Source organism: Salmo trutta, chromosome 18 (genome assembly GCF_901001165.1).
Source record: "Salmo trutta chromosome 18, fSalTru1.1, whole genome shotgun sequence".
NCBI classification, from domain to species: domain Eukaryota; kingdom Metazoa; phylum Chordata; class Actinopteri; order Salmoniformes; family Salmonidae; genus Salmo; species Salmo trutta.
The window spans coordinates 48,400,605-48,544,783 of record NC_042974.1 but is presented as its reverse complement, the minus strand read 5'-3'; the positions used below and the strand labels follow the sequence as shown (position 1 = coordinate 48,544,783).

Genomic DNA, 144,179 nt, shown 5'->3' with positions numbered 1-144,179 from the left:
AAAAGTTGGATCAGCAGCCACTCCATATATTTTTAATGACCACTATAAGGCCACACCACTATTGTTGGGATACGCCCACGCCATTCCAACACAGAAAAGCTGCTTTTTAACATACTTAATTGCCATTTATTGGAAGGGAAACTATTTCACTCATATTTTAATTAATAATAGGCCATATTTCATAGAAATCTGGAAAGACTGGACAGTTACTTAAAGGTCGCTACAACGCTTCGGCCCATATTATCTTTATTGTGACCATAGTGTTAGGAGAAACACACCACCTCAAACAAAGCATAACTAAACACTTGTTTTAGGAGATTGCCAAGCCCGCCCGCCACATACTTGGTGAGTCACCACTCTTACTCAACTTACTTTTTTCTCGGATACAAGTTGAATATTGGTAATAACGTTCTCCATATACCTTCCTACAAGACTACAACACCCAGAATTATGTCAGGAACAAGACAATAAAAATTGCATTGATGTGATAGGTTAATATTTGCTTTCATACTTTCTTATGTGTGAATTGAAGAAGTCCCATAGCAATTTGGAATAATTATTAAAAAATTGTTCAATGGTAGTCTATTGCTATTACCATACATTGAATAATAAATGAAGAATCAATATATTTCTTGAGAACTTGAGGATACAGGGGGAAATGATCCATCAGTAAATGTCCATGTTTACAAAAACCAAACATTATACATTTGGGAAAAGAAACATTCAAATTGACATTGATGATCTATTGCAAATAGGCCTACACAATTGTTTTATTTATTCTAGAGGTAATTGTAATATTGGCCATTTGAAACAATGTAATCATAACACAAAGAGGTCTATACATTGTTTCAGTAACTTCATGATACTCAGTTGTAACTTGAAAGTCCATACTGAGCTAGATTTATCCAGAGTAAACTAAGAAAATGTAGACACCCAAAAGCACATATGCACCAACCTTCATCCCCCCCCCAGTAGCCTAATGAGTTTGGCATATGGTGAGGTTTAAGGGTTGTAGCCTACAACTGTTTGTTTGGTGCGTGTGTCAACATGCAAAATGACAACATGGTCAATATCAAGAAATTGAATACATTTTAAGGCTTCAACTTTAACATTTGTCAGTGTTCATAAAATGTCAAGCTGCAATAGCTTTTCGAATAACAGCGTACCAAGGCATGATGTGGTACAGAAGGCCAAACTATTGAAGGCAAACTGGCGCTTAAAAACCATCCATTGCATCGATGTCAATGGGGATTACGCGCGCATTTTAAATTGGTTACTTAATTGGTAATTCATTTAAGGAAACATATCATCGATGTAGACTATACTTGTCAATTGAAAAATATAAAATAAATCGGCCTAGTGTTAATTGACCATGCAGATTTAATTTAGAATAGATAGCATAAATGACTATGGCTGCTGGATTTAGGCTATATTACCCAATAATATACCTACGGGTTTGCGTGTTGGGGTGACTTGTACTGAGTGATAGAAGTCTGGAAGGACTCTCTTCTTCACTTTTCGTTTTCTCACAGTTGTGGATGAGTCACTTTGATGCTCACTCTCGGGAATTTCGACAAGAGCCTTTTCCTCTGCAACTCGAGCGCGCGCCCTCCTGGCATGGCGCGGGCTGTGCCTGAAGCCCTGTAAAAACATGGCACATCATGTCCAAAAGGAGAGAGAAAAATATGCTGAAATCGTTTAATATGCTTGAGACATAACTATTTGGATGATCAATATATTATTATGAATCACATTGACACATATTGCAATTAGTGGATGAAACTGGGGTTTTGTATAGCTACAGGATCTAATAGTATAGTCGTGTAATTAAGTACACTAAACAAAAATATAAATGCAACATGTAAAGTGTTGGTCCCATGTTTCAATAAAATATTCCAGAAATGTTCCATTTGTACAAAATGCTTATTTCTCTTAAATTTTGTGCACACATTTGTTTACATCTCTGTTTGTGATAATTTATCCTTTGCCAAGACAATACATCCACCTGACAGGTGTGGCATATCAAGAAGCTGATTAAGCTGCATAATCATTACACAGGTGCACCTTGTGCTGGGGACAATAAAATGGCACTCTAAAATGTGCAGTTTTGTCACACAACACAATGCCACAGATGTCTCAAGTTGAGGGAGTGTGCAATTGGCATGCTGACTGCAGGAATGTCCACCAGAACGGTTGCCAGATAATTTAATGTTAATTTCTCTACCAGAAACATTGTTTTAGAGAATTTGGCAGTACATCCAACCAGCCTCACAACCGCAGATCATGTGTAACCAAGCCAGCCCAGGACCTCCACATCCGGCTTCTTCACCTGCGGGATTGTCTGAGACCAGCCACCCAGACAGCTGATGAAACTGTGGGTTTGCACAACTGAAGAATTTCTGCACAAACTGTCAGAAACAGTCTCAGGGAAGCTCATCTGTGTGCTTGTCATCATCACCAGGTTCTTGACCTGACTGCAGTCCGGCGCCGTAACCGACTTCAGTGGGCAAATGCTCACCATCGATGTTGAAACCACGGATGATTCCCAGTTTGAACAGTACCGGGCAGATGCCAGACAGAGTGTATGGCGTTGTGTGGGTGAGTGGTTTACTGATGTCAACATTGTGAACAGAGTGCCCCATAGTGGCGGTGGGGTTATGGTATGGGCAGGCATAAGCTACGGACAATGAACACAATTGCAAATTATCAATCGCAATTTCAATGCCCAGAGATACTGTAATGAGATCCCGAGGCCCATTGTCATGCCATTCATTCGGTGCCATTTTGTCATGCTTCTGCATGATAATGCATGGCCCCATGTCGCAAGGATCTGTGTACAACTCCTGAAAGCTGCACATTTCCCAGTTCTTCCATTGCCTGCATGCTCACCAGACATGTCACCCATTGAGCATGTTTGGGATGCTCTGGATCAATGTGTATGACAGCATGTTCCAGTTCCCGCCAATATCTAGCAACATCGAACAGCCATTGAAGAGGAGTGGGACAACATTCCACAGGCCACAATTAACAGCCTGATCAACTCTATGAGAAGGAGATGTGTCACGCTGCATGAGGCAAATAGCAGTCACACCAGACACTGACTGGTATTCTGATCCATGCCCCTACCTTTTTTAAGGTACAGTATCTGTGACCAACAGATGCATATCTGTATTCCCAGTCATGTGAAATCCATAGATTAGGGCCTAATGCATTTATTTCAATTGACTGATTTCCTTATATGAACTGCAACTCAGTAAAATCTTTGAAATTGTTGCATGTTGCGTTTATATTTTTGTTCAGTGTAGTTGGTTTTTAATGTACAATTTATTTTAGCCTATATAGGCATATTTTGTCATTTTTCATTACAACGTGGATTATTTTATTCATAATTAGTCAAACTGCAGAAAGTGCAGAATCAGTCACTTTATTTATTGATCACACATGCGCAATGCGCATAACACTAATAGCACACCAACAACTCCAAAAAGTATACCGGTAAAGTATAATAAAAGTAACACAGAGCACCATTATACTTCCTTCACAATCTTGTATTTGGATAAATAAAAAATGGCTACTTACTGACCTTGACAGAAGTAATAGCCTAACCAATGATTGATTACCTCAGATCGAAAATGATGCGTCCGGAGACCAGCTTCTAGGACAAATGAAAATATTTTCTAACACTCGGATACCTTCAAACACACCACATATGAGGCCTGTTGTCTATGGCTACATTTAGGATATCATAATGATATCATAGGATACCATTAGACAAATTAATACTGTGTACGTTACAGTACACCTGTGAATAAGGTGGACAAGATACATTTGGACGCTGACAGTAGCCTAATAGATGATTTCATCCTCAAGGCTATGCACATAGCAGTCTAAACTGTAGCCTATAGGCTGTTTATCTGATGAAAATAATGGCAATTCAAGTGTGTCAAGTCGCTAAAAATAGCACATGGTACAGTTTAGGTTATAAGCTATTTAACAGGTTATCGTGTGAAAATGCTTGAACATATTACAGACATGCCACGCATTTGGTTTGGTGGACTAGCCGCACTGCTTGGAGATGCTGAAGCCTCTACTCACCGCGACTCCTTGAGCGCCCTGAAAGCACGGATTTAATCGGATGTTTCCCGTTACGAAGCCTCCGATGCCAGCAACAGAAAAAGAGAATTGTTGCAATAGTTCCCACCAATAGCAGCAATAATAACAAAACAACTTGAATACTATACGGTCTCAATAAAACCAAAAACGCCGCAGCAATCATTATAAAACGTGATGTAGGGCAGCGCCTCCTCCACACAGATATCCGGCTCCACGTATGCTGCCCTAAATGCTGAAAGCGAACCAATATATTGACACAGGATATAGTGAATGTCTCATCGCAGCCTGAAACATGGGCTACGTTACAGACTATTCTACAGTTCTATTGATTTCAATAACGTATTTTAAAGCATCAATCCATGACTCAGCCGAAGAGCTTTTTTACAACTCAAGCAGGGGGAGTAAGCATCATGCATCTCTGAGCTCAGCACAGCACAGATGTTGCAGATGGAAGATATGTAAAGGTGTCAGCCCGGGAATCATGATCAGTCTCTATCATTAACCTGCTTAAATGTATAGTCTCTGATACATGATTAGATTACTGTAGGATGAAAAAAGGCCATTTAGGCTATAAGGCTAGGCTGTAATAACACATAGGCCTAGTATAGGCCCATTTGTCATGAAATTACTCTGCTAAATAGAAAATTGCTAGTAGGCCAGCTGGCTAAGATAAAGCACAGAGGACGTTTTTGACATTGAGTATTTGACATGGATTGAAAATTATGTTCAATAATTTATATTTTATTTTTACTAAAATATCAAAAGTGTAATTTTTTTCCAAGAAAAATAATTGCCTTCATAATTAATGAATTAATGACGAGGACGAATAATTTTTCCTCTTTTCCCCACAATGCGGCTGCAGCCCCGCCGTGAGCCTTTCATTGGAACTCCACATCCCAGGAACACCCGCAGAAGATCAACAGTCCCTTTTGCGCGAAAACGCAATTTTGTGAGTGTCTGCTCGTGCTTATTATTTTCATAATTTACCTTAACGATAATTAGCTAGCTAGTTATCTCTCAAACTAGTTGGCTAGTTACATTGTTTACCGAATATTTGTATTCATTTAGAGATATAGCTACCGAACTGCTTGTTGTGCACTAACCCGCCAACTATCGTTAGCTAGCTAGCTAGCTAAGTACAGTAAGCAAGCTGTCTAACGTGTTTTCTTCGAAGTTTCAACTAGCTAGCTAACTAGCTAGTCAGCATAAGTGTTGGAGCAGTCATTCACACTAGTGCTAGAAGGGATTATAGCTAACTAGTCTTGAACCCACACGTGATGGCAGATTGGAGTAGGCTTGCATGAAAACAAACAATAGTTAAATTGTAGCTAGATAGCGAACGTTAACATTGTAACAATGTAGCCATTTGTCATCCGCCCAGCCAGACATAATACTGAAGACGTTGATAGATAATAATTTTGACAACGTTGTTGATTATCTGTGCGATTTGGTTGAGTTGTCTGTTTTTTATGTAATTATTTCCTCCAGATAAAATCAATGTCCTCCCCAATTGGAGCAAATTATGAAGATGAGGTGGAGTTTGTGTCAGTAAGTGATTTGTCATTTGTAGGAACAAGGTTCAAAGGTTTCTCTACTAGCTATGTTGCCATTCACCTTTCCAGGAAAGTTAGGGGTAATCATTAACATTAAACATTTTCATCCAATGCATTAGTTTAAATGAAATTGACCATAACTTTGTTAGTGTGAGTCAGTATATTTTTATACAACTGTCAAGAAAAAACAGACCTTTTAAGACAGTGTCCAAAAGAGTCAAGTGTTTGAATGACACAGTATCAGACAGTGTCTCATCCATTTAACTATGTCGTTTTAGGAGGCTCCACTTAGACCTGTACTGGAATGTATTGATTTACTGAGTGATGGGGAAGACGATGGAAGTTTACCCACAGCCGAGACAGTGAGTGTGTCAAGTGAAAGATAATACATTTAATACAAACTGTAATGACATGGAAAGGTGATTGGAAGACCAGTTCAAAAAAGTTACATGTTATTGTTATGTATGTAATATGTTTTGTGTACCTTTTTTGTATTATTGTTAAGATTGAAGATGAGATTGACCGACAGAAAGCTCAGGTCACCTCAACTTTGGACAGACTAGCTCGCCAAGTGGCTGTGGCGAAAAAGGAAAGAGCAGAGAAGTGTAAAGCCTTCAAGGTAAGGACGAAAAGTTCAAACTGGTATGATCATCATATTAGCCATTGCAGCTTGTTGTGTATTTGTCTTTTGTGGGTGCTATTGTCTCTTTTCACAGTTCTTCATATTGGTCATGTCAATGCTTGCCTTATTTCAGGAGAAGCAAATCTCACAAAAGGCTCATGGACAGCAGGAGCTGGCATTTAGTCCCAATGGTAACGCATATGACGCCAAGCGCTGTGTGGATATGTGGTTAAAGATGCCAGGTAATGTAGTCTAGTTAGCCTCGGAAGGCTTTTTTTTTGAACTTCAGATCTGGGCCCATGTTCAAAACTGATCCTAGATCAGCACTCTTACAATGTGATGCTTTGTGAACACGGCCCAGAAGTCGGCGCTACAGGCACACATGAAATGTCATTTAATTTGGTAGAAAAGCAGGATCTCAGTCTTACCATTGTCTGTTCTTAGGTGTGAAACCTGGGGTCATCAATACTGGAGCTAGCTGGAGACGCAGACAGGTCCCCTTTCCCACCAGCAGCTCATCCACACATACCTGTCCAGTGATCAACTGTGGTCGGGTTTATGACAACGTACCTCTCCTAGAAGGTCACTTGAAAAGGTTAAATTATGAGATTTATATTTCTATAACCATTATACATAATAAACAACCTACTTTTAATTTAGCCCTGAAAACCTTTTTTTCTGTCTGCAGGTTTGACCACTCTCCTTGTGACCCGACCATCTACCTGAAAGGAAGCCCAACCGAGCTGTTTGCTTGCGTTGCTTGTGGTCTTCATTTTGAAACCAAAGAAGCTTGGAAGGTGCATCAGCAGTCAAAGGTTGGTTATGCCTGTAAAATCAAGTACTGTTAGAAATGGCTGCACATTCAATTGTGTTCAGTTACCGCTGTCATTCAAATGTGCTCTATGCAATAATTATACCTACCAATAGCCCTAAAGTAAAGGAATCAAATACCATTAGGGAAAAATATAATTTTTGAATGCCGTTTTGGTAGTCCGGTCAACCACCTTCACACAGTAGTGCCTTCCTGTTTGGTTCTCAGTAGGAGGTTGAAAACATAAACAGTGTAACAATACTTCACATTCCTGCAACATATTTTGTTATTGGATGGAGGACCTCAAAATGATCACTAAGAAAATAGTGTTGACATCTATCACTACCAAAGCAGTAGAGAGCAGCATTTAGCTGTTACCCAAATCAAAAATGGAATCTTATTTTATTTGTCACATGCTTTGTTAACAGGTATAGACTAACAGTGAAAATACTTACTTACGGGTCCTTTTCCAGCAATGCAGAGAAAAATATCAAATATAAATAGTGACAAGGAATAAATACACCGTGAATAACAATTACAAATAACAAACATGGCTATATACAGGGAGTACCAGTAGCAAGTCGATTTGGGGTAGTCATGTACACATTGGAACTAAACTGACTAGGCAACAGGATAGATAATAGACAGGATAGATAACAGGATAGATAATAGACTTTGCTGTAGCAGCAGTGTATGTAGTGAGTGTGTGGTGACAGTGTGGATTTTATGTGTGTCTATGTATGTGTGTGGGTAGAATACAGTGTGTGTGTGCATATAGTCAGTACAAGAGAGTTGGTGCAAAAAGGGTAGTCCGGGTAGCCATTTGATTAGCTATTTAGCAGCCTTGTTTAGCAGTCTTATGGCTTGGGGGTAGAAGCTGTTCAGGGTTTTGTTGGTTCCAGACTCTGTGCACTGGTCTTGCTTGCCATGCGGTAGCAGAGAGAACAGTCCATTGTACATTTTTTGGGACTTCTTTTGGGGGGGGGGGGGTCTGAATCCGATTTTTGGGGTGGACAACTTACTGATATATCTGCCGATGTACTGTTTTACAGCGAGGAACTGAAAAACAGTAATTTTTCCTACACTGAATTTTCATGAATTGCCATCCAAAAGAGCAATTGTCCAATAACTATGCTTCAAATGTTGATTTCATACATTGTGACAAAAATATAAAAGCAACAATTTCAAAGATTTAACTGTGTTACAGTTCATATAAGGAAATCAGTCATATGAAATAATGTAATTAGGCCCTATTCTATGGATTTCACATGACTGGGCAGGGGTGCAGCCATGGGTGGGCCTTGGAGGGCATAGGCCAACCAACTTGGCAGCCAGGCCAACTCACTTGGCAGCCAGGCCAACCCACTTGGCAGCCAAGCCAGTCAGAATGAGTTTTTCCCAACAAAAGGGCTTTATTACAGACAGAAATACTCCTCAGTTTCATCAGCTGTCCGGGTGGCTGGTCTCAGACGATCCTGCAGATGAAGAAGCTGGATGTTGAGGTTCTGGGCTGGCATGGTTACACATGGTCTGCGGTGGTGAGGCTCGTTGGACATACTGCCAAATTCTTTAAAACAACGTTGGAGGCAGCTTATGGTAGAGAGATGAACATTCAATTCTCTGGCAACAGCTCTGGTGGACATTCCTTCAGTCAACATGCCAATTTCACGCTCCCTCAACTTGATACATACTTGTGGTGTTGTGTGACACAATTGCACATTTTAAAGTGGCTTTTTATTGTCCCCCGCACTAGGTGCCCCTGTGTTTTGATTATACTATTTAATTAGCTTCTTGATATGCCACACCATACAGGTGGATGGATTATCTTGGCAAAGCAGAACTGCTCACTAACGGGGTTGTAAACAAATTTGTGCACAATTTGAGAGATGTTTTTGTGTATGGAACATTTCTGGGATTTTTTTATTTCAGCTCATGAAACATGGGCCCAACACTTTACATGTTGCGTTTTATATTTTTATTCAGTGTATGTATGTCACTGTGAGGACGTCGTCATCGATGCACTTATTAATGAAGCTGGTGACTGATGTGGTAAACTCCTCAATGTTATCGGATGAATCCCCGAACATATGTGGTAGCTTCTCGTCCGCTTCGTCATTGAGTGAGGTCTTAGTGCCAGCATCGGTTTATGGTGGTAAAAAGACAGCTATGAAAAATATTGATAAACTCTCTTGGTAAATAGTATGGTCTGCAGTTTATCATGGGGTATTCTAACTCGTGTGAGTAAAAACTCCAGACTTCCTTAACATTAGAGATTGCGCACCAACTGATCGCGCACCAGGGAGACACACCCCTCCTCCCTTTGTCTTACCCGAGTCTGCCTTCCGATCTTGACGATGCATAGAAAAACCAGCAAGATGTATATCCATGACCTCGTTCAGCCACGACTATAAGAAACAAGATGTTTCAGGTACTGTGATGGGATAGTCTCGAACTAGTTTGTTCTTCAGTGATTGCCATACTATATTGTCTCTTAAACTAAAATAAGGATATTAAAGTATTAATTTATTTTCAGCCACAGATATTGGATACAGATTTCAATCCGGACAAAGTCTTAAACTTGTACTGTGTGTAACAATTATCTATTCTAATTTTCTTAAGTTGTCCTCCCCTGATGAAGACCATGACCACACTCAGACCTGCCAGCCGATCGTGTGCTTCGCCTGCCCTGCCTGCTATCTCCTCTTTTACATCAGGGACGAGTGCCTCCAGCATATGTCGGCCAAAAACCACTTCTCTCAGTCCATCATCATGAGTGGTAAGCCTCAACTGCCTGTTCCTCTGTAAATAATCTTTAGTCATATATATATATATTTACAAGGATATTAATCAGCGTCAAAGCTAGATATTACGCCCCGGGTAATTGTATTTAGACAGGGAGAGCAAATATTTGGGGCATATCGACTCTTTAAAAATAAATTATGCAGTTTGTGGCATTTCTATAGAGCAAATATTTTGTGTGAATGAATAGTGCTTGGAAAGGATAACGGCCAATACACTGCTATTAAATAAATAAAATAAAATTTTATTTGTCACATGCACCAATTACAACAGGTGTAGACCTTACCGTGAAATGCTTACTTAACCAACAATGCAGCTCAAGAAATAGTTATTTCTTTGTATCATCCATTGAAACGTGTAACCAGATATTTTGTTCTGTTTCTGGATAAAAGAAACTAAAGGGACAGCATTGCCAGTTCCCTTCCCACGATATGCAAAGAATCGTCTCATTGCTTTGTGTAAGGAAGTTTCATTCAGCGTGAGATGTACGACATGCCAGAAGGGGCTTAACTCACACATGGAAGCACAGGCCCACTTCAAGTAAGTTTATATACCGGTATGTGTTATTAGTATACTTTTAAAGTCAGTATGGTGTTAGTGTACATACAATTACATGGTTGTTAAATAGGCAGGTAAAGTGTAATTACATTTATCGTCTTATACACAGACAAACAAAAATAACCATGGACATACATATTTTACAGAGTGGCACCCTCTTTCCAATAGCTAAAGATCCGAAGCTTCTGTGCATGTACGGGATTCCCTACTTTACACTCTGCTCTACTTGTTCGGCTGCCCAGAGAACAGGCTACTCTGGTGAATTTCATTGATGAATGGTGCTCGTTTAATAAAGTTCGATCAAAGCTGAATCAATGTCTGCAAGATCCTTTGGCACCGCAGCCTCGGCCTTGATTGTAACCCTCACTTCCATCATATGGATAATAGGGCTTTGACGATACCAGTATTGCAATATTCTTTGCATGGCAAAAATGGAAATATGTAATATATTGTGTGCTGTAGCTTGGAAAATAAATAAATGTGACTGGATCACAATATAATGTTTTGTTTCCAACATTCAGGCTGTTTTCCTAAAGAAGTTTTGTTTCCTTGCCACGATACTAACGAGTATCGCAATATTGGTATCGTTCCGGCCCTAATGGATAGATGATCTCATTTGTAATTTCGTTAATGTTATCTCTGCTTGTTGTTTGTTCCCTTTCTGCCTCAGTGTGCAATGCAGACAGGGCGCTGCCAGGGCTGAGGCAGAGAAAACAGTGGTGCAGGTCATGAAGCAACTACAAGTGCTGGGCCAGTGCGCTGTGTGTTGCAAACTGTTCCTCAACCAAGGTGATGTTGAGAGGCATAAAGAATTGAGTCAGCACAATACTGAGGTCAACTGCACCATGGAAAAGGCAATTCTGCACTACAGCAATTTCTATGAAATCCAACACGCCAAGAGGGCTGCAGCGACGTCACGGCCCAAACAGTCAAAAGGTCCTGTAACCCCCTCTCGGAAAAGGGACAAGGAGAGAGGTGATTCTGTTGGATCCCCAGCCAAGCGCCAGAGACGCGGGGGAGCTTTGAATGGCAGCGCTGGGACCTCAAGGAGTTGCTTGATAGTGGCGTGGTTTTGTGAGTGTGGTCAGCGCTTTTCAGAGGAGGCCATGGCCAGCAAGCACCTTTTTGCTGCCAATCGGATCTTCCATCAATGTGGCGTGTGTGGAAAGCATATGGGCGAGTCATCCATCACTCGCCTGCACATGAGCCGTTTTCACGGCGGTGCCCACCTCTCAAACTTCCTCTTCCACTGCCGGCTGTGCAAGGTTGACATGCCGCGTCACGAGGACATCCTGTTGCATGTGTCAGAGGCCCACAGTGGACACACTTACTTCAGGGAGAGAGAGGTATCGGACGAGGAGCCTGCTCCCATTCCCTATGCCAAACCCTCCACCAGTGGCAGACCCAGACCCAGCGCCCTCACTGATATCAGGACTACAACTACAACTCCCACACCTCTTCCCAAACAGGACGAGAGGTGGATTTGCAGGATGTGTGAGGACATCTTTAACTCGGAGCAAGCTGTGCACAAGCACTGCAGAGACGTGAGCAACCACAGTTTCCAGAGGTTTGCTTGTGGCCACTGCCCACAGAAGTACTTCAAGGAGGCCACAGTACGCAGGCACTGTGTGAACGAGCACAGCAACCAAATAGTGACGCGGTACTTCTGCGGGCTCTGTGACAGCATGGAGTATGACACTGAGGGGGAGTTCCAAGAGCACTATAGGGGCCTTCACAGTAAGGACTACTACCGCATGGATGAGCCTGAGGTTGATAGACCCACTGAGGCCGAAAACTCCAGTCCATTGGCAACAGCCAGTGAAAGGCATGAATGTCTGTGTCCATGCATGTCATCAGAAAAGGACAAAGAGGAAAGGAAGGCTACCTTCACACGATGCATGAAGCGGCTATCCAGTGAAGACGAATGCAGCTACGTGTGTGCACCATGCGACGTCCAGGTGTCCTCCTTTGCCCAGATAAAGACTCATGTCCACTCTCAACACAAAGCCTTGGGGCTAGAGAATACCTTTGACGTGGTTTGTGGATCCTGTCAGGAGAGTCATAAGGACGTTCCCAGTTTCCATAACCACTACCACTCCCAGCACTGCCCTCTGGAGCCTTGCTCGAGCTCCAGGGATGGAGGTGAGAGTCATACGGGGAAGGCAGCAGCTTCCTCCGCTGTCAAGACACTGGTTGCTGTGGAGATCAAACCAGAAGTGAATGGCAAGTCTGCTTTGGACTATCTTCCATGATTAATTTCCACTCCACTGACCTTTCTGCTCTTAGAAAACTGATTTGATTTATTACTGTATTTGTATTTTATAGAGGAGGAGTTTGAAGATGTGAAACATGCCATTGCTATGAACTTGGATGAGGTCAGAGATGGCACTGAAGCTCATGGAGGTGATGATTTTTTCTTGTCTTCCCATCTGTTCAGTGATTTGGTGAATGACATCTGTCGTAGCCATTATATAGCTATAGAAGGTTTCTTGGACATTTTTTATTTATTTTTTTAAACAGAGAATCTCTTGTTTTTTGTCAATTTTCCTTGTTTCAGATGAATCTGATGAGGAGATGAAGCGTGTCTTGGCTTTAAGTGTGGAAGAAGCAAGAGAGCCAGCTGACTTTGATATTGGTGTGTAACACCTTTTATTTATCTTTGTTTATTTGAGGACTTTTTCATTAGTTACATTTGCTTTAACCGTTTGCACGATGCCTTGTTTGAATGGCCAGAAAGGTTCTGTCTGTCAGCTTTGAAGCTGTTGCCCAGGCCATGTAGGTGTAGCAAAATAAAAACAAGATGATACTTCTCTTTTTTACCAGCATTACATGCTTGAAGAATAACCTCAGTGTGAGTATGCCTAATCAAATCATAGTAACATTAAATGCACACTGGGACATTCAGATAGTGGGTGGTTTGTAGTTGCTGTAGAGAACTGTGTGAACACTTTTTTGGATGGTTTTGAGATTGTCACAACACTAGACACTGACCAAGTTATGTGCTGCAGCATGTCTTATTGAAGTTGACATTATTGTTATTGACATTATTGTTATCGTTTCCCCTTCCTCCCCAACGTATCTTCACAGAGATGGAGGAAGCGCTCAAAAGAAGCCTTCTGGAATACTGATCAGCGAATGTTATTTTCTGGGAACCTGTCATTAATTTGGTTTATGGCATTTTGTTTTTTGTTTTATGTGTAACATATCAGCTACTTTCAACAACACTTCAAGACAGGGTTGTACCGATGTGATTACACAGTAATAACTGTAGTAACAACATTATTTGTGAACTATAAAGATTGAGGCATACCATGTAGGCATCTTTATCACATGTTCAGAGCTTTTTATTTTATTTAATAAAGATGTTAATAATTTTCTTTCTCTTTGATGTTAAAATTTCAATCATTGGATGTCTGGATATTGTCAAATAAATTAGCGATGGTTCCCTCCAAAAGAATGTAGCATACTTTTGTGGCACAGTTGATGCCGCGCATGGCTACAGGCCAGAAGGTTGAGGGTTCGCTGACCACCACGGACGAGCTAACTCTCCCTGGCTATTACATTACAGATCAAAGCCGTCTGCAGACAATGATCAGCTAGGTAGAAATCAGATGTTCAACATTTTGATGGTATATTTATAAATAAAATATATGCATCAAATTTTCCACTGATAGGTTTCTGTGCCAATGCACCACACAACCAAAAGGCGAAGCAATCTGACTTTGTCACATTAATATCCGGGTTTGCATTTTCAACACCACAATAAAATACTGTCAATCTCAACAAACAGAAAATGGGCCAACAATCCTCCTTACCTTGTAGGTCAACTCAGCATCGAAGGCTTGGCTTGACAATCTGAATGTCATCACACTTTTCTGTATTTTGTAACAGATGTTTCTCGATCAAATAGCCTCTGCACAGTTCGGATGCTGAAATTATATTTTGGACGAACGTGCGTAGATAGCCTACTGGAGACTGGAAGTAGCCTAATCAGAGCCAAACATTGTGACTGGTTGTATTTATGCCACACATAAAGCATGCCTGCTACTGTGACTTTCTACACCTTAACTGGAAAGTAGACCCACAACTGACCCAAATGGAATGAAACATTTAAATCACAGGGCTATTGTGCTGAGTAGAATTGTGTATTCACTTGAAAGAAAACTGCGATTATTCTTGTCAAAGGCGAAATTCTACTTAACAGGAATGTAAACAGATTTGTGCACAACCTTTTAGAGAAATAAGCTTTTTTGTGCGTATGGAACATTTCTGGAATCTTTTATTTCAGCTCATGTAACATGGGACCAACACTTTACATGTTGCGTTTATATTTTTGTTCAGTATATATTCCTTCCTCCCACTCCTCCAGCCAAATCACAGGTAAACCTTTGCAAATATGAGCAAATTAGCCATTCTATGGAGGATTATATTATACAGTGAACAGTGCGAAGTTAAATTCAATATGTGTTGTATTGAGTGGAAGTGTATCAGTGACATGTTTTATGTGAAGCGCATAACATTTATTTATCATTTGTTTTAAGCGCATAACATTTAGAAAACGGGAACAAGTGTCGGGGGACCGAGCGAACCGCAAACCTGATTTTTTTTTCCTTCTCTCTGTATAGTGATACTTGGCCAGGTCTCGTATCGTTAGTAAAATGTTGGTATCATGACAACACTAGCCTATTGTTTTATTGGTTTTTACTTTCCTAAAACAAGAAATGTCCACCTCAAAGTTCAGCTGTCATTGATTTGAGCACAAAATGCATCAGGGCACTGCATGCATATAGTGTGCCTTCGGGAAGTATTCAGACCCTTTGACTTTTCCACATTTTTACAATCTACACACAATACCCCATAATGACAAAGCAAAACGTTTTTTTTGTGCAAATGTATTCAAATAAAAACAAATACTTTATATAAATAAGTATTCAGACCCTTTGCTATGAGACTCGAAATTGAGCTCAGGTGCATCCTGTTTCCATTGATCATCTTTGAGATTTTTCAACAACTTGATTTGAGTCCACCTGCGGTCAATTCAATTGATTGGACATGATTTGGAAAGGCACACACCTGTCTATATAAGGTTCCACAGTTGACGGTACATGTCAGAGCAAAAACCAAGCTATGAGGTCAAAATAATTGTCTGTATAAGCTCCAAGACAGGATTGTGTCAAGGCACAGATCTGGGGAAGGGTACCAAAAAGTCTCTGCAGCATTAAAGGTCCCCAAGAACACTGTGTCCTCCATCATTCTTAAATGGAAGAAGTTTGGAACCACCAAGACTCTTCCTAGAGCTGGCCGTCCTTCCAAACTGAGCAATCGGGGGAGAAGGGCCTTGGTCAGGGAGGTGACCAAGAACCCAATGGTCACTCTGGCAGAGCTCTAGAGTTCCTCTGTGGAGATGGGGGAAACTTACAGAAAGATGACCATCTCTGCAGCACTCCGCCAATCAGGCATTTATGGTAGAGTGGCCAGATCGAAGCAACTCCTCAGTAAAAGGCATGACAGCCCGCTTGGAGTTTGCCAAAAGGCACCTAAAGGCTCAGACCATGAGAAATAAGATTCTCTGGTCTGATGAAACCAAGATTGATCTCTTTGGCCTGAATGCCAAGCGTCACGTCTGGAGAAAACCTGGTACCATCCCTAGAGTGAAGCATGGTGGTGGCAGCATGCTGTGGGGGTGTTTTTCAGTGGCAGGGAGACTAGTCAGGATCGAGGGAAAGATGAACGGAGCAAAGTACAGACAGTGGAGGAAAAAGTACTCAATTATCATACTTGAGTAAAGATACCTTAATAGAAAATTACTCATAAAAGTGAAAGTCACCCAGTAAAATACTACTTGAATAAAAGTCTAAAAGTATTTGGTTTTAAATATACTTAAGTATCAAAAATAAATGGAATTGTTCAAATGTACTGACGTATCAATTGTGAAAGTATAAATAATTTCAAATTCCTTATATTAAGCAAACCAGACAGCACAATTTTCTTGTTTATTTTTATTGACGGTGAGCCAGGGGCACACTCCAACACTCAGACATCATTTACAAACTAAGCGTTTAGTGTTTAGTGAGTCCGCCAGATCAGAGGCAGTAGGGATGACTGGGGATGTTCTCTTGATAAGTGTGTGAATTGGACCATTTTCCTGTCAAAGTGTATTGAGTACTTTTGGGTGTCAGGGAAAATGTATGGAGTAAAAAGTACTTTATTTTCTTTAGGAATGTAGTGAAGTAAAAGTAACCAACAATATAAGTAGTAAAGTGCAGATACCCCATAAAACTACTTAAATAGTACTTTAAAGTATTTTTATTTAAGTACATTACACTACTGAGTACAGAGAGATCCTTGATGAAAACCTGCTCCAGAGCGCTCAGGACCTCAGACTGGGGCGAAGGTTCACCTTCCAACAGGCCAATGACCCAAAGTACACACCCAAGACAATGCAGCAGTGGCTTCGGGACAAGTCTCTGAATGTCCTTGAGTGGCCCAGCTGGAGCCCAGACTTGAACCCGATCAAACGTCTCTGGAGAGACCTAAAAAAAGCTGTGCAGCAACGCTCCCCATCAAACCTGACAGAGCTTGAGAGGATCTGCAGAGAAGGATGTGAGAATGGGAGGTTTACCTTCCAACAGGACAACGACCTTAAGCACACAGCCAAGACAAAGCAGGAGTGGCTTCGGGACAAGTCTCTGAATGTCCTTGAGTGGCCCAGCCAGAGCTCTTACTTGAACCCGATCGAACATCTCTGGAGAGACCTGAAAATAGCTGTGCAGCAACGCTCCCCATCCAACCTGACAGAGCTTGAGAGGATCTGCAGAAAAGAAGGGGAGAAACTCCCTAAATGCAGGTGTGCCAAGCGTCATACCCAAGAAGACCCAATGCTGTAATCACTGCCAAAGGTGCTTCAACAAAGTACTGAGTAAAGAGTCTGAATACTTTTGTAAATGTGATATTTACGTTTTTTTTTGTTGTTTTTTTAGCAAAAATTTCAACATCTGTTTTTGCTTTGTCATTGATGTGTAGATTGATGGGGCAAAAAAAACAATTTAATCAATTTTAGTATAATGCTGTAACATAACAATGTGGAAAAAGTGAAGTGGTCTGAATACTTTCCGAAGGCACTGTAGGCCTTAAAAATAAATATAAAGGAAGACACCTATAGACCTATCTTAGTTGTTTTTTTTAATCCCTTTTTCGTGATTTCCAATTGGTAGTTACAGTCTTGTTCCATCGCTGCAACTCTGGACTCGGCAGAGCTGAAGGTCAAGAGCCATGCGTCCTCAGAAACACAGCCCTGCCAAGCCGCACTGCCCGCCACATGGAGTCGCTAGAGCGTGATGGGACATGGACATCCCGGCTGGCCAAACCCTCCATAAACCGGACAACGCTGGGACAATTGTGCGCCGCTTCATGGGTCTCCCAGTCACGGCCGGCTACGACACAGCCTGGGATAGAACCCGTGTCGAACCCCAGACCGCTGCGCCACTCGGGAGGCCCCAATAGACATATCTTAAACTAGACTAAATACGGAGCACAAAATTAAAAAGACAGTACGAACTTAATTTCGCCACTGAAAATGTCTCAACAAAATGAAAGAAAAATATTTTTACATATTTAAAGAACTGGTTTAGATTCTTAAATAGGCCTATAATAATGATATATAATAATAATGATAAAACAAATGTCGGGTCCAATCGTGTCCAGCCAGTAAATTAATTTTAATTGCACATACCCGAGACTATGGCAATTATATCAGACCCACCCAGATCCGAGACAAAAGTCTGAATAGAGTACCTGGACCCTCTTCAAAATTTTGGATCTGTTGGACCTGTGAAGACCTCCATCTCCAACCCTCCCCAAAGCAAAACAAAGGTAAGACAACCCTCCTCTATTTTATATGGAAGTCTAGAGAGGATATATAAATAAGAAAATTGTTCCTTATGTCGAGATCACAACTTATTTATCTCATGAACACTACATAACATAAGTTTTGTCGAGATCACAAGATAATTTTCTTGTGATCACAACATAACAATATTTTTATTGTCGAGATCATGAGATAATCAAAAGTACCACAGATCATCCATACATTTGCTCAGATGCACAACAACCAGTTCATCAAGGAGCCCTGCAACTGTGTTGTTCACAATGCGGGGCATTTAAACCCTGAATGATGCCTTATTTTACCAGGTAAGTTGACTGAGAACACATTCTCATTTACAACAATGACCTGAGGAATAGTTACAGGGGAGAGGAGGGGGGATGAATGAGCCAATTGGAAGCTGGGGATGACTAGGTGGCCAAGATGGTATGAGGGCCAGATTGGAAATTGATACAGATAACCGGGGTTAACACCCCTACTCTTACGATTAATGCCATGGAAAATACATTTAAACTCAGTTTTTCACAATTCCTGACATTTAATCCTTGTAAAAAATCCCTGTTTTAGGTCAGTTAGGATCACCACTTTATTTTAAGAATGTGAAATGTCAGAATAATAGCAGAGAGAATGATTTATAACTGCCTGTGTATATTGGTTCCTAACTTCCCTCAAAAGTTGCATATCACGGGGGCTATTCGATTCTAATGCAGAACGCCACAGGATGTTTGTGTGCTGGTCAAGGCCAGACAGGTCTGGAGTGAACCAAGGGTTATATCTATTCCTGGTTCTACATTTTTGGAATGGAGCATGCTTATTTAAGATGGTGAGGAAGGCACTTTTAAAGAATAACCAGAATAACATAATTTTCCTTCCTCATGATGTCATCTATTTTGTGAAATGCACCAGTCCCTCCTGCAGCAAAGCACCCCCACAACATGATGCTCCCACCCCCGTGCTTCACGTTTGGGATAGGCCTTGAAATACAAGGTAGGCCTTGAAATACATCCACAGGTACACCTCCAATTGACTCAAATGATGAAGCTTCTAAAGCCATGAAATCATTTTCTGGAATTTTACAAGCTGTTTAAAGGCACAGTCAACTTAGTGTATGTAAACTTCTGACCCACTGGAATTGTGATACAGTGATTTATAAGTGAAATCATTTGTATGTAAACAACTGTGGGAAAAATTACTTGTGTCATACACAAAGTAGATGTCCTAACCGACTTGCCAAAACTATAGTTTGTTAACAAGAAATTTGTGGAGTAGAAACGAGTTTTAATGACTCCAACCTAAGTGTATGTAAACTTGCGACTTCAACTGTATGTATATCAGTTATGCAAGCTAACAACCACCATAGATAACAAGCTAGCTAACTGGCTAACAAGACTACCTAGCTAACTAAACTCAGCAAAAAAATAAACATCCCCTTTTCAGGATCCTGTCTTTCAAAGATAATTCGTAAAAAATCAAATAACTTCACAGATCTTCATTGTAAAGGGTTTAAACACTGTTTCCCATGCTTGTTCAATGAACAATTAATGAACATGCACCTGTGGAACAGTCGTTAAGACACTAACAGCTCTGCCTCCCGGGTGGCGCAGTGGTCTAAGGCACTGCATCGCAGTGCTAGCTGTGCCACCAGAGATTCTTGGTTCGAGCCCAGGCTTTGTCGCAGCCGGCCGCGACCGGGAGGCCCATTGGGCGGCGCACAATTGGCCCAGCGTCGTCCAGGTTGGGGAGGGTTTGGCCAGCAGGGATATCCTTGTCTCATTGTGCACTAGCGACTCCTGTGCCGGGCGCAGTGCACGCTGACCAGGTCGCCAGGTGTACGGTGTTTCCTCCGACATTGGTGCGGCTGGCTAAAGGGTTGGATGTGCATTGTGTCAAGAAGCAGTGTGGCTTGGTTGGGTTGTGTTTCGGAGGACGCATGGCTCTCGACCTTCGCCTCTCCAGAGTCCGTACGGGAGTTGCATCGATGAGACAAGACTGTAACTACTACCAATTGGATAACACGATGGCAACAACAACTGCTCGAGTTACACCAGGAACGCACAATCATCAGTGCTCAAACTGTCCGCAATAGGCTGAGAGAAGCTGGACTGAGGGCTTGTAGGCCTGTTGTAAGTCAGGTCCTCACCAGCAACAACGTCGCCTATGGGCACAAACCACCGTCGCTGGACCAGGCAGGACTGGCAAAAAGTGCTCTTCACTGATGGATTTGCGTTTATCGTCGAAGGAATGAGCATAACATACTCTGGAGACTCTGGAGCGGGATTGATTTGGAGGTTGAGGGCGTCTGGGACATGTTGGATCGGAGGGTGAGGGCCATTCCCCCCAGAAATGTCCGGGAATTTGCCTTGGTGGAAGAGTGGGGTAACATCTCACAGCAAGAACGGGTAAATCTGGTGCAGTCCATGAGGAGGAGATGCACTGCAATACTTAATGCAGCTGATGGCCACACCAGATACTGTTACTTTTGATTTTGACCCTCCCCTTTGTTCAGAGACACATTATTCAATTTGTGTTAGTGACTTGTCTGTGGAACTTGTTCAGTTTATGTCTCAGTTGTTGAATCTGGTTATGTTCATACAAATATTTACACATGTTAAGTTTGCTGAAAATAAACGCAGTTGACAGTGAGAGGACGTTTCTTTTTTTGCTGAGTTTAGTTAGCTAGCTCGTTCACAATACTAATAAAGTTAGCTGCGTTTTTTCTTGCATGCAATTTAGGGGTGACACACAGCCTGGGAGACAGATTTGCCTGTCAGGCATCGTTCTAGGCATAAATTCCCTACAAGGGCTTTGATGCCCCAAGAGCTTTTGCTCAAGGTGAGGGACATTTTGCTTGCTTATAACTTATAAATTGATAATGAGCTCCAAACACAAACGAAAGCATGATGTTAAAATGAAATATACAGTACCATCCCTTAGTGTCGCAATCACTAAAATCATATGCTCTGATCCACCATGGGATCTGCCGGCGCAGCCATACTGTCAATCTATCATCAATATGTCCACTTTTGTTATGTCGTGATTATGAGATAAATAAGTTGTGATCGGCATAACGAGGGAATACTTTTTGTATTCATATGTCCCCCCAGGTCATTCTACTGGCTGCAGTGCAGAAAGAACCCCATCTTCTTGAACGTTCCCGAAGTGTACTCCTCAATACTGTCCGAGGGGTTGGTTAGAACAGAAAGGGACGTTCCAGCCCATGTTTGGAAATGTTTACTCTGGGGCGCTATCTGTCAGACAGAAGCCTCTAGATTGCACTCTGGAGACCATCTAGTAGTGTACCGTTAGGTGTCCATTGGAATTGAATCTCGAGGGAGATCATTATACTAACTAACCATGGCTCAAGCGAAAATCCACCACGCTAAAATGACTGAAGCCGCGAAAAGCAAATTCAGCAGATCAATGTCTATGGCAGATCGCTCTGGACAACTACTTGAAAGTTTGGACCAGCTGGAAATAAGGTATTTTACAGAAGGCTAATCTAACGGCATGAATACTGTATGTAACGGTATCAGAAATACTTTTTTGTGTGTAGTAGCATTAACGAATACACACAGTAGCCTATTAGGCTACACAATCTCTCCATGTGCTACTACGGTGCCATGTGACAGCTGTTTTAAACGGATTATAAACATAGAAAGGGTGACAGTGGAAGAAGGAAGAAAGTTCTCTGGATACATGTGTGCACACTAAAGTGCTGAATATGACCTTATCGTTTATTATCGTCTGGTTTATTTTAATATTTTACGGTGCCAGACTGTGTTTGTCCTCTAAAATAACAAATGAGTAGCCTTGTTTAAACAGTAAAAAAAAAAAAAAAATCAGCACTGAGAAAGTTGTAGCATTGGCAATGGGATGAATAATATGTTCACAGCAGTCTCTGAGTCACGTAGGTCTACACTCACTATATTCTATGGAAATATCTCATGACAATGACATCTGTTTTAGGGTGGAGGCTTTACGTGAAGCAGCAACTTCAATGGAACAGGAGAGAGAGTGCTTACTGGATTTGATCAAATCCATAAAGAATAGTGAAGAAATGCGCAGCATTTGTGACGGTAGGCTTTGTGTTGTTCGACAGCCATCAGATAACTTCTGCCTGCTGACTACTTCATAGGCCTACATTTGGTTGAATTAAAAGGGACACTTAACTGGTTGAAATTCTTATTTGAAGGGATAGTTCACGCCAATCAAAGTTTGTCAGATGTTTTTAGATCTACAAATGGGTCTTGTCCTGCCATATCTTGTGTAAATCCAGCTATATAGCCTACCTCAAATCCAAAATTAATGGTAAAGGTAGACACCATGCAATTCCATTCGTTGTTCATCTTTTCCATTCATTTGGGGTGTTGGGGACATAGGCCTATAGCCGATCTACATTTTTGACATAGACAGGAATTCTTGACATTAGAACTTCTGTTAGGTTTTTATACGTCTGACACACTTTTACTTTAGAGTGAACTGTCCTGTAAACACCTACCTCCTGATAGCACTGTGCTATATCTCTCTTTTTCAGGAGAGCGAGAGGAACTATCCTTAACTGCTAATCGTCTTCTGGGTAGGACGCTAACAGTTGAAATCTCAGTGGAAACCATAAGGAACTCCACACAGGAGGATGCGTTACACAAGGCTACCTCTTTGATTGATGAGATTGCAGCAAAGTTGCTTGACGACATGGATGGTGCCAGAAAGCGCCTGATGGCACTGCACGCTGCCTGTGTGACCGAAGCACCACCTGTTCCTATCGATACAAAATTCCAGACGATCGTCATCACCTGCGCCTTAGAAGATCAGAAGAAAATCAAGAGGAGGCTTGAAACTCTGATAAGAAATGTGGATAATGCTGAGAAGAATATAAAGATAATGGATCATCAGAAAGTGGATGACTTAAACAGTGCCAATGGCAAATGATGGCACTCATACTGATTAACCCCCCCTAATAAAAATAGCTAGCAATGCTAACATTAGCTAGCTAAAATCCAGTGGTCTCCCCTTAATCTTAGCTAGCTAGCTAACGTTATACTGCATCTAAAGTCAATCTGGTAACATCAAAATGATGAAACGGTTTTCCTACTAATTATTTTCCTCCTTTAGAAATGTAATTGTATTTGTAATTTTGTAATTGTAATAAGGACACAGGCTCTCACTCATTTAGGCATTTCAAAATGCATCTAAATAGTTTGTTTAATCATCTTAGTATGATCACTTACAGTTTAAGTGTTAATCCTTGACATGGTATCTATTGACAAATGTTTTGCTACTCTCGGATCATTACAGTAAACCTGGATTATAGGTCACAACCTAACTCAAAACAGAAGGTTCATATCTTTATGTAGGGATATGTTAAGTACGTATGTAATTGTGAACAACCACTCCAGAAATAGCCAAAGTAACGGTATCTGTGAGAGCTCTTTGCTGTGGTCACAGACATCATTAGAGACAATGTACAGTGAGGGAAAAAAATATTTGATCCCCTGCTGATTTTGTACATTTGTCTACTGACAAAGAAATGATCAGTCTATAATTTTAATTGTAGGTTTATTTGAACAGTGAGAGACAGAATAACAACAAAAAATCCAGAAAAACACATGTCAAAAATGTTATAAAAGGATTTGCATTTTAAGAGGGAAATAAGTATTTGACCCATCTGCAAAACATGACTTAGTACTTGGTGGCAAAACCCTTGTTGGCAATCACAGAGGTCAGACGTTTCTTGTAGTTGGCCACCAGGTTTGCACACATCTCAGCAGGGATTTTGTCCCACTCCTCTTTGCAGATCTTCTCCAAGTCATTAAGGTTTCGAGGCTGACGTTTGGCAACTCGAACCGTCAGCTCCCTCCACAGATTTTCTATGGGATTAAGGTCTGGAGACTGGCTAGGCCACTCCAGGACCTTAATGTGCTTCTTCTTGAGCCACTCCTTTGTTGCCTTGGCCGTGTGTTTTGGGTCATTGTCATGCTGGAATACCCATCCACGACCCATTTTCAATGCCCTGGCTGTGGGAAGGAGGTTCTCACCCAAGATTTGACGGTACATGGCCCCGTCCATCGTCCCTTTGATGCGGTGAAGTGATCCTGTCCCCTTAGCAGAAAAACACCCCCAAAGCATAATGTTTCCACCTCCATGTTTGACGGTGGGGATGGTGCTCTTGGGGTCATAGGCAGCATTCCTCCTCCTCCAAACACGGCGAGTTGAGTTGATGCCAAAGAGCTCCATTTTGGTCTTATCTGACCACAACACTTTCACCCAGTTGTCCTCTGAATCATTCAGATGTTCATTGGCAAACTTCAGACAGGCATGTATATGTGCTTTCTTGAGCAGGGGGACCTTGCGGGTGCTGCAGGATTTCAGTCCTTCACGGCGTAGTGTGTTACCAATTGTTTTCTTGGTGACTATGGTCCCAGCTGCCTTGAGATCATTGACAAGATCCTCCCGTGTAGTTCTGGGCTGATTCCTCACCGTTCTCATGATCATTGCAACTCCACGAGGTGAGATCTTGCATGGAGCCCCAGGCCGAGGGAGATTGACAGTTCTTTTGTGTTTCTTCCATTTGCGAACAATCGCACCAACTGTTGTCACCTTCTCACCAAGCTGCTTGGTGATGGTCTTGTAGCCCATTCCAGCCTTGTGTAGGTCTACAATCTTGTCCCTGACATCCTTGGAGAGCTCTTTGGTCTTGGCCATGGTGGAGAGTTTGGAATCTGATTGATTGATTGCTTCTGTGGACAAGTGTCTTTTATACAGGTAACAAACTGAGATTAGGAGCACTCCCTTTAAGAGTGTGCTCCTAATCTCAGCTCGTTACCTGTATAAAAGACACCTGGGAGCCAGAAATCTGATTGAGAGGGGGTCAAATACTTATTTCCCTCATTAAAATGCAAATCAATTTATAACATTTTTTACGTGTTTTTCTGGATTTTTTTTGTTATTGTGTCTCTCACTGTTCAAATAAACCTACCATTAAAATTATAGACTGATAATTTCTTTGTCAGTGGGCAAACGTACAAAATCAGCAAGGGACCAAATACTTTTTTCCCCTCACTGTACTATGTCAATACATCATGAATTGGCATTTCATAAGCAGGTGCAAAGTGAGCAACATGCACAGTACATGCATGTATGTAATACTAGGCAGTCATTTTAGATGTCCATTAACACACACATTTAGGTTTTTCAAAGCAAGTCAGATGTTTTGAATAAATATGATTTATGTATTCCACTTGCTGAAAGACATTGTTATTCTACAATCTTTGGGGGATGGTCTCATTGCAATGTTTCTACCTGTAATTCTAACAAACCACACACAATTGAAAAGGTGGGTAAAATAAACAAATATTCTAAGTGTAGCTAATACGTTTCTTTTTTAATGCTTCATTTAACATTTTACAATAAAACTGCACATTAAGATTTACTATCAGCTGTGTGCAAAGTGGAAATTACATTTTTTTTTTGAAAACAATCAAAATAGAGATTTTATTTATGCTAATTCCCCATCAAACAGATTTTATTTATGCTAGATCACCATCAAACAGATTTTCAACAAAGCTGCAGGTGCAAGTATTGCATGTGTGGCACACCTTGAGACACTGTTAAATCAAAGTAATGGAAATAAACAAACTAGGTGAGATATACTCTGTACCTATTACTTGGTGTCACACAATTCTGACAAAATGTAACATTTAGTTAAGTCTTTAGCCTGGTCCCAGGTGTATTGTGCTCTTGCCTACTTCAAGCTGACAAACAATGTTTGGCATGGCAATTCCATAAGGAGTTGGAAAGAGAGCAGAAACAGTCTGGCACTCAGGCTAGGTTATCTAGAAACAAACAAAGTTCATGGAAGCAGTATGTAATAAATCAGTAAGCCATCTGCAAAATGTAATAACATCAGAATGGATTACAGTGATTCTCACAACACCTGAGTGAAAGAGCACTTGACCATATATAAGAATGGTAACTGATTTAATTATTAATTAAATGTTCAATATAAACATTATGTATTTTCAGGAGACAAACATCATTAAAACATCTCATTGTTAAAGTGCCTTTAGTCAATTTGAACAAAATGGAACATTTTTACAAACAGCAACTGTTAAGGGATGGTATGTGATTTACAATATTTACTAAGCAGGAGTCTTTAAATCAAACTAGTTAAACCAAAATATGTTTAAAGATACACAATGAATGAGAATGTAAACATACATGGTCAAGGCTTTGTGGCATTAAACTGTGGTTCCATATTCATTCACTTGGAAAAACCAAACAAGGCAAGCATGCAAATTTTCATACAACATTTACTGATACCAAAACACAGACTAAATATTAGGGTACCTTTTCTATGTACAGTAGAATGTACTTATAACCATGGTGCCATTTTGATTTGTGAATAGTATTAAATGGGTAAGTAGAAGTTATAATGACGAGCACAGTATAAAGAATGAGACTTTCCTTTCTGTCCTACAGTGAAATTAGAGCAGGAATTACTAGTCTTGCCTCAGAAAAGCCAACAAAGCAATCAGAGTGGAAACAGTACAGAACACTATCCAAGCATGATGACTAGGTGAGCCATTACAAAGCTATCCTGTAGTTCTGTTCATAATGTTAAGAACATTCTATCAAGAGACCATTAATTATGAGATCTCTTTTCAATCACACATGAAATTTGATATTTCTTTAAAAACAATAATGTAGTGTTAATTTCTCCCGAAACTAACAAATATATACTGAACAAAAATATAAAATGCAACATGTCAAAACTGTTGGTCCCATGTTTCATAAGCTGAAATAAAACATCCCAGAAATTGTAAATGTGCACAAAAAGCTTACTTCTTTCAAATTTGTTTACATCACTGTTAGTGAACATTTCTCCTTTGCCAAGATAATCCATCCACCTGACTGGTGTTGTACATCAAGAAGCTCATTAAACAGCATGATCATTACATAGGTGCATCTTGCGCTGGGTACAATAAAAGGCCACTAAAATGTGCAGTTGTTAAACAACGCCACAGAGGTCTTAAGTGTTGAGGGTGCGTGCAATTGACATGCTGACTGCAGGAATCTCCACCGGAACTGATGCCAGAGAATTGAATGTTAATTTCTCTACCATAAGCCACCTCCAACATCATTTTAGAGAATTTAGCAGTACGTCCAACCGGCCTCACAACCGCAGACCGTGTGTAACCACGCAAGCCCAGGAACTCCACATCCGGCTTCTTCACCTGTGGGGTCATCTGAGACCAGCCACACGGACAGCTGATAAAACTGAGGAATATTTCTGTCTGTAATAAATCCCTTTTGAGGGGAAAAAGTAATTCTGATTGGCTGGGCCTGCCCATTCATGTGAAATCCATAGACTAGGGCCTAATGACTATTTCAATTGAATGGATTTCCTTATATGAACTGTAACTCAGTAGAATCATTGAAATTGCATGTTGCGTTTATATACTTGTTCAGTATAAATGTAACAAATATACATATTAGACTCACAAATATGAGCACATTAAAGATGTTACAATTGTACCATAGTAGAAACAAATAAAGCACACACAGTTGAAGTAGGAAGTTTACAGACACCTTAAAAATACATTTAAACTCAGTTTCACAATTCCTGACATTTAATCCTAGTAAAAATTCCCTGTCTTAGGTCAGTTAGGATCACCACTTTATTTTAAGAATGTGAAATGTTAGAATAATAGCAGAGAGAATGATTTATTTCAGCTTTTATTTATTTCATCACATTCCCAGTGAGTCAGAAGTTTACATACACTCAATTAGTATTTGGTAGCATTGCCTTTAAATTGTTTAACTTGGGTCAAATGTTTTGTGTAGCCTTCCACAAGCTTCCCACAATAAGTTGGGTGAATTTTGTACCATTCCTCCTGACAGAGCTGGTGTAACTGAGTCAGGTTTGTAGGCCTCCTTGCTCGCACACACTTTTTCAGTTCTGCCCACAACTTTTCTATAGGATTGAGGTCAGGGCTTTGTGATGGCCAATCCAATACCTTGACTTTGTTGTCCTTAAGCCATTTTGCCACAACTTTGGAAGTATGCTTGGGGTCATTATCCATTTGGAAGACCCATTTGCTACCAAGCTTTAACTTCCTGGCTGATGTCTTGAGATGTTGCTTCAATATATCCACATAATTTTCCATCCTCATGAAGCCATCTATTTTGTGAAGTGCACCAGTCCCTCCTGCAGCAAAGCACCCCCACAACATGATGCTGCCACCCCCGTGCTTCACGGTTGGGATGGTGTTCTTTGGCTTGCAAGCCTCCCCCTTCTTCCTCCAAACATAACAATGGTCATTATGACCAAACAGTTCTATTTTTGTTTCATCAGACCAGAGGACATTTCTCCAAAAATTACAATATTTGTCCCCATGTGCAGTTGCAAACCGTAGTCTGTTTTTTTAATAGCGGTTTTGGAGCAGTGGCTTCTTCCTTGCTGAGCAGCCTTTCAGGTTATGTTGATATAGGACTCGTTTTACTGTGGATATAGATACTTTTGTACCCGTTTCCTCCAGCATCTTCACAAGGTCCTTTGCTGTTGTTCTGGGATTGATTTGCACTTTTCGCACCAAAGTACGTTCATCTGTAGGAGACAGAACGCATCTCCTTCCTGAGCGGTATGATGGCTGCGTGGTCCCATGGTGTTTATACTTGAGTACTATTGTTTGTACAGATGAATGTGGTACCTTCAGGCATTTGTAAATTACCCCCAAGGATGAACCAGACTTATGGAGGTCTACAATTATTTTTCGTAAGTCTTGGCTGATTTCTTTTGATTTTCCCATGATGTCAAGCAAAGAAGCACCGAGTTTGAAGGTAGGCCGTGAAATACATCCACAGGTACACCTCCAATTGACTCAAATTATGTCAATTGGCCTATCAGAAACTTTTCCAAGCTGTTTAAAAGGCACAGCCAACTTAGTGTATGTAAACTTCTGACCTACTGGAATTGTGATACAGTGAATTGTAAGTGAAATAATCTGTCTGTAAACAATGGTTGAAAGAATTACTTGTCATGCACAAAGTAGCTGTCCTAACCGACTTGCCAAAACTATAGTTTGTTAACAAGAAATTTGTGGAGTGGTTGAAAAATTAGTTTTATTGACTCCAACCTAAGTGTATATAAACTTCCAACTTCAACTGTATATGATTTAAAATGCTGCAATATGTAAACAATTGTGATTTCTAGTATCCTATGAAACACCTGTGTGTGCTAACCAGATAAAGAGGGATATATTGATTGGCATTGTCTGTGTAACAAAACACTTCACTGGCTCATCCATTCTATAAGATCAGTACATTTTATAATTTTGTGACTCAAGTAGAGCTTATTGTGCGAATCTCAAATTGTATTTGGTAATATAAGAGCACATTCTATTGGTCTTCGTTGTAATTCAGTATTCTCATACAACTACCAATCACTCCTACCTTTCACTTTCAAATATGTAAATTTCTTACAACAATAAAAGGAAGTTAAGAAACTATTTGGCACTATGTTAAGTTTTAGGCAACTCATTGTCTGCCAACATTTGTTAAACACTTAAAATTCATATAAAAATACCTTTCAGAAAACAATGAACAATTATGTCCAAGTCTTTATCCACAATATACAGCGTAGATTGAACCATATTCCATTAATATTTTAAACAAAATATGGTACAAAATAAATCAGTATATCTCTTACAATAAACATATTGCACAGATGAACAGTCAAATGCACAAATGGTAATCTGTAAAAATCACATATGAACATACAAAGATGCCTTGTTAGTGAACTAGAATGTAACCCTTCCCTACAACATGTTGAAGGGTGTAAATGAGGAAAACCCTGCAACGCCCAACCCCAATTCCCCAAAAGATAAGCTTCAAGAATTCCATTCATGCTACAACATAGGTTTTGGTATCCATTGCAGCCACCAGGAGGACTATTGTTACTTTTGCCGTACTGGTGCTTTAGATCCCACATCTATCCATGTGAATCATAGGCTGGACTGGATCTGTAAAGATGCTCAACGTCATGATAGGCACAATGCGCAGGTGCAGATTAGATCTAGGTTGAGCTCAAATTGATATAACATACCATATCCTATGCAGACTTTGGTCTGTGAAAGAATCTACCCCTATAATACACAACCATTCATCAATCAAGACTCTTTCCCTCACATATGGCAGTCAAAACGTACAGTATTGTAGGGAATGGATTGATTCTAAAGAAGGCTGCAGCTACTGAAGAGGTTTTTGCTCTTCTTGGTCCTCTGTTTGTTGGGCCGCAAGCTGATGATTTCACGGCCATTGCTGGAGTTCTGACTAGATAGGTTACTACTTGTGGTGTTGAAAACGCCTGTTAGGGTAGAGATTTGTAAATGAAGTGATACAACTTTAAAGACTAATTTCTGGCACACAAAAGTTAAACAAAACACGTGCAATTTACAGTTTCAAAGTTTACTTTGAGTTGTTCTGAACACTATAAGACCATATTCACAATTTTGTGAATAAAATTTGCCACGATAAGCTCACCTGAAAGCACTTTTTACTCCATTCGGTGCATACCAATCAACCAAATGTATTTATAAAGCCCTTTTTACATCAGCCGATGTCAAAGTGCTATACAGAAACCCAGCCTAAAACCCCAAAACACATAGCAAACTTATGTTTTAATAAAGTACCTTGTGAAAGGCCAATACTGCAAGACCATATTTTATAATTTAGCGTGTCATGTTGGCAATAGAATAAGCTTTCAAATAATGCAGGTGTGCGTTCGAAACAAAAACTTGAAGTGGGCTTGCGTTAGTTTCTCCAAAAGCTCTTCCAAACTGTTTTAAATTATTCAGTCCTATAATGCCATATCAATTGTGAATTCATCTTTCTTATTGAGAATGTGTCTTGCACATACTGTACAATTTATAGGAGCCTAATATAATTTTTTCTGGACAAGTGTGAATGTGATGCGTAAAGACCTTTAGGTCTACATGTTAAAGCTAACTAGAACAATGTGGACTGCAAAAACAGCAAACATATTTTGCAAAACTGGATGCATTCTACTGTGAGAACATTCTGTGCCCTCCAGCCAAATTAGAGTTGATTACGCAAATACCGTCAATAGCCTACACAACTTGAGACAACTGCATGCAGTTTTAAGCCATGGAGAAAGTTGATTGGCCAAGTGAGTGGTCAAGCCCTCGCAACACCTACAACTTATTTATTCATCAAAACCCAGATCTTTTGTGCCACCGACAGCTATTGCGCCCATGATTCCCGCTGTGAAAATACCGACAACTCGAAAGCACCATGTGGCTGTGCTAAAATTTCCCATTAGGTACATTTTGTTAAAACAGAGCCCGGAGACAGACATCTTACTCAAGACCCCTTTTTCATCCTGTGTTGTATTTTGCATGAATGTTGTCGTCATGTTACTGAATGTCATGGACAAATGACAAATGTACAGTAAATATAAAATGCAAAAATTATGCATAATGTCTCATTTTATTATTTTCTTGATAAGAACCATTTCAATGTGGGCATGTCCATGTACAATTTCCACGAGTGTAAGGGTTTAATGTTGTTGGTGGAAAAAAAACAGATCCAAAACACTAACTATCATTGCAGAACTAGCAGTACGACACAAAATCCCTCTGTGGCCTTGTACAAATCAATCCCAGAGGTCTGGACTAACTGGCATGGTTATCAGGATGCTTACCAATTTTATTGCCTGCTGTATGCACTGCCTCGGGCTCCTCTGCTGTTTGCCGCTTGAGTCGCTGCAGATACTTATCTGCTAGGTATTTGAAAACTGAAAAGAAGAAATTATAGAATTAAAAAAAATATTTCAAAAAATGGGTGATTCCCATTGCATCCTATCTAGCAGTTATTTTAACTGGTTCGTTGTACACAATTTCTGTATCTCACCTTCATTGACATTGAGGTCCTCCTTTACAGAGGTTCTATAAAACCTCAACTTGAGCTTCTTGGCCAGACCTTCTGCCTCCTCACTATAGTACCAGGAGAAAAAGAGCACAGATTACTGATCAATTCTGCCATGCTTGAAATATCAGAATATCCAATTAAGATTTATGTTCTACAAGCCATGCATCTTATACAACAAGCCAAGTCAAAGAAGGGATATTGGTCAGAGGAAGTCTTACTTTTTGATCATCGTGTCATCCAGAAGGTCAATCTTGTTCTGCACCAGGACAGTGGGGATGTCTCCCACCTCTAGCTCCACCTTCTCCCACCAGCTGCCGACCGCCTCGAACGACTCCCTGTCGGTGGTGGAGAAGACCAGAACACACGCCTGGGCACCTGGAACACATACAAAGACCTGCTGTCACCACAATGCTGGATCTTCACAGCACGCACACACACACACTTTCAAAACAAATAACTGATTTGTATATATAAACTCAGTAACAACAGAAAAAAACGTCCTCACTGTCAACTGTGTTTAATTTCAGCCAACTTAACATGTGTAAATATTTGTATGAACATAAGATTCAACAGACAAACAGACAAGATCTACAGACATGTGACTAAAAGAAATGGAATGTGTCCCTGAACAAAGAGGGGTTCAAAATCAAAAGCAACAGTCAGTAGCTGGTGTGGCCACCAGCTGCATTAAGTACTGCAGTGCATCTCCTCCTCATGGGACTGCACCAGATCTGCCAGTTCTTGCTGTGAGATGTTACCCCACTCTTTCACCAAAGCACCTGCAAGTTCCCAGACATTTCTGGGGTAATGGCCCTAGCCCTCACCCTCCGATCCAACAGGTCCCAGACGTGCTCAATGGGATTGAGATCCGGGCTCTTCGCTGGCCATGGCAGAACACTGACATTCCTGTCTTGCAGGAAATCACGCACAGAACGAGCAGTATGGCTGGTAGCATTGTCATGCTGGAGGGTCATGTCAGGATGAGCCTGCAGGAAGGGTACCACATGAGGGAGGAGGATGTCTTCCTTGTAACGACAACAAGCTCAGTCCTATGACGCTGTGACACACCGCCCCAGACCATGACGGACCCTCCACCTCCAAATCAATCCCGCTCCAGAGTACAGGCCTCGGTGTAACGCTCATTCCTTCGACGATAAACGCGAATCCGACCATCACCTCTGGTGAGACAAAGGGTTTGTCGGTGAAGAGCACTTTTGCCAGTCCTGTCTGGTCCAGCGACAGTGAGTTTGTTCCCATAGGCGACGTTGTAGCCGGTGATGTCTGGTGAGAACCTACCTTACAACAGGCCTACAAGCCCTTAGTCCAGCCTTTCTCAGCCTATTGCGGACAGTCTGAGCACTGATGGAGGGATTGTGCATTCCTGGTGTAACTCGCCAGTTGTTGTTGCCATCCTGTACCTGTCCCACAGGTGTGATGTTCGGATGTACCGATCCTGTGCAGGTGTTGTTACACGTGGTGTGCCACTGCGAGGACGATCAGCTGTCCGTCCTGTCTCCCTGTAGCGCTGTCTTAGGCATCTCACAGTACGGACATTGCAATTTATTGCCCTGGCCACATCTGCAGCCCTCATGCCTCCTTGCAGCATGCCCAAGTCACATTCACGCAGATGAGCAGGGACCCTGGGCCTCTTTCTTTTGGTGTTTCTCAGTGTCAGTAGAAAGGCCTCTTTAGTGTTCCAAGTTTTCATAACTGTGACCTCAATTGCCTACCATCTAGGCACCTTTGCCTACCGTCTGGACAGCTGTTAGTGTCTTAACGGCCGTTTCACAGGTGTATGTTCATTAATTGTTTATGGTTCATTGAACAAACATGGGGCACAGTGTTTAAACCCTTTACAATGAAGATCTGTGAAGTTATTTGGATTTTTACGAATTATCCTTGAAAGACAGGGTCCTGAAAAAGGGACTATTTAAAAAAAAAATATATATATATATATTATTTCTATTTCCATACACCCCAGTTTGTATTGGTTGTGTTCTTTTCCCCCCGGAAATAAAATCTGGACATAAATGGTACAGTTCAACAGCTAAAACCATACTGAAAAATGACCTGTATGACAGACCCAGTGAAGGAGTATCATGTCCTTCCCTGTGAGTGAGGAGTCTTACCGCGGTAGTAGGCCTTGGTGATGGCATCAAACTCTTCCTGCCCTGCTGTGTCCCACAACATCAATCTCACATCTTCATCATTCACTCTGGGAAAGGAACAGAAAAGGGATTTTAAATACTTTGTATTGTGTGTATACATTTCTACTTGACTGTCATACCTAATACTACAGTTCTGCACTAGAGGGATAGTGTGCTGAGTCAAATGTCCCCCACACCTTTATTGCCGTATAAAAACAATACTTTAAGCTTTCAGTGAGCGCACCTTCATCTTGCTGTTTTGCCTCTATTATTCAATGCAGTTAGAGATCTGGCATTTCCTGAGAATAACTATGCCTCCTCATACATCTGGGCACTGCATGTCCATTATCTGTGACCAAAGCCATTATCATGCCTTAAACAGCTGAATGAAATACCGCTTGACACTTTACATTTGAGTTATTGGTTTGCTTCACATCTGTTAAGCATAAAAATAAGGAAAATAGACTTACTGGAATGATAAGGAGAATGAGTAGTTTTGGGAAGTACTTTTTTTTACATTAGGCCAAAACCTTAAAAGGTCTTTGAGCCAAAACACAGTTACCTAAAACAGTTCGTTAGACATGGATGCCAGGGATCTCTTATAAAATAACATTTTAAGAGATGGTTTCTGTGCATCCAGAATGCATTCATTTTGATTTCAGTGGTCACTTAGAACAGTGGTACTTAAATCTCTCCTGGGGACCCACAGTCGTTCCATGCATTTGCTCTAGGCCTATTCCAGAGCTAGCACACCAGATTCAACTTGTTAACTAATCATCAAGCCCTTGACTAAGTGAATCAGGTGAGTTAGTTCAGGGCTACAACCGAGGAGAGGTTTGAAAACCACTGACTTAGGACATAGATTTAGTCGACCGTTCTACCAGGTATGACTGCTATTGTAATATACCTCCTTGTCAGATTGCACTATATGTATGCATAGCTGTAAGAGGTTTACTTTGTATTTTGGTGCATCTTCAGTGTTCTCTTTTGGCTTCAATATGCTCCCGTAAGCCTTCCACAGGGATGCTGGCCCATGTTGACTCCAATGCTTCCCACAGTTGTGTCAAGTTGGCTGGATGTCCTTTGGGTGGTGGACCATTCTTGATACACACGGAACACTGTTGATTGTGAAAAACCCAGCAGCGTTGCAGCCCTTGACACCTACTACCACACCCCGTTCAAAGACACTTAAATATTTTGTCTTGCCCATTCACCCTCAATTGCACAAATACACAATCCGAGTCAGTTGTCTTAAGGCTTAAAAATCCTTATTTAACCTGTCTCCTCTTCATCTACACTGATTGAAGTGGATTTAACATGCGACAACAATAAGGGATCATAGCTTTCACTTTGATTCACCTGTTCAATCTATGTCATGAAAAGAGCAGGTGTTCTCAATGTTTTGTATACTCAGTTTATTTGTAAGACACACTGCCAATAGAAAATCTCCTCACAGTATCTGCCTCTCCAGGAAGTCCACACCGATGGTCTTCTTGTAGTCCTTGGTGAAGATGCCCTTGCAGTAGCGCTGGATCATGCTGGACTTCCCCACCGCACCATTGCCCACCACCACCACCTTGATGGCCACTTCTATGTCCTCCTCCAACATGGCTGTGTCTTGCTGGGTTTTCTAAACACTTCAAGGCAGTCTGGTGTTACTGCTGGGGGGCTGGCACTGGATCAGTTAGACACCTCCTGATAGAGACACAATGACACAAACTTATGTTTTACATATTGATAAACCTGACTTAAGGTCTTACCATTGTTATTTTCTCTGCACAAAACCTGCGTCCTTCTGCAGCTCCAACATCCAAGTTATATTCTCGCTGACTGACGAGCCTAGCCCACAAAAACATCCTTCTGTTTGTTCAGCAATATGATGTACTTTGTTTAGATGAGGAGAACACTTTCTACCTCACTGCTCCTCAGTCTTCCCATAAAACCATCACTTTTTGGCTTTCAGGTCTGCTGTTTAACAGCGGAGTGTAAATATTAGCCAGTGCATCAATTTTACATTTTAGTCTTTTAGCAAACGCTCTTATCCAGAGTGACTTACAGTAACGAGTGCATACATTTCCATGCTGCAGCCCTCTGAAGTAACATCAGCTGATGGATTCCTCATCCTTACATGGTACAGTCAGCTTCACTTAGCTCAGTCACTGCCTCAGTCTTTCTGCTCCTACACACTTTTCCATTAGGTAGCTGGCTGGCTGCCTGGATCCTGGCTGCCTGGGGACCTGGCTGCCTGGGGACCTGGCTGCCTGGGGACCTGGCTGCCTGGGGACCTGGCTGCCTGGGGACCTGGCTGCCTGGGGACCTGGCTGCCTGGGGACCTGGCTGCCTGGGGACCTGGCTGCCTGGGGACCTGGCTGCCTGGGGACCTGGCTGCCTGGGGACCTGGCTGCCTGGGGACCTGGCTGCCTGGGGACCTGGCTGCCTGGGGACCTGGCTGCCTGGGGACCTGGCTGCCTGGGGACCTGGCTGCCTGGGGACCTGGCTGGGATTCAAGTGTTGAGGTCACGATGCTCCAGATGACTAAGCTATGCTGTCTTATGGGAACTGACAACTGAGCTAAATCCCATATCTCCTGGATATGAGCAGGCAAACATCCCCACGGCAGCCCAAACCCCTTGCCTGGTAATGTGAACAACAATATCACAACATGTTGGCCTAAACAAAGTATCAACTTTGTAGCAAAATAATACCAGAGGCTAGTGCTATGGGCCTATCGCTATCAGTGACCTTAAGTCCAAACAAAACAAAGCTCTGGGTTGACTTAACCCCAACAGACTATGCAAGGAATGTGAAGCTGATCTGTCTAGGGTTCCACGGCACACAAAGCCAAGGTGGGCCTTTTTCCTGAGTTTAAACGCTCAGAGCGGCTGTTTGTTATCCTCAGCTAGTCCTATTCATAAAATGGATGATCCAAAACCCACCGTAAACAGGCTGGTGTCTCAACCACAATGAAACCACTACCTTGACACCTATTAATCAAGCCATGTCCTTGTGTAACCTAAACTGAAAACAAGTAAAACTTATACAGACAAACATGGAATATGCTAGGTAGATGTGGCTACTAGGCGACTGGAATGACCACAGATTGAGTTACAAAGTAGAGCCTCTCCCGCAACATCTCAAAGGTAACTGAATACAGTGCTGACTAACTTAGCTGCATGCAAAGACACGTCAGTTTAATTTACCATTCGCTCAGATTTTGCAAACTCTGTTTTAGTGACATGCACTTAAAGGAATTCTGCTCAAATTCAGCAGATGCAGCAAACCTTGGCAAATATGGATGTTCCACTGTACAAAAACATATTCCCTTACATTGACTCTTCACATATGCTCTGATTGGATAGATTTAGCATAAAATTAAACATTGGAAGAGGAACGTGCTGGTATGTCTAGGCCTACCTGTAGACTGCATAGTTAGATTGTTCCTTCAAAGTTACTAGCCTGACAAACTGGTAACCAGGCATTCATCCACAGTACTTGTGTGAACACTCCATTATTAAGGTCACAATGGCCTACTTTAAATTGGAAGACAGTTAATTGACAAATTGCTCAACATGAACAGCAGCTGCTGAAGAGGTTCACTTTAGAATGGCACTACTAATGCATTTACACCACTAGACAACATCTAGCTACAGTTCGTACGCCAGATATGTGATAACTATGTATCCATTACTGGGCGTTACAGGTTAGATTATACCAAACGCTGCCATAGATTTTTCAACTAACCTGCTTTTGGCGATACGGTCTTCGTTCTCAATTTCTGTGGGGAAAAATGTATCTTATAAAATGTCCGTGTCCAGATGCAGGTGGTTCTACAAAAAAAACTGAGAAATATATGAAATGCATGTTTGTACCTGTAACGCCCAGCAAAGGAAACAGTTATCACATGTCTGGCGTACAAACTGTAGCAAGACATTATCACCAGGGAATTCTGTATACAGTGAGCCGAGAGAGGATGGGGTATATTGCAAAGGTTTAGGACTTGCTGAACAGTGTTAGAAAGTGTTTTTTTAAATCCACTAAATAAATTAAGGTGTCAGATTCATGCAAACTCAGAATTCTACATTAACGTTAATAACTAGCTAGTATTCATGTTATTTGTTCGGAGGCTGTCCAAAGATTGATACACATTCTCCCTTACGAAGAACACGGAAACAAAGAATCTGAGACAACAATTGGCAACAAATGTATCATTTCGAGTGATAAACTCATAACATTGTTTATCTTACCTGCATTACAGTTACATGACTGTGTGACTCGTCTTCCAGCTACAAACGTCCTTATTATACCTCAGTGGCTGCAACAGGACTAATGCAAAATAGAATTGCTGCGCAATGAAAAATAATAAATAACACGTTCTCCTGGCCCCCGAAAAATACAAGTTATAATGAAAACTGTACCATAGTAACAAGCAAATCGTTGTAATAATTTGAAACGCTAATTTAGCTAGCCATCTAAACTAATGAACGATGGATTGTCCGGCCTCCACGTTCAGCTAATATTAGCTAGCACGTCTCATAAGAGTACTATAGCATCTAGCTGAGCTTGCTAGCACTTTAACGTTAGACAATGTCACAAATCATTCAACAATAACTAGCGAAAACTATCACGATGTTGAGACAACAAGAGGAGCTAAATATCAACGCGTTTCATCTATGTAACAAGTCGTCTAATTCTATTTCACAAAGCGACTATTTGAAATCAAGACATTTTAGTTGGCTTGCTAGCGGTTTGCTCGGCTCTCCCACAAACTGCAAGTTACCACAGCCACAAAGTCATTATTATGGCTAAACCCCGCCTATTTCTATAATTGATCTTCATAAAATCTGATTTTAAACCTAACCCTAACGGCACTGCTAACCGTATACATAAATTTAGACCAAAAAGCGAATTTTAGTTTCCATGCATTTTTACGATATAGCCATTTTTACTTTGTGGCTGGGTTACTAGTGACAACCTACAACTGCAGTCCGGTTGCTATAAACGCTTTTGGTTTTCGGGAGCAATAGAAGATCCAAAGTTAACTGCAACTCTCTTCTGTCCCTGGGTCATTTTCTGAAATGCAAAGCGTGTAAAATACATTAAAATACACATCCTAGCTGATCTCGAGTCTGTTTGTGGCCAGGTTGTGTCGTGATTACTCCAATTACTTCACAGGACTACTCCCCCCAAACACTGATCAATGGTCAGTTTCCCTAGTTATATTTTTCTATCAACCTCCGAGTTTCCGGGAAGGGTGTTCTTATCCTAGATAAGTGGTTAGAGGTGGAAGAATGTCATGAGAGACAGGGTCGGCGTAAAGCTGAAGCAGAAAAGAAGTTGGATGAAGCATTGGTTTATAAAGTTTTTTTCACCACCAAATATGGTAATGAGAGAAAGTCCAGTCGCGGGTTGTGGGAGAGTATGAAACATATCTCAATACATTTTTCTGTTCCCAAAACTACAATCTGTTACGAACACAGTGCACTATGTTTTATAGAGTCGACGCTTTGCCAAAGTAAAACAAAAAAATGGCTTTGTTTATAAGGAGTGCAAGGTCGAATTAAGTTTGTGCACACGCGCGCTTCACAGAGGAGGCGTTCCCTAACGGATATATGGAAACGTATGCTACTACGCGCCAATAGAATCTCGCTAGTTCGTGATTGGCTTTGCCCCACGCCCTTGCTTGTTCTGTCCACTGTAACGAGACAGATTAACTATCTTGGGTTAATTATGAATATCTTTGTCAGCGTGGCGAAAACCGGAAATGACAGACACGCATTTACGTCATTTTCCCGCACTGAGATTAGAACGCTGTGTGGCAATTGGCGGGAATCAAGACAAATAGACAGAAGAAAATCTAGCTCTCTTGATAAAATAAGTGAAGCGAGATACCGGTAAGTTGTTGGAATTGTAGAACGTTTTAGCTATCTGTATTGTAACTGGTGAAATATAAACCCAAAACTTGTCCGTAGTTACCAGTAGCACGGTAGTTAGGTAACGTTAGCTTGCCATAATAATGTTATTATGAAGGCGGTGTGTGTTCGTTATTCTTTTGGAAAACTGTCAGAGATGTTCTCTTTGACTAACTAGATAATACGTATCACCAAAGAGAGTACAGTACTAGCCAACAAGATCATTTCGTTAACTCATAATAATATTTGAGATGCCTTGCTTCATCTTCAAGAACCATGCAGTTCTACAGCAGAAGAAAGAAGTTGATTGGCAACGCTCAGACTGAGCAGCTGTATGGACATTGTCTTCAGTTCTATGGTCAGCCTCCCATCGAAAATATTTCTCTCTCCGAGTTTGAGACTTTCGCTGTGGACAGGCTGAAACGTAAGTTGTTTAGATACCTTAAGTTACTTCTGGTTTACACGTGTATTGTTATGAACTAACTGGTAACACTTTACTTGACACCCAGCGTCACAACACGGTATGACAGGACCATGAACATAATATCTCATAACAGCTGACATAACTTATCATAACCTGCCATAATATGGTGATAACACTGTCATGACACATATTTAGACCTGTTGTGACATTGCATTATTTTATATCTGGTTACCTACATAAGTGTCAACCCCAAAACAAGGCAAAACATTACACCATAGTCTACATGTCAACAGTATGTTTGTTATATAACTTAATATGGGCAATTTCAGAAAATGTTATCATTGTAATTGCAAACAAAATGTCAGACATGCACCTACCCAAATGTTTGGTTGCTGATGACTGGGATGAATGCAGGAGAAGATTTTAGGAGCAGGACAAGACACCCTCTTTTTGACTGACTGACATATGGGCATGTATGTGATCTTGCTTCTATGATTATAATGCTTCTTGACAGTGTCAAAGTTTTTTTTATTTTGTCCAAGGAAAGTGATACAGGATTGTCATAATGCTTCATGAGTGTCAATGTATTTTCTGTTAGTTATTTAAAATATGATTGGGAAAAAAACATGACTGTAGAATTCATTACAACAAATTACTTAAACTTTCACACGAAAGTAAACTTCTTAGCAGGGAAAAATGCATTTGAATAAATGGGGTTGACACTTATGTAGGTGTCATTACAAGCCATAAAATAAGTGTCACAACAAGTGTAAATATGGGTTATGACAGGTTGTCAGCTGTTATGACCGTGTTATGACGCTGGGTATCAAGTAGTGTTACATTTGTCTGATTCCCCTTTTTATATACATAAAGTTGCATAGTGTTTTGATCTTGTTTTGTCATTCCAGTGTTGAAGACAGTTGAAAACCTTGGAGTGAGCTATGTGAAAACATCTGAACAATATACCAAGAAACTGGATGCAGAGTTCTCAAACTTGAACTTCCCCTACAAAATAGAGGCTGTGAGTACAAAATTATGAATTCTATAGTGCTTAGCTATTTAAAAAAGATACTAATAGTTAGAGCTGTCCCCTCAAAAAAAAAAATCTTGGTCGACCGAATGTAATCAGTTCTTTTGACCAATTGATTGGTAAATCTTGGTCAAACGAATGTAATCAGTTCTTTTGACCAATTGATTGGTAAATCTTGGTCGACCGAATGTAATCAGTTCTTTTGACCAATTGATTGGTAAACATGATTGGTAAATCTTGGTCGACCGAATGTAATCAGTTCTTTTGACCTATTGATTGGTAAACAATGATTGGTAAACATTTTAATGTTTTTCCATACAGACAACCTGTTTTAATCAAACCAACTACTGTATATACTGTATGCATTAAGCTCGTCTGATAAAAAAAATACACAAATGAATCAAGAGGGAGCCAGAGATCAAGATAACCAGAACAAAAAACGTAACCTGTCCGGACCATCCTCCCGCCCCTACTGGCTTTCGCAGATTCTGCCATTACTCTCCTGAAGTTGCCGGTAATAGGCTACACGAGGAGTCGGCAAACTTTCTCATGTGGAATGCAAATTTATCTTACCATTTCTACTGATCTGCGTGCCAGTCATGGTTTTCAAATGCACATTTTCGTGCAACAGTTAAATCAGATTTTATAATAATGTTGTCGAATCTCAATCATTGTCATCTAAATGAAACAAACCTAAAAAGTGACTTCTATTGCCATTGTAAAAATAGCCTATCAAGCCAACAAATAAAAACATTGCAGGTAGAAAATAAACTGATAAAATAAATATCCTATAAATCACATTGGCTACGCATGGCCTGTCTGCAACGAAATATAAACATTGTATCAACTATTAACTTGGGTCCAGCCTGAATCTCCTTGCAACATTGTATAAAATATTCTGGGCCCTCAGTTTCCGGCACCAGTGAGCTTGGGACAGACATCTGTAGGATATTTGCGAAAGGGTTAAGAAGTACTCACGTAGGCCTATTTTATGACGTTTCCACTGGATTTGAGCATGACATTTTTCCCTTTGATGCTGAGTGTTTGAAAGGGAGAGGGCTGGAAAGATTTTTCAAATACATTGAGGAATTGTCATTCTCAGTGGATGTAGAAACAGACTTTGTTTGCTTGCTGTTTGAGGTGAAGAAAACATTACTTTGAGAAGCTCCACAGCTCATTAGTGGTGGTGCTTTAACCCAATCAGAAATGCTATTAGATCTCCAAATGGGCACATGTATATGCCTTCATTGCACACAGGCCAGGTAGCCTATAGCCCTACTTTTATGCATAATCAGGTGCGTGTCCTTACTCAACTACTTGACTGGAGCGCTCCAAACAGAAGACATTGACAACTCGTAAATGGAATGAAATAAACCAAAACTTGGTTTTTCACAAGTGTAACACTGCGCTCTGCAAACAACGTGCCCACTCTGACAATGAGAACGGTAAAAGACTGGATAATAATATACAGTCCCAGTCAAAAGACTGACACCTACTCATTCAAGGGTTATTTTTTATAAACTATTTCCTACATTGTAGAATAGTGACGACAAAACTGAAATAACACATGGAATCATGTAGTAACCAGAACTTGTTAAACAAATCACAACATTTTATAAAACACGTTTCTGGTTACTAAAAGATTCCAAATGTGTTATTAAATAGTTTGTATTATTCTACAAAAAAAATAAAGAAACCCTTGAATGATTAGGTGTGCAAACTTTTGACTGGTACTGTATATCGAATGCATTAAGACTTTATTGTAACCAAACAAACATGTTGGATTAGAAATTAACAGTAAATGTACTGTTGATATGTAATGGTAAATAATACATTAACAATCAAACGCAAACCATTTACTCAATGAGTGTGCACAAATTGGCGGGAGAGCGCGCTATATATATATAGATGTTTTGGTCACTTTTGAATGCTGGCGGTGCTTTCACTCTAGTGGTTGCATGCGACGGAGTCTACAACCCACAGAAGTGGCTCAGGTAGTGCAGCTCATCCAGGATGGCACATCAATGCGAGCTGTGGCAAGAAGGTTTGCTGTGTCTGTCAGTGTAGTGTCCAGAGCATGGAGGCGCTACCAGGAGACAGGCCAGTACATCAGGAGACGTGGAGGAGGCCGTAGGAGGGCAACAACTCAGCAGCAGGACCGCTACCTCCACCTTTGTGCAAGGAGGAGCAGGAGAAGCACTGCCAGAGCCCTGCAAAATGACCTCCAGCAGGCCACAAATGTGCATGTGTCTGCTCAAATGGTCAGAAACAGACTCCATGAGGGTGGTATGAGGGCCCGACGTCCACAGGTGGGGGTTGTGCTTACAGCCCAACACCGTGACAAGATTGGCAAATTTGCCACTGGCGCCCTATGCTCTTTACAGATGAAAGCAGGTTCACACTGAGCACATGTGACAGTCTGGAGACGCCGTGGAGAACGTTCTGCTGCCTGCAACATCCTCCAGCATGACAGGTTTGGCGGTGTTTCAGTCATGGTGTGGGGTGGCATTTCTTTGGGGGCCGCACAGCCCTCCATGTGCTCGCCAGAGGTAGCCTGACTGCCATTAGGTACCGAGATGAGATCCTCAGACCCCTTGTGAGACCATATGCTGGTGCGGTTGGCCCTGGGTTCCTCCTGATGCAAGACAATGCTAGACCTCATGTGGCTGGAGTGTGTCAGCAGTTCCTGCAAGAGGAAGGCATTGATGCTATGGACTGGCCTGCCCGTTCCCCAGACCTGAATCCAATTGAGCACATCTGGGACATCGTCTCGCTCCATCCACCAACGCCACGTTGCACCACAGACTGTCCAGGAGTTGGCGGATGCTTTAGTCCAGGTCTGGGAGGAGATCCCTCAGGAGACCATCCGCCACCTCATCAGGAGCATGCCCAGGCGTTGTAGGGAGGTCATACAGGCACGTGGAGGCCACACGCACTACTGAGCCTCATTTTGACTTGTTTTAAGGACATTACATCAAAGTTGGATCAGCCTGTAGTGTGGTTTTCCACTTTAATTTTGAGTTTGACTCCAAATCCAGACCTCCATGGGTTGATAAATTGGATTTCCATTGATTATTTTTGTGTGATTTTGTTGTCAGCACATTCAACTATGTAAAGAAAAAAGTATTTAATAACATTATTTCATTCATTCAGATCTAGGATGTTATTTTAGTGTTCCCTTTTATTTTTTTGAGCAGTTTTTTTGAGCAGTGTGTGTGTATGTATATATATAGTTAGAAGTTTACATACTTAGGTTGGAGTCATTAAAACCTGTTTTTAACACCCACAAATTTCTTGTTAACAAACTATAGTTTTGGCAAGTCGTTTAGGACATCTACTTTGTGCATGACACAAGGATATTTTCCAACAATTGTTTAGAGACAGATTATTTCACTGTATCATAATTCCAGTGGGTCAGAAGTTTACATACACTTAGTTTACTGTGCCTTTAAACAGCTTGGAAAATTCCAGAAAATGTCATGGCTTTAGAAGCTTCTGATAGGCTAATTGACATCCTTTGAGTCAATTGGAGGTGTACTCATGGCCTCTTTGCTTGACATCATGGGCAAATCAAAAGAATCAGCCACGACCTCAGAAAAAAAAATTGTAGACCTCCACAAGTGTGGTTCATCCTTGGGAGCTATTTTTAAATGCCTGAAGGTACCACGTTCATCTGTACAAACAAAGGTACGCAAGTATAAACATCATGGGACCATGCAGCCGTCATACCGCTCAGGAAGGAGACACCTTCTGTCTCCTAGAGATGAACGTACTTTGGTGCGAAAAGTGCAAATCAATCCCAGAACAACAGCAAAGGACCTTGTGAAGATGCTGGAGGAAACAGTTACAAAAGTATCTATATCCACAGTTAAACGAGTCCTATATCGACATAACTAGAAAGGCTGCTCAGCAAGGAAGAAGCCACTGCTCCAAAATCGCCATAAAAAAATCCAGACTACGGTTTGCAACTACACATGGGGACAAAGATCGTACTTTTTTGGAGAAATGTCCTCTGGTCTGATGAAACAAAAATAGAACTGTTTGGCCATAATGACCATTTATGTTTGGAGGAAAAAGGAGGAGGCTTGCAAGTCGAAGAACACCATCCCAACCGTGAAGGACGGGGGTGGCAGCATCATGCTGCGGGGGTGCTTTGCTGTAGGAGGAAGTGGTGCACTTCACAAAATAGATGGCATCGTGGAGGAAAATTGTGGATATATTGAAGCAACATCACAAGACATCAGTCTGGAAGTTTAAGCTTGGTTGCAAATGGGTCTTCCAAATGGACAATGACCCAAAGCATACTTCCAAAGTTGTGGCAAAATGGCTTAAGGACAACAAAGTCAAGGTATTGGAGTGGCCATCACAAAGCCCTGACCTCAATCCCATAGAAAATGTGTGGGCAGAACTGAAAAGGCTTGTGCGAGCAAGTAGACCTACAAACCTGACTCAGTTACACCAGCTCTGTCAGAAGGAATGGGCTGAAATTCACCCAACTTATTGTGGGAAGCTTGTGGAAGGCTACCCAAAATGTTTGAACCAGGTTAAACAATTTTTAAAGGCAATGCTACTAATTGAGTCCTAAACTTCTGACCCACTGGGAATGTGATGAAAGAAAAAAGCTGAAATAATAATTAATTCTCTACTATTATACTTAAAATTAAGTGGTGATCCTAACTGACCTAAGACAGGGACTTTTTACTAGGAATAAATGTCAGGAATTGTGCCTTTTTTTGATAAGTGGCTTCTGTCTGGCCACCCTACCATAAAGGCCTGATTGGTGGAGTGCTGCAGAGATGGTTGTCCTTCTCGAAGGTTCGCTCATCTCCACAGAGGAACTCTAGAGCTCTGTCAGAGTGACCATTGGGTTCTAGGTCACATCCCTGACCAAGGCCGCCCTCCCCCGATTGCTCCGTTTGGCCGGGCGGCCAGCTCTAGGAAGAGTCTTGGTGGTTCAAACTTCTTCCATTTAAGAATGATGGAGGCCACTGTGTTCTTAGGGACCTTCAACGCTGCAGAATATTTTTTTTTGGTACCATTCCCAAATCTTTGCCTCAGCACAATCCTGTCTCGGTGCTCTATGGACAATTCCTTCGTCCTCATGGCTTGGTTTTTACTCTGACATGCACCGTCAACTGTGGGAGTTTATATAGACAGGTGTGTGCCTTTCCAAATCATGTCCAATCAATTGAATTGACCACAGGTGGACTCCAATCAAAATGTGGAAACATCTCAAGGATGATCAATGGAAACAGGATGCACCTGAGCTCTATTTTGAGTCTCATAGCAACGGGTCTGAATAGTTATGTAAATCAGATATTTCTGTATTTTATTTGTAATATATTTACAAAAATGTCTAAATCTGTTTTTTGCTTTGTAATTATGGGGTTGTGTGTGTGTGGATTGCAGAGGATAAAAAAAAAAAATCTATTCTACAATAAGGCTGTAACGTAACAAAATGTGGAAAAGTCAAGGCGTCTGACTACTTTCTGAAGGCACTGTATATTTGCTACTGCTCGACTAAAAAAAAATCTTGGTCGACCAACAGCCTAGTAGTAACCGAAAGGTTGCAAGATCGAATCCCGAGCTGACAAGGTCAAATCTGTCGTGCTGCCCCTGAACAAGGCAGTTAACCCACTGTTCCTAGACCGTCATTGAAAATAAGAATTTGTTCTTAATCGACTTGCCTAGTTAAATAAAGGTAAAATAAAAAATGGAAAACACTGATGAATTGCTGGTGGTGATCAAGACTTTGATTAATGATATTGAAATAGAGAATGCTTTCTGTTGAGATGTTCTGGTATGCTTTTCTTTTAAATCCACTAAGGATGACCGGAAACCTCAAACTGGGCCCAGTGAATATGAGAAGCGAAGAAAGGACCATATCTCCCACTTCATACTCCGGCTTGCATACTGCCAAACGTAAGTGAAGTCTATACAGCCTATTCAATAAACATGTAATGTCCCTTTCTCCAAATAGACTTGTACCTAGAGGAGGGCGTATTTTCCCTAATGTTTTGTGACGCAGCATACCAAGTGATTCTCTTACTTTGTAAATTGAACAAACAATAAGATAACTTTTTTTAATCTTGCAGAGAAGATCTCAGACGGTGGTTTATCCAGCAAGAGATTGACCTCTTCCGTTATCGCTTCAAGGACCTAGGTTCCAAAAACATAAGAGAATTTCTGCAATACAATAATCTTCACTATCATACGGTGAGTCTATTTATGCTGTTGTTGTGGAGGGAAATGCACATTTTACTCTCAAATGTGAGCAAAACAGCTTTGGCATCAATATAATGACGGGAATTGGGATAACCAAGCAATTGGTTCATCCCTGTCCTCCATTGGTGTATGCACTGGTGCAAAGTTTTGATATGCATGACAAAATAAAGTATTGAGTGTAAACTTTGCTAAATATAAATTATCAGTAAATCTGGTCTTGATACTGTTTGGACATATTTCTGGTAATATTTCACACCTGTCAGTAGATGGCGCTGTCAGCTCACAGTAGTATACTAGTCTGAAAATGTCCACTGTGTGGAGGGTTGTTTTTGCAATCGGTCTATTTGAAGTTGAATCTTGTTTTACTTCAAGGTGTGTTCCATAAGATTTGTTGTGATAAATTAAAACCTGTACAAGTTAAATCAATTGAACTCAAGGAAGTAAATAGTACACATTTACAGTACTGTACAGAACATGCTCCTTTTCATTTAATTTGACATGACCAGCATGGTCTATAGTATTGCAGTATGGCAACGAGGGAGGTGAAAAAGGCCAGCAAAAGTTGTTCATCACATACATGCCCAGAAGGGGATAGGTACAACATTTTCCCAAACAGTCCCTGGATCAGAGCACGTGAGCAGTTGGAAATCCCACTCATCACTCTTGGAGAGGTGCTCAATGTCCTGTCCTACCACTCCACTCAGCGCTCACAGGAAAAAAACTGCTGCTCCAAATTCGCTTCATTCATTAAAATCACAATTTAGCCACTTGCCAGGCTGGGCAGAGATACAGAGTTGTTTTTTAATTTTTCTATTGGCAAGCCTAAAGGTTTTTTGGTAAAATAACCCAATCAAAACGGAAAGCTCCTTGAAAGTGGGAATATGCCAGGCCCATTGGGACAAAATCAACGATGGCCTATTGTATAGATAATGGAACAAAAATGAAAAAATGTTTTAAGTGATCTGATTTTTAGCTTATAAATACTTTGCTACAATGACAATTAGTCATCTACCCACCTCGTTCCTTTTTGTTAACATGTGCATGGAGTAAGTACACCATCATGCTTTTGGGATACGTGTATTTTCGCTACATCACCGCACCCTCTTGTTCTTGATCTTTGTAAGTCACCTTGATTTAGCACCTGTGTGTTTTATCAGTTTATGAAAATATTTAGAGACCTCCATGACAGTAGCTAAAGCAAGGGGCTATAGCAGCACACAAGTAGACTACAAATACATGCTGGGGGGGTATGCCCTGAGCTTGTGAAGTGAGCGCTATTGGAGCGGGCGAGAAGGCCGACCCTCCAGCCTTTGGGAATCACGATCCAGTCAAATTAGGCACGCTCCGCTCCTCGCTTCACTCACATACTCTGCCCTGGATAGAATTATTTGAGTGACAGGTGGTAAAGCGTTTGTTATGGCCGCAGGTTCTACACAGCTGGAAGCCTTTCTTTGATAATGTCTTGGAGATGGGCGACAAGGTTCTAACTCCGTCTGCCCTTATGGTTGGCTGTATTTATCCACGTTTCTATTACAGTTACCAGGTTTCCAGCCAACCTTTTTTATGCAAGTAAAGTACATGTCCGATGAAAAATGTCACTACCGGCCTAATGGCCAGTATATGGGAATTCACCCGCAAAAGTTATTTTTATGTGCAATACGTCATCATGCACACCTTTTTATCCACGACAAGTACATTTGATGGAAACACCTCTATGGTGGGAAAATGTGCATATTGTTATGCGTATTTTAGAATATTTGCATGTAAATCTGTCGCCAATTATGAAACGTAGCTATTGTTAAAGCCTGATATGTTGTGGTGATAAAGCCTCTGATGCATTCTGGGTCTTCAGTATAAGATATCCCACAATGGCATTTATGCCAGGCCAAAAAGGACTGAAACAGGGAGGGACTATTATGAACTAATGAACACAACCCAGCTCTCCATTCCCTCGCCTTACCATGTGTTTGCTGCTTACACTATTGATTCAGACCCATAGCAGTCGGATAGGTCATCAACAGCCCGAGGACACATTGTCTTTCATTTGTTTAGGCCTAAGAGGACATGATTGATGGACAAGTGTACAGCAGTCTTCACCTCACTCCGGAGAAGAGAATGCAACAACATTACACTTCTAGATAGCTATACTATCAAGTGTCAATATGCTTGTTTCTGTCACTGAAAGCCGACTACCTTATCCTAATCTCTAGATTAGTATTGATGAGAAGAAAAACCTGACGGATAAACTCGTCAACTCAAGCTTTGCTGTCAGTGGATCCACGGTTGACTGCCAAGACTTCTACAAAGTGAGTTAACAATTTTCCATTTTCTACAAAGGTGAAATCCTCACGTGGTTATATTAGAGAACATAAGTGCACCCCTGTGTTAAGATAATGAATATTCTATTGGGAGGCAAAACATCAGGATGAGCAAGTTATGTTGAATGTTTTATTTCAAGGTCCCATTCCAAGATGCGTTGGATCTGGTGAGAACCAGGAAGGTCTACCTGAAGGGGGGCTATGTCTACATCCCTCACCAGGACATTGTCACCATCGTTCTCAACGACTTCCGTACAAGACTGTCCAAAGCACTTGCGGTAAGGCATTTATTTTTTTTAATGCCAAATAATGGGCAACTGACAGTTACTACATGGCATTTAACTTTGATGTAATTTGTAGACTATGACATGGGTTTAAATGTCATTTATTGTTTACAGATTCACAGCCTGAAGCTTTTCCTATAGGACTTTATGGAGGTATTACTAGTAACTCCATATTATTCTAGGGATTACTCTGCCCATCATTTGAAGTCTTTCATCCCTGGAGAATGGAGAGAGGGATATGTTTAAAACGCTCAATCAATAATTTATTCATTTATTAGAAATTGAGCACCATTTAAATAGAATTTTCCTCCAATTGTTAATGATACATTTGGCAAGGCTTGTATTTACTGCAGGCTAATCCTTCTCAGCAGGTGGAGGAGGGCTCCACCAATGATGCCAAAATCAATAGGAATAACGCAGTAAATTAAACGGTGCATTTGTAGTGCTCACAAATGCCATTATCACACTAGCTCACAGGGGAAAATGGATCTGAAATGTCTAAGTGGATATCTAGCCCTGTGTTATGAAGCACATTTGAAATGTCAATCCTTTCTCTGAATAGTAGAAGATGGCAGTCTGAATAAAATATTTGGTACAGTAAATGTAAGCAGCAGTATAGTACATCATTATGAATGAAATACAGACAGTTGAAGTCGGAAGTCTACATACACTTAGGTTGGAGTCATTAACTCTTTTTTTCAACCACCCCACAAATTTCTTGTTAACAAATTATAGTTTTGGCAAGTCGGTTAGGACGTCTACTTTGTGCATGACACAAGGAATTTTTCCAACAATTGTTTAGACAGATTATTTCACTTATCATTCACTGTATCACAATTCCAGTGGGTCAGAAGTTTACATACACTAAGTTGACTGTGCCTTTAAACGGCTTGGAAAATTCCAGAAAATTATGTCATGGCTTTAGAAGCTTCTGCTAGGCTAATTGACATAATTTGAGTCAATTGAAGGTGAACCTGTGGATGTATTTCAAGGCCTACCTTCAAACTCAGTGCCTTGTTGCTTGACATCATCGGGAAATCAAAAGAAATCAGCCAATACCTCAGAAGAATTGTAGACCTCCACAAGTCTGGTTCATCCTTGGGAGCAATTTCCAAACGCCTGAAGGTACCACGTTCATCTGTACAAACAATAGTAAGCAAGTATAAACACCATGGGACCATGCAGCCGTCATACCGCTCAGGAAGGAGACACCTTCTGTCTCCTAGAGATGAATGTACTTTGGTGCGAAAAGTGCAAATCAATCCCAGAACAACAGCAAAGGACCTTGTGAAGATGCTGGAGGAAACAGGTACAAAAGTATCTATATCCACAGTAAAACGAGTCCTATATCGACATAACCTGAAAGGCCGCTCAGCAAGGAAGAGGCCACTGCTCCAAAACCGCCATAGAAAAGCCAGACTATGGTTTGCAATTGCACATGGGGACAAAGATCGTACTTTTTGGAGAAATGTCCTCTGGTCTGATGAAACAAAAATAGAACTGTTTGGCCATAATGACCATCATTATGTTTGGAGGAAAAAGGGGGAGGCTTGCAAGCAGAAGAACACCATCCCAACCGTGAAGCACGGGGGTGGCAGCATCATGTTGTGGGGGTGCTTTGCTGCAGGAGGGCCTGGTGCACTTCACAAAATAGATGGCATCACGAGGGAGGAAAATTAGGTAAATATATTGAAGCTACATCTCAAGACATAAGTCTGGAAGTTAAAGCTTGGTCGCAAATGGGTCTTCCAAATGGACAATGACCCCATGCATACTTCCAAAGTTGTGGCAAAATGGCTTAAGGACAACAAAGTCAAGGTATTGCAGTGGCCATCATAAAGCCCTGACCTCAACCCCATAGAAAATGTATGGGCAGAACTGAAAAAGCATGTGTGAGAAAGGAGGCCTACAAACCTGACTCAGTTACACCAGCTCTGTTAGGCAGAATGGGCCAACATTCACCCAACTTATTGTGGGAAGCTTGTGGTAGGCTATCTGCAACGTTTGACCCAAGTTAAACAATTTTAAAGGCAATCCTACCAAATGCTAAATACTTCATATTCAAATAATATTTTTGCAGGAATCTCCTTGCGAATGATTTTGCCGAAGATTGTATCTCCTCCGTAAACTTCTGACCCACTGGGAATGTGATGAAAGAAATAAAAGCTGAAATCATTCTCTCTACTATTATTCTGACATTTCCCATTCTTAAAATAAACTTGTAATCCTAATTGACCTAAAACAGGGAATTTTTACTTGGATTAAATGTCAGGAATTGTAAAACTCAGTTTAAATGTTTTTGGGAAAGGTGTATGTAAACTTCCGACTTCAACTGTATTTTAACATGGTATGTTTTGAAGACAATGGTCAGCATGCTTTGGTTATATGACAATTTCTGCATTTAGTGTGAATATTCTTTTAGCATTAAGTGCTGTTGTGCTAGTTTGATATAGCCTGTTGTACAGCATGTCTTTGGACAAAACAGAATTCCATTAAAAAGGTCAAGGGCCTTTGGACAGACCGTCTGGTCAGTCATACATGCATATACAAAGCAATCTAGATGTCTGCAGCGCATTGTAATTTGCCTGCAATGGAGTAATTACCTGCTTGGATGTCAGTGAGCAGTGAGTGGGATGTCTGACGAGAAGATGATTGTGGGTGGGTGGGATGAGGTGGTTGTGTGAGAAATTGGGAGGCAGTGGGACTGGATTGCTTTTTCCGGCTGACAGGAGTAGGCAGGAAAGATGATCGTTTTTTGAACGGATGACAACGTACACTTGTGTAGGAGTTGTAGGTCATTCCTGCAAACCTCCTTCCTCACCCTCCACAGACCAGGCTGAGGTTAAAACCAAGCTGAGATCAGAGATGCTCTGAGGTTGGCCCTTTAGAAAGCAGAAGCACTGTGTTTAAGGCTAGATGGCAAGGCTTTTCTCCCAAAGATTGATAACAGAATACAGCCTAGTCCTCTGATGGAGCCTTATTCCTCTTGAAAGATGTCATTATATCATTGTTTATTGTGCTTATGTAGGCTACAGGTGTAGTAGGCCCTAATTGGCCATTTGGAAGTTGCTGTTGAGGTAAAATGGATATGGCCAAGGGACTTCTGTGAGAGATGGTTTATTAAAAGGAAATAAAATAATGGTCATTCATATTTGTCATCTCCAGCGCCACCCCAACATAAACATATGTGAAAATAGAGCGTTTCTATGTTTTGGAAACACTTATCTTCAACCTCTTTCTCCCCACAAAACCTAGAAACGTGCCTTCTTCTTTTGTTGATGTTGGGGTGGAGATGATGAATATGAAGTATTTAAAATTTAAAAAATAATAATAATAATTTTCCTTTAAGTGGTAAAGTGACATGATTACTTACACCAGGGGTGTCAAACTCATTCCACGGAGGGCCGAGTGTCTGTGGGTTTTTCCTTTAAATGAAGACCTAGACAACCAGATGAGGGGAGTTCCTTACTAATCAGTGACCTTAATTAATCAATCAAGTGCAAGGGTGGAGTGAAAACCCGTAAAGGGAAATCTTTTCGTTTACATATTAAATGTTTAATGACTTTTTAACTTTAATATGGTCTTAATGGCAATACTTTGTATTTATTTACCTTTTTAAAAAATATATATTTTTGAGTTGTAGCTCACAGGTAAATACAAACTGAATATTACAGTAATTTGTTAATTGTACCTGTCGGTCACATAAAAATAAATGGTAGCCTAAATGTCTGACAGAGCATAGCACCTTTATCTCCACCCAACTATTCTCATTCCATTGTCAGAGACGCAACAGATTTGTATCCATTCCAACATGTTCCGCACCAAAAACATTAGCTTATCTGCGTTGCTAGGTGACAGCTCCGTAGTGAAATGTCCTTTCCCCCCATGAACTTCTGAATGACTTAGTGTTTCACTTTCTGTGAGTCTATATCTCGTAGAACAGAAATAATGCTGTGGACCAGATATATATATATATATATATATATATATGGCCTGAAGTACCTAGACGAATAATGTAGAACTAATGGTTTGTTTGAGACCATGCTTTTATTTTGGAATCCACAGCCGCTTAAGCTACTTTCCCCGGTGCATGGGAAATGAAAGGACTTCATGCCAGAATATCAAGCTGCTCACACATTTTACCAAGTAGCTATCATGTCACGCCATAGAGACCGTTTCTATTAGTTATCCATAGAACCAGAATAGTAGAACTAGTTACGTCTGTGAGATTTGATAATTCTGTTGAAAGGTTGTTTTTCTGAATATTCTCCTCAACCCCATGATAACGAGCTTCAATATTGACAAAAAAGAAAAGAGTTGAGTGGTTCTCCAATCCTTAACCCATGACCTCTGGTAATTGTGTTTAGTAAAGCCGTCCCCCTCTCACTGTGTGTAGTAGTGTTGCATGGAGTGGGTGTCTGATGTGTGCCGGCAGTACTATATGGCATGCTGGAGGGCTGACTAGAGGCAGTTCTACTTTAGAGGAGTCGAGCTGAAAAATACGCTGGGGTTGCACACACTTTGACATTTTATTTGACTCTGTGAAACATGGTGCACATTTTGTTTATCTGGATATAGTTTTTGTTTGTATCCAACATTAGTAGATTTCTATTACAGGTATTGGCCAGGCTACATGGCCAATGTTCTATTCCAAGTTAGCAAGATGTTTGTGTCTATGACCATTTTCCTATGCTTGGCTTTGTTGATTCATGTTTCCCATTTATGTGATCTATACTAGTGTTGCACGGTATACCGAAACGTTTCATTACTAGAACACGAAAATCAGTTTGGTACTCAATTTTTCTTACTTTCTGGAATGTCACATGTGTCTCACGGATCAAGCCTGTCTATCAGCGCAGCCAACCCCTTTAATATAGCGCCAACCTTGACTGCTCCACTTACTCATTGCTAGCCTGCACTGGGAGTCTGTATAATGTTAGCTCCCAACTCATGCTGCACTGAAGTTAACACACTTGAATAATGTAATGCGGAATGTAGAAATGTTGAAACTGTTAATAACTGTTTGCAACTTCGCAAAACAATGTCCATACAGGCTAGAACACCTTACAATGCAAGAAGATACCGGTAGCTTCCATCTTTGTAGGCTAACTTTGCTTGCTGGCTAAAGCGAACATCAATTCACTACCCTAGTACATTGTTTGTTATAATATGTAAAATATGCTGACTTCAAAGGTGATTGTCACCAAAAACTTTACATTCAATTATTTGGTCTCGCTTACGTCTCCAAAAATATGATCTATTGCCTCAGCGAAACTGTCTGTGCTCCGACAGACCGCCCCCTCGCGCCTTGTGAATGACGTCATTACCGATTTAAAGAGACGGTGCACGTTTTTGGAAAATAAGCTACTTCTATTCAAATGTTGTTGATCACTACACTAAAATAAATCCTAGCACACTAAAATAAATCCTAAATGGAAGGGAAATTGATTTTTGTCATATGTAGCCCTATCAGCCAAAACAAGCTCGAACTCAATGCATGCACACACTTTTGTTGAATATGCATTCACCTGTATTGTGGATAGGCCTAGGCTACATACCCAGTTCATCAATAGATTTACCAATCAAATAAATGATGCCCAACAATTGAACAGAGCAGTAGCTGAGTTTATCTGTCTGGATCGAGGGCTATTCTGGGAATTTGGCTAATATGCATTTTTTTTACGTGGTATTGTGATATTAAACCTAGTATCGAATTCAAAATTCTGGTATCGTGACAACACTACCCTATACATATAGATATAGTTGGAATATGCTGTTGCCACTGCAGTACTAGGCCTATATCACAAACCAGTGCTTGCAATTGTCTTGGCAAGATTGGTGGAATCTGTATAACCCCACTACTTGTATATCATCCGGCTCGTGCATACACATTACATTTCCATGCTTCAGTCTACGCTTCACATTTCTCTTCAGATATGCAGCGCGACATGTCGTCTCCTGTTGCACACCTCAATGAGATCTCACTCCTTACAAGGTCTCTGGTGTTATTGGAGCCCAATGGGCTATTTCCAATGGAAGTGACCATAAAAAGCATATTGTAAGGAGTGTCCTGGTCTCATTTGATGTAGGAGATTATTCATGCAGAGGCATGACACGGCCATTACTGGCTTCTTCCTCTCTGTTGTGAAGGAGAACAAAGGAGCTTAATGCTGCTGCGTGGGTGTGTGTTTGTGTGAAGAAACAAAAGCTGCCAAATCTGTAAAGCTAAGGTTTCATCATGGAGAGGAAACTTTAATTTGTTGTGAATTTTCCCATCTTCACATTTTGTGTCAATGCAATGCTTTTAGATAAACTTATACTCATCTACACAAATTCCTCTATTAAACATATCATTTGATCACATCTTCTCGATGTAAAGAGTTTTGATAATAAAGTGTAGTCTACATAAAGTATACATCTGTGGTGGAATACAAACAAATGCTCAATGTTTTTTTTTTTTTTGTAATTAAAAAGTAGCCCTAAATGAGTTGTGAATGATTACCATAAATTGTGTTCAGTTTTACATTTAACTGTACATTGCAGCTGCAGGAAGTGTTTGTGTAGTTGGACATGTACCACCTCATTATGATAAATGTTTAGATACGAGTTATCTAAGTATATGACATGGTGGATTCGGTGGCGGTAATCTGTGGTAATTGCAGCTACAGTCTGCTTGAGTCTAATGACCTCTAAAATTCAAATGAGATACTTGGTTATAGTAAACAATGTGGAGGAGGATTTAATTGCTGCTATAACCAGGGATATTAAAATGCACGCATGATATTGGGAATAATAATACATCTGACAGCTTTGGGAACAGAATGTACTTTATATACTGAAATTGACAACCCAAAGCCTGATTTGAGCTTTTTAATTAAAGTCTGGGAACAGTACTTAAAGTTTGCATCCAAAGTCAATCATCAGACGAAGTAGTTGCTAAGGTTTTGCTCAATTAGAATTTTCTGAGGGAAGTCACTCTGTTCATAACTCAACCCTTTAGTCATTTTAGCTGGAGAGAACTAGGTCTATCTCTTACCCACACTGTGGTGTAAACCTCAATTAAAAAAAATATATAAAAAAATTCTGTAATGCAATATTAACTTCACAAGTGTAGGGGGCAGCATTTGGAATTTTGGATGAAAAGCGTGCCCAAAGTAAACTGCCTGCTACTCAGACCCAGAAGCTAGGATATGCATATAATTGGTAGGTTTGGATAGAAAACACTCTAAAGTTTCCAAAAAATAATGTCTGTGAGCATAACAGAACTGATATGGCAGGCGAAAACCTGAGGAAAATCCATCCAGGAAGTACTATTATTTTTGAAAGGCTGTTTTTCCATTGAAAGTTTATCCACCATACAAAGACTTAGCACCCAGTTCATGATCTCTATGGCTTCTTCTACATGTGGCCAGTCTTTAGGCATTGTTTCAGGCTTTTACTCTGAAAAATGAGGGAGATACAGCACTTTCAATGAGTGGACAGTGGAAATTTCCAGACATGAGTCCAGCGTGCGATCGGGAGCGCACCTTTCTTGTTTCTCCTTTTCTATTGACAAAGCTTTTGTCCGGTTGAAATATTATTGATTATTTATGACAAAAACAACCTGAGGATTGATTTTAAACCTCGTTTGACATGTTTCTACGAACTTTAATTGTACTTTTTTGATTTTCCGTCTGTCTGCTGTGACCGCGCTTTGTTCCAATGGATTGCTGAACAAAACGCACCAACAAAACTGAGGATTTTGGACATAAAGAGGGACATTATCGAACAAAACTAACATTTATTGTGTAACAGAGTCTTCAGAGTGCAACCATATGAAGTTCATCAAAGGTAAGTGATACATTTTATCGCTATTTCTGATTTTTGTTACTCCTCTTCTTGGCTGCTAACTGTTTGTAATGATTTGTCTGCTGGGCGCTGTTCTCAGATAATCGCATGGTTTGCTTTCGCCATAAAGCCTTTTTGAAATCTGACACAGCGGTTGGATTAACAAGAAGTTTATCTTTAAGCTGGTGTATAACATTTGTATGTTTATTATGAGAATTTCTGTTTTGTTGAGTTTCACAAAACAGAGGTTTTTGGATATAAACATGGACTTTATCGACCAAAACGAACATTTATTGAGTAAATGGGAGTCATGTGAGTCCAAACATATGAAGATCATCAAAGGTAAGTGATTCATTTTATCCCTATTTCTGACTTGTGTAACTCCTCTACTTGGCTTGTTACTGTTTGTAATGATTTGTCTGCTGGGCGCTGTCCTCAGATAATCACATGGTATGCTTTCGCCGTAAAGCCTTTTTGAAATCTGACACCGTGGTTGGATTAACAAGAAGTTAATATTGAAACCCATGTATAACACTTGTATGTTTAATTAATTTTTATAATGAGTATTTCTGTTTTTGAATTAGGTGCTCTGCAATTTCACTGGATGTTGGCCAGGTGGGCCACACCCCCTAGTGAGGTTAAGGAGGCCTATGCCATATTTAAAGGCTCTGTTTGGCAAACCAGTTTTTGCTTTTACCCACCTCCGTATTACACAAGCCTCCTTTGCATTCCTGCCAAATGCATTGTGACAGCTAGTGAATGAATTTAATTTCTGGCCAGTATTCCTGCTCTTCTGTCAATCAAATATGTTGTCTAAATTATTTTTTTTAGTGTGGATGGATACAGACATTGCCAGTCAGACAGTGCATCAATGATCTGTGTGATGGCTGTATGAAGCATTGCTCTAATCCATCTTGCCAATTGAAAACATATGCTGCCTGCACATTTGTCCTCCGATGGCATTTGGCATATCGGCTGCTGGAAGAAAATGAAATGTGTCAATCTTCATATGGCAGAGATCTGCAAAAAATCAAAGCTGGAAATGTAGACTTTTATGAGACTCAAAATAGTTTCCATAGAGTCAAGTTGAAATCAATTAGGCAGGTTAAAAATCACACCAGACACTTAGGATTTTTTGTTGTTGTTGTGTCTGGCTGTTTGTTGGATGAAAATCATATTGGAAGAAGTGTCAAAGGGTGTCACCTGTACTTTGTAGATATCTGGAACAGCCCTGGCCCAAATGCAAGTGTCAAAAATGGCACCTTGAACACCTTGAGTTTTCGGAAAAAGACGTTCCTTTTAAAAATATACTGCTCAAAAAAATAAAGGGAACACTAAAATAACACATCCTAGATCTGAATGAATGAAATAATCTTACTAAATACTTTTTTCTTTACATAGTTGAATGTGCTGACAACAAAATCACACAAAAATAATCAATGGAAATCCAATTTATCAACCCATGGAGGTCTGGATTTGGAGTCACACTCAAAATTAAAGTGGAAAACCACACCACAGGCTGATCCAACTTTGATGTAATGTCCTTAAAACAAGTCAAAATGAGGCTCAGTGGTGTGTGTGTGGCCTCCACGTGCCTGTATGACCTCCCTACAACGCCTGGGCATGCTCCTGATGAGGTGGCGGATGGTCTCCTGAGGGATCTCCTCCCAGACCTGGACTAAAGCATCCGCCAACTCCTGGACAGTCTGTGGTGCAACGTGGCGTTGGTGGATGGAGCGAGACATGTAGTCCCAGATGTGCTCAATTGGATTCAGGTCTGGGGAACGGGCGGGCCAGTCCATAGCATCAATGCCTTCCTCTTGCATTGATGCTTTGGACGCTGATTTTTTTTTTTTAAATCTTTTATTTTTTTTATTTTTTTTTTAGACCATTATTTAACTAGGCAAGTCAGTTAAGAACACATTCTTATTTTCAATGACGGCCTAGGAACGGTGGGTTAACTGCCTTGTTCAGGGGCAGAACGACAGATTTTTACCTTGTCAGCTCAGGAATTCAATCTTGCAACCTTACGGTTAACTAGTCCAACGCTCTAACCACCTGCTTTACATTGCACTCGCGAATGCAGTAAGAAGCCAAGGTAAGTTGCTAGCTAGCATTAAACTTATCTTATAAAAAAAACAATCAATCAATCATAATCACTAGTTAACTACACATGGTTGATGATATTACTAGTTTATCTAGCCTGTCCTGCGTTGCATATAATCGCTTAGGTACACGTTGCTCCAACCATAAACATCAATGCCTTTCTTAAAATCAATACACAAGTATATATTTTTAAACCTGCATATTTAGTTAATATTGCCTGCTAACATGAATTTCTTTTAACTAGGGAAAATGTGTCACTTCTCTTGCAAACAGAGTCAGGGTATATGTAGCCGTTTGGGCCGCCTGGCTTGTTGCAAACTGTGAAGACTATTTCTTCCTTACAAAGACAGCTGACTTTGCCAAACGGGGGATGATTTAACAAAAGCGCATTTGCGAAAAAAGCACAATCGTTGCACGACTGTACCTAACCATAAACATCAATGCCTTTCTTAAAATCAATACACAGAAGTATATATATTTTTAAACCTGCATATTTAGCTAAAAGAAATCCAGGTTAGCAGGCAATATTAACAAGGTGAAATTGTGTCATTTTGCGTTCATTGCACGCAGAGTCAGGGTATATGCAACAGTTTGGGCCGCCTGGCTTGTTGCGAATTAATTTGCCAGAATTTTACATAATTATGACATAACATTAAAGGTTGTGCAATGTAACAGGAATAACGTTTTGTTTTCGAGATGATAGTTTCCTGATTCGACCATATTAATGACCTAAGCCTCGTATTTCTGTGTGTTATTATGCTATACTTAAGTCTATGATTTGATAGAGCAGTCTGACCGAGCGATGGTAGGCAGCAGCAGGCTCGTAAGCGTTCATTCAAACAGCACTTTTGTGCGTTTTGCCAGCAGCCCTTCGCAATGCATTGCGCTGTTTATGACTTCAAGCCTGTCAACTCCCAAGATTAGGCTGGTGTAACCGATGTGAAATGGCTAGCTAGTTAGCCGGGTGCGCGCTAATAGCGTTTCAAACGTCACTCGCTCTGAGACTTGGAGTAGTTGTTTCCCCTTGCTCTACATGGGTAACGCTGCTTCGAGGGTGGCTGTTGTCGACGTGTTCCTGGTTCAAGCCCAGGTAGGAGCGAGGAGAGGGACGGAAGCTATACTGTTACACTGGCAATACTAAAGTGCCTATAAGAACATCCAATAGTCAAAGGTAAATGAAATACAAATCGTATAGAGAGAAATAGTCCTATAATTCCTATAATAACTACAACCTAAAACATCTTACCTGGGAATATTGAAGACTCAAGTTAAAAGGAACCACCAGCTTTCATATGTTCTCATGTTCTGAGCAAGGAACTTAAATGTTAGCTTTTTTACATGGCACATATTGCACTTTTACTTTCTTCTCCAACACTTTGTTTGAACATGTTTCATTATTTATTTGAGGCTAAATTGATTTTATTGATGTATTATATTAAGTTAGAATAAGTGTTCATTCAGTATTGTTGTAATTGTCACTATTACAAAGAAAAAATTGGCCGATTTTAATCTGCATCGGCTTTTTTTGGTCCTCCAGTAATCGGTATCGGCGTTGAAAAATCATAATCGGCCGACCTGTAGTCTCGATGTTGCTTCAATGTATCCACATAATTCTCCCCCCTCATGATGCCATCTATTTTAAGTGCACCAGTCCCTCCTGCAGCAAAGCACCCCCACAACATGATGCTGCAACCCCTGTGCTTCATTGTTGGGATGGTTTTCTTCAGCTTGCAAGCATCCCCCTTTTTCCTCCAAACATAACGATGGTCATTATGGCCAAACAGTTCTATTTTTGTTTCATCAGACCAGAGGACATTTCTCCAAAAAGTATGATCTTTGTCCCCATGTGCAGTTGCAAACCGTAGTCTGGCTTTTTTATGGCAGTTTTGGAGCAGTGGCTTCTTCCTTGCTGAGCGGCCTTTCAGGTTATGTCGATTTGTAGGACTCGTTTTACTGTGGATATAGATACTTTTGTACCTGTTTCCTCTAGCATTTTCACAAGGTCCTTTGCTGTTCTGGGATTGATTTGCACTTTTCACACCAAAGTACGTTCATATTTAGGGGACAGAACGCGTCTCCTTCCTGAGCGGTATGACGGCTGCGTGGTCCCATGGTGTTTATACTTGCGTACTATTATTTGTGCGGATGAACGTGGTACCTTCAGGCGTTTGGAAAATTCTCCCAAGGATGAACCAGACTTGTGGCGGTCTACAATTTTTTCCTAAGGTCTTGGCTGATTTATTTTGATTTTTCCATGATGTCAAGCAAAGAGGCACTGAGTTTGAAGGTAGGCCTTGAAATATATCCACAGGTACACCTCCAATTGACTCAAATTTTGTCAATTAGCCTATCGGAAGCTTCTAAAGCCATGACATAAATTTCTGGAATTTTCCAAGCTGTTTAAAGGCACAGTCAACTTAGTGTATGTATACTTCTGACCCACTGGAATTGTGATACAGTGAATAATTGTTGAAAAAGTGACTTGTCATGCACAAAGTAGATGTCCTCACCGACTTGCCAAAACTATAGTTTGTTAACAAGACATTTGTGGAGTGGTTGAAAAACAAGTTTTAATGACTCCAACCTAACTGTATTTAACTTCTGATTTCAACATATAATCTTTTTTATTTTTTTTACCCTTTTAGTATGTGTGTGTGTACTTCACAGTATTTATGCTTCGGCAATGTTCCCTCTAATTTCAAATAGGCTACTGTGGCTATTTGATCCTGTCAGTGGCCTAGCATTTAAAAACAATAGAGAAAATACACTGCATTTTCACATGGAAATAAGTGTTCTATTATTCAGCCTACATCAGCAGCCAATCTGTGGTGTGCAATGTAGGCCTACATTCCATTAGACTTTTGAAAAGAACATACAGGTCTTGACATTAACCTGTTTATCCACTTGTCCTTCAGACAAGGAGGTGACTGAAAATGCTGTTTGACGCAAGAAACCACTTTACAAAATAAAATGCGTTATTATTGTTATACCATTATCAAAATGTTACCCTCAGATTATTCAAGCCTGTAGCCAATAGGCAATGTCTCAAAATACAACACTGACTGACTAAAAAAAGCTCTACCTGACTCACTTTTAAAAGATGTCTAGAAATGTACATGTTTTGTGGTCTTGTAGGAAGCAATCACTCCTCCGTTGCTGACTAATCAAATCAAATGTATTTATATAGCCCTTCGTACATCAGCTGAAATCTCAAAGTGCTGTACAGAAACCCAGCCTAAAACCCCAAACGGCAAGCAATGCATGTGAAAGAAGCACGGTGGCTAGGAAAAACTCCCTAGGAAAAACTCCCAAGAAAGGCCAAAAACCTAGGAAGAAACCTAGAGAGGAACCAGGCTATGAGGGGTGGCCAGTCCTCTTCTGGCTGTGCCGGGTGGATATTATAACAGAACATGGTCAAGATGTCAAAATGTTCATAGATGACCAGCATGGTCAAATAATAATAAGCATAGTAGTTGTCGAGGGTGCAACAAGCACGTCCGGTGAACAGGTCAGGGTTCCATAGCCTCAGGCAGAACAGTTGAACACTACAAATAATCTGTAACTGGGCTAATAACTCACTAACTCGCAAAAGATATGAACAAATGTGCACACGTGGCTAAAGCGAGAACTGCATGTAATCTCAAAACGAGCCATCTACTCACGGCCACTCATGCTGTAAACACAGTCCAGTTATGGCGCACCGGTTTGGTCTGTGTGGAGTACAGACTTAGTTGTGCATGTCAATGCAATAGAATCCTTCTCCAATGTTTTCTGTCTATAACGTAGGTTTGTTTTGGTAAGTTTCATTGATTCGATCACAGTGAAGGGAAACTCGGCAGTGTTTAGATTTTTTTTTTAACAGCTTTTCTCCTACATAAATAGTACCAGTCAAAAGTTTGGACACCTACTCATTCAAGGGTTTTTATTTTATTAGTACTATTTTCTACATTGTAGAATAATAGTGAAGACATGAAATAAAACACATGGAATCATGTAGTAACCAATAAAGTGTTAAACATATCAAATTATATTTTAGATTCTTCAAAGTAGCCACCTGTAACACTTTAGGCTTCGTGGGTGTGGAGTCAGGCGCAGGAAGCAGGAAAATGTTTGGTACAATATGTAATTTAATAAATACTGAAAACCGAGGAAATATGTCCAAACACAACAGGGCGAAACAATAACCCCGAAGTCCAAAATACATGTACCACAAAACATACAAAGTGACGACACGTAACAAGCCCGCACACAGAACAGGTGGAGAGGCGGGCTTAAATAATAAAACGAATTACTAATGGGAAACAGGTGTAACTCATAAAGACATAACTAACAGAAAAACGAAAAAGGGATCGATGGCAGCTAGTAGGCCGGTGACGGCGACTGCCGAGCGCCACCCGAACAGGGAGAGGAACCGCCCTCGGCAGTAGTCGTGACACCACCCTTTGCCTTGATGACAGCTTTGCGCACTCTTGGCATTCTCTCAACGAGCTTCATGAGGTAGTCACCTGGAATGCATATCAATTAACAGGTGTGCCTTGTTAAAAGTTAATTTGTGGTATTTCTTTCCTCAATGCGTTTGAGCCTATCAGTTGTGTTGTGACAAGGTAGGAGTGCTATACAGAAGATAGCCCTATTTGGTAAAAGACCAAGTCCGTATTATGGCACGAACGGCTCAAATAAGCGAAGAGAAACGGCATTCCATCATTACTTTAAGATATGAAGGTCAGTCAATCCGGAAAATTTCAAGAACTTTAAAAGTTTCTTCAAGTGCAGTCACTTGGGCTCCCGAGTGGCGCAGCGGTCTAAGGCACTGCATCTCCGTGCTAGAGGCGTCACTACAGACCCTGGTTCGATTCCAGGCTGTATCACAACCGGCCGTCATTGGGAGTCCCATAGGGTGGAGCACAATTGTCCCAGCGTCGTTAAGGTTTGGCCGGGGTAGGCCGTCATTGTAAATAAGAATTTGTTCTTAACGGACTTGCCTAGTTTAAATAAAAGTTCAATTAAAAACGCTATGATGAAACTGGCTCTCCATGAGGACCTCCACAGGAAAGGAAGACCCAGAGTTGCCTCTGCTGTAGAGGATAAGTTCATTAGAGTTAACTGCACCTCGGATTACAGCCCAAATGAAAGCTTCAGAGTAACACACATCTCAACGTCAACTGTTCAGAGGAGACTGCGTGAATCAGGCCTTCATGGTCAAATTGCTGCAAAGAAACCACTACTAAAGGACACCAATAAGAAGAGATTTGCTTGGGCCAAGAAATGCGAGCAATGGACATTAGACCGGTGGAAATCTGTCCTTTGGTCTGATGAGTCCAAATTTGAGATATTGGGTACAAACAAATCACCATGTCTTTGAGACGCAGAGTAGGTGAACAGATCTCTGCATGTGTGGTTCCCACCAAGAAGCATGGAGGAGGTGGTGTGGGGGTGCTTTGCTGGTGACACTCAGTGATTTTTGAATGCATGGCTACCACAGCATTCTGCAGCGATACGCTATCCCAATCGGTTTGCGTTTAGAGGGACTATCATTTGTTTTTCAACAGGACAATGACCCAACACCTCCAAGCTGTGTAAGGGATATTTTACCAAGGAGGAGAGTGATGGAGTGCTGCATCAGATGACCTGGCCTCCACAATCACCCGACCTCCAACCAATTGAGATGGTTATGGATGAGTTGGACCACAGAGTGTAGGAAAAGCAGCCAAGTGCTCCGCATGTGTGGGAACTCCTTCAAGACTGTTGGAAAAGCATTCTTTATGAAGCTGGTTGAGAAAATGAAAAGAGTGTGCAAAGCTGTCAAGGCAAAGGGTGGCTACTTTGAACTTTGTGAAATATAAAAAAAAAAAAAACATTTGGGATACATGATTCCATATTTGTTATTTCATTAGTTTTGATGTCTTCATTATTATTCTACAATGTAGAAAATAGTAAAAATAAAAAGTATTGTAGGTGTGTCCAAACTTGACTGATACTCTATATAGCCTTCTGTTGATGGCAATTTTGTATAATCATTTAATTTGAAAAACTCGAAGTGTTGAATCAAGTGGTTTTTGTATCAGTTCATACACCGTTTGCCATGGAATTGGTACATCGCAAATGTCTTACCATTTATTTTGCAACCTGTATGGGGCAGCTATCCAACATTTTTGTCCTCAAATGAAACTAGTATGTATTTCTCTTCATGCCAATTCCTTTCAGCCAATTTGTATATTTTAATATATGGCAGACAAACACGTTCCCAACCTTTTCCCTCTTCCACTTGTCTTCCATTTTTGTGGTAATGCTGCAATCAGATGGTTGTAAGTTTGAATTGAGCAGACACTCCCATTTTCGATAGCTGCATATGACAACTCCACCGTTTCAATTGATATTATCATTAATAAATATAATACATTGATAAAAATCATAATTTTAAAAAATCAGTATATTTGAGTTTAACCATAGAACAAATATGATATTTTCTGGAGGATAACCTATTTTAATTGTAACCAACTTTGTATGACTTGTTTAAGAAAAGGTGTTACTTTAATCAACATTTCATTTTCAATTAGTCAGGAATGAGAAGTTGTAATCTGTATAAAGGCAAAAGGTTATTTTTGAACGAAGGATGAATCTTAATCTATTGGAGAACCATTTTGGGTTTAAGTATAATTTATGAGTGAAGCTTTTAGTGAGAGGTTTAATGCTTTAATGTTTTATCATATTCATTGTAATGAATTCCAAATAAAGCGACATTTTTGCTCATGACTGCAAAAAATAAAGTTGTCTGGAGTAGGCAGTGCCATTAGTTAGTAAGTAAACTGATATGACCAAAGAGTTAATGTGTTTTTTTCTCCATAAATAGACAAGTATTTACCTCTCCATGAATCTTATCTATTTACCTCTCTTAGAATCTTATCTATTTTTGTGTGCTTTCTATTGAGATTGATTGGTAAATTAATTTTATATATTTTGATATGAATACCAGGTATGTCTACTTCACCATCTGCCCATTTTATTGCTAAATTACAAGGTAGTGTAAACACTCTTTTTAACATTCCAATACGTAATATGGTCCAGAGAGGCAAGAAAAGTGACAAGCTCTTCAATGAGACTGTGCAGGGATCCAGATTGCGGATTTCAAACGCCTTGATGTTCGTGTTGGATCTAATTTTAATAGCTAGCATTTCGATGGCCATCATATCCATTTATTGAGACAACGGACAGACTTGTTTTACTTCTCTTAAAAGCTCAATACTTTCTGAATAGTAACTGTTATTTGCTATTTTACATCTGGGGTTGCTGTACATAACTAACCCATTGTATAAGAGATTCACCGAAATTAAAGAAACCCAGGCATTTATATATAAATTATAGTCGGACTTTTTCAAACGCCTTTTCAAAATCTGCTATGAAGACCACGCCTGGAATCTTTGTTTCATAAAATGTTCAATTGTTTAAGGTAAATGTTGTCTATCGTCCATGTACAAAACCTGTCTGATCAGGATGAACAGTATCTGGTAACATTTATTTTTGCTGTGCATTTTGCCAGGATTTTTGCATTACAACATTGAAGTGTAAGAGGCCTCTAGTTATTTTAAATGGACTACATCTTTATACTTACAACCTGGGTCCTGTTTCAGTAGTCATGAAATCAGACCTGACTGACTACCTGAAAGTCTACCATCTTTATAGGAGTAATTATAACATGCTAATAATAGATCTTTGAGTACATCACAAAAAATCTGATATACCTCTACTGGTATACCATCAAGCCCTGGTGTTTTTCCAGACTGAAAATATTTAATTGCCTCAGTTCCTCCTCTAAGTTGGCCTTCACACAGGTCTTTCTGTACATTTAGTTAATTTTACATTATTATTTATTAGGAAAGAAATCCTTACAGCTAACATAATTCAGTGGAGATGGAGTACACTAAAAAGAAAACACGCTTAAAATATTTTGCTTCCGCTTTCAAAATATAATTTTGGTGAATCATGGATGACTCCGTCATTTGTAACGAGTTTCTGTAAATACTTTCTGGCAGCGTTTCTATGTTGAAAATTACAGAAATGTAGAGCATATTTCACAATTTTTGTAATTGATAGTTAGTTAATTAACACTAAGGGGGAAAACGCCAGAAAGTTGAGTGAAGTTCAATCTCATGCTTCTCTGTGCGGGCTGGTATTTCTTCTGCGAGATAGTCCCGGGGAGCTGCACGCCTGTGCGCAACTGAGAGGGAACATTTGTACTTGATATTGCTTTTCAACAGGAAAAGTAAAAAAAATCGCTTGAGCATGTCTTTAATCTTAGATGGAATTTAACTGCAAACACTGCAGTGTCAAAGTTTTTGTTTGTGCACATCATGGCCCTACACTGTTTACAAGGTCTTCAGCTTTACTTTGAACGTGATTTTTCTCTCTTGAGTCACTCAAGCCCTAAACTATTTATATTTGGATGTCAGAAGGTTCTTCACAGCACTGATCTGGACCATTTTTTCCAAACCCATTGGCATTTATTTGTTTTGTGCAGCCGTTTGGTAAGGGCACAAGCTTAAGTGCTTTCTTCTGACCCTGTGCTTTGTGGTGCAATGTAAGGAATTTCAATGAAGCCCTCTTGTTCTCTGCGACTGGAAACACAACAACTTTGGAACCAAAACTTTACCCAATCGAACAAGTCCTGTTTCCTTTTTCAGGGATGGCTGGAGAAACCCTGTGTCTTGTATTGCTTGTTTTTCCTGCTCCCTGGCAAGTCGGACTTTGGGTTCAATTGATTCACTTACTTGCTCACTGTTGGCTGCTAATTACTGTGTCAAAGTACTGTTTTATCATTGGATTCCGGATCATTCTATTGTACACATTTTATCAGAGGGTGGAATTTTGAGGATCTTCAGATATTGTCCTGTTGAACTTGTGCCCTTGATGAACAAATAGCCTATGAAATGGCTGACCAAATGACTAAAGCTGGAAGTTGGTTCGTTCTCTGCTAAGAGACTGGTATTTCCATTTGAAGTTATGGAATTCTCTCCAGGCACTATTTTGGCACAGCTGGTATGAAGAATTTGATTGATACATTCCACAAGGCCTGTACCAGTAGTACCATCAGTAGGTGTGGTTGGTTGATACTGGATTGAAATCATCAATAAAAGTTGTTATTTATAGTCCCACCATTTTAGTTTTGACTAATCACAGTTCGTGTGGACTCATGATTACCCAGATCAGTACCATTGCTATACCTTTTTTTCTCTGCCCTATGCAAGCTGCATCAAGAGACAAATGGGGATACACATAAATCACCCTGACCTCATTAGTGGCCACCATTTTGTTGTAGAGTATGGAGAGGTTTTGAGTGCTACTAGGAAAGATGATTGTTTTATTCCTCAGTTTGAGCCAGGTGCACCTCAGACTGAAATCCTCCTCCTCCACATCAGCTAGTTGGTGAGAACGTGACTAAATCATGTTGCTCTCAACTCGAGCACAGTGAAGTGTTAATGCATCAGAAATGAATGCAGGCACTGTCGCGAGAGGGCAAAATATCCCACTTCAGCCAACACCTCTCAAAAGGACTTAATGTAATGTCATCTCATCAAGCTGTTGATTTGGGCTTTATCAAGGATGTCAAGCGCCAACATGTCAAGCACCATATTTATACAGTGCCTTCAGAAAGTATTCACACCCCTTGATTTTTTTCCCCCACGTTGTGTTGTGTTACAGCCTGAATTTAAAATGGATGACATTTTAGATTTTTTTTGTTACTGGCCTACACACATACACATACACACATACCTCAACAATAACCCATAATGGACTAAATAATTAAAGGAAAAGCTAAAATGTATTAAGTCAAGTATTCAAATCCTTTTTGTTTTGGCAAGCCTAAATAAGTTCAGGAGTGCAAGTCTCACAAGTTGCATGGACTCTGTGTTCAAGAATAGTGTTTAACAATAATTATTTTATTACTACCTCATCTCTGTACCCCACACATCCAATTAGTAATCTGTAAGGTCTCTCAGTCAAGCAGTGAATTTCAAACACCGATTCAACCACAAAAATCAATGAGGTTGAACAATGCCTCACAAAGGTCACCTAGATGTTGTACCTACTGTGACTATTAAAACCTACCCCAACCAGAAACCGTGGATAGATGGCGGCATTCGCACTAAACTTAAAGCGCGAATCACCGCATTTAACCATGGAAAGATGACTGGGAATATGGCCGAAATACAAACGGTGTAGTTATTCCCGCCGCAAGGCAAACAAGCAAAATGTCGGTATAGGGACAAAGTGGAGTTGCAATTCAACAGCTCAGACACGAGACGTATGTGGCAGGGTCTACTGGAAATCACGGACTACAAAAAGAAAACCAGTCACGTCGCGGACACCGTCGTCTTGCTTCCAGACAAACTAAACACCACCTTTGCCCGCTTTGAGGATAATACAACGGCACCGACGTGGTCCGCTACCAAGGACTGCAGGCCTCTGCTTCTCCGTGGCAGACATAAGACATTTAAACGTGTTAACTTCTCTAGGCTTGGGGGCACTATTTTCACGTCCGGATGAAAAGTGTGCCCAAAGTAAACTGCCTGCTACTCAGGCCCAGAAGCTAGGATATGTGTATAATTGGTAGATTTGGATAGAAAGTTTCTAAAACTGTTTGAATAATGCCTGTGAGTATAACAGAACTGATTTTGGCAGGCGAAACCCCGAGCACAATCCATCCAGGGAATTGTTTTAGGTCAATCTGTTTTCCATTGGTTTTCTATGGTAAGCCCATTTTAATAGAAATATGCTTGCAGTTCCTATAGCTTCCACTAGATGTCAACAGTCTTTAGAAATTAGTTGATGTTTTTCTTTAGAGAAATGAAGAAGTACGGCAGTTCAAAACGAGGGTACAGCCACGGGCTCTCTAATGTTTTGATGCACACGACCTGTAACGCGCTTTCTTTGTTTTCCTCCGGTATTGAACACAGTTTATCCCGTCTCTTAAATTTGATCGATTATTTACGTAAAAAAATACCTAAAGTTGTATTAGGAAAGTTGTTTGAAATGTTTGGATCAAAATTACAGGTAACTTATAAGATATTTTGTAGTCATATTGCGCGAGTTGGAACCGGTGTTTGTTTTTTTAATCAAACGCGCTAAATAAATGGACATTTTGGAGATATAACGACGGAATTAATCGAACAAACGGACCATTTGTGATGTTTATGGGACATATTGGAGTGCCAACAGAAGAAGTTCTTCAAAGGTAAGGCATGAATTAAATCGTTATTTCTGACTTTTGTGTCGCGCCTGGCGGGATGAAATATGATTGTCTGTGTTTGTTTGATGGGGTGCTATCATCAGATAATAGCATGGTTTGCTTTCGCCATAAAGCCTTTTTGAAATCTGACACGGTGGCTAGATTAACAAGAAGTTCAGCTTTAATTTGGTGTATTGCACTTGTGAATGTATGAACATTTTAATATTTTTAATAATTATTTTGAATTTGGCGCTCTGCCATTTCACCGGATGTTGTCAAATCGATCCCGTTAACTTCTTATGGCTCAAATCCCATTAACTCTCGCAAGGCTGCCGGCCCAGACAGTATCCCTAGCCGCGTCCTCAGAGCATGCGCAGACCAGCTGGCTGGTGTGTTTACGGACATATTCAGTCTCTCCCTATCCTAGTCTGCTGTCCCCACATGCTTCAAGATGGCCACCATTGTTCCTGTACCCAAGAAGGCAAAGGTAACTGAACTAAGTGACTACCGCCCCGTAGCGCTCATGAAGTGCTTTGAGAGACTAGTCAAGGATCATATCACCTTTGCATACCACCCCAATAGGTCCACAGACGATGCCATCGCCTGCACACTGCCCTATCCCATCTGGACAAGAGGAAAACCTATGTAAGAATGCTGTTCATTGACTACAGCTCAGCATTTAACACCATAGTACCCTCCAAGCTCATCATTAAGCTTGAGGCCCTAGGTCTCAACCCCACCCTGTGCAATTGGGTCCTAGACTTGCTGACGTGCTGCCCCCCAGGTGGTGAAGGTAGGAAACAACCTCTCCACTTCGCTGATCCTCAACACTGGGCCCCCGCAAGGATGTGTGCTCAGCCCCCTCCTGTACTCCCTGTTCGCTCATGACTGCGTGGCCATGCACGCCTCTAACTCGATCATCAAGTTTGCAGACGACACAACAGTAGTGGGCTTGATTACCAACAACGACGAGACGGCCTACAAGGAGGAGGTGAGGGCACTCGGAGTGTGGTGTCAGGAAAACAACCTCTCACTCAACGTCAACAAAACAAAGGAGATGATCGTGGACTTCAGGAAACGGCAGAGGGAGCACCCCCTTATCCACATCGATGGGACCGCGGTGGAAAGCTTCATGTTCCTCTGCGTACACATCATGGACAAACTGAAATGGTCCACCCACACAGACAGCATGTTGAAGGCGCAATAGCCTCAGGAGGCTGAATAATTATTATTGGCTTGTCACCTAAAAACCTCGCTAACTTTTACAGATGCACAATTGAGAGCATCCTGTCGGGCTGTATCACCTCCTGGTACGGCAACTGCACCGCCCACAACCGCAAGGCTCTCCAGAGGGTGGTGGGGTCTGCACAATGCATCACCGGTGGCAAACTACCTGCCCTCAAGGACACCTACAGCACCCAATGTCACAATGCCAAAAAGATCAAGGACAACAACCACCCGAGCCACGGCCTGTTCACCCCGCTACCATCCAGAAGGCGAGGTCAGTAAAGGTGCATCAAAGCTGGGACCGAGAGACTGAAAAACAGCTATCTCAAGGCCGTCAGACTGTTAAACAGCCATCACTAACACAGAGGCTGCTGCCTACATACAGACTTGAAATCATTGGACACTTTAATAAATGGATCACTAGTCACTTTAATAATGTTTACATATCTTGCATTACTCATGTGAATATACTGTTTGTTATACCATCTATTGCATCATGCCTATGCTACTCGGTCATCGCTCATCCATATATTTATATGTATATATTCTTATTCCATCCCTTTACTTAGATTTTGTGTGTATTAGGTAGTTGGTGTGGAATTGTTAGATATTGCTGCACTGTCGGAACTAGAAGCACAAGCATTTTGCTACACTCGCAATAACATCTGCTAACCATGTGACCAATTAAAATTTGATTTGAAGTGTTATGTTTGGGGCAAATCCAATACAACCCATTACTGAGTACCGCTCTCGCTATATTTTCAAGCATAGTGGTGGCTGCATCATGTTATGGGTATGCTTGTAATCGTTAAGGACTGAGGATGTTTCTGAATAGCCGAGTTCCAGTTTATATTTAAATCTACTTAAATCTATGACAATACCTGAAAATGGTTGTCTAGCAATGATCAATAACCAATTTGACAGATCTTGAAGAATTTTGGGCAAATGTTGCACAATCCAGGTGTTCAAAGCTCTTGGAGACTTACGCAGAAAGACTCACAGCTGTATTTGCTGCCAAAGGAGCTCCGACAATGTATTTTCTCAGGTGTGAGTATTTAAAGTTGACATACACTTAGGTTAGAGTCATTTAAAACTTGTTTTTCAACCACTCCACAAATTTCTTGTTAACAAACTGTAGTTTTTGCAAGTTCGTTAGGACATCTACTTTGTGCATGGCATAAGTAATTTTTCCAACAATTGTTTACAGGCAGATTATTTCACTTATAATTTACTGTATCAAAATTCCAGTGGGTCAGAAGTTTACATACAGTAAGTTGACTGTGCCTTTAAACAGCTTTGAAAATTCCAGAAAATGTCATGGCTTTAGAAGCTTCTGATAGGCTAATTGACATAATTTGAGTCAATTGGAGGTGTACCTTTGGATGTATTTCAAGGCCTACCTTCAAACTCAGTACCTCTTTGCTTGACATCATGGGAAAATCAAAAGAAATCAGCCAATACCTCAGAAAGAAAATTGTAGACCTCCACAAGCGTGGTTCATCCTTGGGAGCAATTTCCAAACGCCTGAAGGTATCACGTTCATCCGCACAAACAATAGTACGCAAGTATAAACACCATGGGACCACGCAGCCGTCATACCACTCAGGAAGGAGATGCGTTCTCTCTTAGAGATGAACGTACTTTTGTGCGAAAAGTGCAAATTAATCCCAGAACAACAGCAAAGGACCTTGAAGATGCTGGAGGAAACGGGTACAAAAGCATCTATATCCACAGTAAAACGAGTCCTATATCGACATAACCTGAAAGGCCGCTCAGCAAGGAAGAAGCTACTGCTCCAAAACCGGCATAAAAAATCCAGACTACGGTTTGCAACTGCACATGGGAAAATAGATCTTACTTTTTGGAGAAATGTCCTGTTTGGTCATAATGACCATCGTTAAGTTTGGAGGAAAAAGGGGGAGGCTTGCAAGCCGAAGATCACCATCCCAACCGTGAAGCACGGGGGTGGCAGCATCATGTTGTGGGGGTGATTTGCTGCAGGAGGGACTGGCGCACTTAATAGATGGCATCATGAGGGAGGAAGATTGTGTGGATATATTGAAGCTACATCTCAAGACATCAGTCAGGAAGTTAAAGCTTGGTCGCAAATGGGTCTTCCAAATGGACAATGACCCCAAGCATACTTCCAAAGTTGTGGCAAAATGGCTTAAGGACAACAAAGTCAAGGTATTGGAGTGGCCATCACAAAGCCCTGACGACAATCCTATAGAAAATTTGTGGGCAGAATTGAAAAAGCATGAGTGAGCAAGGAGGCCTACAAACCTGACTCAGTTACACCAGCTCTGTCAGGAGGAATAGGCCAAAATTCACCCAACTTATTGTGGGAAGGTTGTGCAAGGCTACCCAAAACGTTTCACCCAAGTTAAACAATTTAAAGGCAATGCTACCAAATACCAACGGAGTGTATGTAAACTTCTGACCCACTGGGAATGTGATGAAAGATATAAAAGCGGAAATAAATCATTCTCTCTACTATTATTCTGACATTTCACTTTCTTAAAATAAAGTGGTGATCCTAACTGACCTAAGACAGGGAATCTTTGCTAGGGTTAAATGTCAGGAATTGTGAAACTGAGTTTAAATGTATTTGGCTAAGGTGTATGTTAACTTCCGACTTCAACTGTATGTAAATTACATTTCTGTGTTTTTTTATTTTCAATACATTTCTAAAAATATGTTTTCACTTTGTCATTGTGGGGTATTGTGTGTAGATGGGTGAGAATGTTTTATTCACACTGTAATAACAATATGGAGTAAGTCAAGGGGTATGAATTCTTTCTGAAGGCACTGTAGTTCCACTGGGTTATCAAATGCAACTCATTTTGTTCTCACAGATGGTCTAGCTTTGTGCCTTTTCATACGCAAGGTAGCTTATGTTGTACTGACTTGCACATTCAGTGCTTCTTTTTTACATTCCCTGCTGAAGACACGTATTATCATGATTTAAATGTTGGATTTTAATTAGCTATTTTTTCATTTTCCTTCCTTTGTTTCTTTGTTAGTATTTTTTTATGATGTGAAGCTCTTTGTTACTTTATTGAAAAGTGCTATACAAATGAAGTTATTGTATTATTATTATTATTACTGTACTGTTAGTTCTCCTGAATATTCTAACATCTGTTTTGAGGTACTTAGCCTTTCAGTCTTTTCCATTCCAAATATACAGTGCCTTCAAAAAGTATTCAGACTTGGGCATTTTCCACATTTTGTTAGGTTACAGCGTTGTTCTAAAATTTATTTCAGTTGTTTTTTCCCCTCGTCAATCTACACACAATACCCCATAATGAAAAGTACAACTTTTTTATATATATAAGTTCGTGCTAATTTATAAAAAAATGAAACGGAAATATCACATTTACATAAGTATTCAGACCCTTTACTCAGTACTTTGTTGAAGAACCTTTGACAGTGATTACAGCCTTGAGTCTTCCTGGGTATAGCGCTACAAGCTTGGCACACCTCTATTTGGGGAGTTTCTCCCATTCTTCTCTGAAGATCCTCTCAAGCTCTGTCATGTTGGATGGGGAGTGTTCCAGCACAGTTATTTTCAGGTCTCTCCAGAGATGTTTGATCGGGCCGTCATTGTAAATAAGATTTTTTTTTAATAAAAAATGTACCCCTTTTTCTCCCTAATTTCGTGGTATCCAATTGTTAGTTGTGACTGTCTTGTCTCATCGCTACAACTCCCACCCGGACTCAAGAGAGGCGAAGGTCGAGAGCCATGCTCAATTACGAGTCTCATAGCAAAGGCTCTGAATAGTTTTATGTAAATAAGGTATTTTTGTTTTAATACATTTGCAAAGAAAATCTAAACCTGTTTTCACTGTCATTATGGGGTATTGTGTGTAGATTGCTGAGGAAATTGTTTTATTTAATCCAATTTAGAATAAGGCTGTAACGGAACAAAATGTGGAAATAATCAAGGGGTCTGAATACTTTGCGATGGCACTGTACGTACCCTTATCTGGAATAGTGATAGAATATCCGTTACCCTTTGTAGTTAATGCCATGATTTTGAGCACAAGTTTCCAACATGGCCCTAGTTGTTTCATGTGGAAAAGTAAAGCTTAATCAAACAGCTTGGAAAGGGGTAATGTGAAGTTGGAAAATGCATGACATTTTCAAGGTGGAGTGATGACTCAGTTTGATGCAATTTCTTGAGTGTATTCTTTATGTAAACACCCTTCACATAAAAGCTTTCAGGTATCTTTGATGAATTTGTCTTTTGTGTTTGCGGTTTTGCCCGTAGAATAAACACTTTGATACATTTGGCACAAAGGTGATTGACGCAAGTTTACCTCTGTGAAAAGTCAAAAGCTGCTACAAAACAAATTGAGGATTCCTTTCCATTCTTTGTTGTGCTGTGTGTAGTATTTGCCATGAGCTCACAGAAACTGTAAAAACAACAGCCTACATACCACTATTTTCCCTAGATAAATTATTAAGATGGTAAATATATTGGTCCATGTGATGGTGGGGAGATCAGAGAAGCCAGGTCACGTGATGTCTTGTATTAGACTTGATAATTGTCTAGTAACAAACCCCATAAAGATATATGCTATTTTGTTGTTCTGATGCACTCCTACACCATACTCTAATTTTCCTTTCTTACACACTTTCTCTATCACCCATCCACCTCGTTCAAGGATCCTCTTTGAACGGGCCTTTTTAAAATTATTACATTTTCCGATTTATCTTGCCTGGCTTCCGGCAAAGGTGACCCTGAGCTGCACCACAGTGGGCAGAGTTGTTAGCTTAACGGGCATCCTGTGGAGACACGAGACATGGATATAAAGTATCACTGAGTCCATTATCGCTTGGCTCCATCCGGGCAGCCCTCAACGTTTATTCCAGTTGCATATTTAGCCAAGCTTTGGTTTTAGGAGCTGCTGAAAGTCAAATTCAATTTTGTGTGAAGCAGTCGGCGTCACAAGTACAATTTGGTACTGGGTTTATGGGCAGAAATATGTGATGAAGAGATTACACTAGAGGGAGGCTTGAGTTGGCACCTCCTTTTTATATTGTAATCAGTCTCAAATCCTGTATACAGCTGTGACACCTAGGCCTATTCACTGTTCTGTCATTGATCAGTGTCATCCCACAATACAAGACTTCAAGTTATCTTCTCAGCTAATCAAATTCCTCATTTTATAACCCATATAAAAACAGGTTTATGTTTTGAAATGTCAGGCCTGTATTTAGATTTTGTTTTGTATATTTCAAGTATTTCATTATAGCACACCAATGCCTACATTGAGGACTCAACAATGTAATTGAATGTCACCATTTGGAGGGGGTAAATGTTCCAGCTTTTTTTTATTTTATTTGACCCGTCAGCACTGACTCCTGTGTTACATCCTATAGCACCAAGTAGAGATGTTATGTTCCATCACTGAGGCCCCTCTGAGAGAGTGAGTGAGAATTATTATAATTACTGTGTGACTTAATGGTTGGCATCTGTGACGTGGCTATTGTGTGTCTAGACGTCAAGAGGGCGCCCGTTGGCGACAAGCCAGTGAGTAGACAAATGTAATTTCAGCCAATGATAACTCACGCATTGTGACAAGCGGACAAGTCAGCGGTGTCCTGTTTGCAAACTGAACTGACAGGTTAACATGACAGTCATTATTAGGGAGCAGTCAATATTAGCGCTGGGAAATGCCAGGGACCTCACGATACAATATCATGACACTTAGTTACCGATATGCATTGAAATTCGCATGATTCTACACTGAACAAAAACATAACCGCAACATGTAAAATGTTGGTTTCATGAGCTAAAATAAAAGATCCCAGAAATGTTACAATTGCACAAAAAGCTTATTTCTCAAGTTTTGTGCACACATTTGTTTACATCCCTGTTAGTGAACATTTCTCCTTTGCCAAGATAATCCATCCACCTGACAATTGTGACATGTCAAGAAGCTTATTTAAGCTGCATAATCATTACACAGGTGCACCTTGTGCTGGGGACAATAAAAGGCCACTCTAAAATGTGCAGTTGCGTTGAAGGTCCCCAAGAACACAGTGGCCTCCATTCTTAAATGGAAGAAGTTTAGAACCACCGAGACTCTTCGTAAAGCTGGCCACCTGGCTAAACAATCAATCGGGGGAGAAGGGCCTTGGTCAGGGAGGTGACCAAGCACCCGATGGTCACTCTGACAAAGCTCTAGAGTTCCTCTATGGACATGGAAGAACCTTCCAGAAGGACCACCATCTCTGCAGCACTCCACCAATCAGGCCTTTATGGTGGCGTGGCCAGACGGAAGCCGCTCCTCAGTAAAAGGCACATGACAGCCCGCTTGGAGTTTGCCAAAAGGCACCTAAAGACTCAGACCATGAGAAACAAAATTCTCTGGTCTGATGAAACCAAGACTGAAGTCTTCGATCCTGAATGCCAAGCATCATGTCTGGACAACGACCCTAAGCACACAGCCAAGACAATGCAGGAGTATCTTCGGGACAAGTCTCAATGTCCTTGTGTGGCCCAACCAGAGTCCGGACTTGAACCCGATTTGAACATCTCTGGAGAGACATGAAAATAGTTGTGCAGCAACGCTTCCCACCCACCCTGACGGAGCTTGAGAGGATCTGCAGAGAAGAATGGGAGAAACACCCCAAATACAGCTGTGCCAAGGTTGTAGCGTCATACCCAAGAAGACTCGAGGCTGTAATCGCTGCTAAAGGTGCTTCAACAAAGTACTGAGTAAAGGGTCTGAATACTTACGCTACCGTTCAAAACTTTGGGGTCACTTAAATGTCATTGTGTTTTAAAGAAAAGCGCTTTTTTGGTCCATTTTTAAATAACATAAAATTCATCAGAAATACAGTGTACACATTGTAAATGACTATTGTAGCTGGAAACTGCATTTACATTTTTTTTTTTTTTTAATGGAATATCTACATAGGCGTACAGAGGCCCATTATCAGCAACCATCACTCCTGTGTTCCAATGGCACGTTGTGTTACATTTACTTCAAGAAGCAGTCACCTGGAATGCATTTCAATTAACAGGTGTGCGTTGTTAAAAGTTAATTTGTGGAATTTAATTTGAGCCAATCAGTTGTGTTGTGACAAGGTGGGGGTGGTACACAGAAGATATCCCTATTTGGCAAGAACAGCTCAAATAAGCAAAGAGAAACGATAGTCCATTACTTTAAGACATGAACGTCAGTCAATCCGGAACATTTCAAGTGCAGTTGCAAAAACCATTAAGCGTTATGATCAAACTTTTTCTCATGAGTACTGCCACAGGAAAGGAAGACCCAGAGTTACCTCTGCTGCAGAGGATAAGTTAATTCCCGTTAACTGCACCTCAGATTGCAGCCCAAATAAATGCTTCACAGAGTTCAAGAAACAGACCCATCTCATCATCAACTGTTCAGAGGAGACTGCGTGAATCAGGCCTTCATGGTCGAATTGCTGCAAAGAAACCACTACTAAAGGACACCAATAAGAAAAGACTTGCTTGGGCCAAAAAACACGAGCAATAGACATTAGACCGGTGGAAATCTGTCCTTTGGTCTGATGAGTCCAAATTTGAGATTTTTGGTTCCAGCTGCCGTGTCTTTGTGAGATGCAGAGTAGGTGAACGGATAATCTCCGCATGTGTGGTTCCCACCGTGAACCATGCAATCTCCATAGACAAACATTGGCAGTAGAATGGCCTTACTGAAGAGCTCAGTGACTTTCAACTTGGCACCGTCATAGGATGCCACCTTTCCAAGAAGTCAGTTTGGGGAAGGCCCTTTCCTGTTTCAGCATGACAATGCCCCCATGCTCGGTGTGGAAGAACTTGACTGGCCTACACAGAGAGCCCTGACCTCAACTCTATCGAACAGTTTTAGTATGAATTGGAACGCCAACTGCGAGACCGACCTAATCGCCCAACCTCACTAATGCTCTTGTGGCTGAATGGAAGCAAGACCCCACAACAATGTTCCAACATCTAGTGGAAAGCCCAGAAGAGTGGACTCCCAGAAGAGTGGATGCTGTTATAGCAGCGCAGGGGGTACCAACTCCATATTAATGCCCATGATTTTGGAATTAGATGTTGAACAAGCAGGTGTCCACATCATTTTGGTCATGTAGTGTATATTTGAAATTGTGGTTGTATGATGACTAACATGGCCATTACCAGAATTCTGATGTGTAACCTGGAGATGTCACACTACTAGCCACCAATTGATTTGTAGCACCGAGGCTGTCACTTTCAGCCTGCTTCTGTTTCCTGATGTATGTTGAGTGAAGTAGATGACCTCCTTGAGGACCACTAGCAACAACCTGAGCTGATTTTTATTTGGCTCTACTCGCCAGGCATCTAACACTCTTGCACCGTCCTAACATTTATCAAGCGTCCGCTGCCGTCCCTGCGTCCCCCTCCTCCCGCCTCAGTGTCTGCTCACTCATTGAAATGCAGAACACTGAACATTTTGTTCAAAAATAATTTGCCCATGCTCTTGTAAGATTCATGCCTTTGGGGACATGGGGGTGAGAATGGTCTGTTCCACTGTCTAAATGAGTCGCCTGGATGTTTGCGCTGGACAGGCAGTCATCAATTTGGGTAGTTTACTCGTACAGAGTTTGAAATGGTGTTGATTAGGAGGACACTGATGGTTTTTCGTTATATTTGTTGTGCTTTGGAAAAGTTGGGGGCTATGGATGCTGGCTCATCACAATTTACTGTTAGGTTATCAAATTTGAGCTGCCTTTTGTAATTTGATATACAATACAAGTCAAAAGTTTGGACACCTACTCATTCAAGGGTTTTTCTTTATTTGTTTACTTTTTTCTACATTGTAGAATAATAGTGAAGACATCAACTATGAAATAACACATGGAATCATGTAGTAACCAAAAAAGTGTTAAACAAATCAAAATATATTTTATATTTGAGATTCTTCAAAGTAGCCACCCTTTGCCTTGACTACTTTGCACACTCTTGGCATTCTTTCAACCTGGAATGCTTTTCCAACAGTCTTGAAGGAGTTCCCACATATGCTGAGCACTTGTTGGCTGCTTTTCCTACACTCTGTGGTCCAACTCATCCCAAACCATCTCAATTGAGTTGAGGTTGGGTGATTGGAGGCCAGGTTATCTGATGCACTACTCCATCACTCTCCTTCTTGGTCAAATAGCCCTTACACAGCCTGGAGGTGTGTTGGGTCATTGTCCTGTTGAAAAACAAATGATAGTCCCACTAAGCGCAAAGCAGACAGGATGGCGTATCGCTGTGGAATGCCGTGGTAGCCATGCTGGTTAAGTGTGCCTAAATCACAGAAGGTGTGGGGGTGCTTTGCTATTGACTCGATCACACCACCTCAATGATTCACGGTGGGAACTACACATGCGGAGATCATCTGTTCACCTACTCTGCGTCTCACAAAGACACGGCAGTTGGAACCAAAAATCTCACAATTTAACTCATTAGACCAAAGGACAGATTTCTACTGTCCATTGCGTGTGTTTCTAGGCCCAAGCAAGTCTCCTTATTGATGCCATTTAGTAGTGGTTTATTTGCAGTAATTCGACCATGAAGGCCTGATTCACGCAGTCTCCTCTGAACAGTTGATGTTGAGATGTCTGTTACTTGAACTCTGAAGCATTTACAGTTGAAGTAGGAAGTTTACATACACCTTAGCCAAAAACTCAGTTTTTCACAATTCCTGACATTTATTCCTGATAAAAATTCCAGTCTTAGGTCAGTTGGGATCACCGCTTTATTTTAAGAATGTGAAATGTCAGAATAATAGTAGAGTGATTTGATTTATTTCAGCTTTTATTTCTTTCATCACATTCCCAGTGGGTCAGAAGTTTACATGCACTCAATTAGTATTCGGTAGCATTGCCTTTAAATTGTTCAACTTGGGTCAAATGTTTCGGGTAGCCTTCCACAAGCCTCCTACAATAAGTTGGGTGAATTTTGGCCCATTCCTCCTGACAGCTGGTGTAACTGAGTCAGGTTTGTAGGCCTCCTTGCTCGCTCATGCTTTTTCAATTCTGCCCACAAATTTTCTATAGGATTGAGGTCAGGGCTTTGTGATGGCCACTCCAATACCTTGACTTTGTTGTCCTTAAGCCATTTTGCCACAACTTTGGAAGTATGCTTGGGGTCATTGTCCATTTGGAAGACCCATTTGCAACCAAGCTTTGACTTCCTGACTGATGTCTTGAGATGCTGCTTCATAATATCCACATTTTTCCCCCCTCATGATGCCATCTATTTTGTGAAGTACACCAGTCCCTCCTGCAGCAAAGCACCCCCACAACATGATGCTGCCACCCCCGTGCTTCACGGTTGGAATGGTGTTCTTTGGCTTGCAAGCCTCCCCATTTTTCCTCCAAACATAACGATGGTCATTATGGCCAAACAGTTCTATTTTTGTTTCATCAGACCAGAGGACATTTCTCCATGTGCAGTTGCAAACTGTAGTCTGGCTTTTCTATGGCGGTTTCGGAGCAGTGGCTTCTTCCTTGGTGAGCCTTTTCAGTTATGTCGATATAGGACTCGTTTTACTGTGGATATAGATACTTTTGTACCCGTTTCCTCCAGCATCTTCACAAGGTCCTTTGCTGTTGTTCTGGGATTGATTTGCACTTTTCGCACCAAAGTATGTTCATCTGTAGGAGACCGAACGCGTCTCCTTCCTGAGCAGTATGACGGCTGCGTGGTCCCATGGTGTTTATACTTGCGCACTGTTGTTTGTACAGATGTACGTGGTACCTTCAGGCTTTTGGAAATTGCTCCCAAGGATGAACCAGACTTGTGGAAGTCTACAATTTTTTTCCTGAGCTCTTGGCTGATTTCTTTTGATTTTGTCATGATGTCAAGCAAAGAGGCACTAAGTTGTAAGGTTGGCCTTGAAATACATCCACATGTCACCTCCAATTAACTCAAATGATGTCAGTTAGCCTATCAGAAGCTTCTAAAGCCATTACATCATTTTCTGGAATTTCCCAAGCTGTTTCAAGGCACAGTCAATTTAGTGTATGTAAACTTCTGACCCACTGGAATTGTGATATAGTGAATATAAGTGAAATAATCTGTCTGTAAACAATTGTTGGAAAAAAGAATTGTGTCAGGCGCAAAGTAGATGTCCTAACCGACTTGCCAAAACTACAGTTTGTTAACAAGACATTTGTGGAGTGGTTGAAAAACGAGTTTTAATGACTACAACCTAAGTGTATGTAAACTTCCGACTTCAACTGTATTTGGGCTGCAATTTCTGTGGCTGGTAGCTCTAATGATCTTATCTTCTGCAGCAGAGGTAATTCTGGGTCTTCCTTTCCTGTGACGGTCCTCATGATAGCCAATTTCATCATAGCTCTTGATGGTCTTTGCAACTGCACTTAACTTTCAAAGTTCTTAATATTCTAGATTGACTGACCTTCATGTCTTAAAGTGATGGACTGTTGTTTCTAGGGTTGCACATTTTGAGGAATATTCAGAGGTGGAAACTTTCCGTGGGAATTAACGGGAATATATGGGAATTAACGGAAATATAGGTAAATTAATATTAATACCATTTATATGTAGATGTTATTTGCATTGGATATATTTACCATATCATATGGAGACATAAACAAACCTTTTACCTTATTATACGTAGACATAATTCCAAATCATTAAATCTTTCAAATATTTTTTTTATTTCTATTTAGTTACGAATTGAACTTTAATTAAATGAGTTCACTCTCCACATGGGATGTTTTCACTGAACAACGAAAGAAAGGGAATATTGAATGATCCCAATGATCCATCGCATCTCCCAAAAACGTTTTCGACATACATCTGTAAAATGATAGTCTAGAAACTAAAGCTTTGGTTGTCTTTCTCTCAGGCTTCCATGTCTTCTCCCTTGACCTCCTCAATGTCCACCTCTTGAACATCAGACTCTGAGGCCTCATCTTCATTGTCACTTTCCAACCTTGTTGAGGATGACTCGTTGTCAGGCTCAAAAAGCCTCAAATTATCCCAGATGGCCACCGATTTTTCAACGTGTGTGTGTGTGTGTGTGTGTGTTCCCAAACAAGGTTGCGGTTTTATGTTGGTGGAATTTGGAGGATGATGGAGGCAACAAGGGAAAGCGCCTCAGATCCACAAAGTCCCTTCCACCAGGTGGCTGATGCAATATGGCAGTGGTGCCAACATATCGCATCTCCATCCCCAAGCCCTTGCTTGGAAGTGTACTTCGCCAGGCTGCCAATAACCTTGCCCTCATCCAGGCCAAGGTGGCGAGACACTGTAGTGATGACACCATATGCCTTGTTGATCTCTGCACCAGACAAGATGCTCTTGCCCACATACTTGGAGTTCACATGTACGCTGCGGCATGTTTGGGCTTCAGGCAGAAGTCTTCACGCTTTTTGATCTATTTCAGAACTGCAATTTCTTCTGCTTGCAGCAATAGTGAAGTGGGCAGGGCAGTATGGATTTCTTCTCTTACATTTGCAAGCAGAGTCTGAACATCAGACAGGATGGCATTGCCTCCCTCGGTCCTTGCAATGGCTACTGGTATAGGTTTCAGGAGTTTCAGGCTGCTTACCACTCTCCCAAAATACATCATCCAGGAGGATCCTCTTGATGGGGCTGTCCATATCGGCAGACTGTGATATGGCCATTTCTTGGAGAGACTCTTTCCCTTCCAAGAGGCTGTCAAACATGATGACAACACCAACCCAATGGGAGTTGCTGGACAGATTCAATGCATGAGCATGAGGGTAGGACTCCTCCACTGTAGACCAAGCAGCCGTCATGTTCGCAGCATTGTCTGTCACCAGTGCAAATACCTTCTGTGGTCCAAGGTAATTGATGACTGCCTTCAACTCATCTGCACCGGTCTCTCATCTGCAATGTAGAGACCGGTGTGTCTGTCCCTTATGTCTGTGCTCTTGTGGAATACTGGTTGAGGGGGGGGAGATTATCCTTGCCCACGACGAACATTCGACCACCCTTCAGAGATGATTGCAATACAGTCTGCTTTCTCTAGGATTTGCTTGACCTTCACTTGAACTCTGTTGAACACTGCATCCAGCAAATTAGTAGATAAAGCATGTCTGGTTGGAGGGGTGTATGCTCAGCAAAAAAAGACGCCCTCTCACTGTCAACTGCCTTTATTTTCAGCAAACTTACCATGTGTAAATATTTGTATGAACATAAGATTCAACAACAGACATAAACTGAACAAGTTTCACAGACTTGTGACTAACAGAAATGGAATAATGTGTCCCTGAACAAAGGGGGGTCAAAATCAAAAGTAACAGTCAATGCAGCTGGTGGCCACACCAGATACTAAGTACTGCAGTGTCTCTCCTCCTCGTGGACTGCACCACATTTGCCAGTTCTTGCTGTGAGATGTTACCCCACTCTTCCATCAACGCACCTGCATGTTCCTGGACATTTCTGGGGAGAATGGCCCTAGCCCTCACCCTTCGATCAACAGGTCCCAGACGTGCTCAATGGGATTGAGGTCCGGGCTCTTCGCTGTCCATGGCAGAACACTGACATTCCTGTCCTGCAGGAAATCACGCACAGAACGAGCAGTATGGCTGGTGGCATTGTCATGCTGGAGGGTCATGTCAGGATGAGCCTGCAGGAAGGGTACCACATGAGGGAGGAGGATGTCTTCCCTGTAACGCACAGTGTTGAGATTGCCTGCAATGACAACAAGCTCAGTCTGATGATGCTGTGACGCACCACCCCAGAGCATGACGGATCCTCAACCTCCAAATCGATCCTGCTCCAGAGTACAGGCCTTGGTGTAATGCTCATTCCTTCGACGATAAACGCGAATCCGACCATCACCCCTGGTGAGACAAAACCGCGACTCGTCAGTGAAGAGCACTTTTTTCCAGTCCTGTCTGGTCAAGCGACGGTGGGTTTGTGCCCATAGGCGACGTTGTTGCCGGTGATGTCTGGTGAGGACCTGCAAGCCCTCAGTCCAGCCTCTCTCAGCCTATTGCAGACAGTCTGAGAACTGATGGAGGGATTGTGCGTTCCTGGTGTAACTCGGGCAGTTGTTGTTGCCTGTATCTGTCCCGCAGGTGTGATGTTCAGATCTACCGATCCTGTACAGGTGTTTTTACACGTGGTCTGCCACTGCGAGGACGATCAGCTGTCGATTGCTGTCTTAAGCATCTCACAGTACGGACATTGCAATTTAATGCAGTCCTCATGCCTCCTTGCAGCATGCCTAAGGCACGTTCACGCAGATGAGCAGGAATCCTGGGCATCTTTCTTTTGGTGTTTTTCAGAGTCGGTAGAAAGGCCTCTTTTTAGTGTCCTAAGTTTTCATAACTGTGACCTTAATTGCCTACCGTCTGTAAGCTGTTAGTATCTTAACGTCCGTTCCACAGGTGCATGTTCATTAATTGTTTATGGTTCATTGAACAAGCATGGGAAACAGTGTTTAAACCCTTTACAATGAAGATCTGTGAAGTTATTTGGATTTTTAAGAATTATCTTTGAAAGACAGGGTCCTGAAAAAGGGACCTTTCTTGTTTTGCTGAGTTTAGTAGCAAAAACTAACCAGCAGAAATTGTTAAGTTAGAAATAATTCATCCTGTTAGGGACAGATGTTCCGCTAGCGGAACGCCTCACCAATATCCAATGGTATAGAGGGGCGCGAATTACAAATACCTCAAAAATGCTAAAACTTTAATTTTTCAAATATATGACTATTTTACACCATTTTAAAGACAAGACTCTCCTTTATCTATCCACGTTGTCCGATTTCAAAAAGGCTTTACAACGAAAGCAAAACATTAGATTATGTCAGGAGAGTACTAACTCCTTTATGCAATCGCGGTGTCCGATTTTAAAATAGCTTTTCGGTGAAAGCACATTTTGCAATATTCTGAGTAGATAGCCCGGCCATCACGTCTAGCTATTTTGACACCCACCTAGTTTGGCACTCATCAAACTCAGATTTACTATAAGAAAAATTGGATTACCTTTGCTGTTCTTCGTCAGAATGCACTCCCAGGACTTCTACTTCAACACCCAATGTTGTTTTGGTTCCAAATAATCCATAGTTATATCCAAATACCTCTGTTTTGTTCGTGCGTTCAAGTCACTATCCGAAGGGTGACGTGCCGGCACGTTTTGTGACAAAAAAATTCAAAATATTCCATTACCGTACTTCCAAGCATACATTTGTATGCGATTTTTCTCTTAAACTAGCGATAATATTCCAACCGGGAGACGTATCCGTTCAAACACTGATAGAAGAAAATGGAGTCGTCACATGCACGCGTGCGCCAGTGCCATTGTTTTCAGAAGTACCACTCTCCAAAACCCCTACTGTTTTTCGCCCAGAGACTGCAGAGTTATCATTCAACGTTCTGGCGCCTTCTGAGAGCCAATGAAAGCCTTAGAAAATGTCACGTTACAGCAGAGATCCTGTATTTTCGATAAAGAGGCTACAGAAGGCCAAGAAATGGTCAGACAGGGCACTTCCCATATAGAATCTTCTCAGGTTTTGGCCTGCCATATGAGTTCTGTTATACTCACAGACACCATTCAAACAGTTTTAGAAACTTTAGGGTGTTTTCTATCCAAATCTACTAATTATATGCATATTCTAGTTTCTGGGCAGGAGTAATAACCCGATTAAATCGGGTACGTTTTTTAATCCGGCTGTGAAAATACTGCCCCCTATCCCTAACAGGTTTTAAACACTTTGCTGTAGGCTACTATTTACTAGTTAACAAAAAAATAAAGTATGTCATATAAAACATTTTCACCCCAACCAGTATTGTAATCAAAACTTACCAGAGAGTATGTAGTCCTTGGCTCAACAGTGTAGTAGTGTGGGCTTAATACCATCTCATTACTGTGCAAGATCTTGAGAATCAGCGGTACATGTGATGGAAGAATGCACTGTGCATTTAGAGGGTTGCAATTCTATTGGATTGGGGATAGTTTAACCAAAATATGCCACAAGACCTAGAATTGCCTTTTTTATCCCACAAAAAAGGTTCACTATTATAAGCTAACTTTTTTGATGAATTTAAACAAAATTCCCCAAATTTCCGGGCAAATTACGGAAATTTGCCAGAAGTTAGCTACCCTAGTTGTTTCTTTTAGCCCTATTTGGCAAGAACAGCTCAAATAAGCAATATTCTGTATACCACCCCTACCTTGTCACAACACAACTGATTAGCTCAAATGCATTAAGAAAGAAATTCCACAAATATACTTTTAACAAGGCACACCTGTTAATTGAAATGCATTCCAGGTGACTACCTCATGAAGCTGGTTGAGAATGCCAAGAGTGTGCAAAGCTGTCATCAAGGCAAAGGGTGGCTACTTTGAAGAATCTCAAATATAGAATATATATTTTTTAAGTAGTTCGCTACATGATTCCATATGTTATTTCATAGTTTTGATGTCTTCACTATTATTCTACAATGTAGAAAATAGTAACTATTAAGAAAAACCCTGTAATGTGTAGGTATGTCCAAACTTTTGACAGGTACTATATATCAATGTACTTTGTTGGTGTTTTAATAATAGGACCGTTCCTAGTTGGTGTAAAAGGAACACTATTTAACCACATATTGGGTTCTTATTCCTGAGGTCACTAGGATGACCGCACCAGCATGTTTGTGATATTCTATTCCACCTGTAAAAACTCCACCTGGGCTGCTGCGGAGTCCTTTCCTTCCACCTTGATGAAGGCTTTCGCGTATAAAAGCCAACCGGATGAATATTTCAAAATTCTAATTATTTTTCACATTGCTTCTTGTGGTGAAGAGAGGCTGTTTAAATATTAAAGGCTTCATCTCCCCTCCCGGAGCAGTGCGGGAGAAAATCTTCACAAGGAGAGCCCGTGTCACATGAGCAAGCAGGTTCCGCTCTGCCTTGTAGTCACTGTTGTGGCATCCCATTACTCTTCTCTCTTTTAAGATGAATTGCTTATTGAACTTTCAACGGTGTCCCATTTTTATTGTATTTTTTATTACTCTACATTAACCGCGTTGTACGTGTGTGAAGCGCCTTGTTGCCAATGCATAGCTTGTGTGCTTGTGCACAATATACGTGGGTAAACATTGTTCGCAATTTTCCGATGGCGTACTTCTAAATTTAGTTAATTTGCAATTGACAAACTAGAGAAGTGAGATGAATTTTAAAGATATTATTTACTGAAATGGAGTTGTTGCAGTTAGAATTGTAAAGGTTTATTTTGTGTATAGGCACATACACTACATGACCAAAAGTATTTGGACACCTGCTCATCGAACATCTTATACCAAACTCATGAACATTTTAAGATGGAGTTGGTCTCCCATTTTGCTGCCTTAACAGCCTCCACTCTTCTGGGAACTAAGGGGCCTAGCCCAAACCATGAAAAACAGCCCAGACTGTCATTCCTCCTCCACCAAACTTTACAGTTAGCACTGCATTCGGGCAGGTAGCGTTTTCCTGGCATCCGCCAAACTCATATTCGTACGTCGAACTTCCAGATGGTGAAGCTTGATTCATCAACTGACTTGTTGGTGCCACGTTGAAACTCACTGAGCTTTTCCGTAATGCCATTCTACTGCCAATGTTGGTCTATGGATATTGCATGGCTGTGTGCTCGATTTGTTAAAATATTTTTTTTTATACACCTGCTAGCAATGGGTGTGGCTCAAATAGCCGAATCCACAAATTTAAAGGGGTGTTCACATACTTTTGTGTATATATAGTGTATAAGCCCATATCGCAGTTTAACCTAATTTGAATTAGGCTGAAGGGGATTTTTTGTGAGTAGCATGGACCAAATGTGTTTGAGGGTTTAATACCCAAACATAAACCATTAAAATAATTATATATCGTTGGCGTCGTAGTTTAACCAAACATTAGGCCCAATTAATTTCTGGATAGAAAATGTAAGGCTGTAGTGACTGTCTAAACCACAAACCAGGCCATACTTTACTCATTGGCCATTACGCTGACATATGACAACAAATGATGGACATCCTTTGGAGCTTGAGGATGCAGAACTTCCAATGCATTTCAGGCATGTTCAGTGACTACATGTCTCTCTGCTCTCAACCTTTTTTTCCCCCAGCCCATTTTGCCTGTTGAATATCACCGACTCTGGTGTCCCTAGATCTTGCCAGCCCATTAGGTCGTCCCCAGACTCGCCAGTATGTGGGAACTGCAGACATTTATGAAGTGTTGAGAGTTCCCTCTGCCCTCAGGGACCTAGCCTTCATTTGGCGTCCAATCGCCTTTTTCTTTGCTTTTATTGTTGTACTGCACATGTTCTTCCAGGCCACACACCTTGCAGGTGTATCTGACATGAAGTGCACATGACATGTGAAGTGCACATTTTAGGCCATCTTTATGCGCAGAAAAATGAAAATGCTTGACTTTTTGTCGCCATTTGTCTCAGTATATGAAAAGGTGCCTTTTTTCCCCCTGCTTGTCCTCCAGCACTTTTAGTTCAGCACCTTGTAGATTGAGTACTGTGTCGCAACCTGACATGTAGTGTTGCCATTGTGTTAACGCTTCTTGCTGTTCCCTAGAAGCGGGGAGTTGTGTTTAGAGGCAGACAGTCTTTTCCCTTTAAGATGGGTGACCTTTAACTCATCGCTGAGCCAGGGAAGAAATTGCTTTTGTGATCTACTGTGATATTTCACTATAGAGCACCAGCATTCCCCTCAGTTGTTCAGCATGTCTTACTCTGGCTGATCAAATAAAGGAGTGATGTTTTTCAACTATCCTCTACTTCTTCCTTCTCAGATGAGTTTTAACAATCTGTTAAATGCACTATACAGACTTTTTGTTGGGTGATTTTTAAATTTAATATGGTCATGGGAATTTATACAGACTTGAAATGGTATTGAATACATGCATGTTTTTTTCTGATTTGTATTTTTCCTGTGAGAAGTGAGTGAAAGTAAAATAAGGATTAAACTATTTAATTCCTAATTGTTCTCAAAGGCTAAATTCATGTATATAGAAGTTGATGCTTTGGAATTAGTTCAAATGAATCCCATCTTGATCCTTTTGTACAGTTTGTGCATAATGTTTGTTAACAGAATCATTATCTGCCCTTTTGTATTTCCTGGAGTTAAAGCCATGCTCTTAAGATGTGTGCACATGTGCATAGCTGTTCTGATGCTATGTCCACTTTCATACCTTTGGTTTGGTGGTTACATTAAAATATCAGTAGCTCCGTTTGTGTAAAGTGAAGTGGTGATCTACAGTATTCAGAGTTTTTTAAACGGTCCTGCACCTCTCATCAATTCATATGTCAGCCATCTGCATGGTCTGCCAAGCTTTAATGCCTACTCTGCACTTTCACTGCTGTCCCTGAGCCTCCCTGAATTAGCATAAAATGACATTTTGCTGTAATGCTAGCAAGACAGTTGGTGTTTTTAATCAATCAGCTCCTGAAAGCTCCTCTGTTCTAATTGGCATCATGGGGCTTCTTGGCTGAAATCAAATAAATAATGATGTTTATGCAGCAAGCTTGTGACTGGTCACCAAGGCCACAATGTGATTCATCATGACATTTTATTTTCAATAGTCTGTGAAAGTAGGGCATGCTGAAGGCAGTTACTCCCGCTGTAGGTTAATTTAACTCCATAAAGCGGCAATCCACAGTTGAAACCATAACAAAGCCAACTCCTCGCCTCTGTTTCAGTAAAAAGCTGAGAGATGGAGCTGGAGAAATGGAACCACTCTCAAATGTATAGACAGAGCTATGGATTCAAGGACTGACCGTCCATGATATAAAAATGTTGTGTTGGATTACATTTTACGTTGTTTCCAGACATTGGAGTAAACCAAGGTTATTTTGGGTTCTGATGGGGTATGACAGTTGAATTAAGCTTATTATGTATTTAAGTTTTTTTTATATTCTTCAAGAATCAATGGGTACATTTAGAAGTCCAAAAATGGATGTAGCATCTGCAGCTTGACCCTTTAATGTCTCCCGCTGGCAACACATGTATAACAATTCATTTAGTTATTTACAATGCAGTTTGTATTGTTGACACTCCATTAACAAATTAATTTGCATTGTGTTAGGCATAATGACTGAGTCTTTGTAGTAGAATATTCCCTCCCCTGTCTTCATTTTCCTCTAAGGTGGTAGTGTTGAGATGCTCAAGGCGTGGGGCTAGTGTTTCTTAGCAACCAGTCCTCAGCGCACCTGTCATTGCAGGCTTTAAACTAGTGCCCTCAGATACCCATACCACCAGAACATTGTCTCAATTCTAAATTAGTAGACACATTGCCATCTGCAGTGTTATTGTCAGAGCATGTTAACAATGTAATTTATTCATACACGAACAATGCATGAGTGAAGCTGCCAATATTGAGGTGTGTTTTTAAAGAGGTACGTGTAATCATGCTAGCACAGGGCTTGGTTAACCATCAACCTACGTTGAGATAGTCCCTGTTCACTGATCATGAACACATTTCCTTATTCTATTCATTTTTTTCTCAAAATTAACTTGTCAAATAATTTATTTGTTAACCATCAAAGCTCCAGAAATAGCCAATATTGTGGCTCTCATGCAGTGTCGCAATTTCAGTACACCTCTACTCAACCCCTTGTGCTGAAACATCCATATCTTTGGTGGACAGATACCCTTCGCTGGTTCCGGATAGTGCATCTTGTCAAGTCAATTTCCGTATTACTGATTGCCTATCGAGATGCTGATGTCTGTCAACAAGGTGAAGATTACTTTCCGTCTTATATCCAGACCATTCTAATCCAATAGCCAATAAAGAGTGACATCTTGGGATTTGGAACCACATCAGCAATCATCCTGCTTACAGCATTTCACGCCCCTAACATTCTTGGAGAATGTGGATGAGGGTTTTGTTTTATGCGCGAGTGAAGTGAGTTCTGAAAGTATGCACGTTAGAAATAGTTCACATCCAAACGTTTTATGTCCGAACTCTGAATCAAATATGCTTTGGAAAAATAATATGGTCGCTGTGGTAGAACGTTTATTTTAATTGGCGTTTTTCTGCATTTATTTAGGTTCCATCAGGTAGCCTGATTTCCATGTAACCAGGATTATTAGGGAAATCGTGCTTCTTCCAAAGCATTTTAACGTTTTAAAATGAACTGTTAGTTGAATTTCGGAAGTTTACATACACTTATGTTGGAGTCATTAAAACTCGTTTTTCAACCACTCCACAAATTTCTTGTTAACAAACTAAAGTTTACTTTGTGCATGACACAAGGAATTTTCCCAACAATTGTTTACAGACAGATTATTTCACTTATAATTCACTGTATCACAATTCCAGTGGGTCAGAAGTTTACATACACTAAGTTGACTGTGCCTTTAAACAGCTTGGAAAATTCCAGAAAATGGTGTCATGGCTTTAGAAGCTTCTGATAGGCTAATTTACATAATTTGAGTCAATTGGAGGTGTACCTGGGGATGTATTTCAAGGTCTACCTTCAAACTCAGTGCCTCTTTGCTTGATATCATGGGGAAATCAGCCAAGACCCCAGAAAGAAAAATTGTAGACCTCCACAAGTCTGGTTCATCCTTGGGAGCAATTTCCAAGTGCCTGAAGGTACCACGTTTATCTGTACAAACAATAGTATGCAAGTATAAACACCATGGGACCAAGGAGACGCGTTCTGTCTCCTAGACATCAACGTACTTTGGTGTGAAAAGTGCAAATCAATCACAGAACAACAGCAAAGGACCTTGTGAAGATGCTGGAGGAAACGGGTACAAAAGTATCTATATCCACAGTAAAACGAGTCCTATATTGACATAACCGGAAAGGCCGCTCAGCAAGGAAGAAGCCACTGCTCCAAAACCTCCATAAAAAAGCCAGACTACAGTTTGCATCTGCACATGGGGACAAAGATCATACTTTTTGGAGAAATGTCCTCTGGTCTGATGAAACAAAAATAGAATTGTATAGCCATAATGACCATCGTTATGTTTGTAGAAAAAAGGGAGATGCTTGCAAGCCAAAGAACACCATTCCAACCGTGAAGCACGGGGGGGGGGGGGCAGCATCATGTTGTGGGGGTGCTTTGCTGCAGGAGGGACTGGTGCACTTCACATAATAGATGGCATCACGAGGGAGGAAAAATATGTGGATATTTTGAAGCAACATCTCAAGACATCAGTCAGGAAGTTAAAGCTTGGTTGCAAATGGGTCTTCCAAATGGACAATGACCCCAAGCATACTTCCAAAGTTGTGGCAAAATGGCTTAAGGACAACAAAGTCAAGGTATTGGAGTGGCCATCACAAAGCCCTGACCTCAATCCTATAGAAAATTTGTGGGCAGAACTGAAAAAGCTTGTGCGAGCAAGGAGGCCTACAAACCTGACTCAGTTACACCAGCACTGTCAGGAGGAATGGGCCAAAATTCACCCAATTTATTGTGGGAAGCTTGTGGAAGGCTACCCAAAACATGTTTGACCCAAGTTAAACAATTTAAAGGCAATGCTACCAAATACTAATTGAGTGTATGTAAACTTCTGACCCACTGGGAATGTGATGAAAGAAATAAAAGCTGAAATAAATCTTTCTCTCTACTATTATTCTGACATTTCACATTCTTAAAATAAAGTGGTGATCCTAATTGACCTAAGACTGGAATTTTACAAGGATTAAATGTCAGGAATTGTGAAAAGCTGAGTTTAAATGTATTTGGCTATGGTGTATGTAAACTTCCGATTTCAACTGTATATCCTTATATCCACAATCGTATTGCGTGCATGTAACCGTACTCAATGTCCCATGTTCTTTGCTTGTCATTTTGTTGAATGAGTAAAGGTCCTTAAGATGTATTTACTGAAAGATGTCTTTACTAGAGCTTCTAAACCTAGATCTTCGCTAAAGGGAATTGGTGTTTCTTGACACGTAACCTTTTTTGCTGCGATTGTGACATTTTCCCCATTTGAGAAAAGTCTTTAAAACCTGGAGAACCGCTGACTAGGGAATCATTAGATGCATGCAAATGAGCCATTTGTGAAGTCAATGTGATGTCGACCTTTGCAAACGTAGACAGCTGGGATGTCATGACGTTCCCGCAGACGCTCTTTATTGACCAACGCTCTAGAGATGAGTAACTTTGGAAACCGCCCCAACTCACTCCCCATCTTTCGCACCCCTCTCCTCCACCTCCTCCCCCTTTCGCTATGTGCTTATGCTTGGCAAGCTGCAAGCTGTTTCCATGGAGCACCAGTCCAAGGTACAGATGACCCATGCTGATGAAGAAATGGAGCCAGGGCTAATGAGGGACATATGTTGTAACTGCCTCATTTATGAAGCATGCAGTCTTTCATAGTGCCACTGAAGTATCAATCTTCCTATAGTGCTCTTGGCTAGTTGTGGAGTCTCACTATTCAGCACCAGGTCTTAGGCTAGTTTAACTTCCCCCAGTGTTGCATTACACTATCGCTGTCTGTGTGTAAGCTCATTAAGATATCCAACTGACTTTATTTGCTTTCAGATGCATGACCCCAGTCAGTCTTAGAAGGAAAAAGTTGGATTCAAGTTCAGAGGCAGTCTGGTTCACAAGCCCCCCAAGTTTGGCTTTCAAGCCCTCTCTGTATCCAGATAGACCAAATGGCACAATCGGGACAGTGCATTGGTCCCTCATACTAATAGTTTAGGGGCAGTGCCTAACGCAATTCTGTCAGCGTTTCTTGAAAACCCTGAAGTGATTACATTTTTTGACACTGTTATTTGAATAGACTACACAATTATCAATGTAAAGATGAGGAAAAACGGTATTCTTGAGAACCTGTTTTTCTACAGTTTGGCCTGTTGGTGGAGCTGTCTTGTCATTATGTATTATTGCTTTCCAGTGAACCGCAGGCATTTTCCCTGTGTTCTCTCAAGTGCTTTTTAACTTCAGAAAGCAACCTATTTACGCCATTAAGTTGTAGATGATGGCATGTAGAAACATTTATTTATTTTTTCAAATTGCTGAGGTTATTATGACAACCTTTCTGCTCAGAAATAGACTGAAGTGTTTTCCATTAAACTGTCAATACAGTTACTGTCCAATAACTGACTGGAAGAAACACAGACTATAATTTTCCATGTTTTGTATAGGGTCATATAGTGTCAGTCATATTAAAACTATTGTGAGTCACTGGGAAAATAATTAAACCAGCCCAGGGGTGTTGGGAAGCGCTTATGTGGGAAACATCAGTGCAACATTATAGTCCTGGAAAAATTCTGTATTGTCGTTAACATAATACAGAAAGGAATTTTAATTAGTGTAGCTGAATGTACTTAAATGCTTAACATGGTTATTTGCACAGAATATGTAAAATTGCACCATAAAGTGCTCTTGTGATGTGCAAGCCAAATGTATTTTTTAGATGTTTTTTCTTGAAGGCCCAGTGCAGTCATACGGGATTCGCTGGTGTTTTTATATACAATTCCACACTGAGGTTGGAATAATACTGTGAAAATTATGATAATTCCCTTTTAGTGTAAGCACAGTTTGAAAAGACTATCTGAAATTTCAGCCTGTTTTAGTGGAATGGAGTTTTGGCCTGCCTGGTGACATCGCCAGTTCATAGACCAATAAGAAAAAGTTCCAAACCTCTCTGGCAATAACAGCTTGTTTTCAGTTTTCCCCTCCCCACTCAGACTCCCAGACAATCTTAACAAAATTCTTTCTTGAGAGAATGCTCTTTGCTAAGAAGCTATTTCTCATAATAAGGCACTTCATTCTTACCAAGAAGTTATTTGATATTGAGATTAACGGCTGCATTGGACCTTTTTGATTAATGTTGTTTTCCCTCCACCCATAATTGTTTGCCAGAAGAACACTGGAACCTTTCATATTGTTATGAAACTTAAATGTTAAAGGGATACTTTGGGGTTTTGTCAATGAGGCCCCTTTTCTACTTCCGCAGAGTCAGATGAACTCGTGGATACCAATTTTATGTCTGTGTCTAGTATGAAGGAAGTTTGAGGTAGTTTCGGGAGCAAATGCTAACTAGCGTTAGCATCTAATTCTAAGGAAGTAGTTAAAGGACCTCATTGCCAAAATCCCAAAGTATCCCTTTAAGATCAAATACAATTTTCTTTGTTTAATGCCTTGTAAACAACAGAATAAATACACAATGAGTCATGATAACTTGGCTATATACACAGGCTACCAGTTCCGAGTCGATGTGCAGGGGTACGAGGTAGATATGTACATATAGTTAGAGGTAAAGTGACGAGGCAACAGTATAGATATGTGATGAGTCAAGAGTTGGTGCAAAGAGGGCCAATGTAGATAGTCCGGGTAGCTATTTCGATGAGTGATTTAATTTATTAGACCATTTTTACATGCATGCATACATACATGCATACATAAACTCAGATAAAAAGGAAGGCCCCTTTTTCAGGACCCTGTCTTTCAAAGATATTTCGTAAAAATCCAAATAACTTCACAGATCTTCATTGTAAAGGGTTTAAACACTGTTTCCCATGCTTGTTCAATGAACCATATACAATTAATGAACATGCACCTGTGGAACGGTCATTAAGACACTAACAGCTTACAGACGGTAGGCAATTATGGTCACAGTTATGAAAACGTAGGACACTAAAGAGAACTTTCTACCGACTCTGAAAAACACCAAAAGAAAGATGCCCAGGGTCCCTGCTTATCTGCGTGAACGTGCCTTAGGCATGCTGCAAGGAGGCATGAGGACTGCAGATGTGGCCAGGGCAATAAATTGCAATGCCCATACTGTGAGACACCTAAGACAGCACTACAGGGAGACAGGACGGACAGCTGATCGTCCTCGCAGTGGCAGACCACGTATAACAACACCTGCACAGGATCGGTACATCCGAACATCACACCTGCGGGACAGGTACAGGCAACAACAACTGCCCGAGTTACACCAGGAATGCACAATCCCTCCATCATGCTCAGACTGTCTGCAATTGGCGGAGAGAGGCTGGACTGATGGCTTGTAGGCCTGTTGTAAGGCAGGTCCTCACCAGACATCACCGGCAACAATGTCCCCTATGGGCGCAAACCCACCGTCACTTGACCAGACAGGACTGGCAAAAAGTGCTCTTCACTGACGAGTTGCGGTTTTGTCTCACCAGGGGTGATGGTCGGATTCGCGTTTATCGTCGAAGGAATGAGCGTTACACCGAGGCCTGTACTCTGGAGCGGGATCGATTTTGGAGGTGGAGGGTCCGTCATGGTCTGGGGCGGTGTGTCACAGCATCATCAGACTGAGCTTGTCATTGCAGGCAATCTCAACGCTGTGCGTTACAGGGAAGACATCCTCTTCCCTCATGTGGTACCCTTCCTGCAGGCTCATCCTGACATGACCCTCCAGCATGACAATTCCACCAGCCATACTGCTCGTTCTGTGCATTTTTTCCTACAGGACAGGAATGTCAGTGTTCTGCCATGGCCAGCAAAGAGCCCGGATCTCAAACCCATTGAGCACGTCTGGCACCTGTTGGATCGGAGGGTGAGGGCTAGGGCCATTCCCCCCAGAAATGTCCGGGAACATGCAGGTGCCTTGGTGGAAGAGTGGGGTAACATATCTCACAGCAAGAACTGGCAAATCTGGTGCAGTCTATGAGGAGGAGATGCACTGCAGTACTTAATGCAGCTGGTGGCCACACCAGATACTGACTGTTACTTTTTGATTTTGATCCCCCCCTTTTTTCAGGGACACATTATTTTGTTTCTGTTAGTCACATGTCTGTGGAACTTATTATTGTCTCAGTTGTTGAATCTTATGTTCATACAAATATTTACACATGTTAAGTTGCTGAAAATAAACGCAGTTGACAGTAAGAGGACGTTTCTTTTTTTGCTGAGTTTACACACACATTCATTCATTCATAAAGGCGCTCCAGCCGGTGACGCGTCCACATACAATTTAAGAAAACCATCAAGGATAACACAAAGCCTAAAATATTATTTCCATTGTGGTCATAACTATACTGAACAAAAATATAAACGCAACACGTAAAGTGTTAGTCCCACGTTTCATGAGCTGAAATAAAAGATCCCAGAAATGTTCCATATGCAAAAAAGATTATTTCTCTCCAATTTTGTTCACAAGTTTGTTTTCATACCCGTTAGAGAGCATTCCTCCTTTGCCACAATAATCAATCCTCCACCTGAATGGCATATCAAGAAGCTGATTGAACAGCATGTGTGCAGTTTTGTCACACAACACAATGCCACAGATGTCTCAAGTTTTGAGGGTGCATGCAATTGGCATACTGACTGCAGGGATCTCCACCAGAGCTGTTGTCAGAGAATTGAATGTTAATTTCTCTACCATAAGACTCCTCCGTCATTTTAGAGAATTTGGCAGTACGTCCAACCGGCCTCGCAACCGCAGACCACGCGTAACCATGCCAGCTCAGGACCTCCACATCCGGCTTCTTCATCTGCGGTATCGTCTGAGACCAGCCACCCCGAAAGCTGATGAAACTGAGGAGTATTTCTGTCTGTAATAAAACCCTTATGTTGGGGAAAAAACTCATTCTGAGTGGTTGGGCCTGGCTCCCCAGTGTGTGGGCCTATGGCCGCACCCCTGCTCAATCCATGGATTGGGGCCTAATTTATTTATTTAAATTGACTGATTTTCTTATGAACTGTAACTCACTATAGCCATTGAAATTGTTGCATGTTTAGTTTTATTTAGTAGTCTTATGGCTTGGGGGTAGAAGCCTGTCCGGGTCCTATTTAGTTCCAGACTTGTTTCATCGTTACCACTTGCCGTGTGAGAGCAAAGAGAACAGTCTGACTTTGGTGGCTGGAGTCTTTTGAAAATGTTTAGGGCTTTCCTCTGACACTGCCTGGTATAGAGGTCCTGGATGGCAATGTAGCTCCTTGTGGTCAGATGTCAAGCAGTTGCCATACCAAGCGGTGATGCAGCCAGTCAAGATGCTCTTGATGGTGCAGCTGTAGAACTTTTTGAGGATCTGAGGGCCCATGCAGAATCTTTTCCGCCTCCTCTGTGTAGAGGTTATTTTATTTATTTTAATTCCGTTCCTTCACGACTGTGTTGGTGTATGTAGACCATGTTAATTCCTTAATGATGTGGACACAGAGGAACTTGAAGCTCTCTACCTACTCGACTACTGTACAGCCCCGTCGATGTGAATGGGGGCTTGCTCAGACCTCCATTTCCTGTAGTCCACAATCAGCTCCTTTGTCATTCAGATCACTGACCTCCTCTCTATAGACGGTTTTGTCGTCGGTGATCAGGCATACCACCGTCGTGTCATCAGATGTAATGATGGTGTTGTTGTTGTGCGTGGCCACGTACGACTGTAAATATGACAATGGCGAATGTGTTGTTGCCTACCTTCACCACCTGGGGGTGGCCTGTCAGGATGTCCAGGATCCAGTTGCAGAGGGAGGTGTTCAGTACCAGGGTCCTGAGCTTAGTGTTGAGCTTTGTGTTGAGCTTTGAGGGCACTATGGTGTCAATTAACAGCATTCTCACATAGGTGTTCCTCTTCCAGGTTGGAGAGGGCAGTGTGGAGTGCAATAAGGATTGCGTCATCTGTGGATCTGTTGGGGCGCTATACGAATTGGAGTGGATTTGGGGTGTTTGGGATGATGATGTTGATGTGAGCCATGACCAGCCTTACAAAACATTTCATGGCTACAGATAGATGTGAGTGCTATGGGGTGATAGTCATTTAGACAGGTTACCTTGGCGTTCTTTGGCACAGGGACTATGGTGGTCTGCTTGAAACATGTAGGCATTACAGACTGGGTCAGGGAGAATTTAAAATGTTAGTGAAGACACTCACCAGCTAGTCAGCGCGTGCTCTTAATACGTGTTCTGGTAATCCTTCTGGCCCCCACGGCCTTGGGAATGTTAACCTGTTTAAAGGTCCTACTCACATCGGCTACAGAGAGCGAGATCGCACAGTCGTCCAGAACTGCTGGTGTTCTCATGCATGATTGTCACTTGCCTCAAAGCAAGCATAGAAGGAATTTAGCTTGTCTGGTAGGCTCGCGTCACTGGGCAGCTTGCGGCTGGGTTTCCCTTTGTAATCCGTGCTAGTTTGTAAACCCTGCCACATCTGACGAGCGTCAAAGCCGTCTTCAAGTTAAACTGGTAGAGTACTGAAATATTCTTGCAAGGTTTTCCTCTTCCCTTTTATTAAAATAGTTGACTCTCCACGGATAGGCATGCTTTACAGCAATTGTCGTTGTTACACAGCCAAGTCCTTCTGCTTTGGCTTCATGAAGATGTATATTATTTAATAAATATGAAGTGGCAGGGAGGCTTTGCAACAATGGGATTGGAGTCCAATCCGGTATCCAATCAGGATCAAATATCCATGTGCAGACAGTAGAGCAGGACGTGATTGTCATGGTAATGAAGCTGGGGTGGGAGGACACTCTCCTTCTCCGGTCAGCGTATGAGATTTATCTTTTGTCTGGCTCTACAACGGGACAGGCTGACCCCACTCTGCTAGACTTCAGAAATTGGGAGTCCCTCCCATTCGTCGTTCGTGGCAATTATGCGGTTCACCAGCCGCTGCAATGGGGTAATGGACCCTTTCCTTCCACCCATATAAGCGTGCCATTGTGGCTGTTGTGTGTTATTAGAATGGCGATTCTCTTCCGTCAAGGACGGTGAGGGGATATCACAGTGTAATTAAAAGAGCGTCAAATTCAAAGCTGGATCCCCATCTGACTAGATTTCCCCGCTCAGTCATTTTTGATTTCAAGAGACAAATATTTTTCTGTTTTCCTGTTTTCAGTGTCTTTTTTTCACTCTTGCATCTACAGTTGTTAGGATGCACAGTATCAATTTATAGCTGAGGTGTCAAGCAAGCCCAATTGTTATATTCTGATTAAACTTTTGGGATTGAGAAATCTGATCAGATTTAAAAACAGGCTTTTTTTATATATAGTCATTGTTGATAGCAGAAAACCCATATCATGATTGTTGAATTTGTAATATATGGTTAGATATATGTTTAGTATGCTTAAGTTGTACCTGCACAGCAAGGCCTACGTTTTTTAAATGCTTATACTTAATGCCAGCATGCAGTTGATCAATAAACATGAAAAATGAAGCAATCAATAGGGCGAGCAGCTGTTGTAGGTAAGTGTACAAAGGAAGGGGAACACTGACCCATGTGTCAGTAAATCTGTCTCCAGCTCCATGAGACAAGACATCCTTTACAGTTTGCAGCGTCAGGTTTTTTTTTTTTTTTACGTCTGGCTCTTAATCTCTGAAAGGTACCGCCTATGATCTGGAGGCGATGATCAATTGACTGAAAAGGGCACAGTGGACTGGCCACGGTATCCAATTTGTCGCCGCTTCAATAGTTTGATCAAGCTCACAATGCCACGTCTCTTCATCATTGTCTCTGTTCTAGCTCCGCTAAACAGATATCCTGTCACGCTGGTTTCAGCATTAATTGATGACCCTTGCAGGGCGAAAGATCTGTATGTGCTTTAATTGTTTCGGTGGCTATTTTGGACCTCGTTGGATCCATATCTTCTAAGTTTAGCATCTCTGCGTCTTTTCTAAAGGCCTGAGGAAGTTTAAGACTTTCTTGGGGCATTTCTTTCTTGTTCAATTTTATAAACACGTTTTAAGACTGAATCGCGTTAGAGCTTGGTGCGGAAACTTCCAAGTGGAAGCTTTCCCAAGTCGGATGCTTATGGGATATTCGTAAATAAAATTGAGGGTGAGAATGATGGAATTTGTGCAGAGAGGGATAAAAGGCTCTTCATGGTTGAGTTTCATAAAATATCTCTTGTGTAAAACATTAATCACCATCGCTGGGTTGGTGTCCCAATTCTTCCAACTGGCAAGGATAATAACACTTCCTCTCTCCATAAGCCATGAAGTGACGTAATTTCAATGAGGGTGTTAAACTTTGTAAGACCTTAGCTATATCCTCTGCTTTTTAGATTGAAGTATTATTACAGTAACATTCAATTGTTGCAGCAACTTTCAACAACGTTCACTGATGTTTTCCGAACATGTTGATGTGCTACTGTTTCTCATGTGGTGCCCTTTTTTTCTTTGCAGCTGACAGCCCGCTCCCTACCGGCAGTGCAGTCTGATGAACGACTCCAACCTCTGCTTAACCACCTCAGGTAATTGGCATCATTAGTAGCATTATTGCTTTCTCTGCCGCTGCTTTAGTTTATTCATTATGACAATATAGTCATTATGGTTGCACTCCCAAAAAATACAGCTTGACAAAACTAACGGGGCATGCAGGAACCCGATTGAAAGGGTACTGAAATAACTGTGGTGAACTCACACCTTGAGTCCTCTGTTGAAAAGCAGCCCCCCCCTCCAAAAAAACCCTGTACTTATTTATTTTTAAGTTCATTTCTAGGTCGACTCAAATTCACTTCACAAATGTTCCTGAATCCGCTTTGTGTGCCACGTTTCCCAGAAAAGGCCTAATGTTCCTAACGCTAGATTCCCTCTGAGACCGTGTCCCCTCTGTCTCCGAACACTGTGATAATGGAACGCAAACAGCAAAGCTAATGTGTCAACTGGAAGCCAGGGATTTTATTTTTAGAGCCAGGCCCCGACAGTATCCACCCACCCATGACCGACAGACTGCCTGAGCAAAATAAAGGCAAAGAATCCCTCTGTATCGCCACGACGACCTCTGCAGATTACTATTTCCCGCAATCTCTTTTTTTCTCCCTCCTTCAAATCTCTTCCACACATGCTCTCTTTCAATGGCTCTCTGAAATAGCCTCAGGCATAGTCCCCTGCTCTGTAGGAATGATCCAACCTGGGCCCTACAGGTCTAAAGCCCATCCTGGCTTTCAGAAAAAGGACCCACCATGGAAGTCCTGGGCTAGGTTAAAGCCCCTCCACCTGTGTCTCACTGGCCATCTAGCCCCCCCTGCATCCTTCAATGATTGTAAAGGATAGGGAAACAAAAGGCATTCCCCAAAGGCATCTCTACCAACCAGCTGTGTCATTTGGTTTTTAATGAAGCCCGATTGAGGCCTCTTTTAATTGGATCTGTCATTGCAGGCACTTAGGTTGTTTCGACATCAGAACGCTTCCCACTGTGTTGCAATGCATGGCTATGCATGCTGGGGCAGCCAGATAAGGTAGTGTCATGGGGCCAGCTTGTGCCCTCGAAACAAACCCGTGTCCTCAAGCAAACTAGCTGTTGAATCGAAATGGGAAAACAAGAGGACTTGGACACAGAAGTGATAGCTGGCAGGGCCCCGCTCCATCAGAATTGAGCAGGCAGCATAAGCCCAAAGCCTGTGCATGGACCGTCGGTCGCTGGGTCCCACAGATGATTCCATTTCACTTTGAGACGTTCTGTGGTAAAAGCTAGATTACCAGGGAAGGATCCGGTTTCATCCGCAGCCAAAGTTGTCTTTGTATCTCTGGGAACCACAAATGTGGCTTAACCGTTTTTCAAAAGGCAGCTTCTGGAGTGCATCATTGATCCCCCTTTAAACTAATGTACACCACCTCTCCTTTAGAATTAAGGCATACTAGGAAAACTCGAGAAATTATTAGGACATACATTCTGAATGATGAATGTGTCATATTTGATTAAATACAGTTATAATTCATTATCATTTTCATGAAATGACAAATTCTAGATATTGGTTTACCGTAAGTTAACATGATAAATCAATTAGATGAAATGCCCTCATCTAAGTAGCTTGCAGATATAGTTAAGAAACTTGTGACAGTCAATGGCACTGAGGTTTACACCGTTTTAGTGATGCCGAAAAAGGACCTTGTTTAAACACATTTCTTTTAAATGATCGCCATTTGACCCAATATATTGTGTTAATGTTGCCTCGTGGGCAATTTGGTGGTCCAGGCCTCTAATCTAAGTCAAAGGATATGGTTTTACAAACCTGATTAGCCCGTAACCCGGCTGTTGAGCTCCATTTAATCGAGTGGCCTTTCAAATGGTATTTAGTCTCAATTTTTGTCATCTGGATTATATCAGTGCCGTAAGGCTCTGTGATTGGAACGAGAAGACGCACCTCACATTTATTAAGCTTTCGTAGGTTAAATAGGGTTTTGACCTTTATCCATCAAATTCAAGATGCCTAAATTAGGCAATTTGAGAGGATGCAATATTGAAGCAATATTTAGATTTTGAAAGTGTGTAAATGAATGTATCTTCCTGTAATTTTCAGACAGTTAAGTGTTTTGTTAACTGGGTAAGATTACGGAGGTTGTGTAATACATAGGGTCTCTGGGGATCCTCTTCATTGGACAGCTGTTTTTTGGCAAGGCATACTGAAGTTGTACAAAGACAAGTCAGTTAATTTATGGAGGGCTTCTGTTCAAATGTCAGGCACTGGTAAATCAATCACACAGATATCGATCAATGGGATTGATCTTGACCAATGTAACATTTTGCTGGGAGGGACAATAGAAATGGATACAACTGCAGAACATGCAGGAAGAACATTACTTTTGACTTATTCCAGAAACATGGTCACTGGTCCACATACTTTATTTGAGAAACATTGAACATTTCCATTTGGGACTTATTTCCCAAATGTAAGGGCATTTGAAACATACTTCTCTATGGAAATTGCAAAAAAAAAATGTCTCTGCAATCCGCCATGCAATGAAATAAGTCAGACTTAATTTCTGTATAGTGCACAATTATAACTTTCTAAAAGGACTGCGGAGAGTAAGCTTGTTATCATGGACCCTGATCCCTAACCATGTAACCGTGTCCTGCTGTTGCACTTTGTAGGTTAATGCCTGTGTTATTTATCTGGACCTATTGTTATAGACAGGAGTCATCTATTTTCTCTTTGTCCCTCTCTTGTTGGTCCATTTCTGTCCTTGTAGCCATGCTTACGTGGGTCAGGACTACAGCATACAGAAGAGTATTGGGAAAATTTCTTTGGAGCAGATCGATCCGGTGAGTATGCATTGAAACAAAAAGGGCACATTTATACTAGGGATGGCAGGTAAGATGGAGGATGTTGATTATATCAGAACAGAAATGTAAATGGTCATGTGGGGAGAACTGCTGCTACAGTATCTCAGTATTGGTCCATACTGTATGTTTCCATCAGAGGCGTAGTAGAGGGTAAACGCCTTTTACCCACCTATTTTGCTTGAGTGTTTACACACCTTTTGCAGGAAAAATGCATTAACAGTATAGGGAGTGTTACTTTACTCACCGCGAACCGAGGTCAGCGTTTACTGTTTTATTACCACTACATCGCTGCTTTCCCATAATCAGACCTCCTTAGGATCACAAAAAAACAAGTACAGTGAAGGGGAAAAGTATTTGATCCCCTGCTGATTTTGTACGTTTGCCCACTGACAAAGAAATGATCAGTCTATAATTTTAATGGTAGGTTTATTTGAACAGTGAGAGACAGAATAACAACAACAAAAATCCAGAAAAAACGCATGTCGAAAATGTTATAAAATGATTTGCATTTTAATGAAGGAAATAAGTATTTGACCCCCTCTCAATCAGAAAGATTTCTGGCTCCCAGGGGTCTTTTCTACAGGTAACGAGCTGAGATTAGGAGCACACTCTTAAAGGGAGTGTTCATAATCTCAGTTTGTTACCTGTATAAAAGACACCTGTCCACAGAAGCAATCAATCAATCACGTCAACAGATTGGTAAACCTGATGATAACTGGTGCTGTCTCCAACCTCACAGTAGGTGACTTCTGCTACCAGAATTGAAAGGCTGTCTGTGGCCTTGGATCTAGTTTTTTTTTTTTCTACCGCTGATCGGCACCTGTGGAGTTGGCCTTGAGCTAAGAGTGGCTAATACAGGACCTTGTGATCCCCAGACGGCTGGGCTAGACAGGCACCGCAACTACTCTCTCCCGCTGGTCTGCTAAATCAGCGTTCCTCCTTATCAGCCATTAATAATACATTTTATTTATAATGAACTTTTCATTACATCTCTGTGCTACGTACGGTGTGGGCATTAAAAATAAAATGGGAACATGGAACAAGATAGGAAAAGTCTACAGGAAGGCAATTGTATAGAGGTGCATGTGCTTTATTTACATGATATTGAGCTGTATTTATTTCACAGTACCACCGCAGCTTTAAGTGATAAGGAAGCCAGACCTAGATACATTTTAGCTTAGTCTGGATTAGGATATCGCAGGTGACATAACAAACTGGCTGCATATCTGTGCTTTCATAGAGCAAATATGGAATAGAGCAAACATGGAATATGGAGTCATTGGTGGATGAAATGGTTAATTCCATGCAGCTTGTTGATTGCATTACTGCCATGGTAGAGTGAGATAGTTGACTTGCCTTTTGCCTGCATCTGTTAATGTCTCTTCCTCTAGCTGTCGGCCAAGTCCTACCCCCTGTGCATGAGGCAGCTCCACCGGGGGTTGAGGGACAGCCACCACCTCCGCCACGGCGGGCGCATGCAGTACGGACTGTTCCTCAAGGGCATCGGCCTCACTCTGGACCAGGCCCTGCAGTTCTGGAGGTCCGAGTTCGTCAAGGGCAAAGTGGACGCCGACAAGGTAACCTTCTTGGACTTGATTTGAGTTTGATTTCAAATGAATTAGATTTTAAAAATGCGTGTAAAACTGCTCCAGCCAGAGACAACAGTACATACATAAAATTGAGGCGATCCCCTCGGGTGCGTAACAATATGTTGAGCCTATTGCCAGTCCAATTTCTTAACTAGTAATATTTTGAAGTAGGAAGGAAATGAATCGTACATGGATAATAAACACAATGTATTCACAAAGAAACGCTCAAGTTACTCGGGTTGGTTGTATGGCCTAAATGTCCTCGTACTGTATAGTTGTACTGATGGCAGAGATGAAGTTGTGTCCTTCCTCTAGGATCTTAGTTCTAGAATGCACCTCTGTTATGATTCTGTCTTACTTCATGTCTACAATACATTCAACAATCAGCTGAACTGGTCTCTCCCGGTTTCCACTTCTCATTCTGCATCTCAACTGTTCTTTTCAATTGATCCTCAATCACCAGAACTCTGATGAGGTTCCCATCTTCCTTAGGGGAGGTGTTTTGAAAGCTGATACATTTGAATATAATCCTCTGTCAAGAGATTTGAGCGCTCACTCAAGCTGTTCCACTGTAAATTCCTTTATCGTTCAAGTGGAATTTCACCTCAGGCTCAGCTGGAGAATAACACCACCCACTTCCCAATTTTTTCGCCCACTGAAGTCTTGGACACTCAATGTCTGCTGTATCTCTGGCTGTTAAAGTGAAAGTCATCCCGATAGTGCATCCCTTTGTTAGGTCAAGTGTGCTGGTCTTTCTGTTTTCTAGTTGTATGCATCCGTGGCGGTAATGTTAGTGGCTACTGTCTTTCAGGTAAGAGCTTCAATTTGTGGCGGTATGGTTAGTGTGTTGTTGACTGGCTGATTGAGCTGTTATGGTGGGTAAACGAACAAAATAAAGCAGCAGTTTTAGAAACTTTGGAATTATAGAATGAAAAACGTTTTGAGGGAGTTTGCTCACTATTTTTAGACCCACATTTTCAGGAGGATAGCGAATTCATACTAGGGGGTGAAGGATAGATTTTGTAATCTGCATTAACGATATGTGTATGAGGATTTTGCAAGTGTTATTCCCAGGCAGGATACATAGGCTAGAATGTATCAACAGCACATACGTAACAGTTATGCTGTAGGAGCAGCATAATTCATTTATGGGAACCTTTTTGTACATTTATATTTGTACTTGAATTTTCAGTTGCGCTTGAATAATTTATGGATTAAGAAAACAACATGATTTGGTGAAAGAAAACCAATACCATACTTCTGGAAGGTTCTTCGTGAGCTGTGTTATCTTGCAAATGAGAAAAATATACCACAAAATGAATAACGTATGCTTTTAAAGTGCTTGGACTGCAGCAATCGTATTGATCAATGGAGGGCTAAAAATACAGGTGTTACATTGTGACAATACAAGGACAGGTGGGGGAGGGATAAGATGTGTTTATGCACTTCCAGTAATGTAAAATGAAGAAGAAACACAATGGTTCTCTTTCTGCAGATACTGCTTTTTCGTTGATTGTTTAAAATTGTGTGCAATTTTCAGTGACAACACCACAGAGAAAATGGGTGCCTTTGCCACTTTTTCTTTGTAAGAGCAAAAGTTAAGATCTAGCTGAGTAATTTTGGGACAAGATGTGTTTTGAAGCACCACTTTACAAAAATGTCCTCAAAAAGGAAGACAAATGTCCACAGATTACTGTAGTTTCACAATATTAACTCACATGCCCAACACAAGTAGATAGTGTAACGGGCGTCGTAAGGATCAGACCAAAACGCAGCGGGAACGTGTATACTCATCTTCTTTTTAATGTGAAGAAGGAAAAAACAAACAAATCACGTATACAAAACGACCGACCGACCCTAACAGTCCTATCAGGTGCTCACACACTAAACAGGAGACAACTACCCACAAATCCCATAGAAAAACACCCCTCTTAAATGAGACCTTCAATTAGAAGCAACGAGGAGCAGCTGCTTCCAATTGAAGGTCAACCCCATTAACTAAACATAGACATAGAAAGACTAGAACTAACATAGAAATAAACTAACATAGAACATTAACCAAAACCCCGGAACACTCTAAACAAACACCCCTTTACATAAACACATAGCCCAACAAACCCCGAACCACATAAAACAAACACCCCCTGCCATGTCCTGACCAAACTACAATAACAAAATACCCCTTTACTGATCAGGACGTGACAGATAGATTCAAACAGGGACTCAGAAATTGGAATTGTCTTACAGGTTTTAATCAGAATTAGACACCATACATTTACATTTATGTACGCCTACTTGATACTAGCTAATCATAGGAATTAACATTTTAATCTTATGTACATTCGAGTTTAACTTTGTGGTCATTGTCTACCCAGTAACACCATTTGACTGACGCTTGAATTTCTACACTCACTTTCACACTGGAGTGTATACTTACTGAGCTGCCCTTCGATTTTCACAAGTTGGGAGGGAAAAGTCATGTGAAATAAGTCAATACTGTATATTTTGACATATAAATGTACATTGATTTCTAGCAGCACTCTGCTCAAACACCTGAAATTAAATGATTTCTGTGAACACTTCTCCCTGTACACTTCTCAACTTTCTGACTGAATTAGGCATCCAGTAGATTAGGGTCATTGTGAGACACCTTCAAGACTGGCCTTTTCCACTGAGACTTCAGCAGTACAGCGTGGCGAACAAAACATTCGCCTTGTTGTACTGGTTTCCATGGAGGCACGCCACAGTTCAGAGTTGCTTTGACTTCACTACTGCAAAGCCACTTTCACACACTCTCTCAAAAGCAATGAGGGTGCCCTTTTCCCATTCCTCCAGCTTCACTTCCTCCTCCTCCACATCCCCCATCCTACAGTAGCCTCGCACCATTTGTCCTGTTTAAGCGGCTCCCAGCCCAGGCGGGCGGACAGATTCTCTGCCGGTCATGGAACGCCACTCCTCAAAGTGACCTATTTTCAGGGTGGCTGGGTCCCCTCTGTCTGCCCTCTCAGGTGGAACTTGGACTGCGGCACACACAAAGCCCAGGCCTTTGTCCCATGGTGGAGGAGGCAGCGGAGATGCAGGCTGGTGCCAGGCAGGTCGCGGCTCTCCCAGTGATGTATGTGCCGTTTGTGGCAGGCTGCATAAAGCCTCCCCATTTAGCATGTGGCTGGTGCGGGGGGAGAAGATTGGAGCCAGCGAGGCTGAAACGGGGCCTGGCTTGGCTGCCAGAGGTACCTAATGTTACAGAACAGGGAGGGGGAAAAATTATGGAAGCGAACGTGATCGCCATTGATTTCTGGGTTTCTCCGGAAGGTATTAATTTGGATGACTACTCTCTTTTGTTCTGCTGTTTTGCGGTCATGTTGACTCTGGGTACTTGGCTATGATATCCCACGGTAGCCCTTTACACTCATACCCGTATATGACTTGAACATGGCAGATTTGGACACCGATAAGCGCCTAAATTGGAAAGCAGTGGCTGTACACTAACATGCTATACATGACGTCAGAGCTGAGGGTTGCCGCTTCACCGCTCTGTATCGGTTTTGACTGACAGCCGGTCTGAACTTGAGCGCCGCACCTGCAACAAGAAGTTGCCCCCACCCCTCCTGGTAATTGGGCAACTTTTGCACATTTTTTGTTTCCTGAGTGAGGGAAATGCTCTAAATTACGAGGACTCAATGTATTTTGGAAGATGATCCAGTACGTTGAGGATTATAATAAATACCGCTTTGACGTCATACAAGCAAGCCAAACACCCGTGAGTCCAAATGTGTAATTTACATTTCCATATCATAAAACTCATGTAATATAATGTCAACATTTATGATCACAATGTTTGATGTACAGTTACAAGATGACATGGCTTATACACGGATGGGACATTAAACGGGTGTCCTGACTCTCTGAGGTCATTAAAGATCCCATGTCACTTATTGTAAGAGTAGGGGTGTTAACCCTGGTGTCCTGGCTAAATTCCCAATCTGACCCTCAAACCATCATGGTCACCTAATAATCCCCAGTTTCCAATTGGCTCATTCATCCCTCTCCTCTCCCCTGTAACTATTCCCCAGGTCGTTGCTGCAAATGAGAACGTGTTCAGTCAACTTACCTGGTAAAATAACTGATAAATAAAATTAAAATAAGTAAATACCATGGGTTATCCTGAACACGATGAGCTAATGTTTGTTGTACTGTGAACACAATTTGCAGTGGACCACGCAGCTGAATGCACTTGCCTTGTGAAAGCCTAACACTGTAAGATCGTATTTTGCTAGTCATTTTGGCAATAGAACAGGCTTTCAAATGATGCCCGCCTGACCCAGATTGCGATTTTATAATGTACCGTTTTTGGATTGCGTAAACAACAGTAATTCTGTAAAGGCGGGGAAGCGGGGTTGTTCCAATCAAAACAACTACAAGTGTGCTTGCTGTAGTTCCTCAACGGCACAGCTAGCTGAGCAACAAAAAAACACCTTATAGGTGAAGACTCTTCTTTGAGTCATAAGTGCATTGGAATTACTTAGGAACTGTGCACACTTTAGAGAGGTGCATGTCCACTTGGAGACCTGTTAGACCTCTCACTCAAACCCTTGTAATTGTTTTGTCTTGTGTTGCACCTACCCCATATTTTCCAAGAATGTTCTTACCATGTTACTGAATGTGTCCAGAGTATTTTCAGATTTCGTTAGCAATAAATGTGGCAAACTAAAGTACATGTAAAATGCACATGAAATCAAGTGTAAAGTTCAGATTCAGTCTAGTCAGGTGAACTGTTGTCCTCACCTTTAGTCTAACCTTTTAATTGCTACCATGGTTATGCATGTAGGCAAATTCCCACCAGTGTAAGGGGTTAAGTGAAGGTAAATTATTTGTCAACAGACACTGAAATATGTCCACCGCTGCATTAGTAAAAGCAGTCCCAAGCTGATGTGCTATTAGGAGAAACAGCCGGAATCAGCTCAGACGTGGCGACTCGTGATGAACCAATGTGTGTAAGTTCCATTATTGATTAAGTTCAGTATGAAGCTGATTTGATGTAAATAAATAATGGCAAGAAGCCCCTTGGCCTTCTTCCAGCTCCTCAGCCTTCTGCATGCTCCTGGAACATGACTACATCCTCAGAAAACCCTCATCAATATTGCACTGTCTCGCGCCTCTGCACTCTGACCGCATACGCTCCATATCAATAGCCTGGACCATGTTAACCTTTTCTTCTCTGTGGTTGGAGGCCAGGGGGCCGGCAGGGCAGAACGGCTCAGGTCTCTACTGCTGCTTAGCGGACAACATTTGTGTTGATGGAGCGTGGACAAAGTGAGGTGCGTCAGGGTGAAACTCATTAGACTGGCTCACTGGCGGACCGACCTGCAGAGGAGCTAACCCTCCTGACTGGCCATGCAGGGACACGCCATACCTACATTAGTGATTCGTATTTCCTTCCCGAATCGCATTCCATCTAAAGATGAAAGCATCTGGACCAAGGTGCTGCCGGTCTTATTTAAAAAAGAAAAGAAAAAACATTTACAGTCTAGCAGGTGTTGGCAGCTTGTGTAGCAGCTGCATGTCGGAGCATCTTTTATAGCGCCTGCGGGTGTAATGAGCCTATAAACACAGTCATATGGACCTGTGGAGTTGTACTGTTGACCTCGAGAAGCTGACACCGATATTATTGTTGGATGTATACCCAGACCTATAGAGAATTTGAAAAAACTGCTACATATGTAGTCAGAGTAAAATTGCGTATCATAAATCTATAGGACTTATTTTCTTAGTTCCTGCTCACCTGATGTAGACTAGAAGTTACTTTGCAGTCGCCTCCCAAATCAAATATTCTTCAGTTATACAGTCACTAGTGAACGTCTACACACCCCTTGCACAGTTTTCACATTATGCTGCCTTAAAATGAAGTCTAAAAAGGGAGTAAATGTGTTTTTTCCTACAAATCTACAAAACCTATAACATTTCACTCTGCGGTCAAATATGGTAAAATCAAAGGATTTATTTCCAATGAACTTTGATTTGCTTTTCAAAGTTAAATTATTTTTACAACCCCCCCTCCCCCCATGCACATTTTAGATCTAGAATTCGAATCGTTTTCCTACTGATGCACTCAACCTACTCCACATTTCCAAAGTGATACAAAATAAAAAATAAAACCATGGTGCCTTGATTGGATATGTCTTCACACCCCAGAGGTAATAGTTGGTGGAAGCACCTTTGGCAGCCATTACAGCTGTGAATCATTTTGAATAAGATTCTACCAACTTTGCACAACTAATTATTCTTTCACTTTGGAAGTGTGGAGTAGGTTGTGTACTACATCTGTAGGTGGAAAAATCTAATGTAATAAATGTTTTTATGTCATTTTAAGGCAGCAGAATGTGGAGACAGTACAAGGGGTGTGTAGCCCCACTAGGCACTGTAATTGGAATTCACAAGATGTGTTTGTTTGGTTTTCTCTGAATCATTCACAGGAAGTGTAAAGAAATTGGTTTGAAAAGAGATGAGCATAGATTATCAATTGGTATGCAACTCCAGGCTAGACCCTAATGACTGTTTATTACTGTAAAACTTTTATTCTACACGTTTTTTTCTTTTGAGTTTGTGTAGTGAATTTAGTCTTGTGTTTGCTCATGGACAGATGGCTTGATAGATGGGCAAACAACAATGGATTGTTTCAGGAAATTGCAGAGCTGCTGTCATCAAAGCTTTTCAACATTGAGTCTTTTCTTTTTCTTCTCTCTTCTAGCAATGTAAACTTTAAAACACATGCATCACTAGGCTTTGTTCTGCGGAGCTGTAAGTGCTGAGGGGTGCTTTTGAAGGATGACCACTGAGACAGAGGGCTGAGGAGGGAGAAGCAGCTCCCTGAACAGCCAGCCTAAGGAGTCCACCAGGAGAAAGGGGATAACTAGTCAGTTGCACAACTGAATGCATTCAAACGAAATGTGTCTTTCGCATTTAACCCAACCCCTCTTCAGGATTCTTAATATTCTCCACTGGTGTGCAGCAACAGCCCAGCACAGCCATATTCTGCCTAAGTTACTGTTGCTGCCTGACGCAGTGTATCCTGGGAAGGTCTCCAGACTTCAGTCTAAGCCTGATGGGATGTTTGAGAGCTAGGCTACGTGTAGGAATTTCATTCCCAACAGTTGAGCTGCATTGATCAGCCCCTACTATCTTTCTCTGCTCAAGTAAATGGTCAGACCGCGTCTAATTGAGAAGCATTTTGAATATTTCGACATCGCTCTTGGTATAAGGATGATAATTCATGCCTATTGCAGCGTAAAATTGTATAGACCCAATACTTGGAATGCAAATCCTGATATTATGTTCACTTATGCATAGAGTGGTTGGTTGTTCTGTGCCAATTAGTGGCAAGATATTCTACAACTACTGTGCAGAATAGCTGTGCTTAGTAGCTGGGTAGTCCTCTCAATCTTACCCTCTATTTTTCTACTGTCTACCAAGGTCTACTTTACTGTGTATTTTGATCTGTTACCTTCAGGCAGTAAGCGGTGTATAATTTATGGTAAAAACGCTGTCCCCTTGCCAATGTCAAAAAAGGCATGTGGTGTTCAACAAGCGCAGGATCGGCCCAGAGATAATAGGCTCAGACGGGTAGTATAGTATCGCCATTCATCCACACACACCTGCGCGCACACACACACCTGTGCGCACATACACGCAACACACACACACACACACTTGCAAAGCAGCTGCTGGTTTAATTAGAGCACTCCCCTTCTCCTGAGACATCACAGTCCACAGTACCAACGAGGTGTCCTCCATCAAGCAGCTCTACCTGGCTGCCCTAGACGCTGTTTACTCAACAAAACCCACCTGCGCCTCCATGACTTCCCACCACTAATTGACAGCGAGAGGAGACACTCAAGGGTGGCAGGGTGTAAAGTGGGTGGGACTCACTGCTTCTAGATCTGTGACGGTTTCAAGCAGGTTTGAACGCTGAAGAAATGTGCCCTTGACTGAAGTAGCTGCTTTACTTGAGTTGCTCCAGTGGAAAAGTAATTCTGTGTCCAATGTTAAATCTTTTTATGCAGCAAAATCGAAAGAGGTGGTCTTATTTGATCACAGTCCAATTATTTTACTCGTGGCTGTCAAGGGCACATCATCTCAACTCTAAAGTAGCATTCCCTTCTCGTTGTCTCCTTTCCTTCATCTCCACTAATATAAAAACACAATGGGTGAATGTGATATGGCCAAAGCCTATCAGGCATCATGAAACTATAGCTCTTACACTGCCTTCATTTGTCTCATAACATCTGATTTAACAATGTTTATCTGCAATGTAATGCCCTCAAAAGTTCCAAAAATGTCAGTTGGGTTTTGAAACATTTTTGCATATTTATCACCCCAATGATCTTTCCAAAGTTAAGACTTGGATTAGAAAACATTTTGTGCATTGTTTTGCAAGACTAATAACTTTGAGGACAATGGGTAACACAGACCTTGCTTGTTTTTATTTGTACTTCTTAAAGGTAGACTTAGCAAAATGAAGTTGCCACAAGCAACACCGCCGATATTGAGATGAGCGAGATGCAACACTTCGCTCTCAGTCACACACAGTATCTGGGCATGTGCACGGGTTCGCTTCACGCTGTTACAGCGTGGTATTCACGGAACCAAAATAGCCGAGAAGTTGAGCCTTGCACTTCAACGCTCTTAGTTGTTGCGAAAATGTACCCATTAATGCTCTTAACTTTCTGCATCTACGTCATGTCACTGAGTCTACCTTTAAAGTTGTGGTTGAGAGTGAGAAATGAACACATGAAATCAATTTGAACCATCAGGAGGGGGTACTTGCTAGCAGCCTGGATGAGCCGATACACTGTACTAATTGGGTATGTTAACAGTTCCAGTAATTTATGTTTTTTCATTTACAAAATGTGTTTATTCTGCATTTGTGTGATGAGCAGTAGAACAAACATTGTTTTGGCTTATGTCAGTGTGCTTGCTTATCATTTTATAGTCTTTTTTTCCCCTGCTTTGTTCCAACCTCCATGTTGAGTACCTGCCTTAGTGTCTTGCAAAAGTATATAGACCCCTTGCATTTCTTCACATTTTGTGTTAAAGTGGGATTAAAATGTATCAAGGTTTTTCAACACAAAATACTATCGTTGCAGAAGTATTCAGCGACTATATATGCTTATGATTTTTAAACGGTTACAGAGTTCAATGTCTGTGATGGGAGAGAACTGAGGATTGATCAACAACATCGTAGTGACTCTACAATAATGACCTAAATGACAGAGTGAAAAGAATACAAATATACAGAATACAAATATTCCAAAACATGCAACAAGATACTTAAGTTGGGGTAAACACAACACATCACTGAGTAACTGGCTCCTTATTTTTAAGCATGGTGGTGGCTGCATTATGGTATGGGTATTTTTTCCTAGGGAGTTTTTCCTAGGAGTTTTTCCTAGCCACCGTGCTTCTTTCACATGCATTGCTTGCTGTTTGGGGTTTTAGGCTGGGTTTCTGTACAGCACTTTGAGATTTCAGCTGATATACGAAGGGCTATATAAATAAATTTGATTTGATTTGGTATACTTGTCATCGGCAAATACTGGAGTTTTTCCAGGATAAAACGAGATGAGATGGAGCTAAGCACAGGCAAAATCCTAGAGCAGGGTTTCTTGAACGATGGTTTGGGACCCAAAGTGAGCCCTAAATATGTGAGAGGTGGGTCACGAGTTATGAGTAAACATTTAGAATCATACACTTTCTTCTTAGTTTGGGTCATTCGAGGACAGCACATTTCACATTTGGGTCTCGAGCTTAAAAGTCTAAAGAACCTCTGTCCTAGAGGAAAACCTGCTTTACACCAGAAGCTGGGAGAGGAATTCAACTTAAATCCTAATAAAAAAAAAATTTTAAAATCATTTTCTTCCACTTTGACATTGCAGAGTATTTTGTGTAGATTGTTGACAAACAAATGACAATTAAATTAATGTTAATCTCACTTTGAAACCCAATAAAATGTGAAGAAGTCCAAGGGGTCTAAATACTTTTGCAAGGCTCTATACAGTTGAAGTCAGAAGTTTACATCCACTTAGGTTGGAGTCATTAAAATTCATTTTTCAACCACTCCATAAATTTCATGTTAACAAACTATAGTTTTGGCAAGTCAGTTAGGACATCTACTTTGTGCATGACACAAGTAATCTTTCCAACAATTGTTTACAGACAGATTATTTCACTTATCATTCACTGTATCACAATTCCAGTGGGTCAGAAGTTTACATACACTAAATTGACTGTGCCTTGAAACAGCTTGGAAAATTCAAAAAATTATGTCATGGCTTTAGAAGCTTCTGATAGGCTAATTGACATAATTTGAGTCAATTGGAGGTGTACCTTCAAACTCAGTGCCTCTTTGCTTGACATCATGGGAAAATCAAAAGAAAAGAAATCAGCCAAAACCTTGATTGTAGACCCCCACAAGTCTGGTTCATCCTTGGGAGCAATTTCCAAATGCCTGAAGGTACCACGTTCATCTGTACAAACAAAGGTACGCAAGTATAAACATCATGGGACCATGCAGCCGTCATACCACTCAGGAAGGAGACGCGTTCTGTCTCCTAGAGATGAACGTACTTTGGTGCGAAAAGTGCAAAGCAATCCCAGAACAACAGCAAAGGACCTTGTGAAGATGCTGGAGGAAACGGGTACAAAAGTATCTATATCCACAGTAAAACGAGTCCTATATTGACATAACCGGAAAGGCCGCTCAGCAAGGAAGAAGCCACTGCTCCAAAACCGCCATAAAAAAGCCAGACTATGGTTTGCAACTGCACATGGGGACAAAAATCGTACTTTTTGGAGAAATGTCCTTTGGTCTGATGAAGCAGAAATATAACTGTTTGGCCATTATGACCATCGTTATGTTTGGAGGAAAAAGGGGGATGCTTGCAAGCCGAAGAACACCATCCCAACCGTGAAGCACGGGGGTGGCAGCATCATGTTGTGGGGGTGCTTTGCTGCAGTAGGGACTGGTGCACTTCACAAAATGGATGGCATCATGAGGGAGGAAAATTGTGTGGATATATTGAAGCTACATCTCAAGATATCAGTCAGGAAGTTAAAGCTTGGTCGCAAATGGGTCTTCCAAATGGACAATGACCCCAAGCATACTTCCAAAGTTGTGGCAAAATGGCTTGAGGACAACAAAGTCAAGGTATTGGAGTGGCCATAACAAAGCCCTGACCTCAATCCCATAAATCTGTGGGCAGAACTGAGAAAGCATGTGCGAGCAAGGAGGCCTACAAACCTGACTCAGTTACACCAGCTCTGTCAGGCAGAATGGGCCAAAATTCACCCAACTCATTGTGGGAAGCTTGTGGAAGACTACCCAAAACGTTTGACCCAAGTTAAACAATTTTTAAATGCAATGCTACCAAACAAATGAGTGTATGTAAACTTCTGACCCTCTGGGAATGTGATGAAAGAAATAAAAGCTGAAATAAATAATTCTCTCTACTATTATTCTGGCATTTCACATTCTTAAAATTAAGGGGTGATCCTAACTGACCTAAGACAGGGAATTTCTACTAGGGTAAATGTCAGGAATTGTGAGAAACTGAGTTTAAATGTATTTGGCTAAGGTGTATGTAAACATCCGACTTCAACTGTATGCAGTACCAGTTCAAAGTTTGGACACTCATTCAAGGGTTTTTCTTGATTTTTACGATTTTCTACTTGGTTGAATAATAGCGAAGACATCAAAACAATGAAATAACACATGGAATCATGTAGTAACCAAAAGAAGTGTTAAATAAATCAAAATATATATTTGAGATTCTAGAAAGTAGCCACCCTTTGCCTTTGACAGCTTGGCATTCTCTCAACCAGCTTCATGAGGAATGCATTTCCACATATGCTGTGCACTTGTTGGCTGCTTTTCCTTCACTCTGCGGTCCAACTCATCCCAAACCATCTCAATTGGGTTGAGGTCAGGTGATTGTGGAGGCCAGGTCATCTGATGCAGCACTCCATCACTCTCCTTCTTGGACAAATAGCCCTTACACAGCCTGGAGGTGTGTTGGGTCATTGTCCTGTTGAAAAACAAATGATAGTCCCAGTAAGTGTCCTTTAGTAGTGGTTTCTTTGCAGCAATTGGACCATGAAGGCCTGATTTCATGCAGTCTCCTCTGAACAGTTGATGATGATGTGTCTGTTACTTGAACTCTGAAGCATTTATTTGGGCTGCAATCTTAGTTGCGGTTAACTCTAATGAATTTATCCTCTGCACCAGGGGTAACTCTGGGTCTTCCTTACTTGAGACGGTCCTCATGAGAGCCAGTTTCATCATAGCGCTGGATGGTTTTTGCGACTGCACTTGAAACATTCAAAGTTCTTAATGTTCCGGATTTACTGACCTTCATGTCTTAAAGTAATGATGGACTGTCGTTTCTCTTTGCTTATTTGAGTTGTTCTTGCCATAATATGGACTTGGTCTTTTACCACAGGGCTATCTGCTGTCACAACACACCCCTACCTTGTCACAACACAACTGATTGGCTCAAATGCATTAAGAATGAAAGAAATTCCACAAATTAACTTTCAACAAGGCACACCTGTTAATTTAAATGCATTTGAGGTGACTACCTCATGAAGTTGGTTCAGAGAATGCCAAGAGTTTGCAAAGCTGTCATCAAGGCAAAGGTTTGCTACTTTGAAGAATCTCAAATTTAACACTTTATTGGTTACTACATGATTCCATGTGTGTTATTTCATAGTTTTGATGTCTTCACTACTCATCTACAATATAGAAAATAGTAAGAATAAAGAAAAACCCTTGAATTAGTTGGTGTGTCCAAACTTTTTGAACTAGTACTGTATACCCATGCATGACAGGCAGGCCATCCTGTTCAACTGGAGGCCCATAGTAAATAAACGCTAGTGTTTGCTAAAATATAATTATGCTCGATCTTATGGTATTTAGATGCAGGTATTTGTTTATTTTCATTATCCTACACTGAGACCAGAAACTCCTATTATAACAGCCCTATTTGTTTCTCCCTCCACTCCTACTCATGACTCGGTCCTCCATATAGCACTTAGTTTTTCTGTAGTTTAATAGTTTCTCATTCACTGCCCTTGATTGAAACTGGGTAATTAGGTAATTGACCCAGGAACATTGAGTGTCTGGTGAATCTGTATGTGACTGGCTGCATGCAAAACCCTGCCAAAGTATTTAAATGCTCCTTGAAGGTGCTACAGGTTTTTATTATTCAAGTCACTCCCAGGATGTAATCTCTGTTTCCATCTAGTTCTATGCTTAATGTTTCTGCCGAAGCATTAGTCTTTGGAGCGCTCTCGCTTTTGCTGTCTGCTCTTGATACATTTCACACAGCCAGACAAGAAAGGTGGAGGAGCTGTGCTCTGTTCGCACCCTGACACTGAAAGAAAAGGCTTCCTGTATTGAAAAAAAAACCCAAAGCTTCTGAACATATATGGTGATTGCTTAGACTACTGCCGTAAAGTCCACTATGGGCTTGGAAACCTTTCCGAAGTTGGATTAAAGTTGTATGGATTTTAAGAAAACTTTACATATTAATATATCCAATATCCTCTGTGCTTTCCACCTAAATCCAGAGCCAGTCTATAGCCTACAGTTCCCAAAATGTTAGACTACATTTATTTGTCATCCATAAAGCCAGGAAGTGCCTAACAATTATGTTGCATGTATGTAGCTTGTATCCTCAAGCTATTTACCCAACCCACTAATATAATGGTCTCTGAAGGCTGCACTTTTCTTAACCGCAACAGCAGACAAATGTGCATTTTAGGAAGAGCCATGATGTATTATGGAGTCCCTCATCTTCAATGTTGCCCTGAGTTTGCACCCTTTATTTGACAAGGTGTTCTTTGTCATAAGGCTTGTAGTGGTGATTAAAATGAAACATGCTTTAATGGCATTACACATAAAATGGATTAGTCCTAGTGCCACATCAGTCACAATGGACTGTCTCTGAGGAACCACGGCAATGCTTGTGTACACACACACCTCTTATCCTCTCTACTCTGACACCATTGCCAACGTGTGTTGGACTGGAGATGTTAGCAGGCTGTACAGAAGGCCCACAGGGCAGACACTGCATTATCCAACAGCCGTGTCAACATGCTTTACTTTCTCTCCGCTCTGGCTGCTTTCTGTAGTATTCACACAGCCTCTTCCAAAACCCTCAGTAGAAATGAGGGATTGTTTGGGGTTAAATGAAGTAGTACCGGCTGCACGCTACTATGGTTTGTATGTTTTTAATTTTTTTAATTTTTCCACATTGAAGCCAACTTCTCAGGATCTGTTACCTCTTGGGATGTGTTTGATGAAGCTTTGAAATAAGAGCTTCATCGTTTTCCTGCATGTTGTTTTTGGTAGGTGTGCAAAACAGAATCTGAATGCTTTGAGGCATTTTTGATATTGAAATAAATTATGAAATGGCAAAATATTTCCATTGGGATTCATTATTGGATTCGCTAGCTTTTCAGTTACGGGTTACAGTTTAGCGTCAGACATGCCTTACATCAATCTCACTTCAACTAGCCTACATATTGCTGTCAAACATTGGAAAGAATAGCAGCTCTCAGGTTTTGAAATTACATTCCGTAAGGGAGCGCACAGCGCTCCGAATGTCGATCTGCCATTTGTTCACCGTTCATTTGGCGCCGCGTGTTTTAAAAAATATATATATATAATTTAGGGACCACCCACTGTCTTACTGTTGATATTTTCACGAGGTTGTACATGTAGAATTGGTTAGGACTCTGTTTGAAAATTACGTTTGGCACTCTTCAGAGATGCTAAGTAAACGCTACCATGCCTTAAAGAAAAGCTTGCAATTGCAAAGAAAAGAGCGTGCTGCCAATTTATTCCAGCTGGAATTTAAGATCAGTGATGGAAAAAAAATGCACTTCCTCCAATGAGCATTTGCATACATTACTTTGGAAACAGTTGACATTAATACAGTAATTACTGTTATAAGAGAAGTGGGGTGCGCAGTGGCTCCGTGTGTGGCAGTCTTTCAGCGGAGCACTGAATGGCTGGCACTTCTGACACTCAATAGCTACGCCACTGTGTAATTAGACTGGCTTTATCTAACAAATGTCATTGTTGTCCTTGGAGCTCGGCTCCCTGTGAGTGGCTCTGACTGGATGGACCAGTAGGCATCCGGAAGTAGTGGCTTGTGACCTTTCAATCAAAGTTACCTACTTCACAGTTTGTGTGGTTTCGTTGGTGTACTTGTCAAAAAAAGATGAAGTCCTTTTCTTAACTATCTGTTCTCGATGTCCTAAGTTTTTAGTGTCTAACTCTCCGTGCTCACTGTCACTTATTAATATGCATGAATAGCAGTAACACCGGAAACTTTTACACAAATGTCAAAGCACCGACCAAAGCGCTCCTAGAACAATTTTAATACAGTAGGCTGTGATCTTTAAACTGGAAATGGCTTCCTAAATCCTTAGGAGCACCATATAATTAATATATGATTGGTGAGTAGTTTTTATCGCTCCTGAGATTGCCACGATGCAGCTGGTCACCTTGTCAAGTCCAGGGGTTTTATTGCAACTGTAATGGATTATGATGAGTACCATCGTGATTAATGTTTTCTCGCTCTCCCGCAGCCCTCTGTTGATTTTACCATCAGTGGGAGGCCGTATTTCCCTTTTGAGCAGCTACAAGAGTACATATGATTGGTAAATTGAGTTCACCGCTGAGATTGAATGCAGTGACCCCCATCGAACGCAAACACTGTAATGGTTTCTTAAGCACATGCCATATATTTTGGAGCAGGACAGGGGGCGGACCCTCGGAGGTGGCGGTATCGACAGTAGGTCTGTCTGCAGAGAGGGGGAAAGCTGTGGCTATGGAATGGAAAGATTCAGATGCTTTAGAGCAGGGTTTCTCAAACTCGGTCCTCGGGACCCAAAGGGGTGCACGTTTTTGTTTTTGCCCTAACATTACACAGCTGATTCAAATCATCAACTAATCATCAAGCTTTGATTTGAATCAGCTGTGTAGTGTTAGGGCAAAAACAAAACGTGCACCCCTTTGGGTCCCCAGGACTGAGTTTGTAAAACGCTGCTTCAGAGGTTCTGCGGTCACTGTTGAATGCTTCTTTTGATTTTCAGTGGATCAGCGGTTCGTTGGGTTTTCTTGAATTATTCAATTGAGTGAGTTTTGAGCACTTTTTTTCCCATATGTGTTTGTCATGTCTTATAGGCCTATGCGTTTTTTTCACAAGGATTGATGGTTTTGATTGTATCATCCACAACAATGGGTCCACAATTCAATAGGAACTTTCCAATAACAGGTTGTCTGTAGTGTATGGGCCCGTAATGTGACTGTGTGATTGGCGTTTTTACTGCTTTAAATCGGTCTCCTTATGTTAACGCCTTTCTGACAAATGATCACAGCATATATGTGAAGAGGTGTGGAGCCAGTAACAGGGAAGAGAGAGATGGAGGGATAAAAAGAGATTGGGGGGGGGCACTACCCATAATCCAGTAACGGCTGTCTGGAGTTTGGAAACACCTCTGCAGCAGGTTCCTTTTAATAGCTCAATATTTCATGGCGGAAAACACCCTGCCGCCACCGACATGATGTACGACAACATCTCTGTTTTCACCCCCAACCTCCCGCACCCCCCCCATCCCTCCCTACGTTCCCTTGCCCTCTTTTACAACAACCCCATGTCTCACCTCTCTTTTCTCTTGCTCTCTTTTTGCCTTGCAGTTTGACAAAGCATATGCCTACAGCATCCGCCACATGTTCGGGAAGGAAGGCAAGCGCACAGACTACACCCCTTACAGTTGCATGAAGGTGATTTTGTCAAACCCACCCAGCCAAGGCGACCAGCACGGTGAGTCATGGACCTGGAGAGATGCATGGTTATTGCACATGTGATGAGCTCTTTTTTTTTTAAATCGTTATTAGCCTTTTAAGCCTATAGCTTGGTAGCAGTGATACCGGTGAAAATTTGCTCCATGAAAAGGGTTATGTAGGGATGCAATTTTCCCTATGAACCCAGCCATCACAAATGCAAGGCAGTGTTTTGATTTCAATGTCTAATCGTTTGACCCATACAAAAAATAATTTTCCTAGCAGAGCTACTATTGTGAATACCTGCCATTCTCTCATGCCTAATTTCTCTATGACCTGGTGGTTGCAGGGTGTCCATTCCGACACAGTGACCCAGAGCTGCTGAAGCAGAAGCTGCAGTCCTATAAGGTCTCCCCCAGCGGCATCAGTCAGGTGGGTAAGGCCCAGAACACACCTGAGGCTGTTCTGTTCTCTCAAGTGCTCTGTTAACCCATGGAACAATGCAACATTAACTGACTGCAGTTGTCACTAATATGTTCAGGCAGTCTCATCAACATGATTTACTTTGTATTGATGAATGTAGTTTAACCTGGTGATCTTATTGTAATTATTTTTTACTGACAATAAATAAAGTCCTAGATGGCAAGAAACAAACGCACATTACGGACGTAAAATGAACAGTACAGTGTCACCAAAATTGTTTACAAAAGTCAAACTGTCTTAATTAGTCTGCCTTAAGCTCCATAACCATACCAGAAATGGAATTTGAAAGGAAGAAAGTTTAATTCTCTAAAAGTTAAGTATAGTTTAGAATGTATTCAATACAGCGCAAAATGTAGATTGTCATCACACTTTCGACAAGGTTGACAGATTATTATAACACTAAGAAAAGTGGGGAATTAATTGCTTTTTCACAGCTCTTAGTAAAACAATGCAGTTGACATTTTTATACACCAGAAACATGGACGTGTTTAGTTAATACAGGGTTAACCAATTTTCTCAAATCAAATTTTCTTCAGTTGACTTTAGATGCAATTTCCTTCAGAGATCATTAGCCTCGTCAGTAGTATTTGGTAGGTATGGGAGTAGTTTTAGCATTGATATTCTGGGTGTAGTTGAAACCTGCAGTGCTCCAGCCTAGAGCCCAGCTTTTATATATGAGCAACTCAGCTCAGTGAATTTACAGTTTTGACCGCCTTAGCATCTGTGTCTTTTAAAATGAATCGGAGCATATTTTCAAGTGCTCTTTTTTAAGCACTTTCAATGTGTTCTCTCAACACATTAAACTGGGTTCAATGGTGCAGGTAATGAAATGAAGTTGTAAGGTCTTGCCGTTGCGTTCTCATGGAGTTATGGACCTTCAGGACGTTAATTTAATTCATGGTCCCCTTTTTAATTGGGCCATAAAGTTCACTGTTCAAAGTCTGGTATGAAGAACATATACACGCAGCCTAACAGCCCACAGTATAATCTGGAAATAGAATCTTCCAATGTCATTTGGAAGTGTCCTGATAGATGTAATTGCCTAACTAAGTTTAGGGAATATAGACCCTTTTCCAGTACACGACGCACTTATGTCCAATGTTCCCTCAAAACATTTTCAGCACTGAGCAAATTTCAGGTTTGCTGAGTGCAAACTTGAACAATGTGTGCAACTTCCAGCGTGCGTTTACTATGAACACTGAGGCTGTACCTGCTTTAAGTTAGTTTTAAGGGGTCAAGTAGGCCACGTTGGCTATTTGATCATAATGTTGGCCTACCAGAGTGGCCTACCAACAAAAACAATGGAGAAAATGCATCCCATAACATTTGAACATGGAAATAGTAGTTATATCATTCAGCCTACAGTAGCAGCCAATGTGTGGTGTTCAATGTAGTCCTACATTCCATGAGACTTTTGAAAAAATATGCAGGGCTTGACATGAGCCTGTTTATCCACTTGTCCTTCAGACAAGGTGACTGAAAATGTTGTTTGATGCAAGAAACCACCTTACAAAATAAAATGCATTATTATTCCCATACCAGCTATAGGCTTAATACATTATCACCACATATTGGCTTTGCTTGAATTGCCCTGCCAATGCATTGTTCGGGCCATTTAAAAAATATATATATTTCCGAATTTGAGGTAGGCTATATGATCACACCGGTAATAGATCCATTTTGTTTTACTTGTGAGCAGCATTGGGTAGGTTACTTTCTAAATGTAATCCGTTAGTTACTAGTTACCTGTCCAAATTTGTAATCATTAATGTAACTTTTGGGTTACCCAAACTCGGTAACGTAATCTGATTACATTCCGTTACTTTTAATTACTTTTCCCTTGAGGCATTAGAAGACAAAAATGTTACCAATTGAACGACATCTATTGCAGGATAAATCAATGTTAAAGTTTATATAGCTGGCCATATATGGATGTAACATTTTTATGTGTTGGTTATTTAGGCTTCTTCTAACCCATCGCTTTCTACTACATATAATAATACGATTAAATTATATCTTTACATTAAAACACAAAGAATTCCAATAAATGTTATACCCCTTGATCTTCTAGAATAGGACTTGGAAATATGGAAGTATAGATTAGCATAATTGTTTTACCTGAGCATGACCCCAAAACTAAGGACTTATTAGCCAGCCCTACTCTGTTTATGATTTTGTTGTCATAGAGGACTGATTGGGCTCAGTCAAAATAAATGCTGCGCTCATGAAATGGCATGCTTTGAGCACTACTGAAAAGTCCTATTTACATGTGAAAATGTATGCCATTTGCTATAGGCTTTTGTTGTTGGTGATAATATGCAGCTGTTTAAAGGGCAAATCCACAGATGAAACCGTAACAGAACGGACGCCCCGCCTCGGTTTTGGTAAAAAGCTGAGGGATGGGCCTGGAGAAATGTAACCACTCTCAGATTAATAGACAGAGCTATGGATGCAAGGACTGACCATCCATGATATCAAAATTGTTTTAACAATGTTATGAGGCTATACAGTGTTTGTTTACGATGTTTACAAACATTGGAGAAAAACAAGCTTATATTTTGGGTTCTCGTGGAGTGTGACAGTTGAACTAAGCTCATGAGGCATTTAAATTATATTCTTTGTGTGTGTGTCCAAAAATAGATGTAGCAACTACAGATAGACTTAAAAGGGGCAATCAAGTGTGTGAGTTTGAGCATGTGTCCATTAGGCCTATGGATGTTTTTTATCAGCATGAATTACATTGAGCAATAAAGGCCCCACTTTTATTCCATAGGCTGGGATCCGCACTGTGCAGCTGTTGCAAGAGTGCATTTTTCACTGGCTGTCCACTGGTTTCAAAAACAATAGTTGATAGGCAGCTTAAACTTCTTGAATTCAACCATTATTGGGTTTAAATACACATCTAGATGTGTGAACAGCCATCCACAACAACCATAATCCGTAAGGCACAAGTAGCTAAATGAGGGCAGCAGTGTGATTCACATCAATGCGCTATATAGATATCAATAATAAGTGATATCTGTATGGGTGTGGACGACACCACTGCTCTCATCCTTACCTCTAAGCGTTTATTCAAGTTGGATAATCTTTGGGTGCCGACAGCAGTCACACCATTGGAAGACATAGCTTGGACTGTAGCCTACAAAAGCCTATTCCTGCTCTTTTCCCATAATCCTTCAAACACATTTGGTGTGTCATCATAGTGGTCTCTGACTTGTGGTCAGATTCGCTCAGGTGGAACAAACTTAAACTTGTGCCTCACTGAGAACCTAAGTGTCAAAAACCAAAATCCGCAAACTTCCTTTCTGAATTTAAAAGTAATCATCTAGTTTTCAAAAGTATCCGTAATCGGATTACATTATTTTTGCTGGTACTGTAACGGATTACAGTTAACCGTTTTTTGTAATCCCTTACATGTAACGGATTACACAGTTAAGTGAGCATACATTTAAATAATTACCATTTTTATTTTACTTTGTTGATGGTGTCTGCATCTGATGGTCAGTCTCAGCGAGGGAGAAAGCGGCAGACTGAGGGTCCGCCTCTCAACATCCCTCCACTCACTCTTCCCTCCACTGACACTTCATGCACAAATTCATGTTACTCCTATGAACAGAGAAATAAATATTTCTTAACATTTAAAAAAGACCCAAGCCGCTAATAACCACGCAAGCCTATACATACACTTTCCTACTCATTCATTACTGCTGCAGTGCTTGTTGTAGCGCTGTGTGGAAATGGGAAGAACACACATTTTATGGCTTATAAAAGTGTTGTATACAAAGTGTTGACAGTACTGAGTAAGAACTTTAACTCACTCATAAAAACAGCAGCTATTTGCTGTATTCGTTGACAGTCTCTAGTCATGGTTTTAAATGTTTTGAAATCTCACAGTATCTACTTCACTGTAGCTTTCTTGTATGCCTGCTACGTTACTGCAGACACGTTAATCTGAGCTATCCGATTGGCCAGCGATAGGCCTATAGTGCACTTGATTTGCTCTTTGGGCCTGCTGGGAAGGCAGAGTTTACCTTCAGACACATGAAATGCTTCAAAATGGCAACCGTTCGCCTACCCAGCGCGCAGGGCAGCTGCACCTACCACCAACAGCCCAAGATGAAAAAAATACCTAGTAGGAACACAAGGCTTTATCTTTGGGGGTTTTACAGAGATGTTTGGCGATCGACGAGGAATGCCTTGGATATTGACCAGTCGATCTCGATTGACCGGGTTGACCACTGCAGAATAAATATCACCCCACGGAAAGAAGCACAAGATTGAACTTTACTCAACTTTCTTGTTTTCCCCTTCAGTTAACTCTATCAACGTTTCCCTCTCTAATGCCAATATTACCCATTTTCAATGCAACATACCAAAACAAATATGCAAGAGATTTTCTTGTGGACAGACCTCTACAGACCGGTGCGGCATAAGCGATCAGAGCTGCATTTATAAATGCAATTATAAACTGGGTGGTTCGAGCCCTGAATGCTGATTTGGCTGACAGCCGTGGTATATCAGACTGTATACCACGGGTATAACCAAACATTTATTTTTACTGCTCTAATTAAGTTGGTAACCAGTTTATAATAATATATATGGCAAATATACCACGACTAAGGGCTGTATCCAGGGACTCCATGTTGCGTAAGAACAGTCCTTAGCCATGGTATATGGCCATATACCACACCCCCTCATGCCTCATATGGCCATTCACGTTGAACTGGATTGTGTTTACAGCATATGAATGGTCATGATTAGATGCCCTTGTTTTGAGATCAAAGTGAGAGCTGCATGTAGCCATGTGTGCACATTTGTTCATATTCTTTGCTAGTCAGGGGGCAGAACGACAGATTTTTACCTTGTCAGCTCCGGGATTCGATCTTGCAACCTTTCGGTTACTAGTCCGACGCTCTAACCACTAGGCTACCCTGCCGCCCCAAACAACAAATGTTCAGTTACTTCCTTGTCTGAAGGACAAGTGGGAAAAAACGGTTAATGTCAAGTCCTGCATATTTTTTTCCAAAAGTCTCAGAGAATGTAGGCCTACTTTGAACACCACAGATTGGCTGCTACTGTAGGCTGAATGATAGAACAGTTACAGCTATTTCCATGTTAAAATGTTATGGGATGCATTTTATCTATTGATTTTGATGGTAGGCCACTCTGATAGGCCAACATTATGATCAAATAGCAACAGTAGCCTACTTGGCCACTGTTATAACTGTAACTGAAAGTGGGTGCTGCCTCAGTGTCTGCAATAAAAGCACGCAAGAAGTTGTGCAGAATTTTCACAATATTGAAGTTTGCGCTCAGCAGACCTGAAATTTGCTCAGTGCCATAAAAAATTAGAGGGAACCGTGAGTAAACCGTATACGGTATAAACAGAATATGAGATGACCACTGTCCAATGACTCTATAGACATGGGGCATTAGTCTCAAAGTGCAGGGCTGAGTACCGAGCAGATAGCTGGCTAGTGATGGCTGTTCAACAGTCTGATGTGCTGGTGATAGATGTTTCTCAGTCCCAGCTCTGATGCACCTGTATCACCACTGTCTGCTATATGGCTCGGGTGGCTGAGGTCCTTAAACGAGAAGACCAGAAACCTTTTTTGTGATTACCCCAAACAGCAAGTCACTTCCTAATCCTCGTTGTCTAGTATGTAGGCCCTGAAAAAACATGAACAAAGGCTCCAAAAACACCAAAATATGTTCTTTTAGAAACGACAAAACACTTAGTATATTGATGCAGGTGGTTTGTGCTTTCAGTTCTCTCCGTGTTTAACACAAGTGATGTGTTGGTGGAATTTCGGGAGAACTTTTCCTCAGATTTTCTTTAAAGTCCCCAGCTACAACATGCGGCCTCAGGATATGCAGTTTCCAGGTTGCTTAAAGTACCGTATAGTTCCTTGAGAGCTACCGTGGTGTCACAATGGGGTATATTAACGGCCATGGCCATAACAATGAGAATTATTTTGAGGTAATGGGGTCGGCATTTGATGGTGAGGTATTCCAGATCGGGAGAGCAAAAGGTGTTCGGTTTTTGTACGATACCACAATCACACCATGAGTTATTAATCATGAAACATACCCCTCCACCTTTACTTTCCCAGCGTTTTTTTTTCGTCCTGTCCTTGCGATGTATGGAGAACCCAACAGGCTGTATGGACGGAGACGGTGTAGAAGGGGAGAGCCATATCTCTGTTAGTGATGCACCGATATTACATTTTTGGCCGATACCAATATCCAATATTTTCCGTGCTAAACAAAACTATACCAATAACCGATTTATTTAAAATTTTAGCAGCCTTTTAACTGTACTGCATTCCAGTACAGTTAAATAGTTAACACGCACATGGACGCAGCAGTCTAAGGCACTGCATCTCTGTGCAAGAGGCATCACTACAGTAGCTTCCCTGTAGCTCAGTTGGTAGAGCATGGTGTTTGCAACGCCAGGGTTGTGGGTTCGATTCCCACGGGGGGCCAGCACAGGAAAAAAAAATGTATGAAATGTATGCATTCACTACTGTAAGTCGCTCTGGATAAGAGCGTCTGCTAAATGACTAAAATGTAAATGTACAGTCCCTGGTTCGAATCCAGCCTGTATCACATCCGGCCGTAATTGGGAGTCCCATAGTGCGGCGCACAATTGGCCCAGCGTCGTCCGGGGTAGGCCATCGTTGTAAATAACAATTTATTTATAAATAATTATTTATTTATTTTCATGAACTGAAGTTTTCCTATTGAAATTGAACAAGTGGCAACCTAGCTATTACTTACTCACAAGGATTCCTAAATCATTGCTAAGAATAATGAAAGTGACTGCAGTTTCTACTGGTCATTGTTATCAGGCTGGTTGTACAACTTTGACAGTGCTACTGAATCTTTTTTGACATGCAAAGACCCAAACGGTGTTCCATAGTATCCATTTCGTGAAGCTAATACCAGTGATGCTATTACTGTGTAACTCCGGTAGGGCAACATCTGCATTTGGTAGTGTGTACCGGTGCTCGACCAGTCGGCGAAAGCCACCCACGACTGAGAACTATTGATTGTCAAGGGCAATGAATTCCATTATCTTGGCTTTAATGGATTTCGCCATTGAGTTGTCTCGCTGAAATGTTCTTACTTTTTCAAATGACTGCTCGACTTGTTGACTGCTCGATCCACACAGCAGACATTGTGGGCTAGGTTAGGAATGCTGTGCAGCACATGTATTGCAGAATTTTACGTGGCGTCATTACGTCATCTACCTACGTTATATAGGTATGCACGGTAGCTTTGACATCGGCGTTAAACTAGACATCGGCCAATACCGATGTTGGCATTTTGAGCTAATATCGTCCGATTCCGATATCGTCCATCCCTACCTGTAAGCTATATTTAGAATTTGATACATTTCCACATTTATTTACTGAAAATGGGACCATAAAACCACTCAAGTCAATAAATAGAGCTCAAAGCTTTTCATTCTCTGCCGATTCATTGACAAATCGCAGATCGCTTGTCATTGCAAACATTATGCTTGTATTTCACTCAAACATTCCACACAAGATTATTTCCCACAAAAAGAACAGTCTAGACCTGAAATGGATGGTTGTATACAGCTCCTAGACATATCTCTAGTGCATGTATATGAGATCAATTCAGTTTCTGTGAGTGTTTTAAGGTAGTTACTTAAATGTTACTGTGTGCTGAAGCATTCAGTACAGCCCATTCTAAGCACTGGTCAAAGTAGCCTGTTCATGCCCAGATATGTCTATGTATTCAAATCTGTAGAAATCCAATGTACAAATCTGCAGAGTCAAGTCTAAAGACCACACACTAGTGAGAGGCTAATCAATATTTAAAATAATCTGAGTACTAAGCAACCCATTGAGCACTAGGGAAGGACTAGATGATGGCGTGCTAATTTAAGTGGACAGCCAACCCAAAGGGAGCTTATCCCTCTTCAAATTAAATGAGTCATTTCCTCCCTGTCCCCCTCAGCAACCCCTATAGTAGTACTCAGAGTTGAGTGGAGGACACGCTGACACTATGTGGGGTTTGACCCAGGAGGCCAATGCAGGCACCATGTAGGCTCCTGAGCAGAGAGACCGGTATGTACAGTGGTTCTTCCTTTAAAAGTTGCGTCATATTGCAGCACACCTTGCGAGCTGCCGCAGAATTCTATGGCACATTATTTAACTGTCAGGCATTGTTACCATTAGTGCTAGTTTGACCACGAGGGCATCTTTGATAAGCATTTGATAGCCTTCAATATTGGCTGTACTAGAGAATGTACAACTTTTTTTAAGAACATAGTATATGGAATTGATTTTAAGAAATTAGCTTAATTTGATTAATATCATGGTGTTTCTATTCCAAGAAAAACTAAACCCTTAGTTACTGTTAGGATGAAATGGAAAATATGGCGCTGTACAACGTGACGGTCGGGAGTAGGCTACAGTACTAAGAGCATTTCCACACCCTAATTGTAGTCTAACCAATATTCAGTGAAAATAAAAATCTAATTGATTTATCAAGACCAGTCCCCATGTTTGTCTCAGAGCAGTATGAAACGGTGCTGAAATAGTTGACCACAGTGGATAGGCTATTACTTCAAATCCTTTTGCTTCTAACTTCAATATGCTTTTTAAGTAAATAATACCTACATCACTTTTAACAGCCCATTACTCAACACTAGTGAGACTCATGCCACCTACTGTAGGCCTACAGTATATCTAAAAAAATATTTTTTCCAATGATGTAAATTTCCGCCAATAATTGCATTTAGAGGATTGGAAGATTCTAAATTAATATCTAAGGTTGCATTTTTCATTAGATATTCTCACAGACCATATTTGGTCTGTGATTCTAAATTAAATAATAATAATTGTGCAACGCCCTATGGGACTCCAAATCATGGTTGGATGTGATACAGCCTGGATTCGAACCAGGGACTGTAGTGATGCCTCTTGCACTGAGATGCAGTGCCTTAGACCACTGCGCCACTCAGGAGCCATGATCAATATGACATATATATATATATATATATATATATATATATATATATATATATATATATATATATATATATATATATATATATATATATATATATATATATATATATATATATATATATATATATATATATATATATATATATATATATATTATATTGTCCTGCTAATAGTCCATCCTAGAACCATTGTTTTCAGAATTCACAGCCCAAAAAACACTTGTGAATAACAGGGTTAATAATAATACTATTTCTCCCTTCCACTTGTTTTTTATTTATTAGTGTTTTTTTTATTTATTAGTGTATTTGAGTTAAACCACAATATTTGTTGGATTATTTCTTCTGTCTTTTCTGGTGGATTAAACTGAAATTGCAACCAATCACAGCCGGTTGTGATACAGCCAACCTAACTAAGAAATACATTTGACGATAGAATTCTCCCCCTACCCTCCTTGACAAGAGTCTATTGTCCTGCTAATAGCCCATAATGGCGCTGTACAACGTGACCTGTCGGGAGTAGACTACAGTAAGAGCAAAATAATCCTAACATTTCCACAATAATTGTAGTCCAAGTTTCTCTTAGTGTAACAGTTTTAGTAAGTAATACTAATGAGTAGTAACAAAAACATAATTGACAGAGGAATAATAATTCTTACAATATTGTTCTAAGTTCAATCACCTTCATCCTCATCATTCAATTCATTGAAATTAAATTTTGAAGTTGTGCACAATTATCAGTTTCTATTTGGTTTATGTCGCCTATTCATTGTCAGAAACGGCAGCCCCTTAGGACCCAAAAGCATAATCAGTGCTCTAACTCCCCCTTGCACTGATCTGGAGCAATGAAGTAGTGACACAGGGTACCGTACTAAACCACCAATTACCTCTAAGTCCCGCAGCATAATCGCAAAACTTTTAGTTGAGCAACCACTGTAGGCAGCATTATTAAATGTTAGAGACTGAATCCAAAGTGAGAGAAATCAGTGGGAAGTGATTCATATGCATAACATCAGTCCTCACTCACCCAGTCTACCTGGTGCTGCCCCTCCTTAAAACTGACACTGCATGCCACAGAGGCCAGATACTGACATGTGACAATGCCCCCTCTAAGAATGTGCGCTAACCTGTCTGTCATTCAGAAGCGCAGCCATTGGCAGGGCTTTCACCTTGGCTCTTGGAGCTGGAAAAGCTAGTCATGGGCACCAATATGGAAAGTCTGTCAATCTGTTGCATTTTTTTCCCCAATATATTGAGAAATATAGGAATAAAAAAACTTGCATGCACCCTGTGAATGGTAGAAGAGGCACCATAAAGCTTTAAAGTCATGCCTTAACTGGTGTAAAGGAACTCGGATGACACCCTGAGTGATTTAATGTGCCATTCAATCCCCTCTGCCACTAGGGTACTTTATTGTTTGTGTTAGGAACCCCAGAAACCCATTTGACAAGTGGGAAGTGGAACATTGGCGTTTAATCTCTCCTTAAGGTTTATAGTGAATTTGTGCACCTGACGATATGTTCACAACTCGGTGTATAGGATGGCAAGCGGTACCGGAGCGCCAAGTCTAGGTCCAAGAGGCTTCTAAACAGCTTCTACCCACAAGTCATAAAACTCCTGAACATCTAATCAAATGGCTACCCAGACTATTTGCATTGCCCCTCCCCCTCTTTTACACCGCTGCTCCTCTCTGTTGTTATCATCTATGCATAGTCACTTTAATAACTTTATCTACATGTACATATTACCTCAACTAACCAGTGCCCCCGCACATTGACTCTGTACTGGTACCCCCCTGTATATAGTCTTGCTATTGTTATTTTACTGCTGCCCTTTAATTACTTGTTACTTTTATTTCTAATTCTTATCTGTATTTTTTTTCAACTGCATTGTTGGTTAGGGGCTCATAAGTAAGCATTTCACTGTAAGGTTGATTGTGGAATGTTGTCCCACTCCTCTTCAATGGTTGTGCAAATTTACTGGATATTGTCAGGAACTGATATACACCGTCGATCCACAGCATCCCAAACATGCTCAATGGGTGACATGTATGGTAAGTATGCAGGCCATGGAAGAACAGGGACCTCATTCAGCTTCCAGGAATTGTGTAAAGATCCTTGTGACATAGGGCCATGCATTATCATGCTGAAACTTGAGGTGATGTGGCAGCAGATGAATGTCACGAAAATGGACCTCAGGATCTCGTCACGGTATCTCTGTGCATTCAAATTGCTGTCGATAAAATGTACTTGTTCGTTGTCTGTAGCTTATGCCTGCCCATACCATAACCCCACCGCCACCATAAGGCAGTCTGTTCACAATGTTGACATCAGCAAACCACTCGCCCACATGATGCCATACACGTGGTCTGCGGTTGTGAGACCGGTTGGACATACTGCCAAATTCTCTAAAATGACGTTGGAGGTGGATTATGGTAGAGAAATGAACATTAAATTCTCTGGCAACAGATCTGGTGGACATTATCAATATCATTATCAATATCAATTGCATGCTCCCTCGTCAGTGGCATTGTGTTGTGACAGAACTGCACATTTTAGAGTGGCCTTTTATTGTCCCCAGCACAAGGTGCACATGTGTAATGATCATGCTGTTTAATCAGCTTCTTGATATGCTACACCTGTCACGTGGATGGATTATCTTGGCAAAAGATAAATGCTCACTAACAGGGATGTAAAGAAATCTGTGCCAAAAGAATTAAGAGAAATACGTTTTTTGTGCGTATGGAACATTTCTGGGATCTTTTATTACAGCTCATGAAACATGGGACCAACACTTTACATGTTACATTTATATTTGTGTTCAGCATATTTCCAGTAATATCTTGAGCCTAATTTTAAAGCCGCGCTATGATGTCACTTCACAATTAGCACATACAAAACACAAGGGCCTTAACACAAGCACTTCATCCATCATGCAAAGTTGTTCCTTAAACTGCATATAGACGGGTTGGTTGTTCAGCAACAGAAATAACGCGTGTGCAACTATGGGGCAAAACATAAGGAATGGCCTACATTTTTGACAACGTGTAAGCTATGTACAGTCTCCAATGTTTATTGAAAACATCAATACATTTGCACAATGAGCACTTGTTTCTCAAATACATTGTTCCAGTTGTTGGTTAGCTAACTTGCACATTTTTGCCATATTAGCATTGACATGAAGCCAGTCAAAACACCTCAAAACAAGACATGGAATCAAGAACAATATGAAACTATCTGCAACGAGCCACTTAAGATTCCCCACATGGCAGTTTCTTGTCATTCTTGCTAACAATCTGGCCATCCAGAATCACAACACGCTGACTTCTTCCCCGTGGAAGAGCGCACATCATTTTCGTGATATTGTCAGCTAACCCATCTATAACTGCTAGTCACTGTGATTGGTCAACGTCAAATCCGCTCTTACGCAACAACATTCCTGTTGTATACAAATCATAATTCAAGATCTTTCTCTAACCCCAACACCTCTTTAATCTCTGTATTCCCCCTGCTTTCTTCTCTTGTTTTCAGATCCTGGAGTTGGTCAAGGGAATGCACTATCAGCTGGCCTGCCAGAAGTACTTTGAACTGATGCACAGTGTAAGGACGACTTTCATTTGGGGCCGGATGTAATTGGGGTGGCCTGCCTGCTTTTGTGGGGACCGGAGGGAGGGCCCCGCAGGATATGCGTGAAGCCTGTGGAGGGAGGGGCCTCCAGCTCTGTAATCACATCCATCATTAGCTGTCATATCCGTTTAACTTGTATGGGTTTATTATGGCACTTTAGATGAATTTAGCCCCTAATAAATGACATTTATTTGATCTAATACCTTTTCGTGGAGGACCTTTAGATCAGCAGTTTCAGTCACATTCAAGGCTTTTAATATTCCGTCCTTATTTAGGAGGGAGAAAAAATGTATGTGAAATAAGCAGGGTAGAACTTGTTCTTATTGCTCTTTGTCTTGTAAGAGGTTGCTGTTATGCACGTTGATCATAGCAATTGCTTACATACGTCTGTGTTATTTCCAGCAACCCATAAAAGCTTTTTTTGGGTCAGTGCTATTGGGAAAAGCAAATGAGTGGAAGCGCGTCTCCGATACGTGTTGACAATTCGCGTGATTTTCCGTGCTGCACTGTTTATTGTATTTAAATTGGAAGCTCTACAGACTGACGGACTGGGGAGAGAGATGGCTTTTTTTTGAGAGAGAGATCTAGAGATGTCAGTCAGGATTAGTTCTTTAACACGTGCCCCTGTCCCTCAGCGTTCAACGCAGCTGAAGTGACAGAATCCTGATGAGAATGTGGGCACGTAGCACCAAGATGTAAATGTTGACTATCTGCTATGTGACAGTTTAATTTGACTGAGTCAGAGAAGGGAGCAGTCTTTGATGTGAATGTTGGAGGTAAACTTTTCAGAATGTTTGCCATCGCTCTGGTGCAAAGTTTATTCTGAGAAGCTAATATCCTCGGATCACATTTCAATCTGATAACCCAGGAAAAGTACATGTAAAGCACTTTATACCGTAATCCCAAAAATATTTTAAAGGACAGATTTATGATAAAAAAGATTGTGATTTAATACGGTTTTAGACTACCTAGCCTTTTTTTGGGCACGTTTATGATAGTCGTGTTCTTTTTTTTAACTCCATTTCATCATTGCACATTGAAACTTTAGAACTCACAAGACCCATTTGTTGCTAGTTTGAGAGTTAGAGCCAAAAGTCACTTTGAAAATCAGTCCGATGAAAGTCACTTTGCTTCTTGACGAGAACACTTCCCCAGCCAAGCAAAGGACAATGTGTCTGCAGGGACCTAGCTACACCCTTGGGTGGCTGGGTCACATTGTTTCTGGTTACCAGCCTAAATGATCTTTATTGGTTGAGGTAATACTCCCATCAGAGCCTTCTACTGGCTTCAGCTCTACTCAACTTCTTTGCCTTACTTACAAGACCTACAGTTGAAGTCGGAAGTTTACATACACTTAGGTTGGAGTTATTAAAACTCGTTTTTCAACCACTCCACAAATTTCTTGTTAACAAACTATAGTTTTGGTAAGTCGGTTAGGACATCTACTCTGTGCATGACACAATCATTTTTTCCAACAATTGTTTACAAACAGATTATTTCACTTATAATTCACTGTATCACAATTCCAGTGGGTCAGAAGTTTACATGCACTAAGTTGACTGTGCCTTTAAACAGCTTGGAAAATTCCGTCATGGCTTTAGAAGCTTCTGATAGGCTAATTGACATAATTTGAGTCAATTGGAGGTGTACCTGTGGATGTATTTCAAGGCCTACCTTCAAACTCAGTGCCTCTTTGCTTGACATCATGGAAAAATCAAAAGAAATCAGCCAAGACCTCAGAAAGAAAATTGTAGACCTCTGGTTCATCCTTGGGAGCAATTTCCAAATGCCTGAAAGTACCAGATTCATCTGTACAAACAATAGTACGCAAGTATAAACACCATGGGACCACGCAGCCGTCATACCGCTCAGGAAGGAGACGCGTTCTGTCCTCTAGAGATGAAAGTACTTTGGTGCGAAATGTACGAATCAATCCCAGAACAACAACAAAGGACCTTGTGACTCCTCCAGGTACAAAAGTATCTATATCCACAGTAAAACGAGTCCTATATCGACATAACCTGAAAGGCTGCTCACCAAGGAAGAAGCCACTGCTCCAAAACCGCCATAAAAAAGCCAGACTACGGTTTGCAACTGCACATGGGGACAAAGATCATACTTTTTCGAGAACTGTCCTCTAGTCTGATGAAACAAAAATAGAACTGTTTGGCCATTATGACCATCGTTATGTTTGGAGGAAAAAGGGGGATGCTTGCAAGCCGAAGAACACCATCCCAACCGTGAAGCACGGGGGTGGCAGCATCATGTTGTGGGGGTGCTTTGCTGCAGGAAGGACCAGTGCACTTCACAAAATAGATGGCATCATGAGAAAGGAAAATTATGTGGATATATTGAAGCAACATCTCAAGACATCAGTCAGGAAGTTAAAGCTTGGTCGCAAATGGGTCTTCCATATGGACAATGACCCCAAGCATACTTCCAAAGTTGTGGCAAAATGGCTTAAGTACAACAAAGTCAAGGTATTGGAGTGGCCATCACAAAGCCCTGACTTCAATCCCATAGAAAATGTTTGGGCAGAACTGAAAACGCCTGTGCGAGCAAGGACTACAAACCTGACTCAGTTACACCAGCTCTGTCAGGAGGAATGGGCCAAAATTCACCCAACTTATTGTGGGAAGCTTGTGGAAGGCTACCCAAAACGTTTGACCCAAGTTAAACAATTTAAAGGCAATGCTACCAAATACTAATTGAGTGTATGTAAACTTCTGACCCACTGGGAATGTGATGAAAGAAATAAAAGCTGAAATAAATCTTTCTCTCTACTATTATTCTGACATTTCACATTCTTAAAATAAAGTGGTGATCCTAACTGACCTACAACAGGGCCACTTTATTATATTTTTTACTAGGATTAAATGTCAGGAATTGTGAGAAACTGAGTTTAAATGTATTTGGCTGGGTGGTTTTGGCTAAGGTGTATGTTAACTTCCGACTTCAACTATATATGTCTAGACTCGATAGTATCATAGATTTCCTTAATCTAGTCCACTATTGCAATTTATCCATTTGGTAATTAACCTAAGGGTTATGATTAATATTTGTGGGGCTTGTTTCTCCTTGTTGTCATATACTCACATTGTCACAGAGAACAATTTAAATGCCTCTAATGGTGTTTCTGTAAACTCTGTCATTGCATTCCAAGATGATCATTCATTGGACCCTCTGGAGGAATGAAACGGTGCTCTGGGTCATAGGTGCTGACTAATAGCCTGGAGCTGTACAGTCAGAGGGTCCCAGGGATCATTCCCCTGGAATAAATAAGATGGCAGCTCTGATAAACAGTGTGCTCTAACAGCCTTTGAAAGATAAATGGAACCCCCCCCCCCCCCCCCCCCCCCCCCCCCACCACCTCCGAAATGAGAAATCCACATTTATGACATTCATGAGTCATATTTGAGTCTTGTTGTCCAAACTGCATGTTTGTGACATTAATACGCATTGTGAAAGAATAGTTATTTTGTATGGGGGGTATGGGCAATCAAACCAATATACAACCCCTAATCTTTAAATGATACAGTCATCATGGGGCACAAAGACTACCAACTCGTTTCTCCCTTACCTGCCACTGGGAGAATTAAGTATCTGCCACATCCTATAGTGATGGGGGTCAAAATTGATGGTCACATTTCACAATGTTATTGATATTTACCTTCTTCTTTTTTTTTTGCTACTGCAGGTACAACTGACTAGCGCTAGTCAGTTGTACCTGCGCCAAAACGCCTGTATTTTTTTTTACCTATAGCTTGTTCGATATTCGGAATACATATTGTATCGCCGCGTAAGTATTGTGATAATATCGTATCGTGATGTACCTGGCAATTCCCAGCTGTAATGTCCTACCTGGTTCCAGATCTGTGGGTTTGTACAGATAGATCTGTTGTTCCTCCCTCCTTGGCAGCGTTTATTAAAGGTCAAAATATAATACTTCACTGATTAAATATTTACACAGGAGCAATAAATCAAACAATAGAAAGAGTAATGAAATGGCAAGCTCCGAGATGCTTCACCTCGGATTATGGGAGCGGGAGGGTGCTGCTGCAGCAAAATTATTCAAAGATTGATTTGTTTCTGATCTTGGGTTCGGATTGTTTCATGTTTATGCATTTGTCATTTGTCACATCCAGAAGGCCAAGTGCTATGTGGTAATGCTGAGACAGATCTGGGTGTAATGGATTGCACAGTTCTCTACTCGTGAAACCTGTGGCTCTGAGATTTTCCCACTCTTTAATAAGTTTAATGCACAGACAGTTAACAGGAGAAATTAGATGTTTTTTTTCTCTTAAATGAGTAGGGAACATGTTTTTGTAAGGAGTTTATTCCCATCAAGTACTGCTGAGATATGTAGGAGTACATGTGGACCCACGCTGGTTTAAATACAGTCGAGCAGTCAGCTTGCATTTGCCTATATTTGCATATATTATGACGACATTTTGTGGCGTTTTTCTTCATCGGTGATTGGTCAGTAGGGATTCAATACTCCTTTTAATTTTTTCATTGAGAAATACTGCACCAAACATCTTAGTTAGATGTAAAATTGGCAGACAAAAACGTCAAAATGAATGGAAGATGTTTTGTTATCTTAGACTATTTTGAGGTGTATACTGGCTACGGCGTCTCAAAATGGACAAACAGTACTATTGCTGCTCTTTTTCTTGTTTTTCAAGCGAAGGTCTTGTAAGGGAGAATGCGAGCACACACGTTCGGCTAGGCGCCGGCCGAATTGAAACATGCTGACGCCTTTATCAGGGAGACTTATTAAAGCCGGTGTGTTCCCTCCCAATCACACAGTCTGGCTTGAAATAGGAGGGAGGAATTGCATCAGTTCAGAACACCAGTACAATGCCATTAGTTAAATAACTGAAGCAGAATTGGCTTTCTGACACTTCTGTCCAAGGTATTCTTTTTACCATCTGACACCTAACAAAACTTTTTTCTGTTGTGTCCAGATTGAGGACTCTGGGTTTTCACTCAATCACCCCAACCAGTACTTCATGGAGAGCCAGAAGCTGCTAGGCGGTCCCGGGGCTGGGGTGAAGGTGGAAGTGAAGCGGGAGGACAACCCCGCCACCAAACCCCCCAACCCGTCCCCTCACCAAACACCAGGACCAGGGAACCGCCCTCAGGAGGTGGCAGCAGAAATAACAGAGGACCTGGATTCTTTCTTCCAAGATGCCTGATATTCTTAAACATCCCTGATAACATTTCCTCACTATGTAGATTTGAATAAAGGTCACATCCAGTCAAATGTTTTTTTTACCGAGAATAATGATTTTCTTTTCTTCCCAAATGTTCAATGCTGTCCTCTGTTTTACATGTACGTAGTAATAAAGTTGAATAATATGAAGATCTTCTTTTGTGCCTATTTGTTGGTTGACAAATGCAACACAATAACAAGCAAAATATATATCTTGACCTTAACCTCAATCTTGGGATTTATCAACAGTAGGACTACAATTCTCAAACCTGAACTTTGGAACAGTTGGATGCTTTTTCTAATTCATTGCTGTGATGCATCTACAGTTTTTCTCCCCGCTTGAAAGCTGACATTGGTGCAATTCTATTTAATTTTAAATAGTTTGTTTGGGAATGGTGTTGCCTCCCTTTTTTCTCTTCTGCGAGGCCCATTGCCTGCTCATTGGGCTATGACCAGAAAATATCCTAGCTGCCACAGAAACCATGTCATTGTTTTTGCTCACAAGGGAT

General features: G+C 41.1%; 5 protein-coding genes across 8 annotated transcripts in view; 3 read left to right on the top strand and 2 right to left on the bottom strand.

Annotated features, from left to right (window-relative positions):
- The window catches only part of LOC115153423 (dystonin), a 195,299-nt gene extending 190,863 nt beyond the window's left edge, over window positions 1-4,436 (bottom strand). Inside the window, exons 1-3 of the mRNA XM_029698858.1 lie at window positions 4,096-4,436; window positions 3,621-3,655; window positions 1,453-1,641 (exon numbers count right to left, since the gene is read on the bottom strand). Coding sequence (XP_029554718.1) covers window positions 1,453-1,641; window positions 3,621-3,655; window positions 4,096-4,276 — 405 coding nt within the window. The 5' untranslated portion in view covers window positions 4,277-4,436. The remainder of the gene's footprint in view (window positions 1-1,452; window positions 1,642-3,620; window positions 3,656-4,095) is intronic.
- A 512-nt stretch (window positions 4,437-4,948) lies between these two features.
- Window positions 4,949-14,119, top strand: LOC115153425 (E3 SUMO-protein ligase ZNF451). 2 transcript variants are annotated; one of them, XM_029698861.1, is made up of 14 exons: window positions 4,949-5,062; window positions 5,602-5,661; window positions 5,945-6,028; window positions 6,172-6,285; window positions 6,422-6,530; window positions 6,733-6,883; window positions 6,977-7,103; window positions 9,719-9,875; window positions 10,291-10,438; window positions 11,127-12,679; window positions 12,782-12,859; window positions 13,014-13,091; window positions 13,280-13,307; window positions 13,544-14,119. In XM_029698861.1, the coding sequence occupies exons 1-13, from the start codon at window positions 4,964-4,966 to the stop codon at window positions 13,291-13,293; spliced, it is 2,772 nt and encodes a 923-aa protein (XP_029554721.1). In that variant the 5' UTR covers window positions 4,949-4,963; the 3' UTR covers window positions 13,294-13,307; window positions 13,544-14,119. The 2 variants fall into 2 exon arrangements, with proteins under 2 accessions (XP_029554721.1, XP_029554720.1); XM_029698860.1 differs by lacking the exon at window positions 13,280-13,307.
- Window positions 14,120-21,529: 7,410 nt separating this feature from the next.
- LOC115153422 (BAG family molecular chaperone regulator 2) lies at window positions 21,530-23,338 on the top strand. Its single transcript, XM_029698856.1, has 3 exons — window positions 21,530-21,817; window positions 22,305-22,414; window positions 22,873-23,338. The coding sequence occupies exons 1-3, from the start codon at window positions 21,693-21,695 to the stop codon at window positions 23,265-23,267; spliced, it is 630 nt and encodes a 209-aa protein (XP_029554716.1). The 5' UTR covers window positions 21,530-21,692; the 3' UTR covers window positions 23,268-23,338.
- A 6,107-nt stretch (window positions 23,339-29,445) lies between these two features.
- On the bottom strand, window positions 29,446-39,310 carry LOC115153421 (ras-related protein Rab-23). Of its 3 annotated transcripts, XM_029698854.1 has the most exons (9): window positions 38,677-39,310; window positions 38,302-38,378; window positions 38,174-38,207; window positions 35,887-36,127; window positions 34,415-34,500; window positions 32,504-32,660; window positions 32,268-32,350; window positions 32,059-32,151; window positions 29,446-30,702 (listed from the first exon to the last, which is right to left on the bottom strand). In XM_029698854.1, the coding sequence occupies exons 4-9, from the start codon at window positions 36,039-36,041 to the stop codon at window positions 30,569-30,571; spliced, it is 708 nt and encodes a 235-aa protein (XP_029554714.1). In that variant the 5' UTR covers window positions 36,042-36,127; window positions 38,174-38,207; window positions 38,302-38,378; window positions 38,677-39,310; the 3' UTR covers window positions 29,446-30,568. The 3 variants fall into 3 exon arrangements, with proteins under 3 accessions (XP_029554714.1, XP_029554713.1, XP_029554715.1); XM_029698853.1 differs by lacking the exon at window positions 38,302-38,378; XM_029698855.1 differs by lacking the exons at window positions 38,174-38,207; window positions 38,302-38,378.
- An 834-nt stretch (window positions 39,311-40,144) lies between these two features.
- prim2 (DNA primase subunit 2) lies at window positions 40,145-143,820 on the top strand. Its single transcript, XM_029698852.1, has 14 exons — window positions 40,145-40,323; window positions 40,614-40,765; window positions 41,674-41,786; window positions 47,623-47,717; window positions 47,891-48,011; window positions 50,231-50,326; window positions 50,479-50,616; window positions 104,027-104,094; window positions 106,814-106,886; window positions 108,299-108,484; window positions 125,259-125,385; window positions 125,695-125,777; window positions 138,360-138,428; window positions 143,423-143,820. The coding sequence occupies exons 1-14, from the start codon at window positions 40,160-40,162 to the stop codon at window positions 143,651-143,653; spliced, it is 1,716 nt and encodes a 571-aa protein (XP_029554712.1). The 5' UTR covers window positions 40,145-40,159; the 3' UTR covers window positions 143,654-143,820.
- Window positions 143,821-144,179: the final 359 nt, after the last annotated feature.

Excerpts from the sequence above, each read along its gene's own strand:
- LOC115153425 (XM_029698860.1), top strand. The coding sequence starts at position 4,964 with ATGCGGCTGCAGCCCCGCCGTGAGCCTTTCATTGGAACTCCACATCCC. Across the intron at positions 6,884-6,976 it reads CTAGAAGGTCACTTGAAAAG|GTTTGACCACTCTCCTTGTG; the intron begins GTTAAATTATGA and ends TTCTGTCTGCAG. Across the intron at positions 9,876-10,290 it reads TCAGTCCATCATCATGAGTG|AAACTAAAGGGACAGCATTG; the intron begins GTAAGCCTCAAC and ends TCTGGATAAAAG.
- LOC115153422 (XM_029698856.1), top strand. The coding sequence starts at position 21,693 with ATGGCTCAAGCGAAAATCCACCACGCTAAAATGACTGAAGCCGCGAAA. Across the intron at positions 21,818-22,304 it reads TTGGACCAGCTGGAAATAAG|GGTGGAGGCTTTACGTGAAG; the intron begins GTATTTTACAGA and ends CATCTGTTTTAG. Across the intron at positions 22,415-22,872 it reads AATGCGCAGCATTTGTGACG|GAGAGCGAGAGGAACTATCC; the intron begins GTAGGCTTTGTG and ends TCTCTTTTTCAG.
- LOC115153421 (XM_029698854.1), bottom strand. The coding sequence starts at position 36,041 with ATGTTGGAGGAGGACATAGAAGTGGCCATCAAGGTGGTGGTGGTGGGC. Across the intron at positions 34,501-35,886 it reads TTCCTGGAGAGGCAGATACT|AGTGAATGATGAAGATGTGA; the intron begins GTGAGGAGATTT and ends TTCCTTTCCCAG. Across the intron at positions 32,351-32,503 it reads GATGACACGATGATCAAAAA|TGAGGAGGCAGAAGGTCTGG; the intron begins GTAAGACTTCCT and ends CTGGTACTATAG.
- prim2 (XM_029698852.1), top strand. The coding sequence starts at position 40,160 with ATGAATATCTTTGTCAGCGTGGCGAAAACCGGAAATGACAGACACGCA. Across the intron at positions 50,617-104,026 it reads GACTGTCCAAAGCACTTGCG|CTGACAGCCCGCTCCCTACC; the intron begins GTAAGGCATTTA and ends TTTTCTTTGCAG. Across the intron at positions 138,429-143,422 it reads ACTTTGAACTGATGCACAGT|ATTGAGGACTCTGGGTTTTC; the intron begins GTAAGGACGACT and ends TGTTGTGTCCAG.